Below are 116,010 nucleotides of genomic sequence, written 5' to 3'. Positions count from 1 at the left end.
CAGAACCATGATTGCCATAATATGTCTTGTCAGCTAGGCAATAGTGACGTTATGCAACATGAAAAAAAAGGCAACAAATTTAAAAAAAAAAAAAAAAAAAAAACTTTGTGATACGGCTGTGTAACACAGGCAGGCATACCCAGTTGCCCAACGCTAACTATACATGAACATATGTGCAACATACGTTACAAAACACGGACACGCATGCATTTTTTACAGTGAACAATCTGCCGGGATATATTTCAGGGAACATAACATTTTTTTCGGTATCTTTCAATTTATTTATTTCAAGATACAGTTATATTTTTAGCTCCACTGTCGACTTTGTCGAGCGGAGCTTATCATATGAGTGATTGTCTGTCGTCGTCATCCGTGTCAATGTTTTACTTTTTCGACTTCTTCTTGAAAATTACAAGCCTGAATGCTTTGATACTTGGTGTATATGTACCTTGGGTAGACCTCTCTTAGGTTTGTTCGTTTCATGTTGATATCTTCAATTCTCTAATTTTGATGAATATTTTTGTCATTTTTGGTAAAAAGTGATATTTCCGACTTCTTGTTAAAAACCGCAAGTCCAATTGCTTTGATATTACATATATAGGTACTACATGTGGACCTCTCTCAGATTTGTTCATTTTGTAATGATATCTTTAATTCTCTAATTTTGGTGAATATTTTTGTAATTTTTGGTAAAAAGTGATATTTTTGAATTCTTGTTGAAGACAGCAAGTCCCATTGCTTGATACTATACATATTGTTCATTTTCTAATGATATCTTCTGTTCTTTAATTGAAATGTGCATTGCTAACAGCGGAGCTATCTCAGCTGAGAGGCTGCTTGTTTAAATTGTCGAGAATGTCATATATTAAATTCGAGAAGCATACTCGACATATTGTCTGGGACGTATTTGTTGACGAGCCCCCTCGAACGAACCCTGCTATTTTCATGTTATCATGACCAACCAGGCCCTTCACATCCGCCAATAAACTAATCTAGGCCAGTACCCACAGCTTGGTTTGTCTTGCCATTGAAAATGGGGAGAAAACCATCTTTTTTCCCTTCTCGTAACTGACCTACCGGTAGTTCACCTCTGTTTCCGCTGACAAAAATAAGAAGTTTACAAGCCCTGTAACCACGAACGTTTTTTTTTTTTTTGCACACATACACTAAGAAAGTTTTTAGAATGTTTACGTACAGTCCCTCCCCTCTCGTGCACATCTCAGCCTGTGCCATCCGCACTTGCGCGGGCCAAACCAATTCATGAAGCACCGACGACGCCCCTGAATTGACCAGACAAACAGGATATTATTTCTTATTAGCTCAATGATAAGTATCGCTTATATCATCAACTCTGTAATTACATAATACCCAGAGATTTAACAACCCATGACTGACAGTCATTTTGAGCAGTCAAAAACACCTGTCTGAATCATGCTTTCCCATCGCTTTTATGCAGAAGTCACACTGACATTGCTTCGAACTTGTAAATTAACATCAAAATTGTATATATTCATGTTTGTGTGCAATGCACCACAGGCGTTAAGGTTGTCGAAAAGAGTGATTTTGCGAAGTACCCCGAAGCAATGTTTCACATTTCAGTGTCATTTGCATACTGAAAACTGGTGACCATCGTTCCTTTTATACACCCGGAGCCGCGGTTTAAGTATTTATAATAGTTCATGTCTGGGCTGAGTTGTTCTCAAGTGCATTGTGATGGTGAAATTCATGTTTTTTTTCTACTTCAGGGCATCGTGCATGCTAATTTAACCAGACACTAAGGCAAGCATGTGCATTATTTCAAGTCCCCATTCCAACAAAGTCTGAAAACAAGAACTTGTTGATTGATCTCCATTCATGTATGTGTACATCCATGCATCTTGGACATGCCTGGGATGATCACACTTTCAGACTTCACACGTGTGTTATATAGTTAGGGAGACATGTGCACCACTATTGTTATGCTTAAAATCAATATCTCAGCTATGTATGGATGAATTGCATTGAACATAATGAAATCCTCATGCACATCATTTTGTTTTTCAGATCGGATTAAAAATGGCCAACTGGTAGCCATTTTTGTTTTAATGAATGTTGTTTCAGAGCTATATTCTGACATGCCTTGACTTATCATGTTCAAACTTTATAGATAAAAAACTGTACATCATGTCACACATACTGTAAATGCATTATTCACTCTTTTAATTTCGCTATTTTCGCCGATAGGTAAAATCAACTAAATTTAACCTACATGTATGTGAACATGTAAAAACAACAATAAAACTCATTGTTTCTTTGACAAATTCATGAAATTAAAACAGTGAATATACTCAAAACATCAAAATACGGTGAAATTAAATGTCAGTGAAAATAAATGGTTTTACAGTGTAGGCATATATATTTGTTTGATAATCCCATTCAAGATAGCAACCATTTTTGTGCTGAAAATTCATCAAATTCAAGCATTTCTGCTATTCTGGAACTAGATTTCCTCATGCATGAACATATTTCCAGTACATTGAACATGATGGGATGCATCAATTAGACATGAACTTAGTATGTATTACTTAACTATCACTGTGACAATGTTTTTTATAAGACAGCAGAGCTCTCTTAATTGTTAGATTACTTGCTTATATTTTAAGGGGGTCGATATTACAAACTTGGCACCCTGCTCTCAGATCACTGAATTGCTTTATTTGATTGGTGTTAGTTTTTTAGCTGATTTTTTTTGCATTAACGTAAATAAAACAAAATCTTTTTCATCGAAGTTGTAATTCAATCTATTAGGATATTTAGTGCCCAGACATGTTTAATACCATTGTTTTTGTGTTGCATAGTGTTTGATACCATATTTCTTACATCACAGCGTCATGTTTGAATTGGTTCTATACAATGTTTATAATAATGTAGAATGCTATGTTCACATGGCAATCATGTGGGGGTGCTGCAATATCAACACTTGGATTATTACATTTTGTAGGATTGTGATCAAATTTTATACAATAATGTTACACAATTAGGAATACAGCATTGTTTGTATGAATGGAATAAATAAATACACATTTTTTGAATAGATTAGGTCAGATAAACTATCGTGCAGCCCTCGTACACTTGTTTTCTGTATACATTGCAAAAAAAAATGCAATTTTTCCACAAGAAAAACCATCACTATCTTTATAGATTGTCAACAAAGTTGATGTTTATGAGAGATTAACTGGTATATATCACCCCTTGTGTACATGTACGTTAACAGAAGTTTGATAAGTCCTAGAAGCACAGCACAGAGGCTTTAAGGAAGTATGCCAAATGGTAACAAAGTCAAGTTTTATGAGTCTGTAGTCCATGCCGTATATTGAGCCTGGGCTGATAGATTATAAAATGTCACAAGCTGTAGCAATAAATTAGAACAAGCAGTACAGATATACCAATCTTTGACAAATGATACTGTAAATCAACAACCCATTTTTGGTTATGTAATTGTTATGTAATTGTATTAATAAGCACAACTATACATGGTCATATGACCAGATATGCCAGCATGTTATTTTAACAAATCCACTGTAGATGTGAAAGAATGTTTAAAATACTGATTAGTCCCCGTTTGGTCAGACCTATATCTTAGACATACCTTCACCGATTGCATTAAAACTTCACACATACATCATTATATACATATGCTCATCAATTCGTTTTTCAATTTGAATTAAGATGACTGAATGGCAGCCATTTTTGCACTGAACAATCATCAAAATCAAGCATTTCTCGGCTGTTTACAGGTGGATTTTGTTCAAACTTGGTACATACATTAAGCATTACGGGACCTTGATTCAAAATGGCAGACTGGCGGTAATTTTGTTTTAATAAATCCAGTTCTAGTGCCATATGTTCAGATTTTATATATTCAATATACGTATATTTGTACAGATTTATTGGTTTGACAATTCAATTCAAAATGGTCGACCGGTGACCATTTTGTTTTAATTAATGATTTTCCAGCCCAATATGGACAAGTATTGTACTACGTTACTATAAACAAAACTATACAACTTAGATTAGATAACTAACGGGGACTGTGCCATAGCGAGGAGAAAATTGTACTCACTTTTGATCATGTAAGAACAAGCTCACTTTGAAAAACAGCCCACTTACTAGTGCATGTGAATCTTGACTGTTTTCAGCAAAGAAACATCCCGCTTACTAGAAGGAATCAAGAATACCCCTTATATGTATGCCAGATTCTGAATGAAACTGTCCGCTATTGAAAATGAACATGAAAATTAGAACAGTAGACACAAGACAAAGAGTATGTGGTATAACCAAACGATATTGCCTCAGTTATATTTGTTAACACAAAGTTTTTGCCATATCAAAACCATAGTAGTTTATATGATTGTTGCTATAACAATTACAAATGTTACATCTTGATTGCAAATCTTGTAGAGCTCCATGAAAGGGATCTATACATAATAAGTATTAAAAATGAATAAATCTGAGAAAGAAGCAACCAAGGAATCTGCCTTGTAAGCCATACACAGCTTTTAAGAAGAATGTGAAAACGTACTTGATGCCGACAACATCTGTAATATGAGCTAAAAAGTTAATATAAATAATCAGGCATTGAAATAATATTAGATTGTCACTTTTTGAATAATAAAGGCAAAGACGAAATCAGGTGAAACGTACATGTATTCTAGCCACAAAATTGCATTATTCATTTCTTGTAAAAGTGATAAACAAATTTCTATAGTGACATGAATTTAAAACCCAAAACTATTGAAGTTTACATTTGCTCTAATTGGAGTGCTATGTACACAGAAATGAATACAAACCTATAAACACTAATGTTTGTTATTTGTTGCGAATAGAGTAGATTTACCAGACTGATTATACATGTACCGGTATATAGCATAGCATGTTGAGTGAAAGGTGAATAAAAACTCATTCATTGGATAGTACAATTATTGATAGAAATCATGAATTTTAAATACTATTAACTTATAAATATAACATTCAGTCAGAATGTGTATATATTACATTATCATTGGTGGAAAAGCAGTTGATGCACCTGGTGTACAGGTGGCACAGTATATGAACCAATCACATCTTGAGATGAAGGGTGTGGTATTCCATGTGGGTCAGTGATTGGTTGCAATGTTCCAGGATGAATCTGTGATTGTGGTGGTTGTAAGTGTGATTGTGGGTGTTGTGGTTGATGATGTTGAATGGCAGCTTGAGTGTAATGATAGTCTGCATAGACGTTGTCAGTATCTGATGATGGTAATGATGTCACTGTACTCATAGTGGAAACTGGTTGTGAAGTTACAGGTGGACTGGTTGCATCGACTTGGAAAGGCACGCGGGCTGGCATCTCTAATACCAATTTCACATCACCGATCTCTAAGTGTGAGGCATTCTGTCCACTGCGTTTTCTACCTCTCTTGGCAGAAGGTTGTGCACTTCTTGTGATACCGTGTTCTCTTTTGCGGTGTTTGTACATGTTACTAGGTGTAGATGTTACATAAGTGCAAAGTTCACATTGAAGTGGTTTTTCACCAGTGTGAACACGACGGTGATAAATCAAAGAAGCAGATTTCCGAAACAAGACACCACAGAAGTCACATTTGAATGGTTTGTATTCTGGATGGGTTTTGAGGTGTGCCTTCAGTTTATATTCAGTAATAAATGACAAATCACATAGAATGCAGCGATGTGGCATATTTCTTGGGGCATGCTTGTTGCGTCGATGAGATTCCAACTCCTGTTTTGTGTAAAATCCTTTACCACAGTGATCACACAGCAATGCTTTCATTTTCAAATGCTTTCTTGCTCGATGACTTTCCAACATATCTTTTCTGACACATTTATAATCACAGTTTACACATTCATACAGATTCTCAGTTTTGTGGATGCGGCGATGCATTCTTAGATTAATATCTCTCTTGAATGCCTTTCCACACTCCTCACAAAGAAAGTTTTTTTCTAATGTGTGTCTACCCTGATGCTTCAAAAGATTTCCCCTCTCTGAAAAACACATTGCACACTCTTCACACTTGAATGGTTTTTCACCAGTATGCTTGCGGATATGTCGGCTGATTTTATATTTGTTCAGAGCGATATGTCCACATATATCACATACATACATTTTTTTTTTTTTTTCATCAGATGGTTTATCTACTTTATGCTGGGAAGCTTTATGATCTTTTAGTCTGTATTTAAACTTGCATGTATAGTCACACTGGTTGCATCTGTATCTGTTTTCTGCAACTGTTGGCTTTTTATTTGATCTACTTGCACTAGATTTTTGCCCACTGTCACTATTCTTTTTTTCATGTGACCGTTTGTGTTTAATTAAATTGGATTTAAATTTACATGTAAATGAGCAGATTTTGCATTTATGACTATGTTTTGGGTTATTCAACATATACTTTGTTTTGCATGGCTTTTCAATAACATCAGCATCCTGACCTTCTGTGAACTGGTGGATCATTAATTGTTCATCCCTACTTCGTGTAACAATCGGTGCAGCTCTGGTAATACGGATATTGCCAGGTTCATAATCAGAATCATTATTGTGAATTTCAGGCTCAGCTGATTCATCCTCTCCCGCTAAATCACGCTCCTCTTGCTCCCATGCTTCATTGGTCATCTCTACAACTTCTTTGATTGCTTTCTTTGGAATAGGAGGCTTTCTTCTAGCTTTTTTTTGCAGGTTCTCATCTTGGTTGCCAAAAGAAACTTCCAAACTATTATCAGTTAGATGTTCTGATGTGGAGCATTGTGGCCTGGAATAAGTTTCCTCATTGCAATCTTCTTCATCTTCCTCTTCTTCACTATATTCCTTGTCAGAATTTTGTGCATCATTATCATCTTTCTCCCTATTAGTGCCTTCATCTGATGATACATCCTCCTCCTCTTCTTCTTCTTCTTCTTCTTCATCTTCCTCATCATCTTCCTCATCATCTGCCACTTCACCATCTTCCTCTTCAACTTTAGCTTGCATGTTTGATTTGCTGCCTTTTCTCTTTTCAGTTAAAGCATTTTCAACAGATACTTCATCTGTGTCTGATTCATCTTGCATGACATCTACTATCTTCTTATGACTGTCTACATGGCCTTTGATCTCAAGAATGTTTTTGGTTGAGAAGTCACACCAGTCACATTTGAAACTAAAACTGAAATCTCCAGCATCCATCATTTTGAAGGCCTTTGAAAGCAAGTCTGTAAGTAGAAATAAAACAAACTATAAACATAGACATTGTCAAAGATCCCACCCATAATTCCCATTTGTATTTGGCTGAATTAACATTAGAAGAGACTTGTACAAATTATGAACACATAAACTCAAAAATAATTGAAGAGAATATTATGCAAACCATTAAACAAAATCAACAAGTCATTTAAAATGACACAGTCCCCATTAAATTTTTCAAAGTTCTCTTTGTGCTCGTCATATTAAAGCGGAGGGGTTGTCGCAGAGGGGTTGTCACGAGCGTGTCCTTGAAACTTGAGTTCCAAGTGGCGTATACAACAGATTGTTTATTTACATCAAAACACGTGTTCCGTGTAGTTAGTAATATGGCCAAAAATAAAAACAGTCGTTATTCGGCCATCTTTGATCTGATTATGAAACACACTTGATGTATGATGTATGTGCCAAATACAAATGAAAGTGGTACATAAATTGTGGAAATATAGTAGTAAGGCCAAAAAGTCAGATGGCTGTCAATCGGCCATCCTTCACCAGATTTTGAAACAAATTGTCATGGACATACATCCTAACATGTATAAAGTACATGTATGTGCGAAATTTGAATGAAAAGTAAATTTGGGATATTTCTCGTGTTGTAGCCACGCCCACCTATCCTGAAACGATCGACTGTTTCCGAATTTCCGACTCTCGCTGAAAGTGCGCCACCAAATGCCAAAATGTGAGAGGAAGTCATACCCCTGAGCCGTAATAACACTGGTCATTCAGTATACTTTTAAACGATAAACATTTTTCAGTCGGCGTTTTTTTTTCTTCTTTTTTTGTCTATTTTCTTTTTTTTTGGAGAGAGAGCAGGTTTTTAGATGTTGTGTTGTGGGCAGTTGCAGTGAAACGTATTGTCATAGTGTAAGTATTCACACGTTTCTAATCGATCCGAAGGTGCGACATCAGTGGACGAAAGCCACTTAACCTCAGATTCCTTTTTTGGAAAAACTGTCCTCGTCCATGAAAAAAAGAACTAGGTATAAAGAGAAACGCCGACAACATAAACCTGGTGCAACACTTTTGAAAGAAATAGATTCCGAACCATGATCACCAAGGCGGATTTCAGAAGAGAGAGAGACGTCCGGCAAGTGTTTCAAATGAGTTGACTTTTTTGCGACCCTGATTATCGTTTTATAGAGACCATTTAGTCCCTGTTATTAGTGTTAAGTAAAAGGTAGCAATAATTTTGACAGTGACACGAAAACGAAGCGTCGGACAAACAGGAAATTACACAGCCCTTACACACTGCTCATTGTTTTCATTTTCGAAGGCTAAAAGTTTCTGAATTGTTTGGTGGTTTGTGTTGAATGTCGAATTCACACCTCTGTTCTTTTTTACCTCCATGCTTGCAGCTTGATCTGCGTAATAATTTCTGAAATAAGAATCCGGGCTTGGTCAATGTTGTTCCACCAAATAAAGTTTTAATATGATGGTATAATTATGACAATCACGCCATGGATCACGCTAACTCGAATCCACTCTGAATTTATCTGTATGTGTGTTGATCTCGATTATGTTTGTTATCCAATTAAACGCCGCTTTTAACACACTTGCCCTCGTCGTGACCCGACGCGTTCACCTATTTCAACAAAATTTCAATTTATTTCCACGCGGCTGTCATTTATTTAGTAACTGTGATTTGTCGTTTTTTATATTATTATCAAAATATGTTCTCTTTTATTTTAATTTTGAAAGCTTTACTCAGACGATCGATGAAATAAAACAGTGTAGTGACGTGCCTAGTAACCTGCTAAAAAACGAGATAATTCCGACGTCAAATTCTATTTTGTCCAGCGACAGTGTACAAACGTGCGCCGCTGACGATCACGGTGACCAGCTACACCAAAACGAACATATTTTGCATCTAACTCAACCCCATGCAACAAAAATTTATACTATGTGTTCATTATGGTCCATTCCTCCTCGACAAACAAGTACATTTAGCCAAAGAATTTAGTCAAAGACGAGAAAACTGCAGAAGAAATTTGCCTTATTTACACGTATCGGCAATGCAAGCTGCCATGCGACTTCTGACGTCACAAGGGGAATTTCTGTATGCAAATAAGAAGCTAATGAGGAGCCTCGTTTTAAAATACACAAAAATAAAGTTGCCGTAGATTGAGTTTAAAACACATTTTTTCACTTAAAAAAATAATTCATGCTTAGAAACATAAAAAAATAATAATATTTATGTATCAATGGATAATTTTAGGAGTGAAAATAGCAACTATTTCACAGGCACTTTAAGTTCTCCCAATCGTTGTATTCCATGAGATGTACACACCTAACATGCCAAAAATGTTGCTGAACGATTCGAACCAGACAAAAATAGCAGACGAATATGTGTTTACAAAATAAAAATAGTTCGGTAGCCAATGGAAATACCATGTTCATTTGTGTATCGACTGTGAAAATATCGAAAACATTACTGCATGGGTGATATGCAAATTAGTTTTTGTCAAAACAAGTGACTGTCGAGAAGTACCATTACTGTTGTTCAAATTTCATTTCACTCGGCAAGTATATTCATGTACCCCAAGAGAAAAATATTGTACTTCTTAATATTGTTTATTTCTATGTTTCGAAAAACGGTACTCCTGAAGGGACTACTTTGTTTTCTCTCAGACTCATTTGCATATCAGGTGTGGAAATACCAATTTTGATTTAAGGGACGAATCAAAATAAACTGCAGTACATATGTAATAATTTGGTTTATTCAGCTCCTAAGCGAATGTGCTGCAGTTGAATTATTTTTCATGGAGTATTAATTTTGCTATTTTCGCTATAAATCTGTAAAAATGATCTGACACACATGAAAAGTCAAAGTTATACAAATTCAAAAGCGAAAGTTTTTGTTATTAGTTAATTTCGAATCCAATGAACATTCCAGAGTCTATAGAAATGCACAAGGCATCAGCTAATAATAACATCAAAAATTTGCATATGAAAGGCCAGGCCACGTAAGCTACATGTAGGCCCTACTCACAGCAGACAAATTTTATCCACTCAAAACATTGGATTTGAACACAATTTATCAAAGATTAACACAAAAATTGCCCATGTTCGTTATTAGATCTACCGCCAAATCGTCATTTTATGGAGATTTTCTGAATGTGTGGACGACGAGAAGGAAATAGCGACGAAAATGATGGCGTCCATTTTCTTCAGCAGGGATACCATTCAACAAATAATTCGGTCTGGTTTGCCGTCCCCGTGCACTCTTGCCTGAGCGCCACTAACCTTACAACGGAGAAAAAACGAAAATGGGAGGTAACAAAAAAGTAAAATCACATCTTACCCTCAACCAGGATATCAGCCTTTGCTATATTTTTCAAGAATATATACTAGAAACGAATATTATCGTCCTCCATATATCAGATCTCAGCCGCAGGTCTGAACATTTCGCTTATCTGACACGTGAGGGCGCAAAAACAACAATATTCCATGTAAATGGTCAAATTTTAAACGTCGTTTATGTTAACAATGTATGTTGTTAAATGCACATTAATTGTTAAAAGCAATTCATTTTTTTAGTCTTATAAGTTCATAATACAAATAAATGATATTTAATAATCAAGGCAATGTAGCAAAACTCAAATAAAATATTTGTGAACATTGAAGAGCCGCATTCAATTTGTTTTAATAACTGGCCAATATTGTTTTTTGAGAAGCAAGTTCTTCATTTCACTGAAAATGTAATCATTTTGGAGGAGACCAATAGAAATTATGGGAATGGCTGTGGCAGAAAAACTTTGCAAAATATTTGTTTTCTTTAGTTTTGCGCTAACTGTCTCCATAATGAACTTGCTGGGTGTTTTTACCTCCACTGTGTCAGTGAAATACTTTTTCTACTAAAATTTAGGCGTGCATTGTAGTACCACATGTAGTACCTATATATATAATATCAAAGCAATCAGACTAATCTGACTTGCGGTTTTTAAATATCAAGTTGAAAACATCACTTTTTAAAAAAAATTACAAAAATATTAATCAAAGTTAGAAAATTAAATACCAGTATATCATGATGAAATGAACAAATCAGAGAGAGGATCGCCTGTAGTACCTATATGTTATCAAAGCAATCAGACTTGCGGTTTTCAACACGAAGTCAAAAATATAACTTGTTACCAAAAATGACAAAAATATTCACCAAACTTAGAGAATTCAAAACATCATCACAAAATGAAAAAAAAAAATCCACCTGTAGTACCCATGGGGGATTGTCAGAAAGGGAATCAATACCCCCGTTTGGGCATTTGTTCGGAGATGTGTTGTGGTAATTATAAGTTAAGAAGAGACCAATCTCACTACTAAATACAGATTATAAGCTTGCAAGCCGCTGTACTAAAGAAAGTATTACCTATTATTATCCACGAAGAGAAGTCCGCCTTTATAAAAGGCAGACGTATTACAGATAATATTCGTCTAATTTGTGACATTATTGAATGGTGCGAATACCAGCGAAAAATATCTGCTTGTGCAGACGATACGACACTCATACTTAGACAGCTGATCCATTTAGATTTCCCTAAACATTTTATCTGATTTTAGTAATCAGTCCGGAAGACAGAACCAATTCTAGTAGGCGATCAGAATGGGGGATGGGTGCTTCCACGGGGCTTATCGCCGTCTTCGGGTCCCGTTAGGGTACTTGGGGTGTATGTGGGTCACGATAAATACGAAAATGAAAAACTTAATTTTTGGACAAAAATTAAAAAAATGAAAGATTAACTTCAGATATGGAAATCGAGGGATTTAACCCGACAAGGCAAAACATTACTGGGCAAATGCTTCGGAGCCTCACAGTTAATTTACATTATGAATAGTATACCCGTACCAGTTAATGGTATTAAGGAAGCAGGCGCATATCTATTTAATTTTCTGTGGAAAGGAAAAAAAAACATATCAGAACAATACCATTTTCTCAAGGTGGCGTTAACTGTTTAGATCTTGAACTAATGAATAAAGCATTACAGAATATTAGAATCTAGGTCATCTTTCCAAACCATTATTTTAATAAATTGGGAAAGTTGGCCTTGCTTATGAATTGTAATTATTCGATTTACTCGCTCTCAGTCAAGATACCTATTTTTTATCATGAAATTCTTAGTCACTGGTCAGAGTTCCAAAAATCACACAAGATTGCCGAACTTAAACCAGGTATGCATATACCGGGTAATATTGCACAATAAGTACGTACTTATTGATGGAAAATCAATATTTTACCGCAATTGGTTTGACCACGGGGTGAAGTACGTAAGTGATTTGACTGATGAGAATGGGGAGGTTTGTCATTCAATCAGTTCCAGACTAAATTAAATATTATGGTTTAGCGTCAGCAATTCCTACAGAATGGAAACCTGCATTAAAACGGCGTCAAAAATATAACTTTTTAAAAAATATTCACCAAACGAAATGAACAGAAAAAGAGGTCCACCTGTAGTACCCATGGGGATTGTCACAAAGGAAATCAATACACCGTTTGGGCAACATGTCGCACTTGTCCCGAGATGTGTTGTAATTAAGTTACGACTCACCACGGGACATAGGCCTCAATGACGCCTACACACGGAGCCCCTTCGGCGGCCGGCGCCCTCACTCAAGTACATCGGCCTTGCCATGATGTTGGTCAAAGGCGATCGATACCATGGAATAGACGGCTAAGATATGCTTGCACACTGAGGCTCTCGATCTCTCTACTTTTCTCTACTTCATGTGTTTGAAATCCCTATGTTCCGAAATGATATAAAGTAGCAGAAAAATGAGTAAATATATGCCCTAACGACCTACGAGGATGGTAAACAGGGCTTGAATTGCTACTTTCTAAGCAGAGGTTCGGCAAATGGAACCATGCTTAGTATGTTAAGTTATATTTCATAATAAATGTGAGTTTTCTATCTTGTCTACCTTTATGGCGCACTCGTGACAGTTTTGGACACAGATGATGTCACCAGTGTATCAAATCAGTACGGCCTAAACAATATTATTGTGTAATATCCAACTGTTTTATCCTAACAAAACGCTTACTACGTATTAGGTTTCCTATGTTTTTTTACTATTAAAGTGCCTGTGAAATGGCTGCTATTTTCTCTCTTAAAATCATTCATTGGTACAACAATATTATTATTATTGTTGTTTCAAAGCAATAAAATATTTTTTTAAAGTGAAAAAATCTGTCTACAGTAACTTTATTTTTTCGTATTTCAAAACGAGGCTCCTCATTAGCATATCATTTGCATACAAAAATAACCCTTGAAGGGGAACTTGCTGTGCAGCTTGCATTGCAAGAATTTAATTTCCAATACTGCATTGTGATATTGAAATCTATAATATTTATGCACCAGAATTGAAAATCTTTTTAGTTTTCCTCTGATTTTGAATTATGCAAAATTTCAATTCACAATTTTAATGTGATAGAGTATAGGTTGAATGGGTTAACGCGGTAGAATAGGTTGAATGGGTTAATGCAGTAGTATAGGTTGAATGTGTTAATGTGTTAATGTGATAGAGTATAGGTTGAATGGGTTAACTTGGTAGTATAGGTTGAATGGGTTAATGTGATAGAGTATAGGTTGAATGGATTAACGCGGTAGTATAGGTTGAATGGGTTAATGCAGTAGTAAAGGTTGAATGGGTTAACACGGTAGTATAGGTTGAATGGGTTAACGCGGTAGTATAGGTTGAATGTGTTAATGCAGTAGTATAGGTTGAATGGGTTAATGCGGAAGTATAGGTTGAATGGGTTAATGCAGTAGTATAGGTTGAATGGGTTAGTGCGGTAGTTTAGGTTGAATGGGTTAACGCGGTAGTATAGGTTGAATGGGATAATGCTGTAGTATAGGTTGAATGGGTTAATGCGGTAGTATAGGTTGAATGGGTTAATGCGGTAGTATAGGTTGAATGTGTTAATGTGATGGAGTATAGGTTGAATGGGTTAACGCGGTAGTATAGGTTGAATGGGTTAATGCAGTAGTATAGAGGTTGAATGTGTTAATGTGATAGAGTATAGGTTGAATGGGTTAACGCGGTAGTATAGGTTGAATGGGTTAATGCAGTAGTATAAGTTGAATGGGTTAACACGGTAGTATAGGTTGAATGGGTTAATGCAGTAGTATAGTTTGAATGTGTTAATGTGATAGAGTATATGTTGAATGGGTTAACGCGGTAGTATAGGTTAAATGGGTTAATGCGGTAGTATAGGTTGAATGTGTTAATGCAGTAGTATAGGTTGAATGGGTTAATGCGGTAGTATAGGTTGAATGTGTTAATGCAGTAGTATAAGTTGAATGGGTTAATGCGGTAGTATAGGTTGAATGTGTTAATGCAGTAGTATAGGTTGAATGGGTTAATGCGCTAGTATAGGTTGAATGGGTTAATGCGGTAGTATAGGTTGAATGGGTTAGTGCGGTAGTTTAGGTTGAATGGGTTAACGCGGTAGTATAGGTTGAATGGGTTAATGCGGTAGTATAGGTTGAATGGGTTAATGCTGTAGTATAGGTTGAATGGGTTAATGCGGTAGTATAGGTTAAATGTGCTAATGCAGTAGTATAGGTTGAATGGGTTAATGCGCTAGTATAGGTTGAATGGGTTAATGCTGTAGTATAGGTTGAATGGGTTAATGCAGTAGTATAGGTTGAATGGGTTAATGCAGTAGTATAAGTTGAATGGGTTAATGCAGTAGTATAAGTTGAATGGGTTAATGCAGTAGTATAGGTTGAATGGGTTAATGCTGTAGTATAAGTTGAATGGGTTAATACGGTAGTATAGGTTGAATGGGTTAATGCAGTAGTATAGGTTGAATGGGTTAATGCAGTAGAATAAGTTGAATGGGTTAATGCTAGTATAGGTTGAATGGGTTAATGTGGTAGTATAGGTTGGATGTGGTAGCAAATAATACAAGTAGAACAAGTTCACTATCATTAAATACACAAGTTTCTTTTCCCAAGAATTCAACCAAGAACTATTTTATTGGCAAATATTACATGTGATCAAATACAACATTGCATGTTCATGAATACTATTACAGAGTGATAAATCTGACATGTAATTTTTGTTGAGTTAAAAATAGTTTTTCAAGTAACTTTTAAGGGAAATATATCAAGAGTTAAAGCTGAACAACTCATCAAAAATTGCAAGTTGTCAGAAAATAATATTTCACACACAGAGAAAATAATAATGTAACCATGATATAACATACATAAGGTTTGAAGTTTAACTTGCATAAAACAGACTGTAACATTTATTCTGTAGAAAAGTTTCTTTATGCTACAGTTGTATTCATATTGAGACTGAAAACATATTGTAAATTTCACATGAACTAAAATTCTAATTTTTGTTTGTTTTTGGACTGTCAAATTTCAACTGTTTGAAACAAATGTTTAAAGCCTTTCGTTCCTGTCTGACGTCTAAATTAAAATACTGACAGCAATATTTGATATCTTGTGACCTGTGTTGTGACTAATGTACTAAGATTATAATGGGAAACAAGGTCTCCCTGGGTATGTATTTAGGCCGATACTCCCCACGACAAACTTGCTTGAAAATAAATTCATAACTAATCTCCATGGTTGTAAATGGTGTGACCCTGGGACAGTAATTCTAAACACAAATGTTTTTTTTCCTGATAGATTATTTGAGGTATTCCAGATATGATGGACTAAGCACAATTTTCAGCTCAAATTACACAATGAGTTACATTAGTAGCATAATGAGTTACATATTAGCACAATGAGTTACATAGTAGCATAATGAGTTACATATTAGCACAATGAGTTACATATTAGCACAATGAGTTACAAATTAGCACAATGAGTTACATATTTGCACACTGAGTTACATATTAGCATAATGAGTTACACATTAGCACAATGAGTTACATATTAGCATAATGAGTTACATATTAGCATAATGAGTTACATATTAGCATAATGAGTTACATATTAGCATAATGAGTTACATATTAGCATAATGAGTTACATATTAGCACAATGAGATACATATTAGGACAATGAGTTACATATTAGCATAATGAGTTACATATTAGCACAATGAGTTATATAGTAGCATGAGTTACATATTAGCAGAATGAGTTACATATTAGCAGAATGAGTTACATATTAGCATAATTAGTTACATATTAGGACAATGAGTTACATATTTGCACAATGAGTTACATATTAGCATAATGAGTTACATAGTAGCACAATGAGTTACATATTAACACAATGAGTTACATATTAGGACAATGAGTTACACATTAGGACAATGAGTTACATATTAGCATAATGAGTTACATATTAGCACAATGAGTAACTTATTAGGACAATGAGTTACATATTAGCATAATGAGTAACTTATTAGCATAATGAGTTACAAATTTGCATAATGAGTTACATACATGATTATTTTTATTAGCATAATGAGTATCTTATCAGCATAATGAGTAACTTATTAGCATAACGAGTTATATATTAGCATAATGAGTTACAGCCTTATGAAAACGGCCACATAACCTATTTCTTTCGTTTGTAAATTCTTTTTGCGAAATCAATGAACATTTCAGCTGGAAGTTCACCATGACATTGCTCAATAAGTTTCATTAAAGTTTGATAACTTTCTTCCTCAAATTCATAAAACAATTCTTTAAGGTTCAAGTCATCATAAAGCTTTTTGATTATTGCCACCTTGCCAGGATCATCAACTCCATAGTTTTCCTGAAAGAAAATGGAACACTTTTACTACATTATGGAAATACGTTTACATGTAATCTGATTCCAATGTACCCAGTCATCAGAAAGAAATGATTGTTTATATGATTTAGTATTAAATCTATCCAATGTTATTACCATAATTAATAAACAAAATACAGTCAGGTTCATAATGTATAAAGTTTGAACATAATTTCATAGTCACTGCAAGGCAGGGACATAGACATACATGACACACATGTGAATATCTCCTGGTACTTCATCCAAATGGGGATTAATTAAGCTAATCTATTGTAGTGTACCTCTAATATTTTCTTCTGTTCTGGCGTGGCTTTCTGTAATGCCCTCACAGCCAGCCAACCACATTTATTGTCCTCTATGTCAGTACCTATTTTCCCTGTAACAGACGGATCACCAAAGCAATCTAGAAAATCATCCTGAAAAAAATGAGTGTGTGCACAATGACAATATACTGTTTGTAAAAATAATTTTTAATAAATAAATTGTTGCATATTATAGATGTGACATGGTGTGTATTGTAGTGCAGTAGAATGAAGTGGAGTGCAGTTGAGAGAGGAGTGGAATGCTCCATCCCACTATTTTGAGTTCTGTGTGCAGTTGAAGTTGATATATACTTACTTGTATTTGAAAGTATCTTCCCATTTCTAATAAAATTTGTTTTGCATTAGAATGTGATTCTTTGTCATTTATACCAGCCTGTGAAACCATGAGAAAAAACACAGTTCAATTCTAGGTAATGTTGACAAAAACACAGTTCAATTCTAGGTAATGTTGACAAAAACACAGTTCAATTCTAGGTAATGTTGACAAAAACACAGTTCAATTCTAGGTAATGTTGACAAAAACACTGTTCAATTCTAGGTAATGTTGACAAAAACAAAGTTCAATTCTAGGTATTATTGATAAAACACTGATAAATTCTAGGTATTGTTGACAAAAACAAAGTTCAATTCTAGGTATTATTGATAAAACACTGATCAATTCTAGGTATTGTTGACAAAAACACTTCAGTTCTAGGTATTGTTGACAAAAACACTGCTAAATTCTAGGTATTGTTGACAAAAACACAGTTCAATTCTAGGTAATGTTGACAAAAACACTGTTCAATTCTAGGTAATGTTGACAAAAACACTGTTCAATTCTAGGTAATGTTGACAAAAACAAAGTTCAATTCTAGGTATTATTGATAAAACACTGATAAATCCTAGGTATTGTTGACAAAAACAAAGTTCAATTCTAGGTATTATTGATTAAACACTGCTAAATTCTAGGTATTGTTGACAAAAACACTTCAATTCTAGGTATTATTGATAAAAACACTGCTAAATTCTAGGTATTATTGATAAAAACACTGATAAATTCTAGGTATTATTGATAAAACACTGATAAATTCTAGGTATGGTTGATAAAACACTGATCAATTCTAGGTATTATTGATAAAACACTGATAAATTCTAGGTATGGTTGATAAAACACTGATCAATTCTAGGTATTGTTGACAAAAACACTGTTCAATTCTAGGTATTATTGATAAAACACTGATAAATTCTAGGTATGGTTGATAAAACACTGATCAATTCTAGGTATTGTTGACAAAAACACTTCAGTTCTAGGTATTATTGATAAAAACACTGCTAAATTCTAGGTATTATTGATAAAAACACTGATCAATTCTAGGTATTGTTGACAAAAACACTATTCAATTCTAGGTATTATTGATAAAAACACTGATCAATTCTAGGTATTATTGATAAAAACACTGATCAATTCTAGGTATTATTGATAAAAACACTGATCAATTCTAGGTATTGTTGACAAAAACACTGATCAATTTTAGGTATTATTGATAAAAACACCAATCAATTCTAGGTATTGTTGATGAAAACACCAATCAATTCTAGGTATTGTTGATGAAAACACCAATCAATTCTAGGTATTGTTGATAAAAACACCAATCAATTCTAGGTATTGCTGATAAAAACACCAATCAATTCTAGGTATTATTGATAAAAAACACCAATCAATTCTAGGTATTGTTGATGAAAACACCAATCAATTCTAGGTATTGTTGATAAAAACACCAATCAATTCTAGGTATCGGCTGAGATAGCTCCGCTGTTAGCAATGCACATTTCAATTAAAGAACTGAAGACATCATTAGAAAATGAACAATATGTATAGTATCAAAGCAATCGGACTTACAGTTTTTAACAAGAAGTCGAAAATATCACTTTCTACCAAAAATGACAAAAATATTCACCAAAATTAAAGAATCGAAGATATCATCACGAAATGAACAAATCTGAGAAAGGTCTACATGTAGTATCTATATATGTAATATCAAAGCAATTGAACTATTGGTTTTTAACAAGAAGTCGAAAATATCACTTTTTACCAAAAATGACAAAAATATTCACCAAAATTAAAGAATTGAAGATATCATCACAAAATGAACAAATCTGAGAGAGGTCCACATGTAGTACCTATATATGTAATATCAAATCAATCGGACTTGCGGTTTTTAACAAGAAGTCGAAAATATCACTTTTTATCAAAAATTACAAAAATATTCACCAAAATTAGAGAATTAAAGATATCATCACGAAATGAACAAATCTGAGAGAGGTCCACATGTAGTACCTATATATGTAGTATCAAAGCAATTGGACTTGCGGTTTTTAACAACAAGTCGAAAATATCACTTTTTACCAAAAATGACAAAAATATTCACCAAAATTAGAGAATTAAAGATATCATTACAAAATGAAAAAATCTGAGAGAGATCTACATGTAGTACCTATATATGTAATATCAAAGCAATTACACTTGCGGTTTTTAACAAGAAGTCAAAAATATCACTTTTTACCAAAAATGACAAAAATATTCACCAAAATTAGAGAATTGAAGATATCAACATGAAATGAACAATTCTAAGAGAGGTCTAGCCAAGGTACATATACACCAAGTATCAAAGCATTCAGGCTTGTAGTTTTCAAGAAGAAGTCGAAAAAGTAAAACATTGACACGGACGACGACGGACAATCACTCATATGATAAGCTCCGCTCGACAAAGTCGACAGCGGAGCTAAAAACACCAATCAATTCTAGATATTGTTGATAAAAACACCAATCAATTCTAGATATTGATGATAAAAACACCAATCAATTCTAGGTATTGTTGATAAAAACACCAATTAATTCTAGGTATTGTTGATAAAAACACTTCAGTTCTAGGTATTATTGATAAAACACCAATCAATTCTAGGTATTGTTGATAAAAATACCAATCAGTTCTAGATATTGTTGATAAAAACACCAATCAATTCTAGGTATTGTTGATAAAAACACCAATCAATTCTAGGTATTGTTGATAAAAACACCAATCAATTCTAGGTATTGTTGATAAAAATACCAATCAGTTCTAGATATTGTTGATAAAAATACCAATCAATTCTAGGTATTGTTGATAAAAACACCAATCAATTCTAGGTATTGTTGATAAAAATACCAATCAGTTCTAGATATTGTTGATAAAAACACCAATCAATTCTAGGTATTGTTGATAAAAACACCAATCAATTCTAGGTATTGTTGATAAAAACACCAATCAATTCTAGGTATTGTTGATAAAAACACCAATCAATTCTAGGTATTGTTGATAAAAACACCAATCAATTCTAGGTATTGTTGATAAAAACACCAATCAATTCTAGGTATTGTTGATAAAAACACCAATCAATTCTAGGTATTGTTGATAAAAACACCAATCAATTCTAGGTATTGTTGATAAAAACACCAATCAATTCTAGGTATTGTTGATAAAAACACCAATCAATTCTAGGTATTGTTGATAAAAATACCAATCAATTCTAGGTATTGTTGATAAAAACACCAATCAATTCTAGGTATTGTTGATAAAAACACCAATCAATTCTAGGTATTGTTGATAAAAATACCAATCAATTCTAGGTATTGTTGATAAAAACACCAATCAATTCTAGGTATTGTTGATAAAAACACCAATCAATTCTAGGTATTGTTGATAAAAACACCAATCAATTCTAGGTATTGTTGATAAAAACACCAATCAATTCTAGGTATTGTTGATAAAAATACCAATCAATTCTAGGTATTGTTGATAAAAACACCAATCAATTCTAGGTATTGTTGATAAAAACACCAATCAATTCTAGGTATTGTTGATAAAAACACCAATCAATTCTAGGTATTGTTGATAAAAACACCAATCAATTCTAGGTATTGTTGATAAAAACACCAATCAATTCTAGGTATTGTTGATAAAAACACCAATCAATTCTAGGTATTGTTGATAAAAACACCAATCAATTCTAGGTATTGTTGATAAAAATACCAATCAATTCTAGGTATTGTTGATAAAAACACCAATCAATTCTAGGTATTGTTGATAAAAATACCAATCAATTCTAGGTATTGTTGATAAAAACACCAATCAATTCTAGGTATTGTTGATAAAAACACCAATCAATTCTAGGTATTGTTGATAAAAACACCAATCAATTCTAGGTATTGTTGATAAAAACACCAATCAATTCTAGGTATTGTTGATAAAAATACCAATCAATTCTAGGTATTGTTGATAAAAACACCAATCAATTCTAGGTATTGTTGATAAAAACACCAATCAATTCTAGGTATTGTTGATAAAAATACCAATCAATTCTAGGTATTGTTGATAAAAACACCAATCAATTCTAGGTATTGTTGATAAAAACACCAATCAATTCTAGGTATTGTTGATAAAAACACCAATCAATTCTAGGTATTGTTGATAAAAACACCAATCAATTCTAGGTATTGTTGATAAAAATACCAATCAATTCTAGGTATTGTTGATAAAAACACCAATCAATTCTAGGTATTGTTGATAAAAACACCAATCAATTCTAGGTATTGTTGATAAAAACACCAATCAATTCTAGGTATTGTTGATAAAAACACCAATCAATTCTAGGTATTGTTGATAAAAACACCAATCAATTCTAGGTATTGTTGATAAAAACACCAATCAATTCTAGGTATTGTTGATAAAAACACCAATCAATTCTAGGTATTGTTGATAAAAACACCAATCAATTCTAGGTATTGTTGATAAAAATACCAATCAGTTCTAGATATTGTTGATAAAAATACCAATCAATTCTAGGTATTGTTGATAAAAACACCAATCAATTCTAGGTATTGTTGATAAAAATACCAATCAGTTCTAGATATTGTTGATAAAAACACCAATCAATTCTAGGTATTGTTGATAAAAACACCAATCAATTCTAGGTATTGTTGATAAAAACACCAATCAATTCTAGGTATTGTTGATAAAAACACCAATCAATTCTAGGTATTGTTGATAAAAACACCAATCAATTCTAGGTATTGTTGATAAAAACACCAATCAATTCTAGGTATTGTTGATAAAAACACCAATCAATTCTAGGTATTGTTGATAAAAACACCAATCAATTCTAGGTATTGTTGATAAAAACACCAATCAATTCTAGGTATTGTTGATAAAAACACCAATCAATTCTAGGTATTGTTGATAAAAATACCAATCAATTCTAGGTATTGTTGATAAAAACACCAATCAATTCTAGGTATTGTTGATAAAAACACCAATCAATTCTAGGTATTGTTGATAAAAACACCAATCAATTCTAGGTATTGTTGATAAAAATACCAATCAATTCTAGGTATTGTTGATAAAAACACCAATCAATTCTAGGTATTGTTGATAAAAATACCAATCAATTCTAGGTATTGTTGATAAAAATACCAATCAATTCTAGGTATTGTTGATAAAAATACCAATCAATTCTAGGTATTGTTGATAAAAACACCAATCAATTCTAGGTATTGTTGATAAAAATACCAATCAATTCTAGGTATTGTTGATAAAAATACCAATCAATTCTAGGTATTGTTGATAAAAATACCAATCAATTCTAGGTATTGTTGATAAAAATACCAATCAATTCTAGGTATTGTTGATAAAAATACCAATCAATTCTAGGTATTGTTGATAAAAACACCAATCAATTCTAGGTATTGTTGATAAAAACACCAATCAATTCTAGGTATTGTTGATAAAAACACCAATCAATTCTAGGTATTGTTGATAAAAAATTGACAGATTAAGGATCCCATGAGACTGTACCAAGGTTAGTTGCACTATATTACTAAAAGAGGTCCACCCAAAGTAAACATAAATCAAGTATCAAATCAATTGGAGTAGCAGTATTCAAGAAGAAGTTGAAAATAGCATTTTCATCAAAAATTTAAAAGATATTCACTAAAATTAGAGAATTCAAGATATTGTCACAAAATATTCAATTTAAAAGAGATCTAGCCATGAAGAAGTCGCAAATAACATTTTTGTCCAAATATTCATTAACAAGTGAGCTGATGGTTGAAATAGCTCCACTGTTCTACAAGAAAATAATGCACAGTTAACCAACAATCAATTAGTTTAATTCTGGCTGTTAAAAACTTCTAGAAGAGGTTAAAAATACAATTGTTTACCAAAAATAATAAAAATATTCGAGAACAAGTAATTGTTAATGACATAGTCCCCATTGGAATTAAGGGAAATATTATTCATGCCAAAAATAAAGTAATACGAACCAAAAGCATAGTTAGTAATTGAGAGTAAATGCATGCATGGCACAGTTCTTGTTAGTTATCGAATTTAAGATATATAGTTTTGTTTATAGTAATATAGTTGGAATATAAACATGTCAAGAATATGATTTTTTAAACATTAAAATGATTGATATGAAAAGAGTATATATTGAGAGATATTGCTCTGGAACAGCATTAATTAATTTAAAAACAAAATCGGTCATTTTAAATACATCTATGCATCTATAACATAATGTATAATGAATATATATAAAATTTGAACATAATCAGTCAAACCATGTCAGAGATATGGCTCTAGAAGTGCATTTATTAAAACAAAATGGCCGCCAGTCAGCCATTTTGAAACTGATCAGAAAAATAAAAGGACGTGCATCAGGAATCCATAATGTCTAATGTATGTACAAGTTTGAACAAAATCAATCCATAAATGCCACAAATGCTTGATTTTTGATGATTTGTTAGCATAAAATCGGCCATTTTAAATCCGATCTGAAAAATAAAATGATGTGCATCAGGAACACAAAATGTCAAATGTATATACCAAGTTTGAACATAATCCATCCTTTATAAATCCCAAAAATGCTTGATATTTGATAATTTTTAGCACAAAAATGGCCGCAATTTGGCCATTTTGAATCAGAACTTGAAACAAATTGATGTGCATATGTATGATGTTTGTGTGAAGTTTGAATGTAATTGGTTTAGGCATGTATAATATATAGATCCGGACGCAAGGACACACGGATGCACAGACGGTCAATCCATAAGTCCCCGTTTTCGGACTGCATGCGAATGGGGACAAAATATATGGTCAGAAATTAAACAGGATATGCTATTCATGCATTTTTGTATCCAAACCAAATTTCATTTGTCCAGAGATATAGTAGTATGGTCAAAAAGCAAGATTAGAGGCAGTCAATCATCTTTGATATTGTGAAACTAATTATCATGGACATGTATCCTAACATGTTAAAGGAGCTATGTGTGGGGGTTGAAATCGGTACTCGGTGCCACCGTAATGCACCTAAAACAAGTCATTGAAAATGACACAGTCCCCGTTAAATTTTTGAAAGTTCTCTTTGTGCTCGTCATATTAAAGCGGAGGGGTTGTCGCGAGCTATCCTTAAAACTTGAGTTCCAAGTGGCGTATACAACAGATTGTTTATTTACATCAAAACAGCTGTTATTCGGCCATCTTTGATCTGATTATGAAACACACTGATACACAGCAAATGTGATATCCCAGAGTTCAATGCGTTTTGTACCATCCAATATACACTTTATCTCCGCACGAGGGCGCAATTTCAAGTTGAAAGAAAAACTAGCATACACGCTATTACCATTCTATGACCTCAATTGACCCACCAGCCTCATTCCCAACTTGATACTGGAATTCTCATTTTTTTGATGTATTTAAAGTTTTTTACCCGGATCGTTTTAACCATTTCAATAAATAGTTATAGACTATAATTGATTATGCGAAATTACTGCATTTTTGGTGGTTTTTGGCCTACTCCTCTCACTGTTATGTTAGAATTACCGCGAGAGTGCCTCCTATGGATTGTCAACATGGCGGCTCACAAAGTTACGTTCGGTAAGTCCTTTTTTTACGTTTTACACACAAAAAAAACAATTTTTAGAAAATAACGTTCGATTTCTTCAATTGTTGGCGCCTTTTTTGTTGCAAAAATGCTGGTCGTGAAAATGAAAAACGTAATTTTGTTGGGGATTTCGAGAGCTTTACAACGATATGTAGATCGACCATATACACGTTATGTCCCTCATAGGAGTAGTGAATAAAGTGTCATAATGTATTTTGTCATTAATTTGCATACCATATATTCACTATTGAGATAATATATACACTATTGAGATACTATGGGTATAGGGATAAAATGAACATTTTCCATGTATCTGTTTTTGATACCAATGCATTTCATTCGTTTCTCTCAATATTATTTTCTGACATATTATTCATAATAAATTATGTAGTATTAAAGTGAGAATATACTAAATATAGTTAATAACAAATGATTTTCAAAAAAAATGTGCCATGCCCCCTCCACTTGCCCCATTTCTCCAGTAAACGTGACACACATTGATGTGTTTGAAGTTGAAGAATTAATACCTAGAAAATAGTGTCATTACAAATTTGACAATTTAGGCTGACTTTAGAATAGTTTTACCAAGTGTAAATAATAATTTATTATTATGACAGATTTTTTATATTAAATATTGAGATTAGTTTAATAACAAATGATTTTCAAAGAAAATGTGCCAGGCCCCCTCCACATGCCCCATTTTTTACAGTCAAAGACTTCATAGAAAATAGTGTCATTACAAATTTGACAATTTAGGCTGACTTTGGAATAGTTTTACCAAGTGTAAATAATAATTTATTATTATAACAGATTTTTGATATTAAATATTGAGATTAGTAATGCATCTTGTGTTTTGTTTCAGATCTTTTGTGCTGAACTTACCATGGACAGTTTGCATGTGACGAGTGATACCTGGCTTGATTTTATATACAACATGGAGATGTGATGCACATAGTGTGCATTTGTATTCCTTGTGTGTGCCAAATAAAATTTCAAAATGTGATTCAGCAGAATCCAACAAATTCACTTCAATGTGTTCAGTGTATTTAATTTCAAATGCTAGTGAAGCTGCTTCAAGTTTCTTATCAAGTTTGTTAAAATCATCCTTTTTAGTAACTTGAAGTAACTTTGCTGAATGATTTGCTTCATTAATTTCAACCTTGGTATCAAATTGGTCGACCAGTTTTGTTTCATATTGCTTCACATCATGTTTTTGATCTTCAGATAACTTTGCAAACTTTTGTATAAATTCCAGTTGTTGGTCGATCTTTTGAGCCTCGTTGAAGAGCTTGTCAATTAGTTTACCCACGTTTCTCAATTTAGCATGAAGGTGATCCATAGTGTATTCATTTATGGGGTCATACTTTATAAGAGGATGGTTACTCTGACCATTACTTTTTTATTCTGCCCATGAATTCATATCCGCAAGAGTGATAGACATATCCCATTCATGATTTGGATTGTGACATTTATGAACTGTAGCCAAACGTAAATTGCAGAAAAAAATGGTATTCTTTCTCTGCAAGACCAAACTTTTATACTTTTCATCTCGTTCCAGTTTTCTACAGTATTTCATCCCCTTTATACCATGTTGGGCAAATTTTTCAGTGCATGCCAGAACAGGAAGAATATCAACTTCTATCAGTGCATCACTCTCTGGGGCATTTATAATGGCAAATGGAATGCGGCTTGCATCAGAAGACTGGATTTGGATTTCTCCATACTTCATTACCATTATATTTTATCAGACGTATAGCACCACTGATGGCAAATACTTTGAAATTTTGGGACACTCCCTTGAAATCTTGGAAAGTGTGGCCACCTTCACCTACAACTATTTCTAACTTCTGTCTCTCATTTTCATCATCAAGGTCATAATCCAATTTCTTTTCAGTCAATATGTTAAGGACACTTCTCCAAACCAGGCCTTCAATATCATGAACAAACCAGCCCTTTTTATTTTGAGAGGCAGTTTCTGACACCATAGTGTGGAACCGTTTCAAATTATTTCACAAAGTGGTTAATTTGAGAATTCTTGAAACATTTTCTTGTGTTCTCAGAGATTTCTCTAAACCATCATTGTCAGATTCAGATAGACCGCCCCCTAGATGGATAAATATGTGTTCTGCTTCAGAATCATTCCATAATTTAGTGTCATTTGTAGTCTGATCTAATTTCTGGGAAGATGGTGCTGCTAATAAAGCCAATTTAACAGAAAGAGGCAGAATATCTGATGTAATGGCTTCCTTGAAAAATGATACAGATAATACTGATTTGGCAAATGTTTTATCTTTATTTAATCGTAATTGCCAAAGGGCACTCTCATCAAATCCAGACAACTTTTCACCTACTGCCTGGTGCTGATTTAAGATTTTACTGATGTAGGCTCGACTCCCAGTGGCTTTCTTAGAAATTGCTGATCTTTTCGTGCTAAATAGAACTGCAAGAGAGACTTCCAAATATTTCTTTGAATCATCCCATTCGTGACCTTTTAAATTTTCCAGCAAATTTCTCACCACTTGTCTTACTTGAGATGGCCCTTTTTGAATCATCAAATCGGAAAGTTGCCCTATTTCATTAGCAACGAGCGATCTCGCCTTCATCAGCTTAAATCTGTGAAAAGCACGGCTGGCAATAGAGCTTGCCGTCATTCCCATAACGAACAAATCATTCGACGCGATAGCATAAAATCGCCTACAAACCATTCGAAGTGAGCACATCGTTTTAACTTTCTCGAACTGTGAACTATAGTCATCACTGTCATTAAAAAAGCAACAAAACCCGAATATTCGAGTCAAAATCTCGGAAGAAAGATCAGAAAGCGAACGACCTTGTGTGCCGACGGACAACATCGGCGATCGAGTGAGCAGTTGAAGCCAATTTCCCACGTAATTTTGCGGCTAAACTTGTCTGCTTGACTCTTTTGGATACTCTTAGCATGATTGCGTAGGAATACGTCCAGAAAATGTGATATTGGTACAATAAATCGCACGATAAGCACATGGAAGTCTAACCCGGAAACAACTCAAGCGCTAAAAACGGTTTTTGAGCAGAACGATGCCAGAATATGCGTTGGTACAGAACGTGTTGAATTCTGGGTAAAACCTCATACCGTGTGATATGTATGATGTATGTGCCAAATACAAATGAAAATTGTGGAAATATAGTAGTAAGGCCAAAAAGTCAGATGGCTGTCAATCGGTCATCCTTGACCAGATTTTGAAACAAATTGTCATGGACATGCATTCTAACATGTATAAAGTACACGTATGTGCCAAATTCGAATGAAAACTGACAGAGCACGTCCAAGATACCGCATAAAAAAACAAAAACAAGATGCCTGCCAGTCGACCATCTTTGATCCAATTGCGAAATAAATCGTCATGGACATGTATCCTAATATGTATAATCTATGTACCAAGTTTGAATGACAACTGACAAAACATTTTCAAAAAACAAGATGGCTGCCAGTCGGCCATTTTGAATCGAATCGCTAAACCACTGCATGTGCATATGTCTCAATGTCTCTCATTCTATGCCATCGAGAAAATACCTACTGTGCCTCATTCTGGGTTCAAGCTGAAAATGTGAAATCATAAGACTCCTAGAAAATAATGGAGAAGTTACGGCAATGATTTTCAAGCATATTTATCAACGCAATCTTGAAATAATGTTATAGAAAACTTGAAGGGGCATCAAAAAGTACGAAGCTATTGGAAGCAAATAAATTAAAGGAATCGGCAAGCTATAATTAGGTACAATCATCAGATGAAAACACCAAAATTGCTCATTTCCAGGGGTAGCATAACATTGAGTCAGACATATTGATACGTAAGTCTGTGACAGAAACATGGGTGGATACTAACCACTAAGTGTTTGTAAACACTCATTGCGAGATAATTAGCGTCCGATAACGCATCGTACATGTTTACATACCCAATTACTGGCTATGAACGGCTAATTCTAAGGTTACAAACCCATGAAAACAAACATCTTTGGGGGTGCCTGAATTGTTAGAGCAAAAACGGAATATGATTTGAGTGGTTGAATAATAAAAACGGGAAAGAAACAATGATTTTGAAAAAAAAAAAGGTGCGACAGTGTGTTTTGTAAACAGTGTCTTGATTCATTCAAGTTCTCGCCGTGTGTATGGGGAAAAATACACACTACCCAATCATTCTCTCATGGTACGGTTTACCTTATTTAGGATTTGGTGGCACAATTCGGTTTTTATTTTGCAATAGTTAGAGCGGCGTAAGATTCGTGGTGCTAAGAAAAATGCAGACTGCAGAATGTTTTTTTCTCACCTAAAGGAATTTTGACCAATCATAATTCATGCAGCAGTGAGCCCAATCTGATTAAAATCTGATGTAGTGTACAGACTTTAATTATTTTGGCTATAAACTTATTTTTATTTTATTTTTTGTTACTATTACTTTGATTTTGTGATTTCTTTTAATTCCGCCCTACATACATCTGAGCCTCTGCCTATGTAACGAGATTTCAACGAGACCCACTATCAACGATTTGAACGCACCTGATGACGTCAACGGACAGAGTCAGGTCCATATACACAATCAAATGAGATGGCGGATTATACAGACATTAGCGATTTTGTACATTATACAATAACTCTTTATTAAAGTAAATGAGCTGATTTGGACTGGAATAAAATATTTTCTATTTGGAACACATCGCAATTGATCAGGAAATATTTTTTGCTCCAATATTCTGCGTCGATGCCGTGGGGTGGTGACTGTTATACAATTTAAAATCAGTTTGCATTGTTTACTATAGCATGTTTACAGTGTTCTAATCATTACGATTTACTTATATTTTGCTTTCATTCTAGATAATTATGCTCAGTGTTTGATTGAAGCGATGACTGAATAAACAAACCTTGGCTGGCGAAGATGCATCAGGAAGTGTTCATATTTGTTGCAAGTGAAAAAAATATTCAATGTAATGACAAAAATTGTAAAATGCTGTGGATCTCTTTTGTAAATAAACAAGTCATTGAAAATGACCGGTTCCCGCTTAAACTGTTCAAATTAATCCTCATGTACCAAACTTGGTCTTGACAGTATTCAAGAAATATATATACGTGGTGAAATACCAAAACTGTGTACATACCGAGTATGACAAATAAGAAAAAACAAAAGAAAATGGTTTACAGTGCACTGATCAAGTACTTTCAAAACATTTTTCAATGCAGTGTCCAATATCTGTAACGCAGTGACGAAGTCAACTTCATAAAGGCACCCAGAATGATTTGGTTCGAATAAAATGCAGCTATTTAAATCAGCAAGCAACCTGTACATACATTCTGGAATGACTTGTTAAGATAAGTTTTAAATACAATATGTCCCATATCTAGTATGTTATCAATAGTCATACTGCAGCATACATTACACGAAGAACATAGAACACTTTCCTGGGGGTATTTAAAACTAAAAATTGGCATTCCAGCTCAGCAGCCAATCAGCGACGGCCTAATGCTTAGATGACAATTTTGGTTTCAAATACCCTGGCTGAGTGTTCTATGTTCTTCGCGTAATTAGGTGTTCGTATGCAAGGGATTTTTCCACACAAAAATGACGAATTAGGCCGAATTTTGTTATCGGTTGGCTTAATATAACCCCAACGGACCGTATTTTTGTGAAAGATTGGTATTTTTGTCCTGATTTGTAGGAATCTGAAAAACGCGTTTCACAACTTGTCTCTTATTTAGTTGTATGCGTCATTCAAGATGGCGGCCCCCCATATAGTAAATATCGTATTTATTTTATTATCACGTTTGCGCCAGCTGACTGTGCAATCGACATAAACTTCTATTTTACGGTTTAAATGACTATTCCATGTTGTCACGAGGCAATATTTCGTTTACAAATGACATTCTACACTACTGATGACGTAAAATTTTGGCTAATCTCTAAAAATGGCGGACGTACCTCCTTAGATATGGCATTTTGAATGAAGTTATTCAGTTTTCTCTCGTAATGGCACTCAAAATCGTAATCACGATTATCTTGAATATGTCCAAAAACAATCATTTTCCAATGCATGGTCGCTATTGTGACGATCGAATACAAGACAACCGTGACTGCATGCGTAGGGCAGTGCGAAGGGGCACTGTCCATTAGTTATCCCCGATCAACATAGCATTATACGTAGGGCTACTTATATTTCAGTTAAATGAAAGAAAATATTTTTTAGTCAACACAAATTGAAATAGATAACTGGCTTGAAGGAGCTTGAATGATAAACGAACAGGCAAACATATTATTGCAGGAAGCATTAATTAAATAATGTAAACACCCACACTCAGTAGATAAACAAGCAGCCTATCGGCTGAGATAGCTCCGCTGTTAGAAATGCACATTTCAATTAAAGAACTGAAGACATCATCAGAAAATGAACAATATGTATAATATCAAAGCAATCGGACTTACAGTTTTTAACAAGAAGTCGAAAATATCACTTTCTACCAAAAATGACCAAAATATTCACCAAAATTAGAGAATTGAAGATATCATCACGAAATGAACAAATCTGAGAAAGGTCTACATGTAGTATCTATATATGTAATATCAAAGCAATTGAACTTTTGGTTTTTAACAAGAAGTCGAAAATATCACTTTTTACCAAAAATTACAAAAATATTCACGAAAATTAGAGAATTGAAGACATCATCACAAAATGAACAAATCTGAGAGAGGTCCACATGTAGTACCTATATATGTAATATCAAAACAATCGGACTTGTGGTTTTTAACAAGAAGTCGAAAATATCACTTTTTACCAAAAATGACAAAAATATTCACCAAAATTATAGAATCGAAGATATCATCACGAAATGAACAAATCTGAGAAAGGTCTACATGTAGTATCTAAATATGTAATATCAAAGAATTGAACTATTGGTTTTTTACAAGAAGTCGAAAATATCACTTTTTACCAAAAATTACAAAAATATTCACCAAAATTAGAGAATTGAAGATATCATCACAAAATGAACAAATCTGAGAGAGGTCCACATATAGTACCTATATATGTAGTATCAAAGCAATTGGACTTGCGGTATTTAACAAGAAATCAAAAATATCACTTTTTACCAAAAATGATAAAAATATTCACCAAAATTAGAGAATTAAAGATATCATTACAAAATGAACAATTCTGAGAGAGGTCCACATGTAGTACCTATATATGTAATATCAAAGCAATTGCACTTGCGGTTTTTAACAAGAAGTCGAAAATATCACTTTTTACCAAAAATGACAAAAATATTCACCAAAATTAGAGAATTACAGATATCATTACAAAATGAACAAATCTGAGAGAGGTCCACATGTAGTACCTATATCTGTAATATCAAAGCAATTGCACTTGCGGTTTTTAACAAGAAGTCGAAAATATCACTTTTTACCAAAAATGACAAAAATATTCACCAAAATTAGAGAATTGAAGATATCAACATGAAATGAACAAACCTAAGAGAGGTCTACCCAAGGTACATATACACCAAGTATCAAAGCATTCAGGCTTGTAGTTTTCAAGAAGAAGTCGAAAAAGTAAAACATTGACACGGACGACGACGACGGACAATCACTCATATGATAAGCTCCGCTCGACAAAGTCGACAGCGGAGCTAAAAACGAATTACTCCACTGTACTTACCAAATAATTTAGTGATCTTCAAACTATTCAGTCTTAATTATCGCGAAGTGACAACAGGCATCCATAAACAAGGACCCGACATGAGGTGTGTTACCATTTACCTCACTTAAGCGAATCTTCTCCCAAGATGCAACACTGAAACACATTGCCTGAACAATAAGACAATGTAGGGGAAAGGCAGGGTCCAGGTACGTGGTAAAAATATTGATAATCTTTATTGCAATCATTTTCAAATCAAGTTATCAAACAAAAAACAAATAAAGGTAACATTCTGACAAACCAACATAATAATAGAACTTTATTGACATTAATTTAACAACATAAAAACAACTTTGTATTAGATGCGTGTAATCTTAATCAGAATCTGCACATTTTGGGGTCTAAAATAGCTGCCAAACGGTCAAAATTGATCCAATCACAAAACAAATTTATGTGCATATGTATAACTTTATGACATGTATGTGTATCAAATTTGAAAAGAATCCATCAAAGCATGTCTGAAATATGACCGCACACGCACGCACACACGGAACCGAAAAAAACTACTTCTCGTTTCGAACTAAGGTTCGAACGGGAACTAAAAATATACTAGTAATTTTCTATTAATGGTTTATTCAAGTGGGCAAAATATAATGTACAGAAAGATTGCCCGTGGTATCGCTACACTGAAAAGTAAGCAACCGACAGCCTGTATAAAAGAGGGGCTGTGATTGGCTGTTACTTACTCAAGATTTGAACAGGATTTACATAGGCATTGGATCAGATCCATGTTGGCTTTTGCAATTAGCAAAACTTCAATAACAACACAAAAAAACACGTTAATTTCGACCTTCGAAGGCAAGCAAGCCTGGTCAACCATTTCGTTCTCTGATGATTTCCAGACAGTTCAAAAATTTCATAAAAAACATTTCTTTTTTTAAAAAGATATTTGAGAAACTAAAACACACCAACTTTCTTTAAAATAGTATTGTACAAGTGAAATTTACAATAATTTAAACAACAGATTTTTTATTTTCTCGTGAACAGGCAAACATATGTCGACCCAAAACAAGTCAACGCAGCCATTTCCGGTGCCAGGTGATTTTCAGACAGTTCGAAAATTTCGAAACAACAATGATTTGCCCAACTAACAAAAGCTAACAATTTTTAAAAATAGTATGATTTTAGTCATCATAAAGAATAATTCCTGTATATACATTAGTTGTCATTCTCCGAATAGTCAGTATGAAAAAAACATTGCATTGTCTTTGAAACATTTACAACAAATTAAACTTGGGTTGTTTATTTTTGCAGATACTAGTGCATTTCAACCAACTTACATGACATTCGATGTTATTTCGAGCATTTGAAAGTTTAGAGTACATTCCATAAATCAAGAAATAATTTTTTGAACGCATATAATACTCTCACTCGCAGTGAACATAAGTGTTGCTACCGTCGTACGGTAAATCTAGGAATTCCGCTACAGCGCCCTCTATTACAATTGTTTGTTTGTTATGCACTGGAGTAGAAATGCCGTCAACGTAAATATGGCAGCCATTTAAAGACCGGGCTCCGTCAGTTTGCCCCAAAATCTAGGTGAATACTTAATTTAAATGTATTTTCTAGTAGCGATAGAAATGATTAATATCTATTGGTGCTGACATTACAATTGTGTGTGATTCTTTGTATTTTATAGATTTGTATTTGATGATTCAAAATGTGCATGTTCATTACGACGTTGCTCAAGTTTTATCTGTACTTTTGTACTGTAGTTTACCTGGATGGTATAGACTGCAAAAATAAAGTTCGTGAAGACTACGAAACTACAGCTATTATCATTCTGAGTAAAGAATTAAGGGTAGCGCCCGCAACAATACGTGTTTCAGAGACTTGAAGTCTGGGTGCGTTGGGAATGTTTTATGGCTTCTCGAGCAAACCAACTTCAATAACTGAAAAGACATGCAAGTGTGAAGTTGGATTTTGTTGACATCGGAACTTCATAAAATTGAATGATGAAGTACAAAAGAAGTGGCCCTTGGAATGAGTACAATGAAGTGAAACATTGCTTCAACTACGTAACGGTAGACCTAGATTGTGTCATATAAAACTAGATTGCAGTGCTTTTCCATGACGCAGAATGATAGCCCAACTAGGGGACAATAAATAAAAAATAAATAAAAAAGGACTGTAAAATTAATAGATCAGGAATGGAAACATTGTTTAAACTTCATAACAATTGACCTAGATTGCGTCCTAGAAAACCAAAATAGTATGTGAATGAAGAGCGCAGAATGATTTGTTTGTTTCTAATAGTTTCGTACAAATGTTATACCGGTAAAGTATTTCACATAAAACCATCCCGATTGCATTGATAAACAGATTTGAAATCATTGCCATAACTTCATTTTTAACCCAGAATGGGGCACAGTATGAATTCTCTCGAAGGTGCAGAATGATGGCGCAACTAGGGGGAGCACAATACTTATTTTAGAAAAGCAGATTACCGATTTCGAGCCTCACACATACATGTACCTCCTATAAATTGAAGAGAAAAAAACATGCCAACGATACATTTGAAAAAACAAGATGGCTGCCAGTTGGTCATTTTGGATTCAAACACAAACGAATCATCATGCACAATTAATGTATCATTTTTGTACCAAATATGAATGAATGTAATTGTTAACTGTGAGTTGGAAACATAGGGTGGAGTGATATTGATAAAGTTAGACACCATAAAATTACCACGGAAAATATTGGCCTAGGTAGTTCAGAACCCAACACGATGTGTACTGAAAAAGACTACTTTCAAACTGTTACAGTTGCCTAACAGCAGCAAAACATATGAACATGGAAATGACCTTGACCTGAAATGAAACATTTTTGAAAAACATTGGCCCTTGAAGTTCTAAACCCAATAATACACTTGTCTATAACAGTCCATGTATTATACATAGCCCATATATAGCGTAAGGGAAAATAGGAAAAATAATCACACAAAAAATCATAACTTTTTTAATAAAATCTTCACAAATTTGAATAAGAACTAGTCCATGTGTCTACATTATGCATCGAGAAAAAAGTAAAAAATATTTACTGAAAATAAACACTTGCATATGGTCTCATGAAATTAGTAAGTCAGAGTCTAATCCATGTCTGGATCATTCATGCCACATTTCAATGCAATCAGACAAACAGTTTTTGAATAAATAATTTTTCACCAAAACTGACAAAAATAAAAATAGAAATTTGAATGTGATGTCATAATGAGTTTAACTTACCATATACATTGCCAAGGCAACAGGTAAATAAAATGAATAAAAAGCAGTTTTCCATTTGACTATTGCATTATACCTAACAGAGAAGAAAAGAAATGAAGACCACTGCCAGTTTGATTTGAATAGATCGGTTGATTGGAATAGATGAACCAATCTGAATAGATGGGTCGACTGGAATAGATCGGTTGATTGGAAACGATGTGTTGATTTGAATAGATGGGCTGATTAGAATTATATGTGTTGATTTGAATAGATGGACTGATTAGAATTAGATGTGTTGATTGCAATAGACGAGTTGAACGGAGTAGATGGGTAAACTCTATAAACTCTACATCATTACATAGATGTATTACCCAGTCTATAAACTCTACATCATTACATAGATGTATTACCCAGTCTATAAACTCTACATCATTACATACATGTATTACCCAGTCTATAAACTCTACATCATTACATACATGTATTACCCAGTCTATAAACTGTACACATTACATACATGTATTACCCAGTCTATAAACTGTACACATTACATACATGTATTACCCAGTCTATAAACTCTACATCATTACATAGATGTATTACCCAGTCTATAAACTGTACACATTACATACATGTATTACCCAGTCTATAAACTCTACATCATTACATACATGTATTACCCAGTCTATAAACTCTACATCATTACATACATGTATTACCCAGTCTATAAACTCTTCATCATACATACATGTATTACCCAGTCTATAAACTCTACATCATTACATACATGTATTACCCAGTCTATAACTCTACATCATTACATAGATGTATTACCCAGTCTATAAACTCTACATCATACATACATGTATTACCCAGTCTATAAACTCTACATCATTACATACATGTATTACCCAGTCTATAAACTCTACATCATTACATACATGTATTACCCAGTCTATAAACTCTACATCATAAATACATGTATTACCCAGTCTATAAACTCTACATCATTACATACATGTATTACCCAGTCTATAAACTGTACACATTACATACATGTATTACCCAGTCTATAAACTCTACTTCAATACATACATGTATTACCCAGTCTATTAATTCTACATCATTACATACATGTATTACCCAGTCTATAAACTCTACATCATTACATACATGTATTACCCAGTCTATAAACTCTACATCATTACATACATGTATTACCCAGTCTATAAACTCTACATCATAAATACATGTATTACCCAGTCTATAAACTCTACATAATCACATACATGTATTACCCAGTCTATAAACTCTACATCAATACATACATGTATTACCCAGTGTCGCATACGACTTGTTTACCACTTCCGTGTGACTGAGAATGTTCTAGAACCGTACTGTGTCTGGGTGGAATTTTTAGAAGTTGGTTGAATAGGTAATAGGACACTGTAGAAGGCAATAGAAGGTAATGGAACATTCTAGAAAATTGTAGTAAGTTCCAAACTCATTATGTATGCTGATGTAATGGTCTATTTATAGACAGTGTGGGTATATATAGGGGAGTTGTTCAGCACTGAGATCAGATCGGAGATCTCGTTGAATTGTATTGGAGTTTAAGTATCTACCGGTAGTTATTGGAGTAGTGGAGTTTTACCGCATTATGGTACTTGATTTTTGCAGAGTATAATAATACCAAACAGTTGAAACCTCATCTGTTGGCTCAGTGTTCGTATTTTATCATCGCCGCCAGGGAAGTCTTTCTGTTACTGTTGCCATTTTGGTATTTGAACCATCACACCTGTACTATACCAATTACGGTAATATTACGTTGCGTGTGACACCCAGTCTATAAACTCTACATCATTACATACATGTATTACCCAGTCTATAAACTCTACATCAATACATACATGTATTACCCAGTCTATAAAATCTACATCATTACATACATGTATTACCCAGTCTATAAACTCTACATCATTACATACATGTATTACCCAGTCTATAAACTCTACATCATTACATAGATGTATTACCCATTCTATAAACTCTACATCATTACATACATGTATTACCCAGTCTATAAACTCTACATCATACATACATGTATTACCCAGTCTATAAACTCTACATCATTAAATACATGTATTACCCAGTCTATAAACTCTACATCAATACATACATGTATTACCCAGTCTATAAACTCTACATCATACATACATGTATTACCCAGTCTATAAACTGTACACATTACATACATGTATTACCCAGTCTATAAACTCTACATCAATACATACATGTATTACCCAGTCTATAAACTCTACATCATACATACATGTATTACCCAGTCTATAAACTGTACACATTACATACATGTATTACCCAGTCTATAAACTCTACATCATTACATAGATGTATTACCCAGTCTATAAATTCTACATCATTACATACATGTATTACCCAGTCTATAAACTCTACATCATACATACATACATGTATTACCCAGTCTATAAACTGTACACATTACATACATGTATTACCCAGTCTATAAACTCTACTTCAATACATACATGTATTACCCAGTCTATTAATTCTACATCATTACATACATGTATTACCCAGTCTATAAACTCTACATCATACATACATGTATTACCCAGTCTATAAACTCTACATCATTACATACATGTATTACCCAGTCTATAAACTCTACATCATTACATACATGTATTACCCAGTCTATAAACTGTACACATTACATACATGTATTACCCAGTCTATCAACTCTACATCATACATACATGTATTACCCAGTCTATAAACTCTACATCATTACATACATGTATTACCCAGTCTATAAACTCTACATCATACATACATGTATTACCCAGTCTATAAACTCTACATCATTACATACATGTATTACCCAGTCTATAAACTCTACATCATACATACATGTATTACCCAGTCTATAAAATCTACATCATTACATACATGTATTACCCAGTCTATAAACTCTACATCATTACATACATGTATTACCCAGTCTATAAACTCTACATCATTACATACATGTATTACCCAGTCTATAACTCTACATCATTACATAGATGTATTACCCAGTCTATAAACTCTACATCATACATACATGTATTACCCAGTCTATAAACTGTACACATTACATACATGTATTACCCAGTCTATAAACTCTACATCATACATACATGTATTACCCAGTCTATAAACTCTACATCATTACATACATGTATTACCCAGTCTATAAACTCTACATCATACATACATGTATTACCCAGTCTATAAACTCTACATCATTACATACATGTATTACCCAGTCTATAAACTCTACATCATTACATACATGTATTACCCAGTCTATAAACTCTACATCATTACATAAATGTATTACCCAGTCTATAAACTCTACATCATTACATACATGTATTACCCAGTCTATAAACTCTACATCATAAATACATGTATTACCCATTCTATAAACTCTACATCATTACATACATGTATTACCCAGTCTTTAAACTCTACATCATACATACATGTATTACCCAGTCTATAAACTCTACATCATTACATACATGTATTACCCAGTCTATAAACTCTACATCAATACATACATGTATTACCCAGTCTATAAACTGTACACATTACATACTTGTATTACCCAGTCTATAAACTCTACATCAATACATACATGTATTACCCAGTCTATAAACTCTACATTATTACATACATGTATTACCCAGTCTATAAACTCTACATCAATACATACATGTATTACCCAGTCTATAAACTCTACATCATTACATACATGTATTACCCAGTCTATAAACTCTACATCATTACATACATGTATTACCTAGTCTATAAACTCTACATCATTACATACATGTATTACCCAGTCTATAAACTCTACATCATTCAATAGATGTATTACCCATTCTATAAACTCTACATCATTACATACATGTATTACCCAGTCTATAAACTCTTCATCATACATACATGTATTACCCAGTCTATAAACTCTACATCATTACATAGATGTATTACCCAGTCTATAAACTCTACATCATTACATACATGTATTACCCAGTCTATAAACTCTACATCAATACATACATGTATTACCCAGTCTATAAACTCTACATCATTACATAGATGTATTACCCAGTCTATAAACTCTACATCATTACATAGATGTATTACCCAGTCTATAAACTCTACATCATACATACATGTATTACCCAGTCTATAAACTCTACATCAATACATACATGTATTACCCAGTCTATAAACTCTACATCATTACATAGATGTATTACCCAGTCTATAAACTCTACATCATTACATACATGTATTACCCAGTCTATAAACTCTACATCATTACATACATGTATTATCCAGTCTATAAACTCTACATCATTACATACATGTATTACCCAGTCTATAAACTCTACATCATTACATACATGTATTACCCAGTCTATAAACTCTACATCATACATACATGTATTACCCAGTCTATAAACTCTACATCATTACATACATGTATTACCCAGTCTATAAACTCTACATCATTACATACATGTATTACCCAGTCTATAAACTCTACATCATTACATACATGTATTACCCAGTCTATAAACTCTACATCATACATACATGTATTACCCAGTCTATAAACTCTACATCATAAATACATGTATTACCCAGTCTATAAACTCTACATCATTACATACATGTATTACCCAGTCTATAAACTCTACATCATTACATAGATGTATTACCCAGTCTATAAACTCTACATCATTACATACATGTATTACCCAGTCTATAAACTCTACATCATTACATACATGTATTACCCAGTCTATAAACTCTACATCATTACATACATGTATTACCCAGTCTATAAACTCTACATCATAAATACATGTATTACCCAGTCTATAAACTCTACATCATTACATACATGTATTACCCAGTCTATAAACTCTACATCATTAAATACATGTATTACCCAGTCTATAAACTCTACATCATTACATACATGTATTACCCAGTCTATAAACTCTACATCAATACATACATGTATTACCCAGTCTATAAACTGTACACATTACGTACATGTATTACCCAGTCTATAAACTCTACATCATTACATAGATGTATTACCCAGTCTATAAACTCTACATCAATACATACATGTATTACCCAGTCTATAAACTCTACATCATACATACATGTATTACCCAGTCTATAAACTGTACACATTACATACATGTATTACCCAGTCTATAAACTCTACATCATTACATAGATGTATTACCCAGTCTATAAATTCTACATCATTACATACATGTATTACCCAGTCTATAAACTCTACATCATACATACATACATGTATTACCCAGTCTATAAACTGTACACATTACAAACATGTATTACCCAGTCTATAAACTCTACTTCAATACATACATGTATTACCCAGTCTATTAATTCTACATCATTACATACATGTATTACCCAGTCTATAAACTCTACATCATACATACATGTATTACCCAGTCTATAAACTCTACATCATTACATACATGTATTACCCAGTCTATAAACTCTACATCATTACATACATGTATTACCCAGTCTATAAACTGTACACATTACATACATGTATTACCCAGTCTATCAACTCTACATCATACATACATGTATTACCCAGTCTATAAACTCTACATCATTACATACATGTATTACCCAGTCTATAAACTCTACATCATACATACATGTATTACCCAGTCTATAAACTCTACATCATTACATACATGTATTACCCAGTCTATAAACTCTACATCATACATACATGTATTACCCAGTCTATAAAATCTACATCATTACATACATGTATTACCCAGTCTATAAACTCTACATCATTACATACATGTATTACCCAGTCTATAAACTCTACATCATTACATACATGTATTACCCAGTCTATAACTCTACATCATTACATAGATGTATTACCCAGTCTATAAACTCTACATCATACATACATGTATTACCCAGTCTATAAACTGTACACATTACATACATGTATTACCCAGTCTATAAACTCTACATCATACATACATGTATTACCCAGTCTATAAACTCTACATCATTACATACATGTATTACCCAGTCTATAAACTCTACATCATACATACATGTATTACCCAGTCTATAAACTCTACATCATTACATACATGTATTACCCAGTCTATAAACTCTACATCATTACATACATGTATTACCCAGTCTATAAACTCTACATCATTACATAAATGTATTACCCAGTCTATAAACTCTACATCATTACATACATGTATTACCCAGTCTATAAACTCTACATCATAAATACATGTATTACCCATTCTATAAACTCTACATCATTACATACATGTATTACCCAGTCTTTAAACTCTACATCATACATACATGTATTACCCAGTCTATAAACTCTACATCATTACATACATGTATTACCCAGTCTATAAACTCTACATCAATACATACATGTATTACCCAGTCTATAAACTGTACACATTACATACTTGTATTACCCAGTCTATAAACTCTACATCAATACATACATGTATTACCCAGTCTATAAACTCTACATTATTACATACATGTATTACCCAGTCTATAAACTCTACATCAATACATACATGTATTACCCAGTCTATAAACTCTACATCATTACATACATGTATTACCCAGTCTATAAACTCTACATCATTACATACATGTATTACCTAGTCTATAAACTCTACATCATTACATACATGTATTACCCAGTCTATAAACTCTACATCATTCAATAGATGTATTACCCATTCTATAAACTCTACATCATTACATACATGTATTACCCAGTCTATAAACTCTTCATCATACATACATGTATTACCCAGTCTATAAACTCTACATCATTACATAGATGTATTACCCAGTCTATAAACTCTACATCATTACATACATGTATTACCCAGTCTATAAACTCTACATCAATACATACATGTATTACCCAGTCTATAAACTCTACATCATTACATAGATGTATTACCCAGTCTATAAACTCTACATCATTACATAGATGTATTACCCAGTCTATAAACTCTACATCATACATACATGTATTACCCAGTCTATAAACTCTACATCAATACATACATGTATTACCCAGTCTATAAACTCTACATCATTACATAGATGTATTACCCAGTCTATAAACTCTACATCATTACATACATGTATTACCCAGTCTATAAACTCTACATCATTACATACATGTATTATCCAGTCTATAAACTCTACATCATTACATACATGTATTACCCAGTCTATAAACTCTACATCATTACATACATGTATTACCCAGTCTATAAACTCTACATCATACATACATGTATTACCCAGTCTATAAACTCTACATCATTACATACATGTATTACCCAGTCTATAAACTCTACATCATTACATACATGTATTACCCAGTCTATAAACTCTACATCATACATACATGTATTACCCAGTCTATAAACTCTACATCATAAATACATGTATTACCCAGTCTATAAACTCTACATCATTACATACATGTATTACCCAGTCTATAAACTCTACATCATTACATAGATGTATTACCCAGTCTATAAACTCTACATCATTACATACATGTATTACCCAGTCTATAAACTCTACATCATTACATACATGTATTACCCAGTCTATAAACTCTACATCATTACATACATGTATTACCCAGTCTATAAACTCTACATCATAAATACATGTATTACCCAGTCTATAAACTCTACATCATTACATACATGTATTACCCAGTCTATAAACTCTACATCATTAAATACATGTATTACCCAGTCTATAAACTCTACATCATTACATACATGTATTACCCAGTCTATAAACTCTACATCATACATACATGTATTACCCAGTCTATAAACTCTACATCATACATACATGTATTACCCAGTCTATAAACTCTACATCAATACATACATGTATTACCCAGTCTATAAACTCTACATCATACATACATGTATTACCCAGTCTATAAACTGTACACATTACATACATGTATTACCCAGTCTATAAACTCTACATCAATACATACATTTATTACCCAGTCTATAAACTCTACATCATACATACATGTATTACCCAGTCTATAAACTGTACACATTACATACATGTATTACCCAGTCTATAAACTCTACATCATTACATAGATGTATTACCCAGTCTATAAACTCTACATCATTACATACACGTATTACCCAGTCTATAAACTCTACATCATACATACATGTATTACCCAGTCTATAAACTGTACACATTACATACATGTATTACCCAGTCTATAAACTCTACTTCAATACATACATGTATTACCCAGTCTATTAATTCTACATCATTACATATATGTATTACCCAGTCTATAAACTCTACATCATTACATACATGTATTACCCAGTCTATAAACCCTACATCATTACATACATGTATTACCCAGTCTATAAACTGTACACATTACATACATGTATTACCCAGTCTATAAACTCTACATCATACATACATGTATTACCCAGTCTATAAACTCTACATCATTACATACATGTATTACCCAGTCTATAAACTCTACATCATTACATACATGTATTACCCAGTCTATAAACTCTACATCATACATACATGTATTACCCAGTCTATAAACTCTACATCATTACATACATGTATTACCCAGTCTATAAACTCTACATCATTACATACATGTATTACCCAGTCTATAAACTCTACATCATTACATACATGTATTACCCAGTCTATAAACTCTACATCATACATACATGTATTACCCAGTCTATAAACTCTACATCATAAATACATGTATTACCCAGTCTATAAACTCTACATCATTACATACATGTATTACCCAGTCTATAAACTCTACATCATTACATAGATGTATTACCCAGTCTATAAACTCTACATCATTACATACATGTATTACCCAGTCTATAAACTCTACATCATTACATACATGTATTACCCAGTCTATAAACTCTACATCATTACATACATGTATTACCCAGTCTATAAACTCTACATCATAAATACATGTATTACCCAGTCTATAAACTCTACATCATTACATACATGTATTACCCAGTCTATAAACTCTACATCATTAAATACATGTATTACCCAGTCTATAAACTCTACATCATTACATACATGTATTACCCAGTCTATAAACTCTACATCATACATACATGTATTACCCAGTCTATAAACTCTACATCATACATACATGTATTACCCAGTCTATAAACTCTACATCAATACATACATGTATTACCCAGTCTATAAACTCTACATCATACATACATGTATTACCCAGTCTATAAACTGTACACATTACATACATGTATTACCCAGTCTATAAACTCTACATCAATACATACATTTATTACCCAGTCTATAAACTCTACATCATACATACATGTATTACCCAGTCTATAAACTGTACACATTACATACATGTATTACCCAGTCTATAAACTCTACATCATTACATAGATGTATTACCCAGTCTATAAACTCTACATCATTACATACACGTATTACCCAGTCTATAAACTCTACATCATACATACATGTATTACCCAGTCTATAAACTGTACACATTACATACATGTATTACCCAGTCTATAAACTCTACTTCAATACATACATGTATTACCCAGTCTATTAATTCTACATCATTACATATATGTATTACCCAGTCTATAAACTCTACATCATTACATACATGTATTACCCAGTCTATAAACCCTACATCATTACATACATGTATTACCCAGTCTATAAACTGTACACATTACATACATGTATTACCCAGTCTATAAACTCTACATCATACATACATGTATTACCCAGTCTATAAACTCTACATCATTACATACATGTATTACCCAGTCTATAAACTCTACATCATACATACATGTATTACCCAGTCTATAAACTCTACATCATTACATAGATGTATTACCCAGTCTATAAACTCTACATCATACATACATGTATTACCCAGTCTATAAACTGTACACATTACATACATGTATTACCCAGTCTATAAACTCTACATCATACATACATGTATTACCCAGTCTATAAACTCTACATCATTACATACATGTATTACCCAGTCTATAAACTCTACATCATACATACATGTATTACCCAGTCTATAAACTCTACATCATTACATACATGTATTACCCAGTCTATAAACTCTACATCATTACATACATGTATTACCTAGTCTATAAACTCTACATCATTACATACATGTATTACCCAGTCTATAAACTCTACATCATACATACATGTATTACCCAGTCTATAAACTCTACATCATTAAATACATGTATTACCCAGTCTATAAACTCTACATCATTACATACATGTATTACCCAGTCTATAAACTCTACATCATACATACATGTATTACCCAGTCTATAAACTCTACATCATACATACATGTATTACCCAGTCTATAAACTCTACATCAATACATACATGTATTACCCAGTCTATAAACTCTACATCATATATACATGTATTACCCAGTCTATAAACTGTACACATTACATACATGTATTACCCAGTCTATAAACTCTACATCATACATACATGTATTACCCAGTCTATAAACTGTACACATTACATACATGTATTACCCAGTCTATAAACTCTACTTCAATACATACATGTATTACCCAGTCTATTAATTCTACATCATTACATACATGTATTACCCAGTCTATAAACTCTACATCATACATACATGTATTACCCAGTCTATAAACTCTACATCATTACATACATGTATTACCCAGTCTATAAACTCTACATCATACATACATGTATTACCCAGTCTATAAACTCTACATCATTACATAGATGTATTACCCAGTCTATAAACTCTACATCATACATACATACATGTATTACCCAGTCTATAAACTGTACACATTACATACATGTATTACCCAGTCTACATGTATAAACTCTACATCATACATACATGTATTACCCAGTCTATAAACTCTACATCATTACATACATGTATTACCCAGTCTATAAACTCTACATCATACATACATGTATTACCCAGTCTATAAACTCTACATCATTACATACATGTATTACCCAGTCTATAAACTCTACATCATTACATACATGTATTACCTAGTCTATAAACTCTACATCATTACATACATGTATTACCCAGTCTATAAACTCTACATCATACATACATGTATTACCCAGTCTATAAACTCTACATCATTAAATACATGTATTACCCAGTCTATAAACTCTACATCATTACATACATGTATTACCCAGTCTATAAACTCTACATCATACATACATGTATTACCCAGTCTATAAACTCTACATCATACATACATGTATTACCCAGTCTATAAACTCTACATCAATACATACATGTATTACCCAGTCTATAAACTCTACATCATACATACATGTATTACCCAGTCTATAAACTGTACACATTACATACATGTATTACCCAGTCTATAAACTCTACATCATACATACATGTATTACCCAGTCTATAAACTGTACACATTACATACATGTATTACCCAGTCTATAAACTCTACTTCAATACATACATGTATTACCCAGTCTATTAATTCTACATCATTACATACATGTATTACCCAGTCTATAAACTCTACATCATACATACATGTATTACCCAGTCTATAAACTCTACATCATTACATACATGTATTACCCAGTCTATAAACTCTACATCATTACATACATGTATTACCCAGTCTATAAACTCTACATCATTACATACATGTATTACCCAGTCTATAAACTCTACATCATACATACATGTATTACCCAGTCTATAAACTCTACATCATTACATAGATGTATTACCCAGTCTATAAACTCTACATCATACATACATGTATTACCCAGTCTATAAACTCTACATCATTACATACATGTATTACCCAGTCGATAAACTCTACATCATTACATACATGTATTACCCAGTCTATAAACTGTACACATTACATACATGTACATGTATTACCCAGTCTATAAACTCTACATCATACATACATGTATTACCCAGTCTATAAACTCTACATCATTACATACATGTATTACCCAGTCTATAAACTCTACATCATACATACATGTATTACCCAGTCTATAAACTCTACATCATTACATGGATGTATTACCCAGTCTATAAACTCTACATCATACATACATGTATTACCCATTCTATAAACTCTACATCATACATACATGTATTACCCAGTCTATAAACTGTACACATTACATACATGTATTACCCAGTCTATAAACTCTACTTCAATACATACATGTATTACCCAGTCTATAAACTCTACATCATACATACATGTATTACCCAGTCTATAAACTCTACATCATTACATACATGTATTACCCAGTCTATAAACTCTACATCATTACATACATGTATTACCCAGTCTATAAACTGTACACATTACATACATGTACATGTATTACCCAGTCTATAAACTCTACATCATACATACATGTATTACCCAGTCTATAAACTCTACATCATTACATACATGTATTACCCAGTCTATAAACTCTACATCATACATACATGTATTACCCAGTCTATAAACTGTACACATTACATACATGTATTACCCAGTCTATAAACTCTACATCATACATACATGTATTACCCAGTCTATAAACTCTACATCATTACATACATGTATTACCCAGTCTATAAACTCTACATCATACATACATGTATTACCCAGTCTATAAACTCTACATCATACATACATGTATTACCCAGTCTATAAACTCTACATCATAAATACATGTATTACCCAGTCTATAAACTCTACATCATTACATACATGTATTACCCAGTCTATAAACTCTACATCATTACATAGATGTATTACCCAGTCTATAAACTCTACATCATTACATACATGTATTACCCAGTCTATAAACTCTACATCATTACATACATGTATTACCCAGTCTATAAACTCTACATCATTACATACATGTATTACCCAGTCTATAAACTCTACATCATAAATACATGTATTACCCAGTCTATAAACTCTACATCATTACATACATGTATTACCCAGTCTATAAACTCTACATCATTAAATACATGTATTACCCAGTCTATAAACTCTACATCATTACATACATGTATTACCCAGTCTATAAACTCTACATCATACATACATGTATTACCCAGTCTATAAACTCTACATCATACATACATGTATTACCCAGTCTATAAACTCTACATCAATACATACATGTATTACCCAGTCTATAAACTCTACATCATACATACATGTATTACCCAGTCTATAAACTGTACACATTACATACATGTATTACCCAGTCTATAAACTCTACATCAATACATACATTTATTACCCAGTCTATAAACTCTACATCATACATACATGTATTACCCAGTCTATAAACTGTACACATTACATACATGTATTACCCAGTCTATAAACTCTACATCATTACATAGATGTATTACCCAGTCTATAAACTCTACATCATTACATACACGTATTACCCAGTCTATAAACTCTACATCATACATACATGTATTACCCAGTCTATAAACTGTACACATTACATACATGTATTACCCAGTCTATAAACTCTACTTCAATACATACATGTATTACCCAGTCTATTAATTCTACATCATTACATATATGTATTACCCAGTCTATAAACTCTACATCATTACATACATGTATTACCCAGTCTATAAACCCTACATCATTACATACATGTATTACCCAGTCTATAAACTGTACACATTACATACATGTATTACCCAGTCTATAAACTCTACATCATACATACATGTATTACCCAGTCTATAAACTCTACATCATTACATACATGTATTACCCAGTCTATAAACTCTACATCATTACATACATGTATTACCCAGTCTATAAACTCTACATCATACATACATGTATTACCCAGTCTATAAACTCTACATCATTACATACATGTATTACCCAGTCTATAAACTCTACATCATTACATACATGTATTACCCAGTCTATAAACTCTACATCATTACATACATGTATTACCCAGTCTATAAACTCTACATCATACATACATGTATTACCCAGTCTATAAACTCTACATCATAAATACATGTATTACCCAGTCTATAAACTCTACATCATTACATACATGTATTACCCAGTCTATAAACTCTACATCATTACATAGATGTATTACCCAGTCTATAAACTCTACATCATTACATACATGTATTACCCAGTCTATAAACTCTACATCATTACATACATGTATTACCCAGTCTATAAACTCTACATCATTACATACATGTATTACCCAGTCTATAAACTCTACATCATAAATACATGTATTACCCAGTCTATAAACTCTACATCATTACATACATGTATTACCCAGTCTATAAACTCTACATCATTAAATACATGTATTACCCAGTCTATAAACTCTACATCATTACATACATGTATTACCCAGTCTATAAACTCTACATCATACATACATGTATTACCCAGTCTATAAACTCTACATCATACATACATGTATTACCCAGTCTATAAACTCTACATCAATACATACATGTATTACCCAGTCTATAAACTCTACATCATACATACATGTATTACCCAGTCTATAAACTGTACACATTACATACATGTATTACCCAGTCTATAAACTCTACATCAATACATACATTTATTACCCAGTCTATAAACTCTACATCATACATACATGTATTACCCAGTCTATAAACTGTACACATTACATACATGTATTACCCAGTCTATAAACTCTACATCATTACATAGATGTATTACCCAGTCTATAAACTCTACATCATTACATACACGTATTACCCAGTCTATAAACTCTACATCATACATACATGTATTACCCAGTCTATAAACTGTACACATTACATACATGTATTACCCAGTCTATAAACTCTACTTCAATACATACATGTATTACCCAGTCTATTAATTCTACATCATTACATATATGTATTACCCAGTCTATAAACTCTACATCATTACATACATGTATTACCCAGTCTATAAACCCTACATCATTACATACATGTATTACCCAGTCTATAAACTGTACACATTACATACATGTATTACCCAGTCTATAAACTCTACATCATACATACATGTATTACCCAGTCTATAAACTCTACATCATTACATACATGTATTACCCAGTCTATAAACTCTACATCATACATACATGTATTACCCAGTCTATAAACTCTACATCATTACATAGATGTATTACCCAGTCTATAAACTCTACATCATACATACATGTATTACCCAGTCTATAAACTGTACACATTACATACATGTATTACCCAGTCTATAAACTCTACATCATACATACATGTATTACCCAGTCTATAAACTCTACATCATTACATACATGTATTACCCAGTCTATAAACTCTACATCATACATACATGTATTACCCAGTCTATAAACTCTACATCATTACATACATGTATTACCCAGTCTATAAACTCTACATCATTACATACATGTATTACCTAGTCTATAAACTCTACATCATTACATACATGTATTACCCAGTCTATAAACTCTACATCATACATACATGTATTACCCAGTCTATAAACTCTACATCATTAAATACATGTATTACCCAGTCTATAAACTCTACATCATTACATACATGTATTACCCAGTCTATAAACTCTACATCATACATACATGTATTACCCAGTCTATAAACTCTACATCATACATACATGTATTACCCAGTCTATAAACTCTACATCAATACATACATGTATTACCCAGTCTATAAACTCTACATCATATATACATGTATTACCCAGTCTATAAACTGTACACATTACATACATGTATTACCCAGTCTATAAACTCTACATCATACATACATGTATTACCCAGTCTATAAACTGTACACATTACATACATGTATTACCCAGTCTATAAACTCTACTTCAATACATACATGTATTACCCAGTCTATTAATTCTACATCATTACATACATGTATTACCCAGTCTATAAACTCTACATCATACATACATGTATTACCCAGTCTATAAACTCTACATCATTACATACATGTATTACCCAGTCTATAAACTCTACATCATACATACATGTATTACCCAGTCTATAAACTCTACATCATTACATAGATGTATTACCCAGTCTATAAACTCTACATCATACATACATACATGTATTACCCAGTCTATAAACTGTACACATTACATACATGTATTACCCAGTCTACATGTATAAACTCTACATCATACATACATGTATTACCCAGTCTATAAACTCTACATCATTACATACATGTATTACCCAGTCTATAAACTCTACATCATACATACATGTATTACCCAGTCTATAAACTCTACATCATTACATACATGTATTACCCAGTCTATAAACTCTACATCATTACATACATGTATTACCTAGTCTATAAACTCTACATCATTACATACATGTATTACCCAGTCTATAAACTCTACATCATACATACATGTATTACCCAGTCTATAAACTCTACATCATTAAATACATGTATTACCCAGTCTATAAACTCTACATCATTACATACATGTATTACCCAGTCTATAAACTCTACATCATACATACATGTATTACCCAGTCTATAAACTCTACATCATACATACATGTATTACCCAGTCTATAAACTCTACATCAATACATACATGTATTACCCAGTCTATAAACTCTACATCATACATACATGTATTACCCAGTCTATAAACTGTACACATTACATACATGTATTACCCAGTCTATAAACTCTACATCATACATACATGTATTACCCAGTCTATAAACTGTACACATTACATACATGTATTACCCAGTCTATAAACTCTACTTCAATACATACATGTATTACCCAGTCTATTAATTCTACATCATTACATACATGTATTACCCAGTCTATAAACTCTACATCATACATACATGTATTACCCAGTCTATAAACTCTACATCATTACATACATGTATTACCCAGTCTATAAACTCTACATCATTACATACATGTATTACCCAGTCTATAAACTCTACATCATTACATACATGTATTACCCAGTCTATAAACTCTACATCATACATACATGTATTACCCAGTCTATAAACTCTACATCATTACATAGATGTATTACCCAGTCTATAAACTCTACATCATACATACATGTATTACCCAGTCTATAAACTCTACATCATTACATACATGTATTACCCAGTCGATAAACTCTACATCATTACATACATGTATTACCCAGTCTATAAACTGTACACATTACATACATGTACATGTATTACCCAGTCTATAAACTCTACATCATACATACATGTATTACCCAGTCTATAAACTCTACATCATTACATACATGTATTACCCAGTCTATAAACTCTACATCATACATACATGTATTACCCAGTCTATAAACTCTACATCATTACATGGATGTATTACCCAGTCTATAAACTCTACATCATACATACATGTATTACCCATTCTATAAACTCTACATCATACATACATGTATTACCCAGTCTATAAACTGTACACATTACATACATGTATTACCCAGTCTATAAACTCTACTTCAATACATACATGTATTACCCAGTCTATAAACTCTACATCATACATACATGTATTACCCAGTCTATAAACTCTACATCATTACATACATGTATTACCCAGTCTATAAACTCTACATCATTACATACATGTATTACCCAGTCTATAAACTGTACACATTACATACATGTACATGTATTACCCAGTCTATAAACTCTACATCATACATACATGTATTACCCAGTCTATAAACTCTACATCATTACATACATGTATTACCCAGTCTATAAACTCTACATCATACATACATGTATTACCCAGTCTATAAACTGTACACATTACATACATGTATTACCCAGTCTATAAACTCTACATCATACATACATGTATTACCCAGTCTATAAACTCTACATCATTACATACATGTATTACCCAGTCTATAAACTCTACATCATACATACATGTATTACCCAGTCTATAAACTCTACATCATACATACATGTATTACCCAGTCTATAAACTCTACATCATTAAATACATGTATTACCCAGTCTATAAACTCTACATCATTACATACATGTATTACCCAGTCTATAAACTCTACATCATACATACATGTATTACCCAGTCTATAAACTCTACATCATACATACATGTATTACCCAGTCTATAAACTCTACATCAATACATACATGTATTACCCAGTCTATAAACTCTACATCATACATACATGTATTACCCAGTCTATAAACTGTACACATTACATACATGTATTACCCAGTCTATAAACTCTACATCATACATACATGTATTACCCATTCTATAAACTGTACACATTACATACATGTATTACCCAGTCTATAAACTCTACTTCAATACATACATGTATTACCCAGTCTATTAATTCTACATCATTACATACATGTATTACCCAGTCTATGAACTCTACATCATACATACATGTATTACCCAGTCTATAAACTCTACATCATTACATACATGTATTACCCAGTCTATAAACTCTACATCATTACATACATGTATTACCCAGTCTATAAACTGTACACATTACATACATGTACTACCCAGTCTATAAACTCTACATCATACATACATGTATTACCCAGTCTATAAACTCTACATCATTACATACATGTATTACCCAGTCTATAAACTCTACATCATACATACATGTATTACCCAGTCTATAAACTCTACATCATTACATAGATGTATTACCCAGTCTATAAACTCTACATCATACATACATGTATTACCCAGTCTATAAACTCTACATCATTACATACATGTATTACCCAGTCTATAAACTCTACATCATTACATACATGTATTACCCAGTCTATAAACTGTACACATTACATACATGTACATGTATTACCCAGTCTATAAACTCTACATCATACATACATGTATTACCCAGTCTATAAACTCTACATCATTACATACATGTATTACCCAGTCTATAAACTCTACATCATACATACATGTATCACCCAGTCTATAAACTCTACATCATTACATAGATGTATTACCCAGTCTATAAACTCTACATCATACATACATGTATTACCCATTCTATAAACTCTACATCATACATACATGTATTACCCTGTCTATAAACTCTACATCATACATACATGTATTACCCAGTCTATAAACTCTACATCATTACATACATGTATTACCCAGTCTATAAACTCTACATCATTACATACATGTATTACCCAGTCTATAAACTGTACACATTACATACATGTACATGTATTACCCAGTCTATAAACTCTACATCATACATACATGTATTACCCAGTCTATAAACTCTACATCATTACATACATGTATTACCCAGTCTATAAACTCTACATCATACATACATGTATTACCCAGTCTATAAACTCTACATCATTACATAGATGTATTACCCAGTCTATAAACTCTACATCATACATACATGTATTACCCAGTCTATAAACTGTACACATTACATACATGTATTACCCAGTCTATAAACTCTACATCATACATACATGTATTACCCAGTCTATAAACTCTACATCATTACATACATGTATTACCCAGTCTATAAACTCTACATCATACATACATGTATTACCCAGTCTATAAACTCTACATCATTACATACATGTATTACCCAGTCTATAAACTCTACATCATTACATACATGTATTACCTAGTCTATAAACTCTACATCATTACATACATCTATTACCCAGTCTATAAACTCTACATCATTCAATAGATGTATTACCCATTCTATAAACTCTACATCATTACATACATGTATTACCCAGTCTATAAACTCTTCATCATACATACATGTATTACCCAGTCTATAAACTCTACATCATTACATACATGTATTACCCATTCTATAAACACTACACCATTACATACATGTATTACCCATTCTATAAACACTACATCATTACATACATGTATTACCCATTCTATAAACTCTACATCATACATACATGTATTACCCAGTCTATAAACTCGACATCATTACATAGATGTATTACCCAGTCTATAAACTCTACATCATTACATACATGTATTACCCAGTCTATAAACTCTACATCAATACATACATGTATTACCCAGTCTATAAACTCTACATCATTACATACATGTATTACCCAGTCTATAAACTCTACTTCAATACATACATGTATTACCCAGTCTATTAACTCTACATCATTACATAGATGTATTACCCAGTCTATAAACTCTACATCATTACATAGATGTATTACCCAGTCTATAAACTCTACATCATTACATAGATGTATTACCGAGTCTATAATCTCTACATCATTACATAGATGTATTACCCAGTCTATAATCTCTACATCATTACATAGATGTATTACCCAGTCTATAAACTCTACATCATTACATAGATGTATTACCCAGTCTATAAACTCTACATCATTTCATACATGTATTACCCAGTCTATAAACTCTACATCAATACATACATGTATTACCCAGTCTATAAACTCTACATCATTACGTAGATGTATTACCCAGTCTATAAACTCTACATCATACATACATGTATTACCCAGTCTATAAACTCTACATCATTACATAGATGTATTACCCAGTCTATAAACTCTACATCATTACATACATGTATTACCCAGTCTATAAACTCTACATCATACATACATGTATTACCCAGTCTATAAACTCTACATCATTACATAGATGTATTACCCAGTCTATAAACTCTACATCATTACATACATGTATTACCCAGTCCATAAACTCTACATCATTACATACATGTATTATCCAGTCTATAAACTCTACATCATTACATAGATGTATTACCCAGTCTATAAACTCTACATCATACATACATGTATTACCCATTCTATAAACTCTACAAATGTACATCATACATACATGTATTACCCAGTCTATAAACTGTACACATTACATACATGTATTACCCAGTCTATAAACTCTACTTCAATACATACATGTATTACCCAGTCTATAAACTCTACATCATACATACATGTATTACCCAGTCTATAAACTCTACATCATTACATACATGTATTACCCAGTCTATAAACTCTACATCATTACATACATGTATTACCCAGTCTATAAACTGTACACATTACATACATGTACATGTATTACCCAGTCTATAAACTCTACATCATACATACATGTATTACCCAGTCTATAAACTCTACATCATTACATACATGTATTACCCAGTCTATAAACTCTACATCATACATACATGTATTACCCAGTCTATAAACTCTACATCATTACATAGATGTATTACCCAGTCTATAAACTCTACATCATACATACATGTATTACCCAGTCTATAAACTGTACACATTACATACATGTATTACCCAGTCTATAAACTCTACATCATACATACATGTATTACCCAGTCTATAAACTCTACATCATTACATACATGTATTACCCAGTCTATAAACTCTACATCATACATACATGTATTACCCAGTCTATAAACTCTACATCATTATATACATGTATTACCCAGTCTATAAACTCTACATCATTACATACATGTATTACCTAGTCTATAAACTCTACATCATTACATACATCTATTACCCAGTCTATAAACTCTACATCATTCAATAGATGTATTACCCATTCTATAAACTCTACATCATTACATACATGTATTACCCAGTCTATAAACTCTTCATCATACATACATGTATTACCCAGTCTATAAACTCTTCATCATACATACATGTATTACCCAGTCTATAAACTCTACATCATTACATACATGTATTACCCATTCTATAAACACTACACCATTACATACATGTATTACCCATTCTATAAACACTACATCATTACATACATGTATTACCCATTCTATAAACTCTACATCATACATACATGTATTACCCAGTCTATAAACTCGACATCATTACATAGATGTATTACCCAGTCTATAAACTCTACATCATTACATACATGTATTACCCAGTCTATAAACTCTACATCAATACATACATGTATTACCCAGTCTATAAACTCTACATCATTACATACATGTATTACCCAGTCTATAAACTCTACATCATTACATAGATGTATTACCCAGTCTATAAACTCTACATCATTTCATACATGTACTACCCAGTCTATAAACTCTACATCAATACATACATGTATTACCCAGTCTATAAACTCTACATCATTACGTAGATGTATTACCCAGTCTATAAACTCTACATCATTACATAGATGTATTACCCAGTCTATAAACTCTACATCATTACATACATGTATTACCCAGTCTATAAACTCTACATCATTACATAGATGTATTACCCAGTCTATAAACTCTACATCATTTCATACATGTATTACCCAGTCTATAAACTCTACATCAATACATACATGTATTACCCAGTCTATAAACTCTACATCATTACGTAGATGTATTACCCAGTCTATAAACTCTACATCATACATACATGTATTACCCAGTCTATAAACTGTACATCATTACATAGATGTATTACCCTGTCTATAAACTCTACATCATTACATACATGTATTACCCAGTCTATAAACTCTACATCATACATACATGTATTACCCAGTCTATAAACTCTACATCATTACATAGATGTATTACCCAGTCTATAAACTCTACATCATTACATACATGTATTACCCAGTCCATAAACTCTACATCATTACATACATGTATTATCCAGTCTATAAACTCTACATCATTACATACATGTATTACCCAGTCTATAAACTCTACATCATTACATACATGTATTACCCAGTCTATAAACTCTACATCATTACATACATGTATTACCCAGTCTATAAACTCTACATCATACATACATGTATTACCCAGTCTATAAACTCTACATCATTACATACATGTATTACCCAGTCTATAAACTCTACATCATTACATACATGTATTACCCAGTCTATAAACTCTACATCATTACATACATGTATTACCCAGTCTATAAACTCTACATCATTCATACATACATGTATTACCCAGTCTATAAACTCTACATCATAAATACATGTATTACCCAGTCTATAAACTCTACATCATTACATACATGTATTACCCAGTCTATAAACTCTACATCATTACATAGATGTATTACCCAGTCTATAAACTCTACATCATTACGTACATGTATTACCCAGTCTATAAACTCTACATCATTACATACATGTATTACCCAGTCTATAAACTCTACATCATTACATACATGTATTACCCAGTCTATAAACTCTACATCATAAATACATGTATTACCCAGTCTATAAACTCTACATCATTACATACATGTATTACCCAGTCTATAAACTCTACATAATTACATACATGTATTACCCAGTCTATAAACTCTACATAATTACATACATGTATTACCCAGTCTATAAACTCTACATCATTACATACATGTATTACCCAGTCTATAAACTCTACATCATTACATACATGTATTACCCAGTCTATAAACTCTTCATCATACATACATGTATTACCCAGTCTATAAACTCTACATCATTACATACATGTATTACCCAGTCTATAACTCTACATCATTACATAGATGTATTACCCAGTCTATAAACTCTACATCATACATACATGTATTACCCAGTCTATAAACTCTACATCAATACATACATGTATTACCCAGTCTATAGAATCTACATCATTACATACATGTATTACCCAGTCTATAAACTCTACATCATTACATACATGTATTACCCAGTCTATAAACTCTACATCATTACATAGATGTATTACCCAGTCTATAAACTCTACATCATAAATACATGTATTACCCATTCTATAAACTCTACATCATTACATACATGTATTACCCAGTCTATAAACTCTACATCATACATACATGTATTACCCAGTCTATAAACTCTACATCATACATACATGTATTACCCAGTCTATAAACTCTACATCAATACATACATGTATTACCCAGTCTATAAACTCTACATCATACATACATGTATTACCCAGTCTATAAACTGTACACATTACATACATGTATTACCCAGTCTATAAACTCTACATCAATACATACATGTATTACCCAGTCTATAAACTGTACACATTACGTACATGTATTACCCAGTCTATAAACTCTACATCATTACATAGATGTATTACCCAGTCTATAAACTCTACATCATACATACATACATTTATTACCCAGTCTATAAACTCTACATCATTACATACATGTATTACCCAGTCTATAAACTCTACATCATTCATACATACATGTATTACCCAGTCTATAAACTCTACATCATAAATACATGTATTACCCAGTCTATAAACTCTACATCATTACATACATGTATTACCCAGTCTATAAACTCTACATCATTACATAGATGTATTACCCAGTCTATAAACTCTACATCATTACGTACATGTATTACCCAGTCTATAAACTCTACATCATTACATACATGTATTACCCAGTCTATAAACTCTACATCATTACATACATGTATTACCCAGTCTATAAACTCTACATCATAAATACATGTATTACCCAGTCTATAAACTCTACATCATTACATACATGTATTACCCAGTCTATAAACTCTACATAATTACATACATGTATTACCCAGTCTATAAACTCTACATCATTACATACATGTATTACCCAGTCTATAAACTCTACATCATTACATACATGTATTACCCAGTCTATAAACTCTTCATCATTACATACATGTATTACCTAGTCTATAAACTCTACATCATTACATACATCTATTACCCAGTCTATAAACTCTACATCATTCAATAGATGTATTACCCATTCTATAAACTCTACATCATTACATACATGTATTACCCAGTCTATAAACTCTTCATCATACATACATGTATTACCCAGTCTATAAACTCTTCATCATACATACATGTATTACCCAGTCTATAAACTCTACATCATTACATACATGTATTACCCATTCTATAAACACTACACCATTACATACATGTATTACCCATTCTATAAACACTACATCATTACATACATGTATTACCCATTCTATAAACTCTACATCATACATACATGTATTACCCAGTCTATAAACTCGACATCATTACATAGATGTATTACCCAGTCTATAAACTCTACATCATTACATACATGTATTACCCAGTCTATAAACTCTACATCAATACATACATGTATTACCCAGTCTATAAACTCTACATCATTACATACATGTATTACCCAGTCTATAAACTCTACATCATTACATAGATGTATTACCCAGTCTATAAACTCTACATCATTTCATACATGTACTACCCAGTCTATAAACTCTACATCAATACATACATGTATTACCCAGTCTATAAACTCTACATCATTACGTAGATGTATTACCCAGTCTATAAACTCTACATCATTACATAGATGTATTACCCAGTCTATAAACTCTACATCATTACATACATGTATTACCCAGTCTATAAACTCTACATCATTACATAGATGTATTACCCAGTCTATAAACTCTACATCATTTCATACATGTATTACCCAGTCTATAAACTCTACATCAATACATACATGTATTACCCAGTCTATAAACTCTACATCATTACGTAGATGTATTACCCAGTCTATAAACTCTACATCATACATACATGTATTACCCAGTCTATAAACTCTACATCATTACATACATGTATTACCCAGTCTTTAAACTCTACATCATACATACATGTATTACCCAGTCTATAAACTCTACATCATTACATACATGTATTACCCAGTCTATAAACTCTACATCATTACATAGATGTATTACCCATTCTATAAACTCTACATCATTACATACATGTATTACCCAGTCTATAAACTCTACATCATTACATACATGTATTACCCAGTCTATAAACTCTACATCATACATACATGTATTACCCAGTCTATAAACTCTACATCATACATACATGTATTACCCAGTCTATAAACTCTACATCAATACATACATGTATTACCCAGTCTATAAACTCTACATCATACATACATGTATTACCCAGTCTATAAACTGTACACATTACATACATGTATTACCCAGTCTATAAACTCTACATCAATACATACATGTATTACCCAGTCTATAAACTGTACACATTACGTACATGTATTACCCAGTCTATAAACTCTACATCATTACATAGATGTATTACCCAGTCTATAAACTCTACATCATACATACATACATTTATTACCCAGTCTATAAACTCTACATCAATACATACATGTATTACCCAGTCTATAAACTCTACATCATACATACATGTATTACCCAGTCTATAAACTGTACACATTACATACATGTATTACCCAGTCTATAAACTCTACATCAATACATACATGTATTACCCAGTCTATAAACTGTACACATTACGTACATGTATTACCCAGTCTATAAACTCTACATCATTACATAAATGTATTACCCAGTCTATAAACTCTACATCATTACATACATGTATTACCCAGTCTATAAACTCTACATCATACATACATGTATTACCCAGTCTATAAACTGTACACATTACATACATGTATTACCCAGTCTATAAACTCTACTTCAATACATACATGTATTACCCAGTCTATTAATTCTACATCATTACATACATGTATTACCCAGTCTATAAACTCTACATCATACATACATGTATTACCCAGTCTATAAACTCTACATCATTACATACATGTATTACCCAGTCTATAAACTCTACATCATTACATACATGTATTACCCAGTCTATAAACTGTACACATTACATACATGTATTACCCAGTCTATAAACTCTACATCATACATACATGTATTACCCAGTCTATAAACTCTACATCATTACATACATGTATTACCCAGTCTATAAACTCTACATCATACATACATGTATTACCCAGTCTATAAACTCTACATCATTACATACATGTATTACCCAGTCTATAAACTCTACATCATTACATAGATGTATTACCCATTCTATAAACTCTACATCATTACATACATGTATTACCCAGTCTATAAACTCTTCATCATACATACATGTATTACCCAGTCTATAAACTCTACATCATTACATACATGTATTACCCAGTCTATAACTCTACATCATTACATAGATGTATTACCCAGTCTATAAACTCTACATCATACATACATGTATTACCCAGTCTATAAACTGTACACATTACATACATGTATTACCCAGTCTATAAACTCTACATCATACATACATGTATTACCCAGTCTATAAACTCTACATCATTACATACATGTATTACCCAGTCTATAAACTCTACATCATTACATAGATGTATTACCCAGTCTATAAACTCTACATCATTACATACATGTATTACCCAGTCTATAAACTCTACATCATTACATACATGTATTACCCAGTCTATAAACTCTACATCATTACATACATGTATTACCTAGTCTATAAACTCTACATCATTTCATACATGTATTACCCAGTCTATAAACTCTACATCATTACGTAGATGTATTACCTAGTCTATAAACTCTACATCATTACATACATGTATTACCCAGTCTATAAACTCTACATCAATACATACATGTTATTAATGTGAATTCCAAATATGGAATGATTACGCATGTAAGTGTCCTCTAATAATAAAAACAAACATTGCTGCCACCACAAACAAGTTCACTGATTCTGTTCTAAACGTTTTGGATTTTGGCATTCCCATTATGTATACTTGGACGGAAAAATGTATAATAATAATGTTATTACGAGTATACCGTATTTATCTGGGTATAAGCCCATATGCACTCAAGACAGTACGCCATTGCATCGACCTCCGCTGTGCGTCGGTCGATACTTCCGCTGTACTGTCTTCGTGCATACTTTGAGGTATACTCGTAATAACGTTATAATACACAAAATATAAATATTGTATAATCACCTTTCTTCTGAAAATCTGCTCATATCTCTACATCCAACAGGGGCTGTCATGAGATCTAATGCCTGGCCTACAATGGTTTGGTATGTAGTCTATGACAGAAACAAAATGAAATGTGATATATTGTAGCAGGCGTGTGATATCAGTTTTAAAATGGTGATAAAATTAACAAGTGACCGAACATTGCAAATAGCTCTGCTTGTTTCTTGAGTTGATAATATTCTGTTTGAAAAGAGATTAGCTAAACGCTGTTTACAGAGACAAATGCCATGGTTAATGTTATCAGTGTTCTTGCCATATTGCAATTTTTATCACTGGGTTACAAATTCAATAGAGGCCCACCCAAGGTACCTACCGGATTCGGCTGATACACCGCCCATTCTAAACCCCGCCCATGGGCGATGTTCCAAATAGTGGGCGATGTTTTGGTCCATACATTGCCTGACTGAACCAACAAACAATTTTACAGACTCCAATTTTCCCGTCCGACACCTTGCATCGAGCACGCTATTTCAAATATGACGCTAAAAATAATTCACTGTGAATTCGAAAACCATAAAACTCCATTAAATGCAATGCTGTATACGAATTGTTGTTGCGTATTATGACTTGTTAATACATTTCACTCGAATAAAGTCTACGCTTGAAAGGAATGCTATTTACGAAGTTTAAAATAGCCAAGACTTCCTGATTTGTGCCTCTTGGTTGATTTAACAACGTCAACGGCAGGTATCAGTAATGTTTAATTTTTGTCTGTATCGCATTCCAGACAAAAACTCAGCAGCCAGAATCAAGGCGGATTCCATTGACGCTGCAGTTCGGCGTCTTCTACACCGATCTGACGCATATCGCGCTAGTAAGGCGTCATATGACACAGGTTTGTGCTGGGACAGCGCTTCTGGTGACGACACAATGGGGGGATTCGCATAGAGTTCAGGGAAAATCAAGGAAATACTCGTTGTTACGGCACGCCTGATTGGCTGAAAATGAGTATGCGCACTTGATTTACCCAGAACTTTGTGCGAATCCCCCTTGATTCTGGCTGCTGGCCATTTTCGTTCATGAAATCGCCGGATATCATCAGAAAATGCAGGATTTGTGCAGTTTTGAATAAAACCAAGTTAGTGATTATGAACAGTGGTTATTAACGTAACACCTGATCCCCTCTAAAATTTTTGTTTCGCATTTTAAGGTAAGAAATCGACATTTGAAACCGACAGGGTGTCTATTTACTCGGTGCCGTGTTTCACAACTTGTTTATTTATATACGTATAGCGGATGATTTTTTATTGAAAATTAGTATTTATTGATTTTCATCCCCCAAGTGACTGTGGTTTCGTGATATCTGCCATAACATTGCCCAGGCGATCTTTTGGTCCACATTTTTCTAAAAAAAATCGAATCGTCCATAAGATCGCCCAGGGCGGGGTATCAGCCGAATCCGGTATATACCAAGTAGTCAAGCTTGTAGTATTCAAGAAGTTGAAATTTTTTTGTTTCCACGAATCAATCAAAATCAATTTATTGATAATGTCGCAAATGAAAACAAAAATTTAATAGCAGTTCACCCAATACATATAAAGTATCAAAGCAATCAAGCTCATAGCATAGTAAGACAAAAATATGTGTTTTCAAACTACACCAAGATACAATGAGATATGGAAAGATTGGACATTATATTATTAACAATGACAACAACAACTTCTTCCGAACGGGGACTAATAATTACCGGAACCGTCAAATTGCACGGCATCTTGAATTGATCTAAAAATGTCTCCTGTGTTTCAGTTTTTCCAATTGATTTCAATTGTTAAATAGGTGGAAATTATACCTGTTTCTATTGAAAATACCGGTTATATACCGAAAATATAATTGGTGTCTATTTTATATTTTCACTATGTGGCCATCACAGAATTCATGGAAACAGAACAAGTGTTTTCATAATTTTCAATGCATTTAGTAACATATCATGTATTCCAATGCAATTCTAGTGTGTCTGCTTTAGGCCCGACTGTACTATTGCACGCTCACTCTGTAGAAGATGAATGCCGAAGAAGATCGCGGCATTCATATTGAAATTGTTGAAAAGCATATGAGTGAAAATAGACGAGGATAAAAAGGGTGCGGGAATAGGTTCAATTGTTACATTCCAAACTCGAACAACGAAGCAAATTCTGTCAATTCAAAATCAAACGTTAGAAAGCATTTACAGGGGTTTTAACAATTGTGTTTCGATTAAGAACTAGGCAGTATACAGAATGAAGTATAGGCTAATGCTACATTACACCATAACTGCCTTATTTATTGCAACATATCATGTATGTAATGTTTCTCACCACGTGGCCTAAGTAGCGCTCTTAATCAAACACCATGACAATCTGATCACAATGAGATGTAGTGTACGGGCTAATATTTTTGGTTGATGAAAATATTTTTACTTTTATTTTTTATCACTTTTTTGTATTATGTCGCCTAAATAGCAGCATAGACCCTTTTAGAGGGTCTATGATAGCAGTCAGTAAAAATAAAAAAAATCTCAGAACAAAATAAAAAAGATAAAAAACGATAAATACAGTATAGTGAAAATAAATATTAATAAAATTTTCATGAAAAAATATCCTCTACACTACATCAAATTTTAATGAACACAGTTTGTTCAGTCAAATTTCTCCCTCATTTTTTTTCAAGAAAACTGGTTTTGTTACCCCACATTTGTTTCATTTGTGTGACAATAGTGAAGAATCAATAAAATAAAAAGGACATTTTTTGGAGGATGTTGTGGCCCTGAAAAGGACCGTTGGGTTTGGTTTGAGTTGCAGAATAATTTCACTATCGGTTACATCTGTATATCTGTAAATAACCAACATTCTGGAAGTATCCCTCAATGTCAGCTACGGTTACCTGGCGAATTGCATTGTAGATTGCGAAATGAAGGTTTTCCCGTGCCAGTGTTTGCATGTATCGCACCCCCATATTCAACGTGACATTTGGTGTCCTACGATGGCGCACAATTTCAATACACGGAGTCCAAATTAACGAATGTCCGTATTTAGGATTAGCAATCGAAACATTGAAGCCACTTTCATCCATGTATTTTAAACGATGCGGATCTACAACACGCATTTCATCAATAAATTCTCGAGTGTAAATCATATTTCGTTCGGTGAATCTTTCTGTGGCTGGAGTATTTAATCTCTTCCATGTCCAGTCTCCACCTGTAAATCTGTGGCGAACGGCGTTGGAAAGCGTAGACACGTTTGTTGCCAATACTTCTTGAAGTCTCTCCTGCATCTCACATTAAGTGATTGACGGCCTATCCGCTTTAAGAGCTTCAACTTTGAGAAATGTTTAATCTCCATGCAGTAATTTGATGGGTCTCCCCCTATTCGAAACTTATGGTTTTGTCGAACTTGTTCGTACGTATCTCAGCTATACTTTTCGAACCCCGGCCGCGGTTATTGAAAACTTACGCCCTACTGCAGGGAACACTGCTCTCAGTACCTCGCCGGTATTCATATTACCACCACTCTCCACGATTTCCTTTATGATTATTTGAGATAAATCATCGCTGAGTGACGTTCCCTTCTGGTAGAGTCTGTTGTGACATTTATAGTTTGCCATAACCAATATTACATCAGAATCTGAAACACTGACACGGGCGGCGGGCACGATCAGGCTTTCTTGTCCACGTAGTTTGTAGTAAAGACACCAAGTAAACAAAGTGTTACAATGTGATCACATTTTGGTTAAAATTATAAAGAGTGCAACCTGATTTGTCTCAATGTTTGGCTGTCATGCACCTAACTACCAAATCGAAATACTATTTTTAAAAACCCTGTACGTATGTGATGATCTAATCTTGAAGATAAAAAGAATCAAGAATTGATGTTCTATGATCAGATGATATTTTACTAACTCCAATTTACTCGAATGTATACCAGATCACGTCCAATAGTATTTGCGAATACTACAACAGAAAATAACTTGTCTTCTGGGGTTTTTTTAATAGTCTTATTTTTGTGTATAACGCTCTGGTCGGGAACATTCTGTATGCAGTCTAATACGGAACGTACTCCAAAAATAAGAACAATTTGACATTGACATTTTGTTCATTTCACAACAACTTTTGTCGAAACGCAGATTTAAGACGATGCATCAAATCGTGATATTTGCTTTCTACTGTAAGAAGTGCTAGAAAGCGGCACATTGAAAGGTAATTTGAGTTAGTCACCTGCTATTGAGATTCGCGTCCACAAATAGATTATCCCTATGGTGTGCCCTAGTTTCATGCCACTAAAATAAGCGAAACATAGAGTTTTTTGAAATTTGAGACATAATTGAGAAATGGCGGTGTACAGGTGTACACACAATTCAAAGCACAAAATTTAGAAACGGTTGTTACTAATTTTTAAATTAAAAAATTATTCCCTGACTGAAGTCAATCTAACCAAAGACTATAGTCTTTGGTCTAACATCGCTTTGATATTAACGTGACATCTTCATTTGTCTCACTATGCACTGGTAAATTTGAACAGAAGACAGGAAATTGCACAATACGTTGATAAATTGCAATATAGTTCACAAGGCTGAATGAATGCGAACAATACAAGGTGTGAATATTTTGGCGAGTGTTGACATACTTTCCATTTGGGTCGTGTGCGTGATTCTAGGGGCCGGCTTGTGGTCTCACACACGTGAATGTTGGCCGATCGGTTCCGGCACGAATGCCATTTTGGTAAGAATAGCCACAAAGATCATACCAAGAAGACACATGTAACAAAATTGGTCGAATTTGCCGTCATCGTCATATCTAGGGATCGTTTGATCTCAGAGTTTCATTTCTATTCCATTTACCATCGTACCACATACACTCGGAACACATAACAGTGAACAACGCTAAACATAGCAATTTCATTTCAAACAACTAGGGATATTTCTGGCTAGTACTCTTTCCAGTGACGTTTCAAATTTGCGAACACAATTCTCATTGCCTTCGTTGAACCATAGACAGTCTATGGTTGAACCTGCTATGTGGTACTTGGCAACGCATTAGGAACTATGTTAGACTGGCACAGTCTGGGCAATTTATTTCTTTTTAAATTTAAAATTAAATAAAAAAAAATAGCGAAATGGAGGTGTTAACTCAAAATCCCTTGTAACCGCGAAATCACGTTTTGCGTTCACCCCACTATTCGCAAAACTATTTTTTCCATTTAAAAAAAAAAAAATCACCACAGCTGGGCCAGTCTGGAACTGTGTAAATGTTTGTGAAAACTAGACTGACGATGTATACGCAAAATATACGTAGATCTGCGTCTGTACATATGAAAATATCTGCTTACAACTGGTTTTTAATTCGTGTCGAAAACGTGCACAGAATGGTCATTTTGTGCACGTTTTCGACACGGCTTATCAGCCAATTCAAGTGCCAAATCCATGAAATCAACAGCCAATGTCAATAGAGTAGCCTAGATGTTAAAAATGAATTAAGTACTGGCAAACCAACTTCTGCATAGGTATACTCAGAAGCCCTCAAAACCTAATATTACATGTGAGAACGAAACAAATCCGATGAGATTTCACGTTTTCCCCGTTAAAGGGATGCTGGCTGTTCCCTCTCTGGACTCTCTCCCCGCGTATACTAGTACTACCAACTCCTACCATGTCCTCATTTGGTGACACATGTCAAGCTATAAACGAGCAGCAGCACTCATTCCACTTTAATTGCATTTTAATCAACCACATATCGCTTAACTTACGACCTGAAAACGATCATATTTGTATCCCTTTCTTTTCTTACTCGCTTAACACTGATCACTTGTTCAAACACTGACACTGGCACATGAGTTGTCGAAATGGTTGTTTTAGTGCTAAAGTTTGAGGATTCAAAAGTATTAACCATTATTTAATTTTGAACGACACTTCCAATCCATCATACTTTGTATCGTTCGCGAACGCATCTTAAACTATGACCTCTTGTTATGTGAACGTTCCACAACAAGCTGATAGAGCGGAACTGTGTTTCGTTTGAATCCAGGGCTGCTACCTCGTTTTAACAGTATGATTATCGAGACATTTACGTGATACAGGCAATGCTAACTCCTCAGGGCAGAGAACCCAGGAACATATTGATGTGTTTTCAAAAAACAAAAAAAAGATGCCACGACCATGTATTTAAAATGTGAGCAAACAGACGGGCGATGTTTCTGGGTTTGCGTGGTCGAAAAACAAAGCGGTAATTATTCAACAAGCGTTTGCAAAAGCGAGTGACAAAAAATGATCGATAAGCAGAAGCGAGCAGGAGGTTGGGTGAAATTAGTGCTGTACACTCAGGTTCTTTGCAAAATACAGAAAACAGAAAAAATGCAGTTTTGAATATTGACACCGTTCGTATTTTTTAAATGAGTCAAAACAAACAAAAATTGTATGCTGCTTAAGCGATGATCGATCAAAACAGACCCGTTTTGCAAGTTTTAACGGCTACGTTCTGCTGATATAAGACTTCACTTTCAGAGTTATTACAGAAGATAATGTACAAGAGCAAAAAAACAACAACATTTGGTTATGTGAAATTAATAAGCATTCATGTAGGTCCAATCAGTACTGTTGTATCGTTTATTTCGTCAACCGAACGTTACAACCTGGACCTGCTGGTTGATTAGTATTGCAAATATCATTTCTTTCTCCCTGGTCAATGAATCCATAATCAATTGGGTATAAGTATGTTGTTTTAGAATGATTTTCATTTGGTTTCACATGATAGTTAGTCTGATTTATCATACAGCATTACAAACAGGGAGTCCTCGGCATGGGTCTACTATACCCCAGACCACTCATTTTGATGAGTGGTCTGGGTGTGGCTTGCAGGTAAGAATAGACAAGCAGCCTATCGGCTGAGATAGCTCCGCTGTTAGCAATGTACATTTCAATTAAAGAACTGAAGACATCATTAGAAAATGAACAATATGTATAGTATTAAAGTAATCGGACTTACAGTTTTTAACAAGAAGTTGAAAATATCACTTTCTACCAAAAATGACAAAAATATTCACCAAAATTAGAGAATTGACGATATCATCATGAAATGAACAAATCTGAGAGAGGTCTACCCAAAATACATATACAACAAGTATCAAAGCATTCAGGCTTGTAGTTTTCAAGAAGAAGTCGAAAAAGTAAAACATTGACATGGACGACGGACAATCACTCATATGATAAGCTCCGCTCGACAAAGTCGACAGCGGAGCTAAAAATGGATTGCGATGAGGTTGTGATTATTTGGATTTTTGAGAACAGATTGTTACTAACAAAGGATTATTTTTCAACACAGATCAGCAGTCAAGAGAGTGGCGTTTGGACGTAACCCCGGAGTTGAACTGGGCCCAAATTGATAGGGAGTAAAACAAAAAATTGGAAGAGCTGTCCATGCATTGACCAATCACACAAGAGCTCACAAACACCAACAAAATATTTGTTGTTATACTTAACAAAGGGGTTTGTCATTAAAAACAATGGAACGTTTATAGGCTTAACGTTGGATTTAGATCGTGTTATAATTCAAATCCCCTAGAAAGAGTTATAAGCACAAATTTTCATATGTACAGTGGTTTGTCACATGTTTGTATATACTACGTATATGTAGGAATACGTTAGACAGCATTGTTTTGCATTACATGTATGTTAATGTGTGCACTGTTTACTTCCGGTCTGCGTAAATATACTGCTGTGTAGATTTACGTATCAGTATGTTCCGAATGCGCCGACCAACGTATATCTTCTAATATCGGGAATATAATATATATCAACGATTTTGCCCAGTGCTACTTGCCTAACTATACAAAACTGCAGATGTGAGAGAAGGGTTTAACCTACTTGCCTAACTGTACAAATCTGCAGGAGGTGTGAGAGAAGGGTTTAACCTACTTGCCAACTGTACAAATCTGCAGGAGGTGCGAGAGAAGGGTTTAACCTACTTGCCTAACTATACAAATCTGCAGGAGGTGTGAGAGAAGGATTTAACCTACTTGCCTAACTATACAAATCTACAGGAGGTGCAAGAAGGGTTTAACCTACTTGCCTAACTATACAAATCTGCAGGAGGTGTGAGAGAAGGGTTTAACCTACTTGCCAACTGTACAAATCTGCAGGAGGTGTGAGAGAAGGATTTAACCTACTTGCCTAACTATACAAATCTGCAGGAGGTGTGAGAGAAGGGTTTAACCTACTTGCCTAACTGTACAAATCTGCAGGAGGTGTGAGAGAAGGGTTTAACCTACTTGCCAACTGTACAAATCTACAGGAGGTGCAAGAAGGGTTTAACCTACTTGCCTAACTATACAAATCTGCAGGAGGTGTGAGAGAAGGGTTTAACCTACTTGCCAACTGTACAAATCTGCAGGAGGTATGAGAGAAGGATTTAACCTACTTGCCTAACTATACAAATCTGCAGGAGGTACAAGAAGGGTTTAACCTACTTGCCAACTGTACAAATCTGCAGGAGGTGTGAGAGAAGGGTTTAGCCTCCTTGCCTAACTGTACAAATCTGCAGGAGGTGCAAGAAGGGTTTAACCTACTTGCCTAACTATACAAATCTGCAGGAGGTGTGAGAGAAGGATTTAACCTACTTGCCTAACTATACAAATCTGCAGGAGGTACAAGAAGGGTTTAACCTACTTGCCTAACTGTACAAATCTGCAGGAGGTGTGAGAGAAGGGTTTAACCTACTTGCCAACTGTACAAATCTGCAGGTGCGAGAGAAGGATTTAACCTACTTGCCTAACTATACAAATCTGCAGGAGGTGTGAGAGAAGGATTTAACCTACTTGCCTAACTATACAAATCTGCAGGAGGTGTGAGAGAAGGATTTAACCTACTTGCCTAACTATACAAATCTGCAGGAGGTACAAGAAGGGTTTAACCTACTTGCCAACTGTACAAATCTGCAGGAGGTGTGAGAGAAGGGTTTAGCCTCCTTGCCTAACTATACAAATCTGCAGGAGGTGCAAGAAGGGTTTAACCTACTTGCCTAACTATACAAATCTGCAGGAGGTGTGAGAGAAGGGTTTAACCTTCTTGCCTAACTGTACAAATCTGCAGGAGGTGTGAGAGAAGGGTTTAGCCTCCTTGCCTAACTGTACAAATCTGCAGGAGGTGTGCAAGGAGTGCTCCGCCCACTTGTATAACTTTATCAATCTGCAGGAGGTGTGTGAGGAGGGTTTTGCCAATTTTTACAAATCAGTGTGTGCCTGGGGGTATCTTCTGTGCCTAAGTGTAAGTACAATGTAGAGAGGATGTTATCAATCTATATACATTACATATACTCACTTCATGAAATAGTTCAACAACGCTGATATAATATGGCTTATTCCGAATTGTTTTTTTCAACATTTTATAAATACATACTTCAATAAAGAATGAGTCATTAATAGCATCCAGTCCAATTCCAGGCTGTAATTAAATGAATAATTAGTAATCAATTTTTACAGAGTTTGTTATTTGATTGTGTTATAAAGACACACAACTGGACATGTAAATGACAATAGATTCCGAGTTGTATACAGTTTGGACACAAACAAGGTGGTCTATTAACATTTCTCAAAATATTAATGTTAGTGTGTATGACACTAAGGTTCTTGAGATATTTTGAAATGGTTTTACTATAATAGTGGTGTTGACCTGCCATACACAAATTTCAAAATACCACTAATAATATATGTACTATGTTAAGAAATGTTGTTAGAAATGTCAGCTCAATTGTATTAACATTTAACACCAGCATTTATATCACCTAAGATTTCTAGTTCAATTTTCAAAAATGACTTTGTTTATTTTGAGAATGAACAGGATATTCCTTGAAGATATTGAGGATTATTTTTGAAAAAGAAATATGCAGGTTATTTTGTGAATGTACCTGTGCTTCTAAGAAAAAAAATAAATGTGGAACATTTTACCTTTTTATACCAGCATGGCTGTCCTCTCCTTGTAATAGAACCATCCATCATATCATCAGACACTAGAAAATATGCTTGTAGCTGTAACAAGGAAATACATGTAGTATGATCACTGTTATTGGTGATTGAGGCAGACCAAAAGTAAAAGTTGATAAGCAATTGACTTTGTGATGGTTACCTGTGAATAGCATCACAGAATGTCATGAATGCGCATTATCAGACAGGCCATGTTAGGTGTTATCATACAGGGTATAAATATGAGAAACTCACCCACTCAATACACCAACCTAAAACCATAGCACATTTCATTTCCTCATCGTCAAGACTTGATTTGTCTTTCAGAGACTTATATGAACTCAATACAGTGAGTCCTCTGTTTCGTTTACCACCTGGTACATTGTACTCTAACACCTAGAAAGGAAAAGGAACATACATGTAACTATTACAAATTACCCATTGAGAAAGTAGATATTAAACAAGCCAGTAGGCTGGTTGGCGATCCGCTCCGCTCAAAAACAAGCAACATGTTTTTGGTTGTTTCCATAGTGTGACATAAACGTGAAGCTAACTTCGGTTTATAACTAAATGGGTCTGTATACGTGGTTTGCAAAAAACATTCAGTCTTTAGAAGTCACTTAGGTTATTACTAGAACGTATTCTTCTGTTACATCATTTATTATTTCCATCCGTTTTGAACACTGCTATTACAAAACCACAGTCAGCTGGCATCGGTGTCGCTGGGTGTATATACTTATACTTTATTAAACACGTAAAATTCCCCAGGAGGAATTAAAATGGTTACATTTACACTAAACAGTGAGTTTAGCTGACTGTGTACAAAACTGGTAGAAGGTAATACATTTGGGGCGAAAGTATTCAAAAATCAGTTTTTGGATGTTGCAATAGCAGTGGTGGGCCAGGATTTTTTTCCAATTAGTGACGGCACGACCTACCTGTGAAGTATGAACAAAACCAGCCGAGCCGAAAAAATCACAGAGGAGTTAAAAGCCGTTGCTGGTGAAAAGTTACCCCAACTTTGGGGTCAAATTTCTCGGTAATGAAAAAAGATATCAAAAATTCAAATAGTAACTTTGTGCCCACACTCAAGCTGAGTAGAATGAGCTATGTCTGAAGTATTTTATCCCAAATTTGTAGGAGGAGATACATTTGGCGTGAAGCTATCCAAAAATCAGTTTTTTGGCTGTTGCTATGGCAATGGAGGGCCAAAAATTTTTTTAGATTTTTCCTAATAACTAGGGTGAAGGTGTGACCTACCTGCCAAGTTTGAAAGAAATCAGCCAAGCCAAAAAAATCACAGAAGAAATCATACGTGAAAACACTGGTAATTACACACACACACACAAAACGACAAAAGTGATTATAAGGGCAATCCTAGCGGAGCAGATCACCAATAACAAATAAGAATGCAGGATGGATACAAACTAGTCACACTGGTCACTAACTGACTCTGTATTAACACTAAGATAACATTGTGTACCTTCATATATATGTGTAGTACATACAAATTTTGAAAACAATAATGGGCCAGAACTTTTGGTTGGAAAAACAGTCAGTTGGAAACAGTCTTTATTTCTGCATTTATTTTGATATTTTATTTTGATATTTTGGGAATTATTGAGAATTAACATGAAGAAAGTTAATGGTGGGGACGACAATCAACAATGATGACAACAGTACGGACATTACACATTTTGGGCAAGTTGTGAAGAAGATGCATTCAGAAATTTGATTAAATCATATCACATAAATTATTAGAACACATCCAAGGAAATAACTGCTACAACGTTACAACTTGTAGTTCAAGTCAACATAAGGTATGTTCAAAATGTAGTACATACATGTATCAAATTTGTCATATGTACACTTTAACAGGACAGCATTTTTTAAGTCCTTTGTGCTCGTACATTTCCAGGGATGAATAAAAACGAAAAATAAATAAAACAGACTAGATTTGTACAAGTCGAACCAAACAAACCTCTTTTTAGGGCCATTAAATCCTCCAAGAAAATATTTGATATTTTCATATGTGATAGAGTGTTATTTTTTCAAATTCTGATCATTCTGACTGACTAATATTTTTTTTACAAACGCTGGACTCTTGAAGCCGGGAACAGCCACTGGTAGTGCTGTATACAATTAAAACCTATTTAGGCTTGCCAACGCTCACGCCGACAACAGTGTAAAAAGTAAAGACACTTGTTAAAATTGGTGACCAGTTTAGTATTATAGAAAAAGTGTAGTCTTCAAATAACCACAATAGACAAAGTGCGGGTCAAGACCGAACATACATGATTTCAGTGTTTCATGATACGGGTAAATGTTTTCTATTAATAATTGAACTTTAACATAATATTCATGAGATATTTTTATGTCATAACCTAATTAAAGTTATTAGCATATTGTGTCCGCAGTGCACATGCTTCGAGCCATTTTTCCATATTCCACAACATACATGTATGCATCATCACAATGAGGTCAAGGTGATGTTCAGCACCATTAATGAGGTTTGTCAATCAAAGTCCACACAAAAGCGATTTATGCACAAGCCTACAAGCCACACCAATCCAGTGACTGCTCAGATTACAAAAGACTCCCACCATGTCATACACTGTAATATGCAATTACAATTATGGTTTCCTTGTAACTCTGGATATTCAATTTAAATTTATTTTTGTATAGATTATTTCTGCACTGTCTCAGCACCATTGAATTTCCTGTGCCATTATGAATACTAAATGCACATGAATAGTATAACACTATCGGTATATACATGTAGGTGGTCCTTGTATCATCAAAATTTGCACATAATGCCCATACTCATCCTGGTTTCAAAGCCTTATTTGGGAAATACATGTACCACAATGCAGTGTTTTGCAAACTGGTGATTTCACAGTTGTCAACTTTGGAGTTTGGATCTAAGAGGAAGTGGGCAGAATAAAAATAAAAATGTTTCTTTTTCTATTTCTTGCCAGTTTATTGTTGGCAAATTATTTAGTCAGGAAAATATGAGGTATCGGGGTATTTGGGGGACATACATTTATTGTTAGCTGTAGAAAAATATGGCACCCTCACGAATCAGCAGGAATTATGCTAGTGATCTGGTAAGAAAATAGAATAAGGATCTGGTTACTATAGGAATTAGAGAGCCCTTCAGAAAAAAAAAATGAAGGAAAGGAGGGCCTCTGTTTTATTTGGAAGTACAAGATCTAGTCTGAATCATGTTACATGCAAAACTGCATTCCGTTTAATTAATTATGGCACAAAGTGTTATTTGTCTTTATGTTGAAATGTGCCCATGCTACTGGTACATTGCAGGAAATATAGTTAAAATGTTGAAGATATTCACATCTGAGGTACCATGCATATATTGTATTTACATGTTTAAATCGTTTCATTGCGTCTCCTATTTCATCATCTTCCAGATCTGGTTCCACGATTTCACGCACCAACTCTTGAAACATCTCACCAAATCTTTTGGCATCATTTCTCTCCTCCATCTTGATGTGTGCCATAACAAAACTCCTACCTTTAAAATGAAAAAGAAATTTATAATAACACAAGCATATTATAATAATGGGTTTTTACTTTTTTAAAAGCTTTTTAAAATATGATACATCCTGCCTGCTCACAAGACATGCTTAAAGTTCCAGTAATACATTGTACCTAATCAATCACCTTGGTATGGAAAATATTACATGCATTATTGAATCAAGAAATATGTGAATGGCTAAAAAACAATAAATTTATGAATTTAAAACTCTTTTTTTTGGTGTATAAAAAATATATGGAGATTTCAGATTTCTTAATGCAAATTGAACTTGATGGTCAGAAATGCTCCACGCATTCACGCATGCACAGAGAACTGTATCATTCCATTGCATAAAATCATGAATATTTGTAAAATATGATGACATATTTTCAAGCAAATGATTCAAATTACATTTCCCATTATGCACTGGTGCAATTTTTTCAGATTGGAAAGCCATGGTTTAAATAATCATAGCAAGTTCCTAATCTCATGAAAAACATAATAATAATCACTGACAAAAGTTGAAAATTGAAAATAGTTCCTCCAAACTTTATCTGAGTCATATTGATTGTTTTAATTTTATCTGTATTTTAATTCAATCGTAGAACTTTGAAATGAAAGTGAGAAAGTTTTTGCATATACTTTGTAGGTTGGTTGGTTTTCTCCAATGAATACATTATACCAGTAGTGAAAGAGTATACTAGAAGTACTGTAGCTGCTTTTTCTACTAGAATTACATGTCAGAAAACTTCTTTTCTATTCCCAAATGACAAAATACACTTTATCAAATCAAAACATCTTCACTAAATATTTAAATCTCATATAGGTCCATCCAAGGAACATATTTCACAATTATAAATGCAATAGAGTTAATATGACACCTATACCAACATCTCAGTGCGCACACACAACGATGAAAAAGCTAAAATAATGATTTTCACCAAAACTAATCAACTGTTAAGTGACATCATATTTTTTTTATAAGGATGAAGAATTATGTGGGAATTACTCAAAGCATCAATAGTAAATTCAAGAAAGTGATAATAATAATAATATAATAATAATAATAATGAATTTATTGCATCCTTAGAAATAATTTCCATTGGTTGAACAGCAATAAAATGTTAGTAATAAAGTACAATACATATAAAACTAAAGTAAAAGTAAAATGTCAGTTATTGTTATTTCTGATTTCAAATATTTTGTATAAGTATTCACCAACTTGTCTTATTAGTACGTCTTCTCTTGAACTCATAATATATTTAAATATCTGGACATCACTTTTTAATTCTTCTGGAATATTGATATTATTAAATAACTTTTGACTTTCTGTTTGGTATCTAAGACATTCCATGAAGAAATGTTCTTCATTTTCAATTTTGATCTGGGAACATTGCTTACAGATTCTGTCTTCTAAAGGTATTTTGGGTTGGGTATGTCTACCCTTCTCAATTTCTAATACATGACTGCTTATTTTGAAACGAGTCAATACGATTTTATGTTTCAGATTACATATGAGCAAATATGATTCAAAAGTGTATGAGTCTTTAAACTTTATATACGTTCTCAGTTTTCTATTATCATTTGTTACACTCAACTTCCAACTTTACTGTGTGGTAATTTTTGAGGTTTGACAGACGAGGACAAGTTTGTAGTATTTTGGGAGACCATGTTTTTTACTGATGTAAACCAATTTAAATGTTGTTGTTTTTGTTCTTCAAAGACTTGTTTTGTAATATTACCGTCTGGTAAGGCACTAATACGATACCAGTATTTAATAAGATTTTTCTGAATATCTATGATTAATGGAAATTTACCAAGTTCAGCTCTGCATGCTGCATTTGAGGAGAATTTACTCACACCTAGTATTTTTTTGCAGAATTTCAAATGTAACTGTTCAATTGGTGTTTTGTCCCATCTATTATTGTCTTGTACTGTATGTCATGTCCCCAAGTTGTTGATTCATATAACAAAATTGGTTTAATACATATCGGAAAAAGGTGCATAAATGTTCTACAGTCAGTCTCTCTTGGCATTGCTTTCAACAGTGCATACATTGCTCTAGTAGCTTTGTCTGTTAAACATTGTCTTGTTTCTTGAAACTTTGATTGTAAAGTTATACCTAAATAAATATAAGAATTGACACAACTTATATTTTGTTCTTGGAATTGAAATAACTCTCTCTTTCTCATTGTTCCCTTTTTGAAAATCATAACTTTGGTTTTATTAAGATTTACCTGAAGTTTCCATTTGTGGCAGTATGGCCCATTGCCCCCGGCCTTTTACCCCCCAGCCTGTTGCCCCATGGTCTGTTGCCCCCAACCTCTGTATTTTGCCACCTGTTTTGTTAAGATTTATAAAATGAAATAAATATTTTAAAATACTAAAATATTATTGGAAGTTTTAATAACTTACGCAGTAACTCTGAGTCTGAGTGTCGATCAGAAAATTCTGAGCGTGACCTTAACAATTTTTGTGAAACAGATATGAGTATATTCCATTGCGGAGGTTTATATTTATTAATAAAAATAAAATATCTCAAATCATCATGAATTGGAAATGTTTCTATGTGCTCTAAAAACCAGATAAAATAGACCATTTTGAAATGTTCTACAGCCAGTCATCGTATTATATGTTCCTCTCGTAAAATCCCACCTACAAGATTCTGCGTCTACCGCACAAAAAAGTACGAGTATTTATGAATTCATGTGTCGGTGTGATACCAGGTATGTAGGTAGATAGAATTAAACAACATGTTCCATTAGCAATTCATCAAAAATCCAACGCTACCAAGGAACAGCCAGCTCGTATTTGTAAAATTATTAAAACCACAAAACAGTGTGACTTGGCAATTGGATTACAATCACTTAATCAAGATTGTGCCAAAGAGTACAATGACAATTGTTTTCAGATACTTGGCATTACTACATGTAGTTCGTTTAGGGTTTTATTTAGGCACTTTCGAAGTAGTATTCATAAAAACAAAGAAACCCATGCGCCGTATAGATGAAAGGAATGTGTTTAATATTCACTGCGGTTATTGTCAAACATAGTGTTAATCGGCCGGGAGCATGCCCGGTAGCCCCCGGGGGCAAAATATTCATGTCCGGACTAGAAGTCTGACTGACTGTAATTGGGCAGAATATCGTGTGCGTTGGTAATATTTCGTTACAAAATTTGTGGTTAGCAAGGAGTCAACTGTGTCATCCGATGTTATTTTACTATCTGCGTGCTGATAAAGAGACTAAAATTACATTGGGCGAGACTTGGTTTAACTTTTTTGGCTGAGATTGATCAAAATGTCCCACAAATATCCAACTTTTCATGTGTGTTCTATCGGTGGTCACATAATAGGTTGACTGTAACACGAATGCTGTATAATAATATATTTTTGTATACAAAAGGAAAACCCCAGTTTTCCTGCCACTTCAAAAAAAAGATAGTGTTCTGCTAATTATGAGTGTTAAACACCGAACACGAGAGATCACCCGTCTTTACCATCAGTAATGGGTTCTGTCATGGTGTTAATCATCTGACACGCAAGTGTTCAGTTAAGTATGTGTGGATTGTCATAGTGTTAATCATCGAACACGAGAGATCACAAGAGTTTACCGTCATTAATGGGGTCTGTTCAGGTGTTAATCATGGAACATGAAAGTGTATTGCTAGTACAGGTCGGGAATACAGTTTGTCACAATATATTTTTCTTGTGTTGATATTTTTATTAAAGGGGAACTAAGAGCCTAATTTGTATTTGTTGTGTATATTGAAATTTGATTTATAAAATTAAAAAAGGATGGTTAACTTCAGAGTTGTGATGATTTTAATATGAGAAACCATAAAACTGTGAAGAACTTTTGTCTGCGCCATTTTAGGGACTGTGGGGAAACAGTCAAAGGCAAGATCATTATCATTATCTTTATTTTGGGATGTTTTCGATAGTACGCAAACTCTTGATGTCAAGCAATTTTTGCTATGATGTTTTTCAGCGCGATTTGACCTGACAGGTCACACCTTTCATTAACCAATCAAAATGCTGTGTCATACTGACGGAATTTTCCGATTTTTTTTAACGCAATATGGATGTGAATGACCGCAATGTTAAAATACGAACTGTGGCACTGATTTCGTCGAAAATCCCCCTAAAACAAGTGATTCACAATTTTCGAAAGGTAAACCGAGTGTAAACCGAGTAAATGCCCTTCACGGTCGCCAACAGGTCACGACGTCCATACCCCATTCACGGTGATAACCAGTTAACGAGATAGTAAATATTTTATTTTTTCTAAATTGAAACTTCAATCTTAGTCCGGTTGCCAAACCCCAGTTTTTTGGATAACCGTGCAATGCGGTCCATACAAAGTTTTTTTGCTGTTTCTATACCTCTGAGGTGTACTCTTTAAGAATCTGGATGATGCCACTCTGTCATCCTTGGGCAATCCGCACAATATGCAAATTAAGTGGCCATTATGGAAAATCTTGTTTTCGTCATTATCTCAATAATTACACATGGTATCAAAATAATTTTGGTGTCTATCCCTATGTTTTGAGGGGTAAAGTATCAGATTAAGCCATTTCAGTTTACACAAATATTTTGTTCTGAATATATATATAATATCCTAATTAAGGCAGTCATTACGGAAAATCATGCTTGTGTAAAATACCCAAGGTATTACACATGATATGAAAATAATTTCAAATCAAATTAATAGATTTGAATTTCCCGCCCAAAAGCCATTCAAAAACGTATCTTGCAACTATGATGAATTTCTTAGGTTTCTTAGGTGCATCAGCAGCAGCAGCAGCAGCTGTAAGCAATGCATCGTTAAGAGGACATGTCCATGCTGAAGACAGTCTTGTTCAACTTGTCTCTGACAATTTCGATGCTCAGATTTCATCACAGAATGGTCACCTATCCACATACTCTCTCGCAATGCTACTAACATTTGTGGATAAGCATGGTAGAGCTGATGCCAATAGGCAGACCTTTATTCGCATAGGGAAGGATGAGATGGAAGAACAGATTATCGAAGATATTCCTATCCTGAGATACTATGGTCCTAAGAAGCCAAACATGCCTTCCAGTGAAATAAATCATTCGGTCTTACCACTTAAAGTAATGGCGTACCAAGTCGTTGCTTTAGAAAGGGCCCGCCATTTAGACTTTGTGTTCTCTAAGTGTGTTGCTACAAGCACAAATCCAATCGAGTTTGGTGGCTTCAACACAACAAGGGCAGAGTGTAAAACCAGCGACAAAGGCCATGTATCTGCCATTGATTGATATGAATCCAACCCATCCGGACTCCATGATCACCGCCATGACTGAGGCTCAGCGTCTCACAAAGGAATGTGACCAGGACATTACTATTATGACAAATGATCAGCAGCTCTACTGAGTTGTAGTCAATGTGAAATGGGTTTACCAAGAGAGATTCTCGGATTTCATACCAAGGCTCGGGGACATGCACATGCTCATAAGTTTTATTGGCTGTGTTGGCGTAATGATGGCAGACAGTGGACTCGAGGATATCATGAAATCATGCTTTGGAGGTGTAGCACACATGCTGTAAGGGACGAAATTCCCACAGAATTTTAGAGTCCTTCGGTTAATGACAGAAGAACTGTTGCATCCACATCTGGAAGGATGTGAAAGTCATGAGAAGATGTTTGAAGCACTTGAAATTCTCTCTTCAAGAAGCATCACAATTCGCCTCTGAGTTCAGAACATGATAAAACCTGTCTTCATCATGATGGTCTTTGTGCAGGTAGAACGAGAGGCAGACTGGCCACTCCACCTCTGGGCAGTAGAACAAATGATGCCATATTTTTTGTCTCTGCTCACTTCAACTACGCAAGATATGAGTTGTACTACTTGAGGACAATGCAGCGCCTACCACCTGAAGTACTTCAGTGTTTCATGAGAGGTGAACACACCATGCGTCACAAGCCAGGACTCTGGAACGGGATCTGGTCTGACATGTGAATAGAGACAACCTTTATGCATTACGGGCATGGTCCAAATAGAATCATAGGCATAACACTTAAGCCCGAAACCCTGAAACAATGGGCATACAGTATGCACACATGCAGCATGATCGTTAAGGATATTGAAGACATGTCGGAGAGAAAGAGGTGACAAGTCATAAAGAAGAGAAGTCATTATGCATCACTTTGGATGCCAGGACAGAGACAAGCTACGAGACAAACTGACTTGCATCGATCCCCTGGATCCAACTGTTCATCCTGCTGGTTTATTCAATGTTGTTACTGGACAGATTGCACCTGAAACAGTGAATGTACATGAAGCAGTGGATATTGAGAGTGGTCAACTTGTGTCATTTGAAAAGAGCTGGCCTGGCGAATTTAATGAGTCAAACTGTCCTTGCACATGAACTGTCACTCGTTCCTATCTCCATGTTTGATGAGGGCAATATGAGAATTGCAACTACGAAATCAACACTGAAGAAGAAGCTGCAGGTGCCTGTGTCACATCGCTTGGTTGAGAAATCAGAGGTAGAAACACTGGCTGTGCTTACCTTTGGGTTATAAACTGGCCTAATCAAGGAACTGTGGCAGATTTTGTCAGCGACTTCACAAGGAATGTGATGAAAAGGGTGACCAATCAGGACACATAGCTGATCTTTGATCGCTACTTCGACTTCAACATTAAAAGTGGAATGCGCGCAGCTCGAGCTGGTGATGAAGCGAGCCGACAACACAAACTGCAGTTACAAACTCCATTGCCCCCTCAGAAGGTTGTTCTTACAGTAACCTTGAATAAGGAATACAGGTCATAGATCTGATATGTCAGGACTTGATCCACAAAGCACAGGAAGAGCTGAGTAATCACAGTCTGGTCATTACCTCTACTGACCCTATCCAGTTGCAATTCAGAATGACATTGTCTTCCACAGAAAAGATCTTTGGACTTGCCACGAAGAAGCGGATGTGAAAATCATACATCAAATGGTTAAGGCTGCTGAAAGTGGAGAACAAAGAATAAATGTTGTATGTGAGGACACATATGTGTTTGTCCTTATGCTGCACTACTACAGGGAGTTGCAGCTGACTTGCCGTCTCACTATGGAAGGACAAAGTTATGAACGAGCCTCTATAGACATTTGGGCAACTGCAAGTGAGCATGGACACTTGCTTTCACAGCTGCCAGCTGCTCATGCCATCTCAGGGTGTGACACTGTGGCTCAGTGCTTCAGAGTAGGAAAAAGCACCGTCATCAAAGTCCTTAAGAGTGGTGTAGAACTGCACAAATTTAGAGTGTTATCTGAGAACATAGGTGACATCATTGATGACGCCACAGTATTCATGGCTGCCTGCTACGGAGTCAAAAGCGTGGTGACATCGAACATGCCTGAACTCCGTGGAGAAGTGTGGATGCAAAGGATGGGTAGAAAAAATGTGACACTCCCACCTTCTAAAGAGGCATTCAAAGAGAACGTGAAGCAGGCACACATTCAAACTGCCATTTGGAAATCAGCTCTCAATGCAGAACCTCCTGTATTAAATCCTGTCGTTTTTGGATGGGAACGTGACGAACGCACCAAATGCTTGATCCCAGTAATATTGCAACCAAATGTTAATGTTGCTCCACTGGAGGTACTGGAAATGATAAGTCGTGGTTGTGCAATGGATACACCCTTTTCAACAGCAATGTGTGGATGCTATGTAGCTCACTTGTCATATACAATATTTTGTGGATGTCATGGGTAAACACACTGCCAGAATGAGCACACCCGATGGGTGACAAGTGAAAGCAACTTGTTAGAGGACTGAGTCAATAAACAATCATAATCAAAGATGATGATATGTTATGATGTACATTGAATGTTGTGATCTTTACAGAAATGGCTTATTCTAATTTTTTACTTCTCCAAACACAGGGATAAAGACCAAAATTGTTTTGATTCTATGTGTAGTTAATGGGATTTTGACACAAACAAGATTTTCCATAATGACCGCGCCAATTTGCATATTGAATACATATTCAGCACAAAATATTTGTGTAAACTTTACTGAAATGGCCTAAACTGATTCTTTACCCCTCAAAACATGGGAATAGGCACCGAAATCATGTTGATACAATGTGTAGTAAATGAGATATTGACGAATACAAAATTTTCTGTAATGGCTACCTTAATTTGCATATTATTCGAATTGCCCAAGGGTGACAGAGTGGCATCATCCACATTCTTAAAAAGCACGCTTCAGAGGTATAGAAACAGCAAAAAAACATTGTATGGACCGAATTGCACGCTTTTCGGTCTCTGCCACCAGACTATCTACAACGTACATGCACAAGTAAATTTCCAAAAATAGGAAAACACAGGCTGAACACATTGTTTCACAGACATCATGATAACAATGGCTGAAACCAAATTCGTGTAATGAAATGAACCATTTTCTTTTAATTTTATTTTATAAGTGAAAGCGCATCTGTGCAACTACCACTACCAGCAGTTCGTTCAATTCGTCGTACCATTCGCAAACAGAGACAGGCAGCAGGAAATCCACACCCTATCCCAGCAAATATGGGCGATCTCATCATACCGGAAGAATATAAGGTAATAATATTTTTTTGAACCTGAACATTAAAGCTATGCACTGTTTTTTCTACGAACTGACCAAAATCGGGTTTTCATGTATGAAGTAAAAACTTAACTATTGCATTTACTATTAAGTCAAATCTGTTTCTCTCACTGCTACTAATTACATTGTACATTCGGTAATGGACGACTTTGACACTGGGATATCTCTCCCCTTACCGTGTACAGTATAAATCAATATATGCAACCAAAGTATATATATATATATCAAATATATATCATGTTTATCTGCTGGAGATTCACAATAGTGTGATGTCATTCTAACCAATTTTATTTTATTATTTCTAGGTCACACCTCAAGGCGATCGTTTCTTGCAATACGACAGGGGGATGTAAACAACTGTGTTCTCATTTTTGCCACAGACACTGGCTTAAATGTTGTACAAAACTCGACTAACTGGTTTGCCGATGGTACTTTCAAAGCTGTCCCGGAATTGTTTTACCAGCTATACAATATCCATGCTTTGATGGAACAATATACAGTTCCATATGTGCATGCACTGTTACCAAACAAACAAGAAGCCACTTATACAAGACTTGTTCACTAGATTTTCGATATAAGACAACAACTGAATCCCACGTCCATCATGAGTGACTTTGAATCAGCAGCAATTAATGCTGCCGGCACTGTATTTCCTAATGCAACAAGGAAGGGGTGATTTTACCATCTGTCACAGTGTGTTTACAGAAGAGTACAGGCTGAAGGACTACTGCAACGATACCAAGAAGACAATGACTGTGCGTTAGAAGTATGCATGCTTCCAGCGCTGGCATTCGTACCAGAAGAGGAAGTGATTGACGCATTTGAGACTTTGCAACAAGAATTATCCGATGAAGCCAATATTATAGGAGATTATTTTGAAGATACATGTACATTTATTGAACGCGAACGTGGACGACGCCACAACAGTCATCGGCAGCAACCAAGATTTCCTATATCACTGTGGAACATGCATGAGAGGATTGAAGCAGACCTGCCCCATACCAATAATCACATCAAGGGTTGGCATCAAAGATTTCAAACCAATGTTGGCGCCCACCATCCAACGTTATGGAGATTTCTTGAAGTACTACGTTGCGAACACAGTTTTAATGAGGTGATTATTAACCAAATAATCCACCACCACAACGAAGAGCATACCATGCCCGATCCGCCGCCATAAAGCGTATTGTACAGACAGACCTACGCGGTATCGCACATAATAATAGTGTCTGATTTTAGAAAATGAAAAATTACAAAAAAAAGTGATAATAATCGAGTTTTACCTGCAAGGATTTTATTTTTTATAAAGTTAAGCTCAATAAATAAAAAAGATGACAAAAAACACAATCATCTTTATTCACAAATAAATACTTGTTAAATTTCTAAAAAAGGGGGGCAAAATTACCAGCGGGCAGTAGGCCGGGGGGCAACGGGCCGGGGGGTAAATGGCCGGGGGGTCAAATGGCCGGGGGCAAATGGCCGGGGGGCAACCTGCCTGCTCCATTTTGCAAACCTAATTGTGTTGTTGAAATCTATACTGCATAAAATAGAGAGTTAATTTTATAATTATTTAATGTTACCTGGTTACTGAATATTTTAATGTGTCATTCAAGTCATTAACATAAAGATTAAAAAGCATTGGACTTATAGTACATCCCTGTCTCAAACCCTTATTTGTATTAAATATTGGAGATATTTTTTTGCCAAAGCGAATACATGTTTTAGTATCGTTATACATGTTTTTAATTAAATGATAAAGTTTCCCATCAATTCCGTTTTTTAATAATTTATAAAATAAACCATCCCTCCAAACAGTATCGAAAGCCTTGCAGAAATCTACAAAGCATGTATATAGTTTACCATTTTGTTTCAGGTATTTATTAACTATTGTTTTTAGAGTAAAAATGTGATCAGCAGTCTGATAACCTTTTCTAAACCCAGCCTGATTGTTATTTATAATATTATGCTTCTCAGAAAAATCACATAACCTATTATTGACTAAATTACAGAACACTTTACCTATACAACTAGAATCTGCTACCCCCCTATAATTTCCTGGTTCGTCCTTATCCCCTTTTTTAAAATATGAGTAATTATACTTGTATTCCAGATGTTAGGATAAATGCCTGTATTGAATATTAAATTATACAATTTATGGAGTGGTTTAATTAGATGGTTTTTACTGTTTTTTATAAGTTCTGCACAGAACCCATCATATCCAGCTGATGAAATTTTTTAAAAGAAATAGGAAAAAAAAAAAAAATAGGAAAAAAAGAAAAAGTTGGCAATAACTCTAATTTACATTTAATAAATTAGTAGTAAATTGAATTGTGTAATAATGGTAAAAATATTGATCTAATTATTCTTGACCACATTAATATTGGTGACTTACCCTGCCATAAGAGAAAATTCAATCATTTGAATGAATGCTAATACTTGACATACTAAATTTTGTTGGTTTTGGTGTAGAAGACTTAGAAGGTAAGCTTTGCAAACGTTCATAAAATTGTCTGTGATGAACACACACCAATTATTTCACAGACTCACTAATATCCAAAACTTTAAAAATTTGCCACCAAAGACACAATTCATAGCCTTGCTAAACAACAGTGGCCTAACACTCCCCGTAGCAAGGTACCTAAAGAAGTGTTTTGAAATAAGACAGCAACCCCAGTGACAACCTTCTCTCACTATATGAGTTTTGCATTTTGTCTTCTATCTATCGTAGTATCATAATTTTATACTTGCTATTATTTGTGATGTATTAGCTTAGATTGTTTTTTTTTGTTTTTTTTTATCTATACATGTATACTGTATTGTAACCTTTTATTCCTTTTTAAACTTTTGTAACCATTGCCAATCCCTCCGGGGAATGTGTAAGTGTTAATAAAATTATTATTAAAATTATTATAATTCGAAATAGGATTTCTAGAAATTTAGGTTTCTCTCGTATTTTGTGATCATATCAGTGTTTGAAATTACTAGTCGCCCAAGCCCATCAAGTTTTCTGCCAAGATGCAAAGTTTTGTAATGTCGTCCTAAGTTGTCCAACTATACTTTTTTTGAGCAGTAAGTTATAGCTGATGAACATCAGAAAATGAATACACTATCTAGTAAACTATGGCTAAGAAAATAGTAATTATGTGTGAGCAGTGACTCAAACACGTGTATGATTAGGTTTACTAGGGTTTTACGTTCTTGGTTATGCACCAATACCTAAAATAATGCATTATCATTTTTTTTTTTTGTGAATATACAGCCACCAAGTAAGAAGCAGAAATAGTATGACAAAGATAAAAGCAACATGCCATTCATTACTATTTCTTTTTTCAAATATTTTGTATAAATATTCACCAGCTTGGCTTCTTGTTATATGTTTGAATATCTGAACATCACATTTTAATTCTTGGGATCTAACACATGAACTTTCAATTTTGATCTGCAAACATTGCTTCTAAGGGTGTTTTGGTTTGGGTATTGTCTACCTTTCTCTATTTCTAATATGTAACTGCTTATTCTGAAACAAGGTATATAATTTTATGTTTCAAATTACGTACAAGTAGGAGCAAATATGATCAAAAAATGTATGAATATGTATATATACGTTCTCAGTTTTCTATTATCATTTGTTACGTTCAACTTTCAGAACTCTACATATACCTGTCGTATATTGTTTTGTATGTATTTTATTTTACTAGAGGTGTGACAGACAAAAACAAATTTGCAGTATTTTCGAAGAACATGTTTTTGACTGATGTGATGTGATTTTTTTTTTTCACTTTTGAAAGCTAGGCTTGTCTGGTAAGTCAATAAAACGAGATCAGTATTTAAAAGATTTTCCTGAATATCTATGAGTACTAGTAATCAAAGTGTAGCACTTACATGCAGCAATTGAGCAGAATTCATTTACACCTGGTATTTCTATATCCTAATGTAAATTTATTTACAAGGAGGCAATAAAGTTATTATTATATTACCCGATCGAGAGGATTTTTATCCATTTTGATTGGAATATACATGTATAGTCTAAAAATATATGAATCTTCATTTGGTGGGCCGAGATGTACATTGATTTCTTTACTTTTTATGTAGTTTTCTTTTACTAATATCTGATTTGTAACCCTTTTCATCCCCTCTGGGGGGTGTTGTGTGTTGATAAATAAATCACTAAATCACAGAACACAGACAAAATATCCCCATGCAGGACTTTTCTCCCTATCGAAATATGCATCCTGATGACTGCATGGTCTTAGCAAGTAGTGTAAGAATATCCGACGTAACATGTGAAAAAAAACACACATAGAAATTACCTGTACTATGTCTGTAATTACCCACTGAAATATACGAAGTGAGTGGATAGCTGGGCCAGCGAGACCGGCGGCAACAGTGTTGATATGATCTGATCAGCTGATTGAAAAACGATGAAGTCATCGAACGCGCTATAGTGAAGGTATAATTTTGATTGGCTGTTGCCGGTGTCATCCGATGTTTAATAAGCCGCTAGTATAAGACCGCTACAATATATAAAACCAAAGTGTTTGCATACTCCATGAACTGTAGAATCGTTTATAAATAGGACCAGACAAAATAGATCCTAAAACAATAGATTCTAAGACAATGAACAGGTCACTCTCAAATGTATATTCTTGGTAACCTTTGACCTAAAGACCCTCTAAGGCCTTCGACATTTGTTTGATGTTATTTGTATTACCAGTGTCACAGTCCCTCAGTGCATGGAACTATAGTTCATGCTCAGTGTTAACTTGTTTTCCGTTCCGCGATGTTATCCAGCAGTGATTTTGGGTACAATTGCATATTCTGTGTAATATTATCTATTTCACATTCATTAAAAAATGTGGAGATATCTCTTTGTAATCGCTAAAGGGCGATGTGGCAGTCGTGTTTTGCATTTGGATAAGTTTGAGAAGTTGCCAACTTCCTCAGGTATATATTGGCTGGTGAAAAGGAGTATGTCACGCATCGTGTTTCGAATTTCATCGTGACCGTTCCTTTCAGTGTTTCCTTAGTGGGTTGACCTGTTAAATGTGCCTGCTCGCTCTCGGCTCTGGTGTCCCCCTCTGAGACATTTGTAATTCGTGAATGCATGTCACGGCCGATGATCATGAAAAGGCTACTAGAACGTTTTCACGCAAACAATATAGGCGTTGTAAAGCTGTCAATTCCGTGACTATAGAAGGCCCACTCCCTAATTGACGGACTCTATCTAACTTCTAAGTACAAAGTCCTACCTTTTATGCAGTATTGTGTTGAACCTGCGTTAAACTGATGTCCGAAGCCTATCCGCTGCCATTGTACACTGATCACCTACTAGTGGCGTGCTTGACGCCGACGTTAGGTTTCCAGCAAATTTCGATTTGAAATGAGAGAATGTACAGAAATCAGTCCAGTGTTAATCGAAAGCGATTGAAGTCACCCCCTCCGAAGTACCGACACCCCTTGTCACCTAACAGTAGGGGTAGGACAATATATTTAATAGTTATAATTGTACTACGTAGAAGCTACTTCTGTTATTTTATATCATTGTTTACCGGTAAATTGTAAATACGTAAAAAGAACTTTAATAAGAAAATTCTAATAAGATGTTGACCATTTACAAACTCTGATGGATTCTGAAAAAAAAATCAGTGAATAGAAAATGTTCGAAAAGAAATAATTCTACCGAAAAATTCACAGAGTAAAGTATAAAAAAAAACTACTGCAACATTGTCGTGAAAACCGTCTCCCCACAGAGCTCTTAATGCTAAACCCCCAATCTTCTTTTTTTAAATGATTTTAAATGAGCCTACAGTGTCCATAAAGTCTTTCATTCCATACCATACTGCTGTGTCAATATTGATATATTTTTATTAATGCATACAATCTCAAAAGAAAGCTCCATGGTTGAAGTAAATCACATTTCATTGCAGTCATGCGTATGTATAATTTTTCTACAAGGCTCATTTGAAAAAAAGAAACAAACGTTGCTGACAACAGGTCAATGACTTAAAATTAATGCATATACAATCTCTTTCAGAAAATCACAATGATAATGAGCTCAGACTAAAGCAAATTCCTGTCAAAGATGGACTGATTTCATGTCGGTTGGTAGTTTTGATAACCAACAGGTCCTTTTGACAAAAATACAAAAAAAAACATGCCATGAACCTGTAGTTTTATAGTCACAACGTCCTTCTAAAATAAAAAGACAAATTACAATAACATATTCTAACTTGCAACATCTTTTGCAGTGCTATCAAGCAGGAGATATGTGTATGCATGCTGGTTACATTTGTTATGCTACACAGTAAGAAATAGGGAGGTGTTGCCAACAGCATTGACACAGATTGATTTACAGAACAATCCAATTAAAAAATGAATGTTTGATTGATAAATAACAACCAAATCAATGTATGCAAAAATTAATTACCCGCTCCTAAATGTGTTTCTGCGAAAACGTAAAATTTGAAGAAAATCATTGAATACTATTTTGTAATTATCTGCTATTCACTTCTGTGTATGTGTATTATAACGCATACACTACATAGAATTTCATTGCAAGGGAATAACAAATCTTCGAGGAAATCTCAAAATTATAGCAAAAATCTGTGTTTTTAATGTGCAAGTCAAAACTGTATAACTAAAAAGAAATTACCAATTGAAAACCAAACATCGCTAGCTTATATAGATTCAGTACACACCAATACATATTCATACTTCCTCAATAAATGATTTCAAATGTTGAATATATGTTAGAAGATTGAATACCGAGAATTGCCATTCTGAGTTACTCCAAAAACGAACATAGTCACTGAGTACCTGGTAACCATGACGTCTTGACAAAAAATTAGTAAGGACCTTTCAGGAAAAAAGTTTTGATCTAAAATTAACATCATCGCATGATATTTTATAGGAGAATTTATCAAATATGATTTAATTGAAATCCCAATTTTATAACCTTCATTCATATAAACTTTATCTTTGAATTTTTGGGGAACATGTGTCAATACAAAAATATTGTGATTATCAGCTCTGTCTGTTAGGACCTTGAACATGGAGTTTATTTACGTTAATACAAAATAAATTATAGAAACTTTATAATTTAAAAAAAAACATGTGTATTGCATCTCATCCCAGAATTCTATTGTCTAATTTCTCATTAGTATTGAAAACATTAAGATGGGGCATCCTCTTAGATGGTACCATCAATCGTCAGTTTGTACAAGGGCTCAAATCTTGCAGCCGCAGTCTCCTGGTTGGCATAGCTTGTCAAGACATGAACACAGCTGAGCTTCATGCCAAAGAATGGGACATCGAAAAGGTCTACTCTTCTTATGTCGAATTGTTTTCTGATGATAGGATTGATGCAGTGTACATAGCAATCGCTAACAGTTTACACTCTCGCTACACCATGAAAGCCGCTCAGCTAGGCAAGCATTGTTTGGTGGAGAATCCCTTGGCAACTAAGGTTATCTATCACTCTCATTAATTTGTTGATTTATATAATTCAGAATATGTCAATTATTGCAATTTTAATAATAAAATATTATGAATCAGTCATTTGTTTTCAGTGTCCAAATTCAGTCAATTATTGCAATTTTAATAATAAAATATTATGAATCAGTCATTTGTTTTCAGTGTCCAAATTCAGTCAATTATTGCAATTTTAATAATAAAATATTATGAATCAGTCATTTGTTTTCAGTGTCCAAATTCATCCAATTATTGCAATTTTAGTAATAACATAATAAGAATCAATCATTTGTTTTCAGTGTCCAAATTCATCCAATTATTGCAATTTTAATAATAAAATATTATGAATCAGTCATTTGTTTTCAGTGTCCAAATTCACCCAATTATTGCAATTTTAATAATAAAACATTATGAATCAGTCATTTGTTTTCAGTGTCCAAATTCACCCAATTATTGCAATTTTAATAATAAAATAATATGAATCAGTCATATCATTTCAGTGTCCAAATTCACCCAGTTATTGCAATTTTAATAATAATATGAATCAGTCATTTGTTTTCAGTGTCCAAATTCACCCAATTATTGCAATTTTAATAATAAAATATTATGAATCAGTCATTTGTTTTCAGTGTCCAAATTCACCCAATTATTGCAATTTTAATAATAAAATATTATGAATCAGTCATTTGTTTTCAGTGTCCAAATTCAGTCAATTATTGCAATTTTAATAATAAATATTATGAATCAGTCATTTGTTTTCAGTGTCCAAATTCATCCAATTATTGCAATTTTAATAATAAAATATTATGAATCAGTCATTTGTTTTCAGTGTCCAAATTCATCCAATTATTGCAATTTTAATAATAAAATAATAAGAATCAGTCTTTTGTTTCCAGTGTCCAAATTCATCTAATTATTGCAATTTTAATAATAACATATTATGAATCAGTCATTTGTTTTCAGTGTCCAAATTCAGTCAATTATTGCAATTTTAATAATAAAATAATATGCATCTGTCATTTGTTTTCAGTGTCCAAATTCTTCCAATTATGGCAATTTTAATAATAAAATAATAAGAATCAGTCATTTGTTTTCAGTGTCCAAATTCATCTAATTATTGCAATTTTAATAATAAAATATTATGAATCAGTCATTTGTTTTCAGTGTCCAAATTCATCCAGTTATTGCAATTTTAATAACAAAATAATATGAATCAGTCATTTGTTTTCAGTGTCCAAATTCACCAAATTATTGCAATTTTAATAATAAAATAATATGAATCAGTCATTTGTTTTCAGTGTCCAAATTCATCCAATTATGGCAATTTTAATAATAAAATAATATGAATCAGTCATTTGTTTTCAGTGTCCCCATTCATCCAATTATTGCAATTTTAATAATAAAATAATATGAATCAGTCATTTGTTTTCAGTGTCCAAATTCATCCAATTATGGCAATTTTAATAATAAAATAATATGAATCAGTCATTTGTTTTCAGTGTCCAAATTCATCCAATTATTGCAATTTTAATAATAAAATAATATGAATCAGTCATTTCATTTCAGTGTCCAAATTCATCCAATTATTGCAATTTTAATAATAAAATAATATGAATCAGTCATTTGTTTTCAGTATCCAAATTCACCCAATTATTGCAATTTTAATAATAAAATAATATGAATCAGTCATTTGTTTTCAGTGTCCAAATTCAGTCAATTATTGCAATTTTAATAATAAAATAATATGAATCAGTCATTTCATTTCAGTGTCCAATTTCAGTCAATTATTGCATTTTAATAATAAAATAATATGACTCAGTCATTTCATTTCAGTGTCCAAATTCAGCCAATTATTGCACACTGATGAATATTGTGTATTTCAAAATTTTATGTAAGCTTGCTCATTACACTAAATTATGTATGATGACTGAACGTTGACATTGTTGGTGTCAGGCATTTTTGAGATATTCAGTCAGTGTGATTATTACTTCAACTATCTTTGATGAACTGGACTAATTTTCTGAGTACTTAATTCAATTCAATTCAATTCAATTTAAAATAAAAAATATTTGTTGATAGTCAAACACGAATATGTGTCGTACTAACTGAAAGGATCAAAGGTCAGGTTAGGAATGCAACCATTAAACCTTTAGGGAAACTAGTGGGAGGTATGGTGAAATCTTCAGAGCAATAAAAATAAATATGGGTATTGATGTTAAAACACAAATTAGTTAGATTTTCTATAACTATTCTAGGATTTGCTTTTTGATAGTTATATATAAACCTATACACCCTCATTAATGCCTCCCTCCATATACACCTCCCTTTAAGTATACCTTTCCATCTTCACCTCCCTACATATACACTCCTCTCTCCATATACACATTCCTGTATACTGCATGCTTTATCTATTTCACCTTCTACATACACCTCCCTCCATATATAACCTCCTTTTCATATAATATCATCATCATCAGGACCCTAGCCGGTTATGCCGTTGGTGCACCCATGACTTAACATCCTTGTGCCAAGTCTTTTTATCGTGTGTTCGGTGACCTGCATTCTGCAAACTGAGGTTCGTCCACTTCTTGATGTCTTCCTGCCATGTTCTTGTTGGCCTTCCTTGCGGTCTTTTACCTTCACATATGTCCTGGATAAGGTTTCTTGACATCTTTCCTCTACTTGGTGCCTAAAAAAGGTCAATTTTCTTTTTGTCACTGTCTGCATGTAGGGTTCTTGTTTTTTGTTTGCTCTCTTGAAAGTTTTCAGTGACTCTAGTCCATACATAGTCATTACTTCTTTTTTCTTTCTATGTTATTCCCAGCAGCCTTCGATAGCATTTCATTTCAAATGCTTCTATTTTCCTCCAGACCTTGTCCGTTATTGTTATACATACAATATACCACCTTTGATATACATCTAATACCCAGTATAATAATTCCTCTATATGCATTTGTTCAAACAAATTTTAAGTTCAAATGATGGTTTCATTACCAACAGCCTGGGAAAATTCATCAATGATATTTTAAAAGAAAACAAAAATTAAACTTTTAATATTTAACATTTTTTCTAACATTTATTTTATATTTTTACAGTGTTTGTTTATTTGTTATTTGTTTGTGATGATGTATAGAATGAATAGAAAATTGTACACAATATAACATCTAAGGTCAATTACATAAAAATTATACACAACTCATAAACCCCATAAACATCTCCATGCATTCATCTCAGGTTTTATGTGTTTTTCTTGTAGGTTTGTGAAATTATTGAGATTGAGAGACTAGCGAAAGAAAAGAATGTGATCATAGCAGAAGGCTATCCTTATCTCTACCATCCACAGTTTCAAGCAATCAAACAAGAGATATCATCAGGTGATATGATAAATCAACAAACTATCTATCTATTGAAAAGTTAGACAGTAATAAAAATATTGTGTAAAAGTGAAACATTGATTCTTGAATCTTATGATGTGACACATCAAATCTTATTATTAGTCCCCGTTCGAAACGAAGTCTGAAAACAGGGACTTATAATTCGATCTCCATCCGTCCATGCGTCTGTGCGTCCGTCCGGAGTCATATCTCAGAATTCCTTGGACCGATTCCGTTCATTCTTTGCATGTGCCTAGTACTTTATGTGGGACATATGCACATGCAGTGGTTTAGCGATTCGATTCAAAATGGCCGACTGGCAGCCATCTTGTTTTTTGAAAACGTTGTATTTTGGACATGCTTTGTCAGTTTTCATTCAAACTTGGTACATAGATTATACATGTTGGGATACATGTCCCCGACCATCCGTGAGTTCTTGAGTCTGTTCATCCATCCGTCCGTGTGTCCGTCCGTCTGTCTGTTCATGCGTCATTCTGTCCAGAGTCATATTTCAGAATCCTGTGGACCGATTCTGTTCATTCTTTGCATGTGCCTAGTACCTTATGTGGGACATATGCACATGCAGTGGTTTAGCGATTCGATTCAAAATGGCCGACTGGCAGCCATCTTGTTTTTTGAAAACGTTGTATTTTGGACATGCTTTGTCAGTTTTCATTCAAACTTGGTACATAGATTATACATGTTAGGATACATGTCCCCGACCATCCGTGAGTTCTTGAGTCTGTCCGTCCATCTGTCCGTGTGTCCGTCCGTCTGTCTGTTCATGCGTCAGTCTGTCCAGAGTCATATTTCAGAATCCTGTCGACCGATTCTGTTCATTCTTTGCATGTGCCTAGTACCTTATGTGGGACATATGCACATGCAGTGGTTTAGTGATTCGATTCAAGATGGCCGACTGGCAGCCATCTTGTTTTTTTTAAATGTTGTATTTTGGACATGCTTTGTCAGTTGTCATTCAAACTTGGTACATAGATTATACATGTTAAGATACATGTCCATGATTGGATCAAAGATGGTCGACTGGCAGGCATCTTGTTTTTGTTTTTTTATGCGGTATATCTTGGATGTGCTCTGTCAGTTTTCATTTAAATTTGGCACATACATGTACTTTATACATGTTAGGATGCATGTCCATAACAATTTGTTTCAAAATCTGGTCAAGGATGGCCGATTGACAGCCATCTGACTTTTGGCCTTACTACTATATTTCCACAATTTATGTATCATTTTCATTCGTATTTGGCACATACATCATACATATCAGTGTGTTTCATAATCAGATCAAAGATGGCCGAATAACGGCTGTTTTTATTTTTGGCCATATTACTACTACACGAAACACGTGTTTTGATGTAAATAAACAATCTGTTCTATATGCCACTTGGAACTCAAGTTTCAAGGACACGCTCGCGACAACCCGTCCGCTTTAATATGACAAGCACAATGAGAACTTTCAAAACTTTAACGGGGACTGTGTCATTTTCAATGACTTGTTTATTACATTCTGTAACATATTCTGATAATGTTATATATACATCAAAACTATCACATCAAAGCTGAGAAGAACGAAGAACAACATTACCCAGTAGGATCCATATAAGCTATCCAGTAACTAGGTTTATTCAGTACGACATTCAAGACAACAATTTTTTTATTCAGGCTTCAATCATGTTTAAATTTGGATGTCATTATCAAGAAAATGCAAAATACTGTCTTGTATGATAACATATTTTTTGTGATATTCATACTGAACCTGCCATACTGTTTTTTTTTTTGGCTGTCTGTTTATTAGTCCCTGTTCGGACAAAGTCTGAAAACGGGGACTTATAATTCGGTCTCCATCTGTCCGTCCATTCATGCGTCTGTACGTCTGTCCGGAGTCATATCTCAGAATCCCTTGGACGGATTCCGTTCATTCTTTGCATGTGCCTAGTACTTTATGTGGGACATATGCACATCCAGTGGTTTAGCGATTCAAAATGGCTGACTGGCAGCCATCTTGTTTTTTGAAAATTTTGTATTTTGGACATGCTTTGTCAGTTTTCATTCAAACATAGATTATACATGTTAGGATACATGTCTATGACGATTTATTTTGCAATTGGATCAAAGATGGTTGACTGGCAGGCATCTTTTTTTTTTTTTTTATGCTATATCTTGGACGTGCTCTGTCAGTTTTCATTCAAATTTGGCACATACATGTACTTTATACATGTTAGGATGCATGTCCATGACAATTTGTTTCAAAATCTGGTCAAAGATGGCCGATTGACAGCCATATGACTTTTTGGACTTACTACTATATTTCCACAATTTATGTACCATTTTCATTCATATTTGGCACATACATCAGTGTTTCATAATCAGATCAAAGATGGCTGAATAACAGCTGTTTTTATTTTTGACTATATTACTACTACACGGAACACGTGTTTTAATGTAAATAAACAATCTGTTGTATACGCCACTTGGAACTTAAGTTTCAAGGACACGCTCGCGACAACCCCTCCGCTTTAATATGACGAGCACAAAGAGAACGTTCAAAAATTTAACGGGGACTGTTCAATGACTTGTTTTATTGAAGTTTGGCCTGGCACATTTTTACTCAAATTTTTAGCTCTGCCGTCAACTTTGTCGAGCGGAGATTATCATACGAGTGATTGTCCGTCGTCGTCTGTGTCAACTTTTTACTTTTTCGACTTCTTGATATTGCATATATAGATACTACATGTGGACCTCTCTCAGATTTGTTCATTTCGTAATGATATCTTCAAATCTCTAATTTTGATGAATATTTTTGGTAAAAAGTTATATTTTCGATTTCTTGTTGAAAACTGAAATTTTAATTGCTTTGATATTACACATATGGATACTACATGTGAACCTCTCTCAGATATATTCATTTCATAATGATATCTCCAATTCTCTAATTTTGATGAATATTTTTGTCATTTTTGGTAAAAAGTTATATTTTCGACTTCTTGTTAAAAAACGCAAGTCTGATTGCTTTGATAATATACATATAGGTACCTCAGGTAAACCTCTCTCATATTTGTTCATTTCGTATGATATCGACAATTACTGTAAAATACTTTATTTTAGCTGGAATTAATTTTCGCTGAAAATACTTTTTTGGCGAGTAGAATGTAAAATATAGAAGAAAAAGTATATTCGCTGGATTTTATTTTCACTGAATCATTCCTTTAGCGAAAATTAGTTCCAAGTGAAAATAAAGTATTTTACAGTAACTAATTTTGATGAATATTTTTGTCATTTTCGGTAAAAAGTGATATTTTCGAATTCGTGTTGAAAACAGCAAGTCCTCTCTCAGATTTTTTCATTTTCTATTGATATTTTCTGTTCTTTAATTGAAATGTGCATTGCTAAAAGCGGAGTTATCTCAGTCGAGAGGCTGCTTGTTTAATTTTGTTTTCAAATTCTATGCCCTTGCGATGAAATATTTGGAAATTTATTATCTAACTTTAATGTTCATATTGTTGTGTTTGTTACACAGTGCAGTTCATACATAGAAACTGGACCATAAGTTTTAAATTGATTTATTCATCATCCATTAGATTTTTGATCTAAACCAAATGCTTTGATTCCCAATATCTTCAATTCTCTATTTTTAGCAAATAAACTATTTATCCAGAAATTTTTATTTTCTGTTGCTATGAAATTGACTAAAATAATATATATATAGATTACATTTGGTTTTTAAATAAAGATGTAAAAATGCTAGATATCTTTATCTTTGCTCATTCATAAATGCAGATATATTTGTAGCTCTTCACCCTATGTCAATTTAGCCCTCTATTGACCTTTCTTAGTATTCTATCAACAATAGAGGGCACTGTTTCATCAACAGGGGAAATAATTCTTGTCAATGATCTCTGAAATTATTTGAAACATTTATAACTTTTACATTGTCTTGAATCTGTTAGAGATTACACAGTACAGGTGTATGTCTTAAAGATTGGCCTTGCAGTGAGTTAAATTTTCTAATAGTGTATTAGACTGGTAATATAGATACTAATTTGCTGAAATATATATGTATGTTTCAGGGTGTATTGGTGATGTAAGTCACATGCACGGTATCTTTGACTACCAAGCCAACAACAATAATGCAACAGAATCAGATGTCTTAGCTGACTGTGGTGCGCTGTGGAATGTCGGATGTTATCCTATTAGTCTTATGATAGCATTAATGTCGCAGTGTCCACAAACGGTGTCAGCGATTCAACAGACAGGTTCAAGGTAAGGATGCTTTTTGACTCACATGTGCCAAATGGTTACTTTAGGATTGGAATCCATGCATCCATGCATATTAATAATCAAATTTGCATGAACTAGACAATTTTCGGATGTCTCAACAACCACTTATCAGATTTCAAATATACTTAGTACATAGAGACTCTGGAATAAGCATAAATGTATGTGAGAATAGACATAGAAATGATATGTTAAACAGTCATTCTCACATACATGGAAATGATGCGCTGTTTAAATTTACATGAGAACATACATAAAAACGATCAAACTCACATACATTGGGACAGACAAACTCTATAAAAGTTGTTACACGTTTTGTTATTATTTATTTTCCACTGACACCACCCACCAATCCATGCCTAGACACAATCCTGCACCACCCACCAATCCATGCCTTAACACAATCCTACTCCAATCCATGCCTGGACACAATCCTACACCACCCACCAATCCATGCCTTGACACAATCTTGTACCACCCACCAATCCATGCCTGGACACAATCCTGCACCAATCCATGCCTTGACACAATCCTGTACCACCCACCAATCCATGCCTTAACACAATCCTGCACCAATCCATGCCTTGACACAATCCTGTACCAGCCACCAATGCATGCCTGGACACAATCCTACACCACCCACCAATCCATGCCTTGACACAATCCTGTACCACTCACCAATCCATGACTTGACACAGTCCTGTACCAATCCATGCCTTGACACAATCCTGCACCACCCACCATTTCATGCCTTGACACAATCCTGCATCACCCACCAATCCATTTCTTGAGACAATTCTGCACCAATCCATCCCTTGAGACAATCTTGCATCACCCACCAATCCATGCCTTGACACAATCCTGCATCACCCACCAATCCATGCCTGGTCACAATCCTGCACCACCTACCAATCCATGCCTGGAGACAATCCTGCACCACCCACCAATCCATGCCAGAACACAATCCTGCGCCACCCACCAATCTATGCCTTGACACTACCTGCAAAAATCCATGCCTTGACACAATCCTGCACCAATCCATGCCTTGACACAAACCTGCACCACCCACCCATCCATGCCTGGACACAATCCTACACCACCCACCATTTCATGCCTTGACACAATCCTGCATCACCCACCAATCCATTTCTTGAGACAATTCTGCACCAATCCATCCCTTGAGACAATCTTGCATCACCCACCAATCCATGCCTTGACACAATCCTGCATCACCCACCAATCCATGCCTTGTCACAATCCTGCACCACCCACTAATCCATGCCTTGACACAATCCTGTACCAATCCATGCCTTGACACAATCCTGCACCACCCACCCATCCATGCCTGGACACAATCCTGCACCACCCACCAATCCATGCCAGAACACAATCCTGCGCCACCCACCAATCTATGCCTTGACACTACCTGCACCAATCCATGCCTTGACACAATCCTGCACCATTCCATGCCTTGACACAATCCTGCACCACCCACCCATCCATGCCTTGACACAATCTTGCACCACCCACTAATCCATGCCTTAACACAATCCTACACCAGTCCATGCCTGGACACAATCCTGCACCAATCCATGCCTTGACACAATCCTGCACCAATCCATGCCTTGACACAATCCTGCACCACACACCAATCCTAGCCTTGACACAATCCTGCACCACCCACCAATCCATGCCTTGACACAATCCTGCACCAATTCTAGCCTTGGCACAATCCTGCACCAATCCTAGCCTTGACACAATCTTGCACCAATCCATGCCTTGACACAATCCTGCACCACTCACCAATCCATGCCTTGACACAATCCTGCACCAATCCTAGCCTGGACACAATCCTGCACCACCCACCAATCCATGCCTTGACACAATCCTGCACCAATCCTAGCCTTGACACAATCCTGCACCACCCACCAATCCATGCCTTGACACAATCCTGCACCAATCCTAGCCTTGACACAATCCTGTACCAATCCTAGCCTTGACACAATCCTGCACCAATCCTAGCCTTGACACAATCCTACACCAATCCATGCCTGGACACAATCTTGCACCAATCCATGCCTTGACACAATCCTGCACCAATCCATGCCTGGACACAACCCTGCACCACCCACCAATCCATGCCTTGGCACAATCTTGCACCACCCACCAATCCATGCCTTAACACAATCCTACACCAGTCCATGCCTGGACACAATCCTGCACCAATCCATGCCTTGACACAATCCTGCACCAATCCATGCCTTGACACAATCCTGCACCAATCCATGCCTTGACACAATCCTGCACCAATCCATGCCTTGACACAATCCTGCACCACCCACCAATCCATGCCTTGACACAATCTTGCACCACCCACCAATCCATGCCTTGACACAATCCTACACCAGTCCATGCCTGGACATATATATTCCTGCACATATCCATGCCTGGACGCAATCCTGTATCACCCACCAATCCATGCCTTGACACAATCCTGCATCACCCACCAATCCGTGCCTGGACACAATCCTATACCAATCCATGCTTTGAAACAATCCTGCATTGTGTCGCTTGTCTTGTGAAGGTGTGAAATCTATGTTACAATGATAGGTAATGTCTGAATGACCGAATAATGAAGTTTCATGAGACTCAATAAATTGCTGATAGTTTTGTCATTCATATACAAAATTCATCTACGAAAACAATAGTTCAGGTCATCAAATGCAATTCCTACATTCAGGTCATTTAAGATGTCTTGCACAAAACTGAGCAGAAAGCAAAAATTAAACACAGTGATATGGTATTTTCATAACATGGCAATTATCAATAGTTTTTTTTTATCAATAGTTTTGATTTAATATATTTTTTACTTGTGTTACATTACAGAAGCGAAGACACCAGCACAGTTGGATGGATGAAATATGACACCGTCATGGGATCCATTTCTACCAGCTTGAACAGTCCAACCAAAACACACTTTGAAATTGCCGGCACGAATGGAAGAATACATCTGCACAATGACTGGTGTTATCACCCCGACCACTGTAATCAAACCAACTCATTTGAACTCATCATGAAAGGAGAACCATCCAAAAAAGTCACTGTGCTCAATCAAGACCTTTACAGAGGAGAAATATTATCATTTGAAGCAACTGTGTTAGATAAAAAACCATCTCTTGTAACTCTGCAACTAAGTAAAAAAATCGCAGCTGTATTGGAAGCTATGTACGAGTCAGCACGATTGGATGGTGTACCAGTAGTGCCTCAACTAGAGTAAACTCTGAAAGGTCTAATGGTGTACCAGTCGTGCCTCAACTAGAGTAAACTCTGAAAGGTCTAATGGTGTACCAATAGTGCCTCAACTAGAGTAAACTCTGAAAGGTCTAATGGTGTACCAATAGTGCCTCAACTAGAGTAAACTCTGAAAGGTCTAATGGTGTACCAATAGTGCCTCAACTAGAGTAAACTCTGAAAGGTCTAATGATGTACCAATAGTGCCTCAACTAGAGTAAACTCTGAAAGGTCTAATGGTGTACCAATAGTGCTTCAACTAGAGTAAACTCTGAAAGGTCTAATGGTGTACCAATAGTGCCTCAACTAGAGTAAACTCTGAAAGGTCTAATGGTGTACCAATAGTGCCTCAACTAGAGTAAACTCTGAAAGGTCTAATGGTGTACCAATAGTGCCTTAACTAGAGTAAACTTTGAAAGGTCTAATGGTGTACCAGTAGTGCCTCAACTAGAGTAAACTCTGAAAGGTCTAATGGTGTACCAATAGTGCCTCAACTAGATTAAACACTGCAAGGTCTAATGGTGTACAAGTAGTGCCTCAACTAGAGTAAACACTGCAAGGTTTAATGGTGTACCAGTAGTGCCTCAACTGAGTAAACACTGCAAGGTCTAATGGTGTACCAGTAGTGCCTCAACTAGAGTGACCTCTGAAAGGTCTAATGGTGTACCAGTAGTGCATCAACTAGAGTAAACACTGCAAGGTCTAATGGTGTACCAGTAGTTCCCCAACTAGAGTAAACACTGCAAGGTCTAATGGTGTACCAGTAGTGCCTCAACTGGAGTGACCTCTGAAAGGTCTAATGGTGTACCAGTAGTGCCTCAACTAGATTAAACACTGCAAGGTCTAAAGGTGTACCAGTAGTTCCTCAACTAGAGTGAACACTGGAAGGTCTAATGGTGTACCAGTAGTGCCTCAACTAGAGTAAACTCTGCAAGGTCTAATGGTGTACCAGTAGTGCCTCAACTAGAGTGAACACTGCAAGGTCAAATGGTGTACGAAAAGTGCCTCAACTAGATTAAACACTGCAAGGTCTAGGTGTACCAGTAGTGCCTCAACTAGATTAAACACTGCAAAGTCTAATGGTGTACCAGTAGTGCCTCAACTAGAGTAAACACTGCAAGGTCAAATGGTGTACGAAAAGTGCCTCAACTAGATTAAACACTGCAAGGTCTAGGTGTACCAGTAGTGCCTCAACTAGATTAAACACTGCAAGGTCTAATGGTGTACCAGTAGTGCCTCAACTAGAGTAAGCACTGCAAGGTCTAATGGTGTACGAAAAGTGCCCCAACTAGAGTAAACACTGAAAGGTCTAATAGTGTACCAGTAGTGCCTCAACTAGAGTGACCTCTGAAGAGTCTAATGGTGTACCAGTAGTGCCTCAACTAGAGTAAACACTGCAATGTCTAATGGTGTACGAAAAGTGCCTCAACTAGAGTAAACACTGCAAGGTCTAATGGTGTACAAGTAGTGCCTCAACTAGAGTGACCTCTGAAGAGTCTAATGGTGTACCAGTAGTGCCTCAACTAGAGTAAACACTGCAAGGTTTAATGGTGTACCAATAGTGCCTCATCTAGATTAAACTCTGCAAGTTCTAATGGTGTACCAGTAGTGCCTCAACTAGATTAAACACTGCAAGGTCTAATGGTGTACGAAAAGTGTCTCAACTGGATTAAACATTGCAAGGTCTAATAGTGTACCAGTAGTGCCTCAACTAGAGTAAACATTGCAAGGTCTAATGGTGTACCAGTAGTGCCTCAACTAGAGTAAACACTGCAAGGTCTAATGGTGTACCAATACTGCCTCAACTAGAGTGACCTCTGAAAGGTCCATTAGTGTACCAGTAGTGCTTCAACTAGAGTAAACACTGCAAGGTCTAATGGTGTACCAGTAGTGCCTCAACTAGAGTAAACACTGCAAGGTATAATGGTGTACCAGTATTGCCTCAACTGAGTAAACACTGCAAGGTCTAATGGTGTACCAGTAGTGCCTCAACTGAGTAAACACTGCAAGGTCTAATGGTGTACCAGTAGTGACTCAACTGGAGTAAACACTGCAAGGTCTAATGGTGTACCAATAGTGCCTCAACTGAGTAAACACTGCAAGGTCTAATGGTGTACCAATAGTGCCTCAACTAGAGTAAACACTGCAAGGTCTAATGGTGTACCAGTAGTGCCTCAACTAGAGTAAACACTGCAAGGTCTAATGGTGTACCAGTAGTGCCTCAACTAGAGTAAACACTGCAAGGTCTAATGTTGTACCAGTAGTGCCTCAACTAGAGTAAACACTGCAAGGTCTAATGGTGTACCAATAGTGCCTCAACTGAGTAAACACTGCAAGGTCTAATGGTGTACCAATAGTGCCTCAACTAGAGTAAACACTGCAAGGTCTAATGGTGTACCAGTAGTGCCTCAACTAGAGTAAACACTGCAAGGTCTAATGGTGTACCAGTAGTGCCTCAACTGAGTAAACTCAGCACGGTCTGAATTACTTGCCTCAATTTTAGCGCAGTATTTTAACATTTTTATCTATTTTTCTATGATTTTAATAGACATAATGTTTCATCAGTTAGGTTTTTGTTTTTTTTTAATCTGAAAATGATTATGCTTTTTTTATTTTGTGAATGATGACAAAAGTTGACTGAAGAAGCGAAGCACTGTTTTACGAAATGGGATTATCTCCGGACTTGGGGACAATCTCTTGATAAGCAGACATTTTTGTTGTTGACAAATCAAGGATGAACAATTGGAAAGGTCTGTGTACATTCAGAGCAGCCCAACAGCAAGCTATACATTTATTACTTCTGGCCCATAGTTTTTACTGATATAATAGTTATCAGTGTCCGTTTGTCTGTACGAACTCATAACAGGAGCACTATTGAGATAAATGTTCACACATTGGTATATTGGATCTGATCAACATATTTAACACATTGTCTATTGACTCCTTTTTTCCATTGATTTCCAGCATTTTGCCATTCTGGACCTGATCGTTTTAAAGAATACTGCATTAACGTATATTGTTCTAAAGCCATGCCGCTTACATGTATACATCAGAATAATGTGAAGAAACTTGGTATATCTTTTAATTGCATGCATAGCAAAAGTATTTAGTATACTACCTGTCCCCTAATGGTGCTCTTTTTAAATATTTAAGTTGCTAACAAGCTATTTTTTCATTACAAATAAACAAATTATATACATTATATCTTGAACTTATTTCTTTGATGTTGTGATGTTGCTTATTTGTCAATCCATTGCTTGCAACGACTTGTGACGTAATTTTGAAAGTGTATCTCATCCTTAAGTTTCAGAGTGGCAGAATTAATTGATTACTTTTAACCTAAAATATTCACTGAGAAAAGTTCAAAATATTTACTAAAAATATAAAATTAGCAATAATGTTAACACTTCTTCTTCTCAAGCCGTTTTTGTATTTTAAACTTCTTCTTGAAAATGGCAAGACCGCTTGCTTTGATTATATTTGTACCTTGGGTGGACCTCCCTCAGATTTGTTGATTCTTCAAAGCCATTTTTGGTAAAAACTGCTGTTTTCGACTTTTTCGTGAACATGGCTAGCACAATTGATTTGATATTTCATATGTAAACACCTTGGGTGGACCTTTTCCAGATTTGTTCATTTGTTGACGTTGTCTTCAATTCTAACATTTTAGTGAATAATTTAGCCATTTTTAACTAAATAATCAAGCTGTATCAGCCGATAGGCTGCTGGTTCATTTATTGTGTTAGTGAATGAACAAATAATTACAAAACTAATAACTGCAACTGACTAGCTGTTTTGCAGGAGTCAACACAAGTTTTTTTTCTAAAGAAACACATTAACGAAAATACAAGATATTATTAAATGTGTGAAACTGTTGGAGAACTACTTAAGGTACCTGATAAACATGCTGGCAAAAAGTTCAAAATATCTGTTATACTAAAAAAGGGAAAACTAAAAAAATGCAGATTTCAGTCTAAAATAATTACATGAGAGATACCTAAAAGGCGCTGACCTGGATACCTACACGGAAAAAGCCAAGCCTCACAAGTACCCTCACAGCAAATATGGACACCGAGAATATTAGACAATATTTGGTAATCGTTTTCCTAAGTAACTATTCAAAATAGCTAGGCAATAAGAGTTGTGGGTATTGTAACAATGTTTGAAATGTCTGCTCGAGACTAGTGGTTTGCAAACAATATTAAAAATGTAATTTTACTAAATATTAATGGATAAAATTGAACGTCATTTTCATCTGATGGTTGATCACACAAAACAAAGAACGCAGCAATTCATAATGGAAACGTAATCATTTTGGCGGTATTACGATGAGTTTTACGATGAGTTTTACTTGGAATGAAAACAGAAGTATTTTATAATGACCTTTAATGCAGAGCTCAATTCGTCCCAATTCACGTTCGTCACAGTACATTTTCATTCCATTGTCTTTGTTCAGCCTTACGATCTTGTGCAGGGGATGTCGATTTCTATGTTGGTGCAAGGAGTAAATTTCGACGTACATGTGTCTGCTAGACCCTTCCTTTTAACAACCTAGAAAGAATAATGTCGTCTACACGTGTGACTTCTTTTATATATTCGTAACAAGACAATCAAGCTTGATGCATATAAAATACAATCGGAAGCCTTTGCAACAATATTTACTTATTTCCCGATATTCAGAAATAAACAACTATTACCATGTTAACCAATATGAATATGAATGAATGTTGAAATATGAATAACTTGATTTGACAATTGACGGATTAACATGTTGCAAAGTGTGATACAATAAACGACTGGGGTTTACTTTTCGGGGTGCTGAATGCACGATGAGTGCGTGACCACGATATGTCTTTGAGACGAATAAACTTGTGGGACCAATCAACTTGGATCGAATGTGATTTGGAACGAATCGACCGTACACCATTTAGTGAACTAAAGCCGGTATGCGAGTAAACAAACACAGTCTCTCAAAGATGCACAGAAGTGGTGGGTTCATGTTAAGAGGCGTAATCGATACATATATTTATCAATGATCTTTCTAATAGTATTCTTTCTAATCCGGTTAGCTTAGAGAATAATTTATTTAACTGTTTATTATTTGCTGATGATATTGTAATAGTGTCAAATTCAAGTAATGTCCTTCAAAATAGTCTAGATCATCTTAACATGGAGGTAATAAGAATAAGTACTGTAACAAGTGTAATTACAAGTAGATACAAAAAAAGACACAGATCATCAGTGAGTAATACAATACACGTGTTTAAGAGATCTGTTCTGTCTATCTGAAATCTAGGGAACTTTCACGTTTAAATGCCACAGAACTTATGGTGTTTTACAAGTGAGAAAATCATTAAAAAATATTTGATGATAAAACTTGTTTTGAATTACTGCGCATTAAATTTTGTAAAACCATACTAGGAGTTCACAAAAAATCAAGCAACATTGCGACAATAGCTGAATTTTGAAGCTGGCCAATTACTATTGATATTTGCAGACAGATGATTAGGTACCATGACAGACTTGACAACAATGAAAGCAAAATGAAAGCAAAACTATAGGCTACACATGGACAATTTATTACGTAAACTACAGGAAATTACTAAAATCAATGAGAGCCACCATGATGTTGAAAATAAATTAAAAAAAAAATGTATATAACTCCATTGTTTTATTTTGTATATTTTTGGGAGGGTGTGGTCATTATTGCACATCTACTCGTGCCAAGGTGTAACCATACCCAATATGAATAAAATCGACACGGTGGTGGTAGCGATAGCAGCAAATAACTGCATTGATCTAATTTCCATATTTTGGGAGGGCCTGGTCATTACTGTCAAAAGCACATCAACGTGTAATCCTACCAAATATGAACGAAATCGGCTCAATGGTTGCTGAGATCAAAGGAAATAACTGGATTTAGCTAATTTACATATTTTTTGGGTTGGGTGAGGTCATATTAATAATGACCTAAAAGATGACTTCCAATAAGGAAAACGAACAAATTGAATTCTTAGCCACTGTAAGAGGTTTAATTGATTATAACTTTCCAAATTGTAATTTAATAATTGGAGGTGATCTAAACATCCCTCTTGATCCAGTAATGGATAAAAGAGGTGATAGTCCAGAGCTGAGGAATACTTTCAGACGCGACATGTATACATTTATTAATTCCTTATCACTTATTGATGTTTACCGTAAACTAAACCCAGCACAGTATAGGTTTACTTGGCGAAGAGCTAATGCTGCGTCTCGTCTAGATTATTTTTTGACATCGCCATCTGTATTTAGAAATATTAGGAAGTTTGACATCATGCCTTGTACTAAATCAGACCATGATGCAATTTCAATAACTTATGAAATTGGTAAAAAGCAGGTTAGAGGACCAGGTTTTTGGAAATTTAATTGTGATTTATTAAATGATGATTCATATTCTAAAATGATTAAAATACAGATCTCTAGTGTCGTGGGTGAAAACAAACATATGGATGATCAAGCTTTGTTTGAGTTTTTAAAATATAAAATTCGAGAGGCGACAGTTGAATTTTCAAAAAAGAAAGCACAAGAGAGACGAAGTAAAGAAAAGGAACTAATGCTTGAACTACAGAAATTGGAAGAACAAATAGATGACAATTTAATTAAAAAACAAGAATTAGATGATATTATTGATAATAATATTAGAGGTTCAATTGTAAGGTCAAGGGTTCAATGGTTTGAAAATGGTGAGAAAAGTACAAAATTCTTTTTGAATTTAGAGAAACGTAATTATTCAAAAAAGACCATTGTTGAGTTGAAAAAAGGGAATGAATATTTGACGAGTGAAAGGGACATTTTAAAGGAAATTAATAGGTATTATAAGGAGCTCTATACATCAGAAAAAACAATTTGGAATTTAGTGAGAATGATAATTTATTTTTCGTAAAAGAAAATATTCCTATTTTACCAAATGAGATTGCACTACAGTGTGAGGGCCCACTTACTAAGGAGGAAGTTTTTGCTGTGCTTAAATAAGCCCCTCAGAATAAGACTCCAGGTAGCGATGGTCTACCCCCCGAGTTTTATTTATTTTTTTGGGAATATATTGGAGATGCACTAGTTGCTTCACTCAATCATGGTTATAGAGAAGGCATGATGTCAAACACACAAAAACAGGCAGTCATTACCTTATTACCAAAACCAGATAAAGACCAACTTCATCTAGGAAATTGGAGACCAGTTTCTTTATTAAATAGTGATTATAAGCTAGCAAGTAGGTGTATTGTAAAACGTCTTGAGAATATTTTGCCTAAGATTATCAACGAAGATCAATCAGCTTTTATTTCGGGGAGGAAAATTATGGATAATATAAGGCTTATCTCTGATGTTATCGATTATTGTGAGGAGCATGAGCACCCAGGGGCAGTCATGTTTGTGGACTTCTCTAAAGCTTATGATACTTTGGAATGGAACTTTATAAATAAGGCATTGAAATTGTTTAATTTTGGTGATTCATTTATACGTTGGGTAAATGTATTTTATAATGATATTAAGAGTTGTGTTGTAAACAATGGGTTTTCCACAGGTTGGTTTGGACTATCACGGGGTATAAGACAGGGCTGTCCTTTATCGACTGCACTGTTTGTAATTGCTATCGAATTCCTTGCCATTTCTATACGTACCAGTAAAGAAATTGAAGGAGTACATTTTCCTTATGACAATGAAATTCGATTTTTAGGGTATGCAGATGATACCACGCTCTTTTTGGGGGATCAGGTGTCAGTTAAGCACATTCTTATTTTGTTAAAGTACTTTCATAAGTGTTCTGGACTTAGAATTAACTTGCAAAAAACACAGCTTTTACTAGTAGGTACTATGAAAAGGCAATGGAGGGAAATAGATGAGATTTCACCCACTGATAAGCCAATTAGATATTTAGGCATTTAGCTGGGCCACAATAAAAGGTGTAATAAGAAATTAAATTTTGATGATAAGATAACTAAAATTTCAAATATTCTGTCAGTCTGGAAATCACGTAATTTAACTCTCAAAGGAAAGGTTATTTTAGTTAAGGTATTTGGTGCATCAAATCTGGTGTATTCAATGACTGCGATTTCAACCCCAAGTAATGTTATTAATGAGGCTAGGTCCTTGCTATTCAATTTCTTGTGGAGGGGTAAAAAACATCATATAAAGCGTAATACCCTAATTGGTAACTATGATCAAGGAGGCCTTCGTATGGTGGATATTGAAATTTTGAACAAAGCAATAAAACTTTCCTGGGCTGTTAAAATTATACATACAGAATCAACTATAGCTGTATTCAGTCATTATTATTTTAGAAATTATGGGGGTTTGCGATTTTTACTCCAGTGCAATTATGATTGGGGCCAAATAAATGGTAGAATACCTCCCTTTTACATGGATATTATAAGATATTGGAGTGAGATAAATAAACAGAAGGAACCAAGTTGTGTACAGGAAGTTATAACGCAAACAATTTGGAATAATAAATATATTTTGATAAATGGGAGCTCTGTATATTACAGTAAATGGCACATCAGTGGAGTAAGGTACATCGGTAATTTGTTAGATAATAACGGTAAATTTCTAAAGTGCCATCAGTTTACTGAAAAATATAATATTGCTGTGAATTTTATAACATATACAGGTATTATTTCGGCAATTCCATCAAAATGGAAAAAGCTTTTGAAATCTAATGACCATGTGCATGTAACTGGACAAAATGTTCAAAATACAATTGATTATGGAAAGGGTAAAACAAAAGATTTCTATAAAATACTGACAAAAAGTAAATTTGAACCCCCAAGCTCAGAAACTAAATATGGGTCAATGATTTATGGGCGGAACATAGCAGGAAAATGGAAGGCAATTTGGCAGTTACCTTATAAGGTAACAGGTGAAGAAAAAATGAGAATTTTTCAGTTCAAAATTTTGCATAGAATTGTAACAACAAATTTATTCTTATACAAAAATAACTTAAGAACAGATAGTATGTGTAAATATTGTCAAAATGAGGGAAATTTAGAACATTTGTTCTGGTATTGTTCAACTGCACAAAGATTTTGGAATTCGTTTGACGAGTTCTGGAAAAAGATCTCTGATGATAACACAAAATTAATCACATGTTCAAGTATTATCTTCGGAGTACTGGAAAACAGATCCCTTTTAAATTTGTTGTTACTAATTGGTAAATATGTCTTGTATTGTAGCAGGTTTACTGGTTATAGCCCAACAATAGCCTATTTTATAAGTAAAATTAGAAACCAAATTAACATTGAAAAATGTGTTTTAACTGAAAAAAAGTTTGAAACGAAATGGAGCAAAGTGCTGCAAGTGATTGAAGGATATTTGTAAGTTAATTTTATAAGTTTATTTAACATGTAGTCATTGTAAATTAATGAAATTCAACAGTTAATAAAAGAAAACAAATGAACCCCTCCCTCATACACACACTAACAACAACAGCCCCTCCCCCAACCATTTTTTTCCCCACCTATCCCCCTTCTTTTTTTCTTTTTCTAATATTGCTTCATTTTATGCTGTTAATTACCTTTATGTATATCTTTTTGACATGTAAGATTATTTTGAAGTAATGTACTTTTGTGGGAATATATGTGAATAAAAAAAACAAATTAATGATGACTTCCGATGATAAGGAAGTTATTTTGAAATTGGGTTCTGAGAAGTTGGTTCTGAGTTCTGAGTTCTGAAAAGTATACACTACCGTTTGTGACTTTGTTCGTTTGGGGGCATAAATTATGTAATTTCTTACATTATTTCGAGTCAAATAAAATATTCTATAATTCCTAGCTGAATCTAACTTGTATAATAATAATAATAACTTTATTGCATCCTTAGAAATACAATGTTTCTATCAGTTAATAGCAATAAAGATTAGTTGTGATAACTACTACTACAAAAAGAAAGTTAGTTGTTAAAAAAAAGATAAAGCAAGTGTTACATATCAAATGGCATTTTTATTTCTTGATTGAAATGCATTATGAATATAGTTGCCAATCTTTTTTATTATTACATCATCTTTTGAAGTCATCAAGAAATTAAATTTCTGGAGATCATCCTGGGTTTCTTGTGGAAATATAATGTCTTGTATGATTTGTTGGCGTATTACTTTATATTGTGGACATTTCATAACAAAGTGCAGTTCGTCTTCTATTTCATTCTGTGAACATTGTTTGCAAATTCTATTTTCAGTAGGTATTTTTGGTTGCTTATGTCTCCCTTTTTCTATTGCTAAATTGTGATTACTAGTTCGAAATTTTGTCATTGAAATTCTTTGTTTCAAATTTAGCACATCTAAGTATTTTTCAAAATTATAAGAGTCTTTGAATTTTTCATAAGTTCTCAGCTATGTATTTTTGTTTGACAACTTTGCCAATTTGCTGTATATGTTTTGTTAACCAATCATTCTATTGTTCTCGTGAAAAGTTCATGTTGTTCATCATTTTTTGTATTGAAGAGTACCATTGTAAATTGGATTTCTTTTGTTTCAGGTATGCTTGTTTTGTGATATTATTGTCTGGTAATTTACTGATACGAGTCCAGTATTTTATTAAATTGAACCGAATGTCTACTAAGAGTGGGAATTCTCCTACTTCGGCTCTGCATGCAATGTTTGCCACAAATTTGTTCAGTCCTAGTAGTTGTTTGTAAAAATTCAATTGTGTTTTTTCTGTTATTGTTTTGTCCCATTTGTTGTAATCTTGAATTTCATGGCCCCAGATTTCAGACCCGTACAATAATATTGGTTGAATA

General features: G+C 34.1%; 3 protein-coding genes and 2 long non-coding RNA genes across 7 annotated transcripts; 3 read left to right on the top strand and 2 right to left on the bottom strand.

Annotated features, from left to right (window-relative positions):
- Window positions 1-4,699: 4,699 nt before the first annotated feature.
- On the bottom strand, window positions 4,700-10,641 carry LOC100367368 (uncharacterized). The gene is made up of 2 exons (XM_002735601.4): window positions 10,551-10,641; window positions 4,700-7,218 (listed from the first exon to the last, which is right to left on the bottom strand). Exon 2 carries the CDS (start codon window positions 7,193-7,195, stop codon window positions 5,039-5,041), a length of 2,157 nt encoding a protein of 718 aa, XP_002735647.1. The 5' UTR covers window positions 7,196-7,218; window positions 10,551-10,641; the 3' UTR covers window positions 4,700-5,038.
- A 4,543-nt stretch (window positions 10,642-15,184) lies between these two features.
- Window positions 15,185-92,130, bottom strand: LOC102802847 (farnesyl pyrophosphate synthase-like). Of its 3 annotated transcripts, XM_085501561.1 has the most exons (11): window positions 91,120-91,440; window positions 84,742-85,184; window positions 78,054-78,202; window positions 74,926-75,066; window positions 74,656-74,736; window positions 74,030-74,152; window positions 64,709-64,797; window positions 36,203-36,275; window positions 17,599-17,676; window positions 17,262-17,396; window positions 15,185-16,965 (listed from the first exon to the last, which is right to left on the bottom strand). In XM_085501561.1, the coding sequence occupies exons 3-11, from the start codon at window positions 78,186-78,188 to the stop codon at window positions 16,765-16,767; spliced, it is 1,056 nt and encodes a 351-aa protein (XP_085357687.1). In that variant the 5' UTR covers window positions 78,189-78,202; window positions 84,742-85,184; window positions 91,120-91,440; the 3' UTR covers window positions 15,185-16,764. The 3 variants fall into 3 exon arrangements, with proteins under 3 accessions (XP_085357687.1, XP_085357688.1, XP_085357686.1); XM_085501562.1 differs by lacking the exons at window positions 84,742-85,184; window positions 91,120-91,440 and adding an exon at window positions 92,059-92,130; XM_085501560.1 differs by lacking the exon at window positions 84,742-85,184.
- On the top strand, window positions 24,983-26,285 carry LOC146740979 (uncharacterized). The gene is made up of 2 exons (XR_014929944.1): window positions 24,983-25,252; window positions 26,122-26,285. It is a non-coding gene; the product is annotated as an uncharacterized LOC146740979 (long non-coding RNA).
- LOC144349291 (uncharacterized) lies at window positions 34,445-34,744 on the top strand. Its single transcript, XR_013419928.1, has 2 exons — window positions 34,445-34,517; window positions 34,694-34,744. It is a non-coding gene; the product is annotated as an uncharacterized LOC144349291 (long non-coding RNA).
- Window positions 91,922-108,439, top strand: LOC102802730 (uncharacterized). The gene is made up of 5 exons (XM_006824514.3): window positions 91,922-92,285; window positions 93,970-94,274; window positions 97,536-97,653; window positions 101,739-101,931; window positions 104,833-108,439. Exons 1-5 carry the CDS (start codon window positions 92,198-92,200, stop codon window positions 105,221-105,223), a joined length of 1,095 nt encoding a protein of 364 aa, XP_006824577.3. The 5' UTR covers window positions 91,922-92,197; the 3' UTR covers window positions 105,224-108,439.
- The last annotated feature ends 7,571 nt before the right edge of the window (window positions 108,440-116,010 follow it).

The sequence above is a fragment of the Saccoglossus kowalevskii genome, chromosome 7, assembly GCF_978046115.1.
Source record: "Saccoglossus kowalevskii chromosome 7, keSacKowa6.1, whole genome shotgun sequence".
Lineage (NCBI taxonomy): Eukaryota > Metazoa > Hemichordata > Enteropneusta > Harrimaniidae > Saccoglossus > Saccoglossus kowalevskii.
Note: the sequence above shows the minus strand (reverse complement) of the source record. Positions and strands in the feature narration are given on the sequence as shown.

Excerpts from the sequence above, each read along its gene's own strand:
- LOC100367368 (XM_002735601.4), bottom strand. The coding sequence starts at position 7,195 with ATGATGGATGCTGGAGATTTCAGTTTTAGTTTCAAATGTGACTGGTGT.
- LOC102802847 (XM_085501560.1), bottom strand. The coding sequence starts at position 91,291 with ATGACACCGGCAACAGCCAATCAAAATTATACCTTCACTATAGCGCGT. Across the intron at positions 36,276-64,708 it reads AGCAGATTTTCAGAAGAAAG|GTATAATGCAATAGTCAAAT; the intron begins GTGATTATACAA and ends CTTCTCTGTTAG. Across the intron at positions 17,397-17,598 it reads GAAGATACTTTCAAATACAA|GATGATTTTCTAGATTGCTT; the intron begins GTAAGTATATAT and ends CATTTTTTTCAG.
- LOC102802730 (XM_006824514.3), top strand. The coding sequence starts at position 92,198 with ATGTACAGAAATCAGTCCAGTGTTAATCGAAAGCGATTGAAGTCACCC. Across the intron at positions 92,286-93,969 it reads CTTGTCACCTAACAGTAGGG|TATTGAAAACATTAAGATGG; the intron begins GTAGGACAATAT and ends ATTTCTCATTAG. Across the intron at positions 97,654-101,738 it reads CAAACAAGAGATATCATCAG|GGTGTATTGGTGATGTAAGT; the intron begins GTGATATGATAA and ends TGTATGTTTCAG.